Raw genomic sequence first — 144,179 nt, 5'->3', positions numbered from 1 at the left:
ACTGACTCTGAATCCATTTGTTTCTATCTATAGTTTTTCTCGTGTGCCACTCTATTTCTTCCCTAAAATCAGCTATGGATGTTTTCCCAGGGCTTGTGTATTTATCTCAGGTATATATTCCATCTATTGGGCACGCTTAGAACTGAGGATGGTCAGGAAGATAATTTCTGATTAATCTGTATAATTCTGATAAATAGAAATAATACTAGGATATTTTTCATAACTGACATAGGAAAGTAACAGTATTCTCAGTCACAAAGATAGCAGCTAATTTAAGATGTCAGAACAAATTCAAAATAGACTAGCTGCCCCTGCAAAGAATACACAAGGACAAGTTCCCAAGTGTCTGTTAAAGCAAAGTCAGGCTGATAACATTGAGACATGGCTCCCTGACAGGTCCATGTCAGTGGTTGGCTTTCTGCATTTATCCCTAGCCTAAAGGTTCAGCCAACTAACTAACTGTTTGTTGTTTAAGTCCTGAATTTCAATGTCTCTCTGTCTGAAAAGGCTAACCACTCAGAGCTATGTGCCTACTTGACTCCCTGGCAAACCTCCTTAGCGTGAGAGAAACTGTGTGATTTCTCATGGCTCTGTCTCTTATTGTTCACTCAAGAAATTTTTTATGACCCTGAAAATGTAACTAAAATTTGTCCAGAGTTTTGGCAGTGAAGACAGAGATGTGCATGAAAAGGTGAGTGAGTGAGTGAGTGAGTGAGTGAGTGAGTGAATGATATAGTAGTATGTGAAGGAATGTAGCAGAGTAGAGAGAAGAAATGTATATAGAAGAGAGATGTGGAGCTACATAAAAAAGATATGTAACTGTATGTAGAAATATAAGGCTGTGCAGGAGAGAGATGTGTGGAGACAGAGAGAATTTTTTTAAGATGAAGGAAAAGAGAAAGTTACCATCAGAGAAAGTGTGTGTTTCCTTATTTACCATTCAGGCAGAAAAAGTCTAGCCCTTGTTGCATTCATGGGGTTTTTTTTGCACACACTGGGCTGCTGGAAGCTGGTCCTCCAGTCAGCAATACTCACCACTGTAAAAGGACTCTTCTCCCCTCTACTTTCAGTGAGTGGCTTGAGGGAGACACGCTAAGGTTCCAGCAGCATCTTGGTTCAGAGCATGTTGCTGCTTCTAATCGCAGCATCTCTGAATGACCCTACAGGGAACAATTATCACTGTGGTGTTTGCCAAATGGGGACCTTCCATTTCTATCGTTCCTTCTACTTATATTATTGAATGGGCTTTCCCTTCTCACTTATCTATTCAATTATTTATATTGGTATGGATGCACAGTGTTCGTTTTATATTATGGCTTCTAACCCATTATTAGTATTACTATGTTGCTCAAATTATCCAAAATGTGACCATGGCCTTGGGTTGCTCTCAGTGTTCTTTGGACATGTCTGTATTTCAATTATACATACATGCTTTTTTTTTCTGTTATTGCAATATGCTCCAAGCTCTCTTGTACTTTCTCTGTTTGATCCCTGCAATCAGTCTATTCTCCATGGAATTATAGTTCCTGCTAGTTTAAATGATATTTAGAAACTAAGTGGGGAAGTCAGATGTTGTGATATTCATCTACAGTCCCAGAACTTGGTAGATGGAAACAAGAGGATCAGGAATTTAAGGCAAGCTGCATAGCAAGTATGAAGTCATCCTGAGTCATATGACACTCTACTTGAAGGAGGATAAGGAGGAGGAGAAGGAGGAGGAGGAGGAGGAGGAGGAGGAGGAGAAGGAGGAGGACGAGAAGGAGAAGGAGAAGAAGAGGAAGAAGAAGAAGAAGAAAAGACTAAGAAATAGCTCAGCAATTAAAAACATCTACTGCTCTTGCAGAGGACCCAGGTTCAATTCCCAGCATGCATACAGAAGCTGTTACAACTGCCTGGAACTCCAGTTCCAGGGGATCTGATGCCCTCTTTTCTGGCTCTTTTGGACTCCTGCATCCACATATGCACATAAATTCATTTGTACTCATACATGTAACAAATAACTGAAAATAAATAAATAAATAAATCTTTCAAAAAAGAAATAATGATGGGAGCAGCAGTATGCCATTGCTTCTGGGCATTATTGCTCCAGAAGCTGCAGTCTAAACATGGCAAACTTGAAGCATATGTTAGATATCCATGTGGATCCTTGACCTGGCCATTGGATTTATGTTTCTAAAGTTTTGAGAATTGGGGAGTCATTGGCATGCAGGTAGTCATTGGCATACAGCCAAGACTTAATGGGAGTACCCACGGGGTGAGCCTGAAGCATGCCAATATTGACATGGGAGAGAAAAGGAAGAACCAGAAAAGAATACTGAGACATAACAACCAATGGGGAACAAAAGGAAAACAAGAACAAGGGACCCTAGAAGGCAAACGATAAAACATGGACTGGAATGGCAGGCCGTGTTAAATGATGCTGAAGACTGAGTAAGATGAATGCTGAGAACAGACCATCAGACTGAATAACTTGAAAGGGCAGCTTTTGGTGGAGGGATGAGAGTAAAACTTGAATGGGGTACATTAAAGGGTGACAAGGGAAGCTAACTAGAGACAGGACTTCATCTAGGAACAGAGCTGGAACTGTGGCAGTGGCAGCGGGAGAGGTGTGTTCCAAAGGAAGGGTTGAGTTGAAGGTAAGAAAAACAAGAGCATGCTTAAATGCTAAGTCCCCTGGAAATGGGAAGATGATGGTGTAGCAGAGAGAAGGAGACTGTTGGAATGATATTTCTTGAGATATAAGTATTTAAGGAATACACGAAAGCTTTTTTAAAATAAATATAAATATCAAGAGTGGAGGCACACACCTTCAATCCCAGCACTTGCGAGGCAGAGACAGGTGGATCTCTGTGAGTTTACATAGTAAGTTCCAGGCCAGCCAAGGCTACATAGTGAGACCCTTTCTCAAAAAATAAACTAAATAAGCAACATAGTAAAACCTATTTTAAAATTTAAACACAGGCTGGAGATGTAGCTCAGTTGGTAATTGGTAGAGTTCTTGCCCAGCATACGGGAGACCCCAGATTCAACACACTCTAAAAAAGAGCAGGAAGACATGATGTAAAAGCCTATAATCCAAGCACTCTGAAGTCTACTAGTTCAAGGTCATCCTCAGCTACAATAAAGTTTGAGGCCAGCCTGAGTACAAGAAACTCTGTCTCAAAAGACAGAAACAAACAAACATTTGATGTGTGGTATTTTAAATTTTTAAGCTTAAAAATGTTGTTTTTTAAAAAAAAAAACAAGCAAAAAATTTAAAAATTAAAACAAACAAAAAACACCAAAGTAAGGTGTTAGCATGATCATCAATGGTCAACTATAATATTCTACTGGAAATGTATTTCTCTGGCAAGCACCAGAATGTGGCTGCTTGGTCACAGCCAGGAATATATGGAAAGAGAAAATGAAAATTTTTAAACTCATTTACTTTTGTAACCAAAGGGCATTGATAGCTTTTATTTGATGGGAGAACAAACACACAACACACACATGCACACACACACACACACACACACACACACACACACACACACGGGAAGAGAAAGACAGAGTCACAGAGACACACAGAGAGACACAGACACACAATCACACAGACACATTCACACACCCCATATTTACACATTTGCTATTGTTACCTTTCTCACTGGTTTAATGCCCCCACACCCACACCCAACCCCCACACATTACAAGTACTAAATCTGTCGGCAAAATTCAGACTTGCAATTTCACCAAGCAAGTCTTAGAGTGAATGGCAAAATAAGAAAGGCCAGAGAAGGTCTTGCTGGTGAGGATGTCTTTCTCAAAGAAGAGAACAGAACACGCAGCAGCTGGTTTCATGAGAATGTACTCCCTGAACCTACAGACAAAAAAAAGGCTGCAGAAGTATTCCATTCCAGCTTATTCACTCATTCTAAATATCCGCAAGGCCCTCTCCCAGGCTGTCCACTCCACAGGAGAGTTAGGAGCTGAGATCAAAAGGAAAAGCAAGGAGGACAAAATGAAAGCAGAACAAAAGGTCTTTTGTTTTAAAGTCGTGTCTCATATTTCCCACTATAACTTCTCAAATGTTAGTGAGAAGGCAGAGAAAAATGCTTAATAAAAGGCACTCAGTGAATCGTTGCAGAGTCTACTTTCAAAAGCAAATGTTGGTAGATTTTAGTTTGTTTACTTCATGTGCCTGCACATGACACGGGGACAGCTTTCAGCGGCCAGTTCTCTCCTTCCACTATGTGTGTCCCAGGGACCAAATTCAGGCCTCGGACTTAGTGAAAGTGGCCTGAAGCAGCTGAGCCCTTTCAATGGCCCAGACATCTATTTTCAAGGCATGTATTTATTTGTATTGCATATAACTACCAGTAAAATTTAGTTATGTTTACTTAAAGATTTTATTTTATGTGTGTGTCTGCCTACATGTATGTATGTATATCACGTATGTGCCTGGTGCCTGAGTAGGCCAGAAGAGGGTGTAGGATCTCCTGGAACTGAGGTGAGTGCTGGGAATCAAACCAGGTCCCCTGGAAGAGCAGTCATGGCTAGCAACTGCTGGCCCATATCTCCAGCCCCAATTCTCATGGTTTTTTCCTACATTAGCCAAGATTATCAAAAGTCAATTAAATAAATTGATATGTGTCTTCATAAAAAGTTATGTCATAAGTACATACAAAACAAATCAAGTTCAGGAGGTAGTTTTGCTTCTAGCAAATTCATGTGTGCTATCAGTTTTTGCTGATGAGGTCTAAAGAGATGTCTCAAAAGTAAAAGCATTGAGTTGCATAGTGAATCCCAACTGTCTGTTAGTCCAGTTCCAAGGGATCAATGCCTTCTTCAGACTACCTCAGGGAATGCACATTCTGCATGATCGTGGTACACAGATGTACATGCAGGCAAAACATTCACATAAAATTAAAAAAAAATACAGGGATTAATAAAAACAATCCAAAGGCCTTTGCATTTAATTTTGGGGAAAAATAGTTTGATAATTAAAAATATTTATGAATATTTTCCATATCCTAAGATCATTTTTAAAACTTCAAATAAAGTATTGAAAGACACTGAGAAAGGATACAGTCTGGTCTCCCACAGTCTGGTCCCACAGACACTGAATTTATAAGACCTGAACAATAATTGATTACCTGGGAATAAATCTCAGTTTCCTTATCTGTCTATCATTGAGCAACTGTGTCAGTCAATATTTTTTCTTATAGAAAAGAACCTGTTGTAACCAACTACTGAGGTCAGATGTACTCTACACTAAGCTATTCATATTGCTTAAAACAGTGATTTTTCAGGCTGTCCTTTACCCTGGGAGACTTTCTTTTACAAGTAGCTTTAGACTCCATTTTGAGGGAGAAGAACACTGCCTCCCCTGATTGAACCAAGAAACAGCATCATCTGGCCACACCACACATCTGACAAGACCGAGGAGTGACTAGTTCCTGGGACAAGAAAGGGAGCTACCCTGTAAGTTCATTGGAGAGAACTGAAACTGGAGGTCACATGAGCATATTAAAATCTTGTCAAGAGAACCAGACCCAAGGATGTATGTAACACATCAGATAGAAGAAGGGTGTAACTCCCTCTCCTGGAAACCCAGAAAGTAAGTGCTACACACCCAACACTGTGATGGCATGTTCCCACACCACCACACCAACCCATCATCTAATACCTGGGGTGTGTGTGTGTGTGTGTGTGTGTGTGTGTGTGTGTGTGTGCATGTAAGTGTCAAGTCCCAATACCCCCTGACTTGAGTCAACATCTGCTATTGACACAGCCTACTTGACTATCTACTCTTCCACCTGTTCACCTTTCTGGACATGACTATATGTGTCCAGCTCCAGCCTGGTTCACCTTTTTCACCTCCAAGCTGAATTCTGCAGCTTCGCTCTCAACCACCCTGACTCCTTCATCTCCACCAGCAGTTTTTATTAGCAGCTTCTGCCTGGCATTGGTCTGTGCTGGAGGGCTTCTCTCCAGGTTCCACCAAGCCCCGAAGTCCCACAATCCATGTATAAAATAATCACTCAGACGCTTATATTACTTATAAACTGTATGGCTGTGGCAGGCTTCTTGCTAACTGTTCTTATATCTTAAATTAAGCCATTTCTATAAATCTATACCTTGCCACGTGGCTGGTGGCTTACCGGTGTCTTTACATGCTGCTTGTCCTGGTGGTGGCTACAGTGTCTCTCTCCCCTTCTTCCTGTTTCCCCAATTCTCCTCTCTCCTTGTCCCGCCTATACTTCCTGTCTGGTCACTGGCCATCAGTGTTTTATTTATATAGAGTAATATCCACAGCATTGGTCTGGTTCATTATCTTATCTATACAGAGTCTTTCTCAACCCCTTCTGAAGCCTTTTGAAAACAACAACCTTATTTACTTGTATTCATTCCATACCCCATAAACATGTATACCAATATAAAGACATAGTTACTAGATACTATGTGATGTGTGATGGGAGAGATAATATTACTAATTAAGACTGGAACACAGAACTTCTTTTACCTTGACCAAACTACCAAAGTAGGTGAATTTTATTACAAATCCCTGTTATTGAAATGGCTGAGTGTGGTGGTTTGAAAAAAAATGGTCCCCATAGGTTCATAGAGGGTGGCACTATTGGGAGGTGTGGCCTTGTTAGAAGAAATGCATCTCAGTTCTCTTCCTGATGCCTGAGGATTAAGATGTAGTATTCTCTGCTTCCTCTGTAGTACCATGTCTGCCTGCATGCAACCTGCCATGAAGATAATGAACTAAACCTCTGAACTGTAAGCCAGCCTCAATTAAATGTTTTCCTTTATAAGAGTTGTCATGGTTATGGTGTCTCCTCACAACAATAAAACCCTAACTAAGGCACTAAGCCTTGTGAGTTTATTACTCAATAAATTCTGATGTTGTGAAAGGACACAAGTATGTTTGTCTATGCTTCTGGCATAGCTGACTCACAACACCTACACTAATTTTGTATGAGTCAGGCCAGCCTGAGCTATCTCAGTCTCAGTGAGGATGCGACTAATATTCCTGAGACACTGTGGCGGATCCTATGGTGACATATAACTGTGGCTGGCACCTTCAGCATACCTTACCCTCCCTGCCAATAGGCCCATAGATGAGAACACAATAACAGCTAAGAGTCTCTAGGTCCTATTTAGTAAAATATGACAATGTTCCCCAGTCCTAATGATCACTCTAGAGTAGACCTATCACCAAGCTGGGTCAACCAGAGCTCATTCCCCATGAATTAAAAATTGAGAGACTTCACTTGGGAGGCAGAAGCAGACACATCTTTGTGAGTTCATGGCCAGCCTCATCTACCTGTTGAGTTACAGGATAGCCAGAGCTATATAGTGAGACCCTGTCCCAAACACACACACACACACACACAGAGAGAGACAGAGACAGAGACAGAGACAGAGACAGAGACACAGAGAGACAGACAGAGACAGAGACAGAGAGAAATTGAAAGGTCTGGGAATAATAAGTGGTAAGGCATTTACCTAGCATGTGTGAGGACATAGGTTCAATCCCTAATACTGAGAAAAAAAATCATGAACGTTTTTAGAGCTAGGATAATAGTATAAACCTGTAAAACTGTAATCCAAGCACATGGGAAGTGAAGGAAGGAGGATCAAGAATTCAGTATATCCTTGGCTTCATGATGAGTTCAAGGTTAGCCTGGACTATATGAAACCCAGTGTCAGAAAAAAAAAAATAAAACAGGAAGGAAAGGAGTGAGGGAGGGAGGGAAGCAGGGAGGGAGGAAAGGAAAGGAAAGGAGGAACGGGTAGAGGAGGAGGAATCAGGACTAAGAGACTCTAACACTGTTATACTGCACAGCCAATATGTAGTACATTGCTTTATTAGAGGAATTCTGTGTAACTGCTAGAAAGGAATGTTCTAGAAAGAGAATGAAAGGGAAAAGAAGCAGGAAGAAAGAAGAAGTAGAAACATTGAAAATTGTGGCTCTAACTCTGTAAAGGCAAGGCTACATTCCGATTTATTTTAGGGGTGGGGAGCACACAATGCATGGCGTGTGTGGAGACAGGAGGACAGCTTTTAGATGTTGGTTCTCTCCTTCCACCATGTGGCTCCCAGGAACTGAACACAGGTTGTCTGGCAACAGGCGCCTTTAGCCAATGAACCATCTCCACAGCCCCAAGTTGCCTTGTGACTCTTAGTTCTATAATGGTACACCTTTGAACCCTTGTTAATTTCCTTCTTTAAAGCTAGCTCCATCCAGTTGGTTTCCGGTCAAGAGTATTTACTGACTGCTGACTGTGCAGCCTGTGGTATTACCAGCAGAGAAGGTTGATGGATGTACTAGAGGACAAAGATAGCTGAAAAACAAGAGATAAAGGAAACTCAAGAGACTATAAGTGGATAGGTAGATACCAGCAGTCTTGAAGGTCATAGAGGATGCACCCTCATAACTGCATACCTGCACCTGTGACTGCAGGAATTGAAGCTGCAAGACACCCCCCCCAAAAAAAAAAAATGAGACTGGAAAGGAATCACTGGCCCCGGGTGAGGACAGGATATTCTCAACTTCCTGAAACATAGGAAGATTGCTATCTAGCTGGAGGCTTTCTGGAAAAGAATAAAGACATGCCATTGTCCCCCTTTCTTGAGAGTTAATCCAAGAGGACCTGTCAATCACCTGGCAGAAAAAAATACCCTCCAGGAAGCTATTTGGTCCGGAAATATTAGGAAATAGTGTAAGCCCACTTAAAACCTAAGTCTGAAAATCAAGCTTCTAGGCACTGGCCACTCTCATTCTGTGTTTTACTTTGGCCACTGAACACCTTTATTATAATTATCATCATCATCATCACCATCATCATTAGTTTTTTGAGACAGGGTTTCTCTGCAGACCCCTGGCTGTCCTTAACTTGCTGTATAAACCAGGCTGGCCTCTAGCTCAGAGATCTGCCCGCCTCTGCCTCCCACGTGCTGGGGATGTAAAGGCCTGAGTCACCACGCCCAGCTTAGGACACTCTCTTTTCTTTATTTTGAGATAAACCTTGCCTGCCTTCTACACTCTGACCTGTCCTTGAAATTTCTGCAAAGAATGGTCAAGTTAGATTGAGAGAGAGAGAGAGAGAGAGAGAGAGAGAGAGAGAGAGAGAGAGAGAGAGAGAGAGAGAGCAGCAAATGGGAGACACCCACCTGAAAGGAGGGACCGCTAAGTGGGAGGCTGGACAAATGAGTTCTTGACCTGGTGGGAGTTGGGTATTAATAGGAAGGATAGAGGACTACTCAGAGAGTGAGATGTCAAGAGCAGACACCTCCTAAGTCAGAACAAGATCCAGGATGTGGCTGGCACAGGGGGCTGCTGAAGAGAGGGAATAAATAGACAGCTCGAGGCACTTTGGGGCTAAGAAATAGAATGCACAGGGTGAGGAAACGGCTCACTTGCTGCTCTTTCCAAGGACCTGGGTCTGATTCCCAACCCCATGTGGGGCAGCTCACAGTCTCCAGATCCAGGGGATCTGACACCTTCTCCTGGCCTCCCTGGAGACCAACACACATAGACACACAAACATTAAAAAAATTGTGATGTGTAATTTGCCTAGGAAAATGGTAAAAGTCAGAAAAAGAAAAATGTGAAGTAAATGCCAAAGTGTCGGTGAATGTGTATTAGAAATATGGGCAATTTACAGAATCAAAATTATGCTGAGGATTTTAATTCTCCAATGTCAATAATGAGAAACTGAGTGGATAGAGCATTGTATAAGAAGCCTTGATGTTATCAAATATAGAGTCAAATTATATTGAAGTAATTAAGCGAATCACATAGCCTGTGTTTATAATGCACAGGAAATATTGTCTATGCTATTCTGCTGTAATAAGGTTGGGGGACCTTGGTTCTCCAGAGTGAATGATACTGTTCTAACAGAAAGTCAAAGGGCAGTTGGCCATCAAGCAATAACTTTACATCACAGAACTGCTTTTTCTAAGGGTCTCACAGGACGGGGGTGCATACTAAAGCTTTATAGACTTTGGTGATTAGTGCCAGGGTAGTTCTTGAGTGAGACTTTGCCTAAAATGACCTGTGTGCTGCTTTTCTACAAACACCGAAATCTTGTTTCCGGCTGCTTCAACTGGCTTCATGTTTCGTGTGTAGACATGAAAGACATTTTCTGTGTTTCCTGATTTACAATCTGCTCTCCCAATTCTGCCCCAGTGTTAACACTGCACTTAACCAGCATCACCCTGGGAAGGCTTCTTCTGTGTCAGTGCTGTATCAGTAGGTCTCCTGTGATGCAAGGTAAGGGCTAACAGTCTAGGCTGGCAATCAATTGGCCCTGGCTTCAAGTCCTAGGAAAGCCGCTTTCTAATTCAGTGAGTTTGGCCATTTGAACTCTCTGAACTTAATTTTCTTCCTTGAAAAGGTACGATACTAAATATCCTAGTGACATTCATGTGATAAGTGTTGTGATTCGAAGGAGAAATGTCCCCATAGGCTTTGGTATTTGAATTTTTGGTCCCCAGTGGTGTTTGAGGAGTTCAGGAGGTGCAACCTTGGTGCAAAAATATGTCACAGGTGGCGGGCTTTGAGATTAGAAGCCTTGTGCCGTTTCCAGTTGACTCTTTTTGTTACATGCTTTCTATTCAGGATACAATCTCTCAGCATCCTGCACCAGCCACCATGCCTGTGGCTTGCTGCCGTGCTTCTCCACAGGAGGATTCCAACCCTCTGGAATTAGGTGACCAAATAAACTCTTTCTTGGATCAGTTGCCTTGGTCATGGTGCTTTGTCTCAGCAACAGAAAAGTAACTAATACAGACAGCATGTGTCTAAAGAGAAAGAAGAAACATCACTTTCTTAAATTCCTTTCATGATCTAAGATAAAGTTTGAAAGAAGTGTTTGGTATGTTTCTTGAGACTAGGATACCAAGAGTCAAGTTCTCCTATGAAAATATATTCTGGGAAGGCTTGTAGCCAGAAGGTTTCTCCGGTCCTGTCCAGCTCCATGGTCCTGCAGTCCTCTGGTTCCCTCCTGGCCCCACGGTGCTGCGGCCACTTATAAAATAATCATTCAGAGCTCTTATAGTTTAACTCAACTCATAACTATTCATCTATGTATTGCCACATGTTCCGTGGCTTTACCTGCATCCTATTACATGTTTCTGCTAGGATGGCAGTCTGGTGTCTGTCCCCCACATGCTCCCCTACCACCACCATTCCACCTTTCTTTTTCCTGTCTCTCTCTTTGGATTTCCCATCTGCCTCTAAGCTGCCTTGCCATAGTCCAAAGCAGCTTATTTATTAACCAATGGGAACAACATATATTCACAGTGTACAGAAAAACAACATTGCAGAAAAATCTTGGGTGACTGTCCAGGCAGTCAGCTGTTTTTGTCATTTCTCACATTTTTTGGAAGTCGCTTGTTTGCACTTCCTGTTTACTTGGGTAATATTATTTCCTTCTCAGGTCTCTGAGGGAGTTGATGATTAGATAGTTATAGTTTTCCTTGTCAACAAATTCAGAAAAGAAAATCAGTGAAGAGATGTAAAGTGTTTAAGATTGAAAGACATCAAAAGATACTTTTGGCTGGTAATACAAGTTAGGATAGAAAGTGAATTAGGTACAACATTTTGGACTCACCAAAATAAGATAAATAATGGAGTATTCTCTCTGAATTTGTCAACTGTTAATGAACTAGACATTGTCAATGTAATTCTTGACTGTGTATATTGTATATACTTATTGTACTTATTTTACATAGTTTTTCTTATATTAGTTATAACCTTTCATTATTTTAGACAAAAAAAGGGGAAATGTGGTGATATATTGTGTACCCTAATAAACTTGCTTGTGGATCAGAGGACAGAGCCAGCCACTAGATTAGACATAGAGGTCAGGCAGTGGTGGCACACACCCTTAATTCTATTACTTAGTAGGCAGAGATCTTTTGGATCTCTGTGAGTTCAAAGCCACACTGGAAACAGAGCCAGGCAGTACTGGGAAGCACACATGCCTTTAATCCCAGGAAGTGATGTCTGGGTGAGAAAGGTATATAGGGGTGAGGAACAGGAACTCTCTCTCTTTAAGCTGAGGATTTTGTAGAGGTACTTCTCTACAAAATCTACTTCTCTGATCTTTCAATTTTCACCTTGATATCTGGTTCCCAGTTTTTTATTAAAAGACCATCTAAGATTTGAACAACAAAGGCTGAATTCTCTTTGTTTTTCAGAGTTTGCACATGCAAAATTTGATCAGTCTAGCTGGAAGAGTGGGTAGGTCTGTGAGGAAGAAACTCCATGAGGTAGGCTTGGAAGGAGTTGCAGAGTGTTCTTGAGCGGTTCCCATGGTTCTCTAGGCTGAAGGTTGGCATGATTTCTCAACCCTACATTTAGAGACCATAAAATTTGCAGCTTTGCAAATCAGATTTCACCCTGCCCACGAAGAATTAGTCAACATTCACCAGCATAACACTGAATCAAATATTCCTATGTCAGAGCAGAAAGATGCTTTGAAAAATAACAATCCAAGGGAATTTTTGGTTTTTTTTTTCTCTCATTTTTCCCTTGACATTTTCAGAAAAGCCCCTTTTATTTATTCACTAGTATTTTTATGCAAGCAAAGTTTTGGAGTTGAGGACAAGGGTATAATTGGCTCCACATACCAACCAACACAGCAATGATTATCTTTATCAGTATTGTTCACAACAGAAGGAACAGTGCCTTTCTTCCTCCATGATAGTTCTGCTGAAGCTATTTTCCTTGGGGATAACAGATTTCTCTTCAAGTGCATCTTTGAGAGACATAGCTCAGGGTCTCAATTATGAGGGCCCATTGCTCTGTTTGAGTCCCAAGAGAGCAGTGACATTCTCTCTGGGGTGTTGACATTTAAGCAGATGACTAGGATAAGAAGCAGGTGGGGGTGGGGGTTAGGGAAGGTAGGGGTTAAAGGTTGGGGTAGGGAATGGAGAGTGTCAGGAGCCAGGGAAAACAGCATTCCAGAGCACAACAAATTCACAGACTCTGAGATGGGGAAAGAACAGACTAGTAAGAAAAGAATATATGAACAAGGAGATTGGCATGAGCTGAAATGCAGAAGTCAGTAGAGATCGGGAGATTGGGTCTTCTGTGCTCTTCCTCAGTAAGAGATACTTATTACCCTCAGGGAACTTGTCAGGGATCATGCTGTCAAATTTCCTAATGCTTACTTAACACTGACTGGGGGTGGCCTGACAGATACAATATTAATAAAGGATTGCCTTAAGGGTGTGGAGGGCATACTCATCTCCAAAACTCTATTTTTGAGTAAAGTCAGATGAGCTGAGAGCTAGAGCACAGGTCAAATGGTTCTGTGACTCAGTACCACGTGGTCAGATTGAGAGATATGTGTCCTATTTAGCATGAACTGTCAACTTGACAGAAAGAAGAGTCTTAAATACCAGGCGTGGTGGCAAACACTTAGTTCCAGCATTTACAAGGCAGAGGCAGGTATTTATGGTTTCAAGGCTAGACTCATCTACATAGCAACTTTCAGGCCAGCCAAGACTACATAGTGGGACCCTATCTCAAATAAACCAAGATAAAATAATCAGGTGAGTAAGGCTGTCCCATGTACATGCCACTGAGAGACTGTCCTGATTGCTGATGGGTGTAGAAGGCCCCAGCCTCCTGTGGACCAATGTGGGTATATAATCATGGCTTGATCTTCCTAATGGAAGTTAGCTGAGCATGAGCATGAGTGGACAAGCCAGCAGCAAGCAGTGCTTCTCCACGGTATTTCCTTCAACTACCTGCCCTAGTTTCCCTCAGTGATGGACTTTGACCCAGAAGTGTAAGGCAAATAAATCCTTTCTTCCTCTAAGTTTCTTTTTCTTTTTTCTGTTTTTTTGAGACAGGGTTTCTCTGTGTAACAGTCCTGGCTGTCCTGGAACTCACTTTGTAGAACAGGCTGTCCTCGAATTCAGATAGATCTGCTTGCCTTTGCCTGCCGGGTGCTGAGATTAAAGGTGTGCGTGAGGTGGTCAGAATGTTTTATTCATAACAGAATGAAACTAGAACATATGGACAGCTAGTACCCAAGATGATGAGCTGGTTCTTAGCGTTGTATTCCATACTGAATATGTCTGACTTCCATCACCTATGAGGTGTTGAAGAAATAACAATATATGATTTGGGTGTAGTCTTAGTTACTGTTCTATTGCTCTGAAGAAACATCAGGACCAAGGAAACTTATAAAAAGGAAACATTTAATTGGGGGCTTGTGTGCAGTTTCAGGGGGCTAGTCCATGAGCATCATGGTGAAAATCATGGCAGTAGGCAGAAAGGCGTGGTGCTGGAGCAGTAGCTGAGAGCTCACATTTGATCTGCAAGTTGTGGGCAGAGAAAGTGAGACTGGGCCTGGTGTGGGCTTTTGAAGCATCAAAGCCAACCCCCTGGGACACACTTCTTCTAACAAGATCACACCTCCAAATCCTTCCTAAACATCCCACCAACTAGAGACCAAACATTCAAATATATGAGCCTATGTGGCCATTCTCATTCAGATCACCACAGGGTGTTATGTTATAAAGGACATTATGGCATTCATGTTATTGGATCCCTTGCTCTGAAGACATCATCAGCCATGTTCCTAGGATGCTAAAGGAGCATCACAAAGTCCACACAGGGAAGAACCAAGGCCTTGTACCGCAGACTTGCCATATATGAGATTGTCAACTTGAGTCAATCTTTCAGCCCCAGGCCTACATTTGATAAAGAGCACTTTTGTAGACATTTTGACAGCCATCTCACGGGCTGCTCAAGCCAGAACCACCTAGAAAAGCTGATACTGATTCCTGACCTGCAGAAACTGTATGGGTGTCTAAAGACTCACTGTTGTTGTAAAACAATGTCTTTTTGGGTTCTTGTTATATAGCAACAGATCACAACAAACATCACAACAAGAAATTCTACTAGGTGATTTGCTGTGATAATTATAACACTTCATTTTGTGTTGTCTGTGTACTTGGGCAAGTTACTTCTGAAAAATTTTTCATAGTACTAAATGAAGTGAATTCCAGTATTTAAAAAGTTTAGAACCTATTTCTTTATTTGAGACAGAATCTCTCTCTATACCCCTGGCAATCCTGGAACTGGCTATGTAGACCAGGCTGACCTCAGACTGGCCTACTTCTGCCTCCTGAACACCTAGATTAAAGATGTGTGTCACTATGCCTGGCCTTACTTTTACTATTTAATTATGTGTGTCTATGAGTGTGTTTGTGTATGTGAGTGCAGTCAGTGCCCATGGAGGTCAGGAGGGGGCAATGGATCTCCTGGAACTGGAGATACAGGCAGTTGTGAGCCACCTGCCTGTGATACAGGTGCTTGGGAAGGTACTCGGGTCCTTCTGCAAGAGCGGTATATGCTCTTAATCTCTAACCCCAACAAGTATTTATTAAAGAATAAATGTGGGGGGGGGGCACATAGGCAAAGGCATGCATGTAGAGGTTAAAGGCCAGCTTGTAGGAGTCAGTTCTCTCCTGCCTTGTGAGTACTGGGAGTTGAACTCAGGTTGTCAGGCTTTACTGACCAAGCCAGCACACAGGTCCTCCTTTTTGTGTTTTAACCTCAACCAAATCTGCCTTTACTTTTCAAATTCAGTTCATAACGTGGCAATTCAGAGAGTCCAAACTCCAGCTCCCTGGACAGCATTCTGGGCTGATTTTACTCTCTGGTCTTGACAATGGGTTGTAAGGAACACCTGGTTACTCTCACCGCTGTAGCTCAGTTCCCGTCGACATCCACATGCACTAGTAAATCGTAGATTTGTAAACGCCTACCCAGAACCCCATTCCCTTCAGAGCTGCTTTTCACACAGTAGCTGCTGTTGATCTGTCCTCAACAAAAATATCACAGTCAGTGTCAGTGTTGTGTCTCCCCCCCCCCACCCTCCCCTCCCAGTGAAAAGCATTCACTGCCTCTTCAACAGTTACAGAAAGCCCTGTCTCCTTAGTGTGCCCACTAAGCCTGTCAGGAAGTCAGGGCTGTCCTGTGCTGTTGTGAACACGGTGTATTTGTGCTAGTCTCCTGTTTGTTTACTTTATGTCTATGAGGGTTTGTCTGAATGTGCATATATGCACCACATGTGTGCTTGGTGCCAGAGAACGACAGAAGAGGGTGTCAGATGCATGGAACTGGGAGTCACAGAGGTAACTGAGACACAGTGCATAGATGCTGGGAACTGAGGTCTTCTTCAAGAGCTGCAAATGCTCTTATCGTCTGAGCCATCTCTCCAGCCCAGTTTTGTTGTTGTTGTTGTTGTCGTTGTTGTTGTTTTCGTTTCTGAGGCAGGGTCGTGCTATGTAACCAAGTGGCTTGGAACTTTCAATGTGGCCTTCTCCATCCAATGAAGGTGTCCCCTGCCTCTGCTGCCTGAGTCCTGGGATGGCAGGCATTTACAGTGATAAGTATTTTGCAACTGGATTTTCGGCAGATGTATGTGGGTTCATTTCATGTCCTTGTTTCTTTTTTGTTCACATGTACTTTGTGGTTCTATATTAGACAGGGTATTTCCCCACCCACAGGAAACTCTCGGGTGTCAGTGGTTTCAATTTTTCATCAAAGGAAACAATTTGTAATATTTCAGATAAAAGCTGGACCATGTGACAAGTGAGATGTGGAGGCATTCACACTCTTAGATCTGGGCATAAAGGATACTGTCGAAATAAGGCATTTTATTTATGTATTTATGTATGTATGTATGTATGTATGTATGTATGTATTTTAAGACATGGTCTCATATCTCATGGTCTCATGAATCTCAGATTGGCGTCAAAATAGTAACTGAGGATGGCCTTGAACTTGTGATTTTTCTGCCTCCACTTTTTGAATGCTGGGATTATAGGCATGTGATGTCATATGCTGTACTGGGATTGAATTCAGGCTTGGTGGCAAGTGCTTTTCTTTACTCACTGAACCATCTCGTTGCCCCCCCCCAAATCAATTATTTGGGGATGGGAGTTGTTGGGTTTTGTTTTGAGACAGGGTCTCGATGGCCTGGAGTTCACTATATAGACCAGGCTTACTTTGAATGCATAGAAATCAGCCTGACTCTATATCCTGAGAGCTGGGATTAAAGGCAGGGGCCACCATACTCAGTTTTTACTGACTTTTTTTTCATACTTTTTTTTTTGAAAATAGATTTTTTTTTCATAGACTATAGTCTGATCATGGTTTCCCCCTCCCTTAACTCCTCCCACATCCTCCCTATCTACCCACCCACCCAAATCCATACCCTTCTTTTCTCTCTAATTAGAAAACAAACACTGAGCAGTAGTGGTGCATGCCTTTAATTCCAGCACTCAGGAGGGAGAGGCAGGCAGATCTCTGTGAGTTCGAGACCAGCCTGGGCTACAGAGCGAGTTCCGGGAAAAGCTCCAACGCTACACAGAGAAATGCTGTCTGGGAGGGGGGAAAAAGAGTGGTTTGTGTACCCAATGAAACTCCATTGGAGAAAACTAAAATTTCCTTTGTGAGTGCTTGTCAATTGGACATCTTCTGGGTTAGGGGGCTTGTATCTACTCCCCCACACCGACTCAGCTCTAGGCTCCCATCTGGCTGAGACCATTGCAGGCCCTGTGCATGAGGCCACATCTCTGTCAGTTCATCTGTGCTTCAACCCCGTTGTGTCTAGAGGGCCTTTTTCCCTTAGTGTTGTTCCTCCCCACTGGCTCTTGCAATCTTTCTAGCTCCTCTTCCACAAAGTGACCTGCCCTGAGGGGAGAGATTTGATGGAGAAATCTTATTTAGGACTGAGTGTTCCAAGACGCCTTACTCTCTGCACATCGTTCAGTTGTGGATCTCCATGTGTGATCCCGTCGACTGAGATGTAAGCTTCTCTGATGATGGCCGAGTGATCCATGAGTATAGCAGACTCTGTTTAGGAGTCCCTTTATTCCTGTGTTCATTTAGCAGAACAATAGTATTTGGTTTTCACACAGGTCCATGGCTTTTCTGGTCTTAGGTTCTTGGCCACCCAAGAGGTGTTGGATATGGGATCCATCTCATTGGGTAGGTCTTAAACCCCACCAGACAGTGGCTGGTTACTCTCATAACTTTGTGCCACTGCTGCACCAGTGCCTCTTGCAGGCAGGTCACCACGGTGGATTAAAGGGTTTGTACCTAGGTTGGTGTTTACCTTTATCCACTGCTAGCATGCAGAGTACCATCCAGTACCATAACCGCTAGTCAGCAGGGGTGAAGGCTCAAGGTAGACACCAGCTCAACTCCTGTGTGTTCAGTGAGTTATGTAAGTGTTGTGGTCATCAATAGGGCCTTCTCATCAGTTCATGGAGAGCAGCCAATAGCCTTGGTCATTGGTGATCGTTTTCTAGGCATCTAGTTTTTTGAGTTCTTTACATATTTTGGATATTAGTCCTCTATTGGATGTTGTTGTAGAGTATTAGTAAAAGATGTGTTACATTTGTTTATGCTGTGGAACATTTGTTTAATGATGCAAAGATGTGTTGCATTCTTTTATGTTGCATTTGTTTAACTCTGTGAAACTGTGTTACTGTGCCGATCTAAAACACCTGATTGGTCTAATAAAGAGCTGAATGGCCAATAGCAAGGCAGGAGAAAGGATAGGCAGGGCTGAAGGGCAGAGAGAATGAATAGGAAGAGAAATCTGGGAAGAGAGATTGAGGAGCAAGAAAAGAAGGGGCCAGCCACCCAACCACAAAGCCAGATGCAGAATAAGCGGGAACGAAAAGATATACAGAAATAGAGAAAAGTAAAACCCCAGAGGCAAAAGGTAGATGGGATAATTTAAGTTAAGAAAAGCTGGCTAGAAATAAGCCAAGCTGAGGCCAGGTATTTATTAAGTAAGAATAAGACTCTGTATATTTATTTGGGAGCTGGGTGGAGGGTCCCCAAAAGAGTAAAGAGTAAAACAAACAAAAAAAAAAAAAAAACAACAACAGCAAAGAGAAACAACCAACAACAGGATGTGTAGTTGGTAAAAAAAATCTTTTCACATTCTGTAGACCATCACTTTGTCCAAATGATGGTGTCTTTTGTCATACAGAAGCTTTTCAGTATCATGAGGCCCCATTTATTAATTGTTGTTCTTAGTGCCTGTGCTATCAGTGTTCTGTTCAGAAAGCCTTTTCCTGTGCTAATGAATTTAAGGCTATTCCCCATTTTTCTTTTCTATCAGATTCAGTGGATCTGGTTTTATATTGAGGTCCTTGATCTATTTGGAGTCGTGTTTTCTGTAGGGTGATAAGTAGGAATCTATTTGCAATCTTCTACATACAGCCATTCAGTTTGACCTGAACCATTTGTTGAAGATGCTGTCTTTCTTCCAGTGTGTATTTCCGGCTTCTTTATTAAAACATCAGGTGTCCATAGGTGTATAGACTTATTTCTGGGTTTTCAATTAGATTCTATTGATCAAAATGTCTATTTTTATGCCAATACCATGCTGATTATGTTACTATAGCTCTGTAGCACAGTTTGAGATTGAGGATGGTACTACCCCCAGCAGTTCTTTTATTATTCAGAATTGTTTTAACTATCCTGTTTTTATTATTTGTTTGTTTGTTTGTTTGTTTGTTTGTTTGTTTGTTTTGGTGTGTGTGTTCTCATATAAAGGTGGAAATTGTCCGTTTAATTTCTGTGAAGAATTGTGTTGGAATTTTGATGGGAATAGTACTGAATCTGTAGATTGTTTTTAGTAGGATTGCTGGTTTCACTTTATTAATTCTACTAATCCATAGGCATAGGAGATTTTTCCATCTTCTGATATCTGTTTTAATTTCTTTCTTCAACGTCTTAAAGTTTTTATTATACAAGTTTTGCACCTACTTTGTTAGAGTTATCCCATGTCCCAGGTAAAGTTTCTACTGCTGCGATGAAACACTGTGACCACAACAACTTGGGGAGAAAAGGGTTTATTTGGCTTATACTTCTATATCACACTGTTCATCATCCAAGGAAGTCAGGACAGGAACTCAAAGTAAGAACTTGGAGGCAGGAGCTGATGCAGAGTCCATGGAGGGTTGCTCCCTACTCTCTTGTTCTTCATGGCTTGCTCATCCTGCTTTATTATAGAATCCAGGACCACCAGTGCACAGGTAGCACCACCCACAATGGGCTGGGACCTTCCACTTCAATCACTAACTAAGAAAATGTTTTACAGGCTTGCCTACACACTCAAATAAGGTTTATCAATCTTACTGATTTTTCTCAAAGAACCAACTCTTCGTTTCACTGATTCTTTGCATTATTATTCTTTTTATTCTTTCTATTTTATTGATTTCAGCCCTGAGCATCGCTTGCCATTTACCACCTTGGGGTGTTATTTCTTCTTTTTGTTCTAGAATATTCAGGTGCCATTAAGTAGCTAATACTAGATCTCTCCGACTTTCTTTATGTGGGCACTTAGTGCTATGAAGTTTCCTCTTAAAACCACCTTCCTTGTGTCATGTAGGTTTGGTATGTTGTGTTTTCATCTTCATTCAGTTCTAAAGAGGCATTCAATTATTTTGTCTTGACACATTTTTCATTTAGTAATACATTGTTCAGTGTCCGTGATTTTGTAAACTTTCTTATGTTTCTGTTGCTGTTGATATTCAGGTTTAATCTGTGGTGGTCAGATGGGATGCAGGGTATTATTTCAATTTTTTGGTCTCTAGTATGTAGTTAATTTTAGAGAAAATTCCATGAGCTGCTGATAAAAAGATATATTCTTTTGTGTGTGAGTGAAATGTCCTGTACATATCTCTTAGGTCCATTAGGTTTATGATGTCAGTTAGTTTCTGTAGCATGAATCCTAATTTGTCTTAAAAACACTGAGCCAGGTATTGGGGTAAATGCTGAAAAATCAGAGAGACAAAGGAACAAAGTACAGCTGTCTCTCATCCCACCAACTCCTCACCAAAAAAGACTGAGCTCCTGTCTCCTCCTGCCTTATATTCCTTTTCTTATTTTTTGTCTCAACCTCCCTAATGCTGGGATTAAAGGCATGTGCCACCCAAGTACTGGGAGCAAAGGCAAAAGACCCCAAGTGCTGGGATTAAAGGTTTGTGTGCCACCATTGCTTGGCCTCCATGGCTAACCCTCTATGGCTTTGCCCACTTATCTTCAAGAAAGCTTTATTTGTTAGAACATACATAAAATATCACCATATTTACCCTCTTTGTCTAAAAATAAAAGAAGATTACAATTAATATAAGAAAAACTACATACAATAAGTACAATAACTATATACTACATATATAGGCAATAATTACATCCATAATGTCTAGTTCATTAACAGTTGACAATTTCAGAGAAAACACTCCATTATTTATCCTATTTTGGTGAGTCCTAAGTGTTGTACCTACTTCACTTTCTATCCTAACTTGTATTACCAACCAAAAGCTATCTTTTGATATTTCTCAAACTTATCCATTTTACATCTCCTTAGTGAGTTTCTGTTCTGAATTTGTTAACAAGGAAAACTATAACTATCTAGTCTCCAACTCCAGAGAACCCAAGAAGGAAATAATATTAACTAAGTAAGCAGAAAGTGCAAGCAAATGACTTCCAAAAATTGTGAGAAATGACAGAAACATTTGGCTACTTTGTATAGTTATAGTATTCTTTAGTTATAATAAAAGAATAAATTAGATACAATACTTTAGACTCACCATGGTAAGATTATTTTCTCTAATATTGCCAATGCAAATGGATTAGATACTGGTACTGTAGTTCTTATTTAATAATTGTTTTTGTTGTATATAATCTTACTCTGTTAAAGTTAAAACCTTCTGTTTAAATTAGACAAGAAAGGGAAAATGTTGTGGGATACATTGTACACTGTAAAAATTAGTTACTGGAATTGGTTTAATAAAATGATGATTGGCCAGTAGCCAGGCAGGAAGTATAATAGGCAGGGCCACCAGACTATGAGAATTCTGGGAAGAGGAAGGGTGGAGTCAGGAGTCACCAGCTGGACTCAGAGGAAGTAAGATGAGAATGCCGCACTGAGAAAAGGTACTAAGCCATGTGGCTAAACATAGATAAGAATTATGGGTTAATTTAAGTATAGAAGCTAATTAGTAATAAGCCTGAGCTACTGGCTGAGCATTTATAAATAATATTAAGCCTTGGAGTCAATTATTTAAGAAGCTGCTGTCTGGTATTTGGGAACAGGCAGGTGGGAGAGAATTTTCCGCCTACAAGCTCCAGCATTTTTCTGGAGTTCTTGTCTGGATGACCTGTCTATTAACCAGAGTGGGGTACTGAAGTCACCCACTAACACTGTGTGAGCATTGATAGGTGATTTAGGTTGTAGTGGTGTTTTTTGTTTTGTTTTTATGACCTTGGGTGCCACTGTGTTTGGTAAATAAATGTTTTGATATTCTCTTGGTGGATTTTTTTCCCTTTGATGAATAGGTGGTGTCTTTCCCTACCTCTTCTGATTAGTTTTGGTTTGAAGCCTATTTTGTCAGATATTAAAATGACTACACTGGCTTGCTTCTTGGGTCTATTAGCTTGGAATATGTTTTTCTATCCTTTTACCTTGAGGTGATGCCTATTCTTGATGTTAAGGTGTCTTTCTTGGATGCAGCAAAAGAATGGATCCTGATTTTTAATATTATCTGTTAGACTGTGTCTTTTTATTGGAGAAATTGAGAACATTGATATTGAGAGTTATCCTGGGGTTGAGACTGGGGAATTTGTAGTTGAGGACAGATTGCTTACCTGACTCCCATGCCCATGTGGCCAGCAGGTTCCTAGGTAGAGAGTGGGTATTGACACATAAAGGGATGGAGTGAGGGAGGAAGGCTGGGTCTTCGGGGAGGTTCTGTGGAGTTCCCAGGGACTGGAGAAAGAGGACAGGCTTCTGCAAGTGACCTGCTACAGGGCTGAGGATAAGATGTTTTTAATTTAATTGCCTAGCACCTATGGGTATCAAAGACACCATCTTGCTTAAGGAAACCTGACTGAGGCAATAAGGGAGTGAAGAAAGACAGATGTATAGACACACTAATAGAAAAGTTGGGGAGTGCTGTGCTGCACTCACTCTGATGGAGGAGCACCAAATGCACAACACAGAACCTTGGTCTGTTTCTTATGCACCTCAGTGTGTTTACTATGGGCAACACAGGAAGGTTACTAGTCTCAGGTTGCAGTCATCTAGGACGAGGAAGGTAGAATTGCTGGGTTTTGCACACACTTGTCAATGGTTGGTAAATACTCATGCTTGGACCAGAGGAAGGCTTTGCCAGTTCCCAAAAGTCTGAGGCATTGGGGTGCTTGTCAATAATATACATTCTCTCAAGACTTCATCTGCTCCTTACACATTTACTCAGGACTTCCTCTGCTCCCATTCTCTCTGCTCTCTGTCTCTCTCTGTCTCTGTCTCTGTCTCTGTCTCTCTCTCTCTCTCTCTCTCTCTCTCTCTCTCTGTACTCAAACATTCTTCCGACGTTTTCTTCACCATCTGAGCTCATATGTCATATGCCCTTTAAAATGACTCCAGCATTTTTTCTCTAGGAAACAACTAACCAACTAAATAAATAAGCAAGACTTCTCAGATACTTCAGTTTAGGTGAAGCAGTTTTTTTTTATAACATGTTTCAGAGATTGCCAGATGAAATATTTAGGACAAACTTTCATTTAAAAAAATTACCCACTTTTTATCTGAAATTAAAGTTTAACTTTGTTTCCTGGTTTTGTTTTCCAAATATGGAAGCATTAAATATCTCTTCACTTACTATACTATACTCACTTGACTACTGGAAATTTTTTTTTTTTTTTTTTTTTTTGTTCCAAAGGAGACCATGCCTTTTTTTGGGGGGGGGGGCATTTGGAAGGGTGGCAGAATGGAAACTCTATGTTTCTACTCCTCCTTATCTTTTTTTGCCCCCATCCTTTGGCCCTGCCCTTTTGTCTCTGATTCAGTGGTGGCTAGAAAATTGTCCAGTACAGTAGAGTTTATTACAGCACTTTGGTTGCAAGTGACAGAGACACTTCAAATGAAGGCTACATCAGATGGAGAACCCCAGACACAGTGCAGTTGGCTCCAAGAAGAACAAACCCAGTGCCCCCTAGCTCTCATTTGTTTCTCTTGACTCCGGGACAGACTTTTCTAGTTGCCATGACTTTCTCTGTCGTTTGATTCCTTTGAAAAATGGCCAGCAGCACCCTTGAACAGTAACATGTTTCTGCTTCACACTTAAATATTCCATTTCTACACTGGTTACCACTTGTCAATTCAACACAAATCAGAATTACCTGAGACAAGGGAACCTCAATGAGGAGTTGCTTCCATCAGATCGGACTACAGGCATGTCTATAGGACATTTGCTTGATTACCAATTGATGTGGGAGAGGCCACCCCACTGTGTGTCATGCCACCCCTGGGTAGGTAGTCCTGGGTTGTATAAGAAAGCCAGCAGAGCACACCATGAAACGTGAGCAACTATAACCTTTGCTTTAGTTCCAGCTTCCAGGCTCCTGCTTGAGTTCTGCCCTGTCTTTCCTCAATGATGGACTATAACATGGAAGTATAAGCCTATCACACTCTTTTCTTCACCAATTTGCTTTCGGTCATGGGCTTTTTTTTTTTTTTTTAAATCACATTAATAAAAATTAAATGAGGACATTTATCTCTTCCCCAATTCCAGATTCTTGGAAAAGGATCACGTTGAATCAACTGCATCTAGGAGGTGGGGCTCAAATGACACCAGGGGTCATCTAATGTTGCTAACATCTAATGATCCTAACAGCTCCCTTGGGGGAGGGGGGTGAGAAGGTGCGGTGTCAATTACACAGACATTGAGAGTCAGTTGAAGGCAAATAGCAGACTCTTTTATCCAATAACGGGGAAGGCCTTATATACCCTCCTCCCAGCAACCACGTCCCAATCTGGTGGCATTGCGTGGTCCCTCATTGGCTGGGCATGATCAGGAACTCTGACAAAGATCAGGAACTCTGACAGTGCCTGTTGCTGGGCCCTCAGGAAGACTCCAGGTTGGCTCATAGGAAGTACATTATGTGCATACTTTGGCAACTGGTTTGAGCCAATTTCCTTGACCTTATGGGCCTGTTCTACTACAATATAAGACCCTGTGACTTTAGAGACAGAGAAAGGTAAAAAAAAAAAAAAAAAGAACATTCCTATTACATAGATGCTATGCTAGGTTCTCAAACAAACAAACAAACAAACAAAAAAACCCAAACAAACAAAACAAAGAAAAAAAACCCACAGAATTCTGTGGGCATGTGAGTGTGGTTGGGTTTTGTTGTTGTTGTTGTTTGTTTGTTTGTTTGTTTATTTTATGTATGCATGTCTCAATTTAGGCAATTATCTCATGGAAGTATGATGGGTGGTAAGTGCAAAATTTTCAGAGTGGCCTATTTGAGTGGTGACCCAGTGTCCTAGCTAATTTTACATCAACTTGCACAAGCTAGAGTCATCTGAAAGGAGGGAACCTCAATTGAGAAAATGTTTCCATAAGATCCATCTGTAGGGCATTTTCTTAATTAATGATTGAGTACCTCTCTGTGGCTTCTGCATCAGCTCCTGCCTCCAGGTTCCTGCCCTGTTTGAGTTCCTGTCCTGGTTTCCTTCAATGATGGACTACAATGTGGAAATGTAAGCCAAATAAACCCTTTATCACCAACTTGCCTTTGGACATGATATGTCATTACAGCAATATCAACCCTAAATAAAACACCCAGTTTCTTGAAAAGGATTGCATTACAGTCCAAGTTCAGAGAATGTCTACTGGTAGACTCTCTTCTATCTCTAAGGTTAGTCTTTGTTTTATTTGGACCTTCTTCATCTGATTGCATGAGGTTCACTCATGTCTGGAGGAAAAACAAATTGCTTTATTGAATATCCACTGATTTAAATGTTGGTGTCATCTCCAAACACCCTCACAGAGACATCCAAGGTGAAGTTGATTCATGTGTTGGTACCACAGCCCAAACAACGTAAATGGAACTATAACAAGTTCTCAACAATAGTTTATTAAACCAAGCTGGGTTTTTTTGTTTGTTTGTTTATTTCTTGGTACGTTTAGCTTGGGTCCTTTCTGTGAAGACCCACAGAAAAATTAGTTTGGGAGTCTACAAACTAGGAGCATTACACCTTTTGCCAAGCCTTGGTTAGATTTTTTTTAACTCTGAATTGCATAATGGATTGCATTTTTGTATTCTTCTTGATTCTAGAAAAGTCTTAGCATTAGTGTTTCTTTTTAACAAATGCACAGCGCCTTACAGATGCTGTGGATATTCTAATCATATTCCTATGTATGTAATATATCTGAAACCCTTGTTTTTCATTTCTTAATTGCCTTACTAATTTGTTTTGAAGTTTAATTTATTTAGCAGCCCTTTATGATAAGAGCATAAATTAATCGAGAAAATACTTGTCAAAAACTCTTGATCTTTTTTTAGAGCAAAGATGAACATCTTCCATTTTTAATGAAATGATCAGTTTGCTGCTTTACCAACATTATCTTGCAGTCTGATTCTGACAGCCTTTCCATGCTAGAATTCCTGTTCACAGTTTTAAAAAGAGACTCCACACGTGTCACCAATCTCTCACTATTCGAAAGCAACTAACTTAAGCAACTTAATTGAAAGTCAATTAAGTATTCCAATGTGTTGTCAAAATATCTTCAGACATTTTTTTCTTACTAGATTTGCTTCTCTTCTGACTTACAAAAATGTTGACTTACCCTAAAAGTGACCCTTTGTTCGGTGGTAGAGTGATAGAACTGAGAGAGCAAAGAGAAGAGACTCATTGAGCAGATACAGAACCAAGAAGGGGTCTTTGTGATTACATATCTGAATCCCTCCTACAAATATGACCATGGGTAGAATTTTCCAGAACAGCCTGAAAAATCTCCCTTATTATTCCTGTCCATAATGTACGTGTGGGAAGTTACAGTGTGACCAATCACTACATGAGAACTTCACTATAATCCTCACTCTAGAGGCTGGAGCTTTCTAGGTCATCTTCATCTGGTATTCTGCAACAGCCCTGGAGGATGACAGCTGAGGGCAGCACGTGCAACGATGGGAAATAACTGTAAATGACCCCTTCTTGCTCCCTTGAACTTGCTGAGGAGAGAGAAGGCAAGCAGGCAAAGAGCCAGTGCTTCCTTCACCCACATCATTTATATAGGCTGCCACCAGAAGACGTGGCCTGGATGTTGGGTGGGTCTTCCCATCTCAAATGATTTAATGAAGAAAAATCCCTCATTGGTATACCTGGAGGCTTGGGTAATTCCACACATAGTCAAGCTGACAACCAAGAATAGGCATCACAAGTACTATTTCAGACTTGCCAAATAATGGTCTGAAGAGATAGGACAGAAAGCAATTGGTAATCTGACCACATAGAACTACACAGTTTTCATTTGGAGAGCTAAATATGGAAGGGTGAGAAACTGAATTAATTTCTTTTCTGCTGCTGTGATAAAACACCATGGCCAAAGCAACGGAAGAATTTATTTGTGCTTATGGTTCCAGAGGGTCAGAGTCTATGACAATGGAGCGAGGGCTGTCACCTCTCACTGTAAGCATGAACCAGAGAGAATGAACTAAAAATGGTGATGGTCTTTAAGCTCCGAAAGCCCAGCTCCTATGATACACTTCTTTCAACAAGGCTGCACCTCTTAGTCCTCCCCAAACTGTGCTGTCAACTGGAGACAAAGCACTCAGATGTCTGAGAATGGGGAACATCTCATTCAGACCATCACAGAGGTGTATGTAGATTATATGACACACCCTTGCATAGCCCAATAAGTGGTGTGGGGGGGAAGGGCACAGGCCTAAAAGTCTTAAACTGAATGAAGTAACTACTTCAAGGAAGTAAAGATCAGGAATGTGAGTTTGTTGTCTTTCCTCTTCTGCTTGCTACATGCATGTTGTGAAGACCAGAACTGAAATACCAAGATTTAAGATGCAAATACTAACACTAGCTCTCAGAAAGACATGAGCTTACATAAGGGTGGTTGTCAGTGTTCAGCAAGGGCATCCAAGTAAAGCCCACACCAGCTCAAGAAAGAAAAGAAGCAGGGAAGGCAAAGAGTAGGAGGGAGTCGGCAGGGACACTGAGAGATTATTTAAAGTTAAAAAGCAGTAAACAGGGAGCCTGGAGAGATGGCTTAGCAGCTAAGGGCACTTGTTGCCTTTGTAGAGGACATGCGTTCAGTTCTCAGCACCCAACTGGTGGCTCACAACCATCATAACTCCAATTCCAGAGGCTCTGATGCCCTCTGATTACCACAAGGCACCAGGCATGCACGTGATATATACATATATATATATATGTGTGTGTGTGTGTGTGTGTGTGTGTGTGTATGTGTGTGTGTATGCATGTATATATATGTATGTATATACATACATACATACATATATGTGTGTATACATACACACACACACACACACACACACACACACACACACACACACGAAATAATAAAATAATCTCAAACCAAGAAGTAAGAAATTGGGGTTGAAGAAGCTTGGTAGTAGAGCAAATGCTTTGAATGCATGATGCGTCCCTGGGCTTGATTCCTGGGGGATGAGGAGAGTGTGAGGAGAGGGGAGATAGAAAGGACTTCTAGATCATTCTCCCTAATACTTTCATGAGTACCAAGAAAGGGGAAGGACTCACAGGACAGTAGCAGGCATGTTTCTGGTTGCCAAGCACCACCTGTTCTCCCCAGTCTTCCCTGTGGCCACTTGTCCACAGCCAGTCTAGAACAGCGCTTTGATGGGAAGATAGAAAACAGCTAGATCTGGACCAGCAGGAATAAAAATCCTAAAACTTTATCTCATTCTTTTTTTGTTTGTTTGTTTGTTTTTCAAGACAGGGTTTCTCTGTGTAGCTTTGGAGCCTTTCTTGGAACTCACTCTGTAGCCCAGGCTGGCCTCCAACTCACAGAGATCCGCCTGCCTCTGCCTCCCGAGTGCACCACCACTGCCTGACTCATTCTTTATCTTCTAAGTTTTCTGTGTCTGATTTAACTCAACTTTATTTATTTATTTATTTATTTATTTATTTATTTATTTATTTATTTATTTATTAGGTATACAGTGTTCTGCCTGCATGCCAGAAGAGGGCGCCAGATCTCATTACAGATGGTTGTGAGCCACCATGTGGTTGCTGGGAATTGAACTCAGGACCTTTGGAAGAACAAGCAGAGAACTCAGGACCTTTGGAAGAACAAGCCCAGAGTGTGAAGCCAGCCAGGTCTACTAAACAAGAACCAGGATAGCCAGGGGTAGAGAGATCTTGTCTCAAAAAAAAAGAAAAAAGAAAAAGAGATTCCCTAATCTGTGTCATGTTATTTTCCTATAATTCATTTATATTCCACACAAATACATTGCAATGCATTGCATAATGAGAAATCACGTTTTGTCCTCTAAAGAACAACTGTCAAAGAACTTTATTCTTTTGTATTTATCCTCATGTTATTTGGGGGTTTAACCTCATGGCAGTTTTTCTTGGGCTGATGATGTTGCTCAGTTGGTAGAGTGCTTGTCTAGTAAGAATGAAGCCCTAAATTTGATTCCCTGTACTCCATGGTGGGTGTCTGTATTCTCAGGAGATAGCTCAGAAGGTCAAGGTCATCCATGCTCAGCTACATAGCAAGCTGGAGGCCAGCCTGATGTGCACAAGACCTTGTCTTAAAAATTGCCTCTCTCTCTTTCCCTCTCCCTCTCCCTCCCTCCCTCCCTCCCTCCCTCCCTCTCTCTCTCTCTCTCTCTCTCTCTCTCTCTCTCTCTCTCTCTCTCTCTCTCTGTAGGATTTCTCTTCATAGCCCTGACTGCTCTGGAACTTGTTATATAGACCAGGCTGGCCAGCCTTGAACTCACAGATATCCACCTACCTCTGTCTTCTGAGTGCTGGGATTAAAGGTATGCACCATCACATCCTGCTTAAAATATATTCTTAATTTATTAATAATATTACATACAAAAAGGTCATAAATAACATAAAAGTAAAGTTTGATGCTTAATAGTAAAATACCACTTCAGAACAATGTATTAACACTGTTGGGAATCTCTAACTTGGATCTTTTTTTTTCATGGATCATCATTTTGGGAGTTGTATGCCAAAAATTGTTACTAAACTGGCTATTTACGTGGGTGCTGGGGATTTGAACTCAGGTCCTCATGCTTGCACAATAGTCCCTCTGTCAGCCCAGCCATCGCTCTATCCCCACGAGTCCAGTTTCACTGAAGCGTAGCCATTTTCATTTCTAGAATACTTGGGGGGTACTCAAACAGAGAAGCGGAGTTTATGCCTAAAATAGTTGTTCCTTCACTTTTCACAGCAAAATACGGCAATCCTGTCACCACACCCTTTAACATAGGCTCACCTTTCTCGCTTACGTTCTCTCTGTGCTACAGTCTAGATGATTTTCTCTTCAATTTATGATTTCTTCAGCTGTTTTTAATTTGTTGATTTAGTCATCAATTGATTTTTGTTGTGTTTTCTTCTGTAATTGTTTTTTTGTTTGTTTGTTTTGTTTAGGTTTTTGAGACAGGGTTTCTTTGTGTAGCCCTGGCTGTCCTGGAACTCCATAGACCAGGCTGGCCTCAGACTCAGAGATCTTCCTGCCTCTGCCCCCCAAGTGCTGAGGTTAAAGGCATGCGCCACCATACCTAGCTTGTGTGATTATATTTTTAACTCTAGTGTTTTATTTTATCCTTTCTCTGATCTATCTGGTAAATGATGCTCCTTTCTTGCTCATATGCTTTTAAAATGCCATCTTTTATTTCTTCAAATGTTGGCTTATTTGTTTGTTTGTGACTGATGGGGCTGTGGCTGGATGTATGACATGGAGCGTATGTGGAGGTCAGAAGGCAGCTTGCAGAACAACTTCTCTTCTAGCATGTGCATGGGGACAGAGCTCAGGTTGTCAGGCCCATACCACCGAGCTGTCTTATCACCCTCATCTTTTATTTTTTAATCATTTCATACCGTCATTTTATATTCTGGGTCTATTACTTCCTTCTGAATTATCTAAGATCTAATTGTGTAATTCATATTTTCTTCTATTAATGATGGTGCTGTGGTTTATATTGACTGTCAACATGTCACGGTGTATAATTAATTACCTTGGAGACAGATCTCTTGGCCTGTGGAGGATTTCCTACATTTTCTATCTATCTATCTATCTATCTATCTATCTATCTATCTATCTATCTATCTATCTATCTAGAGTGGTCAGAGAATGACTTGTGGGAGTCATTTCTCACCTTACGCTGTATTCATTCTTAGGATGAAACTCGGGTCTCCATTTTGGCACCAAGCATTTTCACCCAGGAGTCATCTTGCCAGCCCTATGAAGGACTTTCTAAGATCAAGTTAGCTGAGGTGGGAAGACATATTCCAGTTGCTGACTAAATGAAAAAGAAGCCCCCCAAGTGCCAGCACGTGTTTCTCTGTTTCCTGACTATTAATGGAATGTGTCCAGCTGCTTTAGGCTTCTGCAGCCATCACTTCCCATCCACGATCCACTGCAACCTTGAACTATGAGCCAAAATAAACCCTTCCCTCCTTAGGTTACATTTGTTGGGTTTTTGGTTGCTGCAGCCCGGTGAGTAGCTAATACAGATGGCTCAGTGGTTAAGAGTGCTTGCTGAACCTGAGTTCAGTTCCTGACACCATCACAGGGCAGTTTCCAAACTCCTCTAACTCCAGTTCCATAGAACCCAACACCTTCATTGTCTTTCTAATGTGCACACTTATTGACTTGGTTTTCAGCCCAGCTTTTGGATTTGTTCCATTTCTCTGGGAATTTCCCATAATCTCAGCAATAAAACCAAGTTACTCTTTCTGTTGAATGTGCATGCTTTGTAAAAGGAGGGTTTTATGTTTCTCTAATCTGATATTGCCAGGCGTCCCATCCAATGCCTTTTCTGTTTTTACAAGTAAGTGTGGCCCTCCCTTGCAGGCTTATCTCCTGCCAGGACTGTGTGGAGATTATTTCCATACTTTCTATCTTCTTTGTCCTTCACCACAGCCCATGCCTGCTTGTTTCTTCAGAATTCACTCCTTTAACAACATCCAAACTCTGAGTCAATGGTGATGATATTTCCTTATTGGCTAAAGGAGCATCCATTCTTTGGATGCTTGCTAAGGACAGAGTGTAGCTTGTGGTTCTTTCAAACATCTTAAGTTGACCCGAGTACTGTGGTAAAGGCCTTTAATCCCAGCACTTGGGAGGCAGAGGCAAGTGGATGTCTGTGAATTTGAGGCCAGCCTGGTCTACAAAGTGAGTTTCAGGACAGCCAGAGCTATATAGTGAGACCCTGTCTTGAACAAAAACAAAACAAAACAACAAAAAACCCTCAAAAAACATCTTGGGCATCATTTTGTGTCCTCTTACTCCTAAACACACACACACACACACACACACACACACACACACACACACACACTTCTGCCATCCTTACCAGGTTGAACAGTGTCTTAGTCAGTGTTCTATTGCTCTGAAGAGACACCGTCAACTCACAAAAGAAAGCATGTCACTGGGGCTGGCTTACAGTTTCAGAGGGTTAGCCCATTACTATCAGGGCAGGAAGCATGGCGGCAGGAAGGCAGACATGGTGCTGGAGAAGTAGCTGAGAGTTCTGCACACGGATTCATAGGCAGCAGGGAGAGGAAGAATCTAGGACTGGCTTGGACTTTTGAAACCCCAAAGCCTATCCCCAGTGACACACACTTCGTCCAACAAGGCCACACCCACTCCAACAAGGCCACACCTACTCCAACAAGGCCACACCTACTCCAACAAGGCCACACCTACTCCAACAAGGCCACACCTACTCCAACAAGGCTAGACTTCTAATCCCTCTCAAGCAGTGCCACTCCCTAATGACCAGACTTTGCAACCTCTGAGCCTATGGGGGCCATTCTTATTCAAATCACCATCTTTCTGGGCAGTTTCACTTGTGTTTACTGATAGCCTTTCAGATATCTCCTGTGAAAGTGTAGCAAGCACTCTCTTTGATTTCTGGGGTCTCCAGGGTGTGGGCTGAAGCTAAACACTCTCTTCTTCCATTTATAGGAACACACACACACACACACACACACACACACACACACACTTCATCATTTTCCAGATTTATTAGTTATCATGAAGCTGTTGCCAACACTTACACATGGCTTTAAATGAAGAGACAGGCAGGTGAAAATAATTGTAATCTGTGAAGACCTTGAAATGCTCTGGACTATTCAGGAACAAAATTTACAGTATCAATAAGACTTCTGAATTCAATTATGTAGAAAAACTGTCAAAGAATTCTGAAGCTGAGAAGCAGTCTGTAGAAGCAACCAACGACTTTCAAGGAGGAAATGGAATATTCGATGTAGAAGCTTGATTCTTCCTCTATCTGGATAAGAAAAATCCATTTTTATTGCATACTGAAGACAAGCAAAACACTGTGACATCTTCCAGACCTTTTTCCTAACAATTTTCATCTTTCCCAATTTGTTGTGTGGAAGCTGAGAACATGCCTGCTAGCTACACACTTCAGGGACAGAGCTGGTGAAGAGCATGACCAGGGACTGGAGAGACTGCAGAGGTTAAGACCACTGGCAGCTCAAGCAGAGGACTCAGGTTTGGTTCCCTGCACCCATGTGGTGGTTCACAGCCACTTCTAACTCTAGATCCAGGGGATCCAACTCCCTCTTCTGGCTTCTACAGGCTGCTGCACACACGTGGTGCACATGAACTTATGCAAGCACAAACACACAATAAATAATTTTAAAAATAGAACACGGCAAGGGATAATTCAGAAACTCAGATTAAGTAAAAGTAATAGACTAACCATGACATCTTGGATATAGTTCTAAAGTTCAGAGTAGGAAGGGGTTCTGACAGGTGCGTCTGAGAGAACAGAGAGACTATACATGTAGTAGAAACTGTTGGACCAGGAGGCTGAGAGCATTTTCTTGATGAAAAAGTGGGTTGAGGATGTAGCTCAGTGACTTGTCTAGCATACATAAGGCTCTGGGTTTGATCTCCAGCATATAGAGGGGGTGGAGGGAGCAGGGCACATGATGGAATGAGCTTCTTGGTGGATGTGGAGTTGTCTTTAACTCCTGCACTATGATTCTATGGTTATTTTTTTTCTCTCTCACCTTTTCTTCCTTTCTTCCTTCCCTCCCTCCCTCCTTTCCTCCTTCCTTCCTTCCTTCCTTCCTTCCATCCTTTCTTTCTTCCTTCCTTCCTCTCTTTCTTTCTCTCTCTCTTTCTTTCTTTCTTTCTTTCTTTCTTTCTTTCTTTCTTTCTTTCTTTCTTTCTTTCTTTCTTTCTTTCTTTTTGAGACAGGGTTTCTCTGTGTAGGCCTGGCTGTCTTGGAACTCACTCTGTAGACCAGGCTGGTCTTAAACTCAGAGATCCCCCTGCCTCTGCCTCCCCCAGTGCTGGGACTAAAGGTGTGTGCCATCACCACCTGGCCTGTGCTCATTTTCAGGTGATGTGGTTTTGTCAATGTTGAAAAACTAGACTATGATTCTGTTTTGTTAGCTTATCTTTTTAAAACTATTTTTCTTTTAAGCTTTATTATTTTAAAAATTGTGTGTATGTGTGTATCTGTGTGTGAGTATGTGTCTGTGTGTGCAGGTGCCCACAGGGGCCAGAAGTGTTGATCTCCCTGGAGTTGGAGTTACAGGGAGTTGTAAGCTGACCAATGTGTTGGGAAGCTAGCTTAGATCCTCTGAAAGCAGCTAGTGCTCTTCCTTGCTGAGCTACCTCTGCAGACCCTGTAGTCACTTATCATAACTCTTGAGTTTAAATACCTGTGCTTCTGTACTTGTGATTTGGGAAAGTTAGCCACTGCAGTTGATGTAGAGAAGAAAAGACATCTCCTACCCTTCAGCTAGGAACTAATTTTACCTGTTCTATTATGTGAGATGTACCCAAGTCCCAAACATCCTAGCAGGAGCAATGCCAGGGTTTTCAGTGTTAGTTTTAAGGCTGGACACTGACCCTCATAACATAGGTCCATTTTGTCCCTTCTGTCTCCCTTTGTATCTCCCGGATACTCCAGCATCAGGGGCGTCGCAATTGGTGTTCTTTACACATCCCAAGAGCATTCTCAGAATATCTGATTGTATGAAATTTTGTAAATACTTTAATAAATTCTTCTCTTTTTCATTCTCCAAGTTCTAGATTTAAGAGCACAATATCTGATCCCTGTATTCTGTGCAACACTTCAGCCTCCTGACAGGAAAATTGCATCTTCAACTTCTTTATCAAAACCAGTATATTTTCATTATGCAGAATGGGTTTCATTGTGACATTTATTTTTTTTATTACATTTTATTTATTTGTGTGTTGGTGTCTGTGCACATGCATGAGTGTCATGATGTCCACAGAGGTCAGAGGTCAGAGAACGGATTTCAGAAGCCAGGCCTCTCCTTCCATCTTGTGCATCCAGGGGCTTGAACTTATAGAATCAGGCTTGGTGGCAAGTGCCTTTACCTGCTGAGTCATCTCATGAACCCTCATTTTGACATTTTCATACACAAATATAATTAATGTATTTTGATTAAACACATCCTCATCATTACTCTGGTGGTTTTCTTTCTCTTCCCAAATAATCCCCATTGATTGAGATATGTGTCTTTAAAAAAAAAATCTAGATTTTTCTCACAAGAGAAAATGTAATGGTATCTATCTTTCTGACTCTAGCTTGTTTTACTTAACATGATTTCCAGTTATACCCAGTTTCCTAAAAATGGCATTATTTCATTTTTTTATGGCTGGATGACAATATTCCATTATATATGTATACTACACTGTCTTTATCCATTGATTCTTTGATGGACATCTAAGAATGATACATGAGTGTTCAGGTGTTATTATTGTATCCTGACTTTGTTTCCTGGGGTGTATACACCTATGAAACTTACAGATGGATCCTACAATAATCTATTTTTAGATTTTAAAAATATTTTTTATTTTATGTGTAAGAGTGTTTTGCCTACATGTGTGTCTGTTTACTATGTGTGCACATGGTGCCTGCAAAGGCCAGATGAGGGTATTCGATACTACGAAATGGAGTTACACATGGTTGTCAGTGCCGAGTGGGTGAATCCAGGTCCTCTGGAAGAGTAGCCCATGCTCTTAACTGCCGAGTCATCTCTCTAGCCCTTGCTTCTTAGTGTTTTTAAAAGATAGAATTTATTTATTTTTATTTTATGTGTATGGGTGTTTTGCTTGGATCTATATCTATGTGCCATGCAAATGCAGTACCCATGATAGCCAGAAGAGGGCATTGGAACTGGAGCTACAGGAGGTTGTTAGCTGCCATATGGGTGCTAGGAAACAAACTGGAATCCTCTGCATGATTAACAAATGTTCTTAAGCACTGAGCCATCTCTTTAGACCTTATTTTTAGGTGAGTTTTTTGTTTTTGCTTTTTTTTGAGGAAGTTCCATTTTGATTCCATACTTGCTGGACCAATTTATATTTCATCAATGGTATATGAAAGTTGCATCCTCTAGCATTTATTTTTCCCCTTCTTCAAGACAAAAAAAAATGTTATTGAATAATCTTGATTATTTATTTTGTTTCAGGACTTGATGACTGGTTATTTGAAAGAAAATGACCACCAAAGGGAGTGGCATTATTAGGAATTGTAGCCTTGTTGGAAGAAGTATGTCACTGTGGGGGCAGGCTTTGAGGTCTCTTTTGCTCAAGCTTCCCTTAGTGTGACTTTCAGTCAATTTCCAGTTGCCTGCATAATGTAGGACTCTCAGCTACCAGCACTGCATCTGCCTGTACACGGTCAAGCTCCTGGTTCTAATGATAATGGCCTGAACTTCTGAAACTGTAAGCAATCCACCTCAATTAAATGTTTTCTTTATGAGAGTTGCCATGGTCATGGTGTCTCTTCATAGCAATAAGAACCCTAACTAAGACAGAAGATGGTACCAGGAGTGGGGTATTGCTGTGATAGGCTAGACCATGTGCTTGCTTGGGGAAATTTGGACTTTGGTACTTTAGGTTATGAAAGCAGTGTAACACTTCAAGCTCTGCTTAACGTTCCATACTAGTATGAGCATGGAGAACAGTGGTGCTGAATGTGATTTGATGAGTTGTAGGGGGCTTGCTCAAGAGGTTACACAGGAGAAGAATGTTAGGATGTGGCCTAGAGACTGGTCTTGTGATATTTTGGTGAAGAAAGTAGCTACTTTTTGTCCTTGTCCTGAAGAGTCTGCCTGAGGCTAAAGCGAAGAGTGTTGGATTAATTCTGTGGCAGAAGAAATCTCGAAACAGCCTAGTATGGACTCTGTCATGTGAATATTAATGGTAACTCTAATGAAGATTTATAATGAAAAGGAGCAAAAATGTAAATCTTGAGGAAAAAAAGAGCACCAGTGACTGGAATGCAGCAAATTCTGTGTTCAAGGAGATAAACTGAGTAAGAATGGAATAAAGGGTGTGGTGACCTTAGGACAAGATCCCACCCAGCTAAGATTCCAACTTGTGGAAAGAAACTAAAGAAAAACTTGGAGTGGGATGTGGCAGGGCACACCTTTAATCCCAGCACTCTGGAGGCAGAGGCTGTCAGATCTCTTAAGTTTGAGGACAGCCTGGTCTACAGAGCAAGTTCCAGGACAGCCAAGCTTAGGCAACGAAAGACAGAAAGCTGGTAAAGATGTAATTGAACAAGAGGACCATGTTCCAGCCCCAGCAAGAAGCAGAACTTGGCAGCGTCGGCCACATGGTTTTGGCTTTAGAGTTAAAGATAGAACAAAGGAGGTATGGAATAAAGCTGATGAGGCCAGGCATGTGTCAAGAATGTCCCTAAGGGGAGGCCTAGTAGAGAGGCCATTGAATGAAACTGTGAAGTTGAAGCCTGGATTGCCTTGAAGAACCCAAGATGTTAGAGATGCCAGATACCTGCTGAGGAGAGCTGCTAACAGGGAGTGGAACCAGCCCAAGAAAAAGTATGTTGTAGTCAAACCTGAACAGAGTTGGAGATCTGAAGAGTGTTTTGACATCAGACATGGAGATGCAAAGTTTGGCGTTTGCCCAGCTGGTTTTTGGTCTTGCTTTGGTCCACTATTTCCTCACTATACTCCCCTTCCTATGTTTTGGAATGGTAATATATATCCTGTGTCATCATATGTTAGAAGTGTGTGATCTGCTTTTTGCTTTTTATTTTTATAGGGGAATTACAGTTAAGAGACAGATAGACATGTGTCTTAGAAGAGACTTTTGGCTTTGGAACAAGTTTGGGACTGTTATAGACTATGGGGATTTTTGAAGTTGGACTAAATGAATTTTTTTTTTTTTTTTGCATTATGATATAGTTATAAGCTTTGGGGACCAGGGAGTGAAATGTGGTGGTTTGAAAGAAAATGGCCCCCAAAGAGAGTGGCACTATTAGGAGGTGTGGCCTTGTTGGAGGAAGTGTGTCACTGTAGGGGCAGGCTTTGAGGTCTTTTTGCTCAAACTTCCCTCAGTGTGACTTTCAGTCAACTTCCAGTTGCCTGCAAGATGTAAGACTCTCAGCTACAAGCACTACATCAGTCTTCATACTGTCAAGCTCCTGGTCCTGATTATAATGAACTGAAGCTGAAAGTGAGACACTCCAATCAAATGTTTTCTTTATGAGAGTTGCTGTGGTCATGGTGTCTCTTCACAGCAATAAGAACCCTAAGACAATGGCCATTAGTTCTCCATGCTCTCCTGGCATTGAGGATTTCTTTTGAGAAACGTTATTCTAATACCTTTGCCTTTGTTAAGTAACTTGGTACATAATATGGAGAGGTTCTTTTCTCATTGGTTCTATGTGGGATTGTGTGCTTGTTTATTTTCTATGGCTATAATAAACCACAACCAAAAACAACTTGGGGAGGAAAGGGTTTATTTGGATTACATTTCCCAGTCACAGACCATCATTGAGGGAACCCAAAAAGGGTAGGAACTTTAAGAAAGGAATTGACACAGAGACCATAGAGAAATGCTGATTTCTGGTTTTCTCTCCATGGCTTGTCCATCAGGCTTTCTTATACAAGCTAGGACCACGGGCTCAGGAGTGGCCTGCCCCCAGCAGGTTGGGCCCTCTCACCCCAATCATTAATCAAGAAAATGACCTACAGACTTGTTTACAGGCCTATCTGAAGGAGGCATTTTGTCAATTGAGGGTCTCTCCACCCAGACAACTCTAGCCAGTATCATGATTACAAAGAACTAACTAGCAATGATCCTGTACTGGGATGCTGGTTGTTTTTTTTTCTATATATTTTTTCCTGATATATTTTCTATATTTTTCTGATATAGTTTCATTGAATATGGTTTATATGCTTTTAGATAATTTGTTTCTTCCTTCTACATCAAAAGAATCACATTTGAGCTCTTAATCATATGCAAATAGACTTGAATAATTTTGCTGCTTAAAAACTCTATACATGTGTACCCCACATGTACTAGGATGGTGGGAACTGAACTCTGGGCCTTAGTGAGAGCAGCACACACTCATAGCCACCAAGACCTGTCTCCAGTCTTTTTTTCATTTTTTTTATTTTTAAGGGTAAGCTGGCAAGGTTTTTCCTGAGTTAGGAGTAGCAAGGAGGGGCTCTGAAAATGGATAGCCAACATTTCTATGTCCTGGAATATCTTTTGTGTATATGTGCATGCACATGTGTATGCATGTGCGTATGTAGCTGTGTGTGTGCATGGAGGCTAGAGGTAACTGTCTAGTGTCTTCCTTAATTGCTCTCCATCTAATCTTTTGAGATTGTGTCTTTTGCTGACTCTAGTGATGACAGATTGGTTAGAATGGCCATTTTCAGAGATCCACCACAACCCTCCCCTTTTTTTGTTTTTGTTTTTGTTTTTTGTTTTTGGTTTTTCGAGACAGGGTTTCTCTGTGTAGCTTTGCGCCTTTCCTGGCTCTTGCTCTGTAGCCCAGGCTGACCTCGAACTCACAGAGATCTGCCTGCCTCTGCCTCCCGAGTGCTGGGATTAAAGGCGTGTGCCACCACCGCCGCCGCTGCCGCCGCCGCCGCCGCCGCCGCCGCCGCCACCACCACCACCCGGCCCACACTCCTTTTTTTAAATGTGAGTTCTGGGTATCTGAACTCTGGTACTTATGTTTTCGCAACGGGCATTTTAACTGAGCCGTTTCCCCAGCTTTCAGAGTGTGATATCTATTCATCATCCGTGCATCTGAATTTCTCATCAAAGTCTTGAATTAACTTGCTGACTTCATTCTTCTGTTTAATTCTTTCTAGGGTAACTGGTCACTTAAAACAACAGCACTGTCATTTTTTTTTAACAGTCTTATTTAGTTTTTACTCATGATCATAAACTTAACTCTGCAATCCAGCTAGACTTGGAGGGGAAAATATGGAACCCAAAGAACTTCAGTGAGAGCAGAGATTACAGGGTACTGTGAGCAGATGGGGGGTGGGGTGGCACTCTCCTGAGCTACAGAAGGAATGAGCTGGTGGGTAAGACGCCCCAAAGTCAGAGAATTAGAGTTGTCTACAGTCAGAATGGTGATCTTCTTGCTGGTATTGCCTTTCCTGGAACCAAAACACTCCATGGCTTCCACAATGTTCATGCTGTCTTTCACCTTCCCAAAGATGACATGTTTGCCATCCAGCCACTCTGTCTTGGCAGTACAGATAAAAACTGGGAAGCATTTGTGTTTAGTCCAGCATTTGCCATGGACAAGATGCCAGGACCTGTGTGTTTCAGGATCAAGTTCTCACTCTCAAATTTCTCCCTGTAGGTGGACCTGCCACCAGTGCCATTATGGTATGTGATGTCACCACCCTGGCACATGAATCCTGGAATAATTCTGTGGAAGGAGGAGCCCTTATTATCCAAATCTTCTCTCTCCGGTGCTCAGAGCACAACTATTTTCTGCTGTCTTTGGAACTTTGTCTGCAAACAGCTCAAAAGAGATGCAGTCCTTTGGGGCTCACGATGGGGGTTGACCATGGCTGCAGCAAGCAGTGACAGGGGACAGTGGCATCTTCAAAACCCAGCACCGTCATTGTTAACTTGACACACCTGGGAAGAGGCAACCTCAGAGGAAGAACTGCCACCATCAGATTGGCCTGATGGCATGTCTGTGAGACATTTTCTTTTCTTTTGTTTAAATTATTGTTTATTTTTATTTTATGTGCATTGGTGTTTTGCCTGAATGTATGTCTGTGAGAGGGTGTCAGATGCTCTGATACTGGAGTTACAGACAGTTGTGAGCTGTCATGTGGGTGCTGGGAATCGAACCTAGTTCCTCTAAAAGAGAAGCCAGAGCTCTTAACTGCTGAGCCATTTCTCCAGCCCCAAGGCATTTTCTTAATTGCTAAGATGTTGGGCCTCGGTTGTATAAAAAGGTAGTTAAGGGGGCTGGAGAGATGCTCAGTGGTTAACCTGTTCCAGAGGATGTGGGTTTGATTCCCAGCCCTCACATGGTAGCTAACAATCATTCATAACTCCAGTTCCAGGTGGTCCAAAGGCCTCTGTAGGCATAGGCATGTAGGTAAAGTACTCGTACACATCATTTTAAAAAAATATCAATCTTAGAAGAAAATTAGCTTAGCAAGCCAGAAGAAGAAAGCCAGTAAGCAGTGTTCCCTCATAATTTTTTTGCTTCAGTTCCTGTCTCCAGGTTCCTGCCTTGAACTCATGCCCTGGTTTCTTAGTCAGGGTTTCTTTCTTTCTTTTCTTCTTTCTTTCTTTTCTTTTCTTTTCTTTTTTTTTTTTTAAGACAGGGTTTCTCTGTGTAGCTTTGGAGCCTTTCCTGGAACTCACTCTGTAGCCCAGGCTGGCCTGGAACTCACAGAGATCTGTCTGCCTCTGCCTCCAAAGTGCTGGGATTAAAGGTGTTTGCCACCACTGCCCGGCTTAGTTAGGGTTTCTATTGCGGTGAGGACACACCATAATTATTGCAACTCTTACAAGGAAAGTATTTAATTGGGGCTGGCTTACAGTTTCAGAGGTTTAGTCCATATCATCATGGTGGGAAGAACGATTGCATGCAGGCAGGCATGGTGCTGGAGAAGTAGCTTGGAGTCCTACATCTGGATCTGCAGGCAGCAGGAAAAGATTGGCATACTGGTGTAGCTTGGGCATCTGAGACCTCAAAGCCTACCTCCAATGACCACTTCCTCCAACAAGGCTACACATTCTCCAACAAGACCACACCTCCTAACAGTGCCATTCCCTATGGGCCTTTGGGGGCCATTTTCTTTCAAACCATCATACCTGGTTTCTCTTGATGCAGAACTGTAACCTTGTATGAGTCAGGGTTCACTAAAGGATCAGAGCTAACCAAACTGAACTGATTGGCTTACAAGATATGGTCTGGGTTGTCCAACAATGGCTATTTCACACTGAAAATCCAGTAGATGCTCAGTCCATGAGGCTGGGTGTCTCCGTAATCCCAATTTGGTGCTGAAGGCCTAGTGGATTCCTGGAAAGCTGCTAGTCTTCCGTCCACACTGGAGGCTGGGAGAACTTGATTATAACATCGGTAAGGGAATGCTTCAGCAATAGGCTAGATCAAGAGTGAGGGCGAGCAAGGAGCAAAAAGCTTCCCTCTTCCATTTCCTTTAAGCTGTGCTGCCACCAGAAGGTGCCACCTACATCCGAGTGGGTCTTCTTGATTCAGGTAATCTGACCAAGGAAACCCCTCCCAGGAGTGCTCAGTGGCTTATGTTAAAGTTGATTTGGTTAACAACCAAGATCAGCTGCCACAAACCTAAGCCAAAATAAACCACTTCCTCTAACAGTGGGTCTTGATCAGTTTTATCATAGAAACAAAAAGCAAACCAGGACAGGGATCTTTCAATTAGTTGGCATTTCAACCATTTCAATTGCCCTGATTCAGTGATTCAAGAGCAGCTTTTGGAGGCTTGCTTGGCTTTTTCATTGTTTTTGTTTGCTGGTTTCTATGAGAAGATTTGTGCATCTGTGGGGATGGATATCTCTTCTAGTTTTTTTCTGGATGAGCAGTCATTCTTGGAGAGCTCAATTCCCAGCACCACTCCAGAGAAAGCACACCTCTGCTGATAGTAAGGAAACGTAGTAAGGACCAATTAATCCCGCCCCCCCTTGCACCACACACACACACACACACACACACACACACACACACACACACACACACCAATAATCACACTAAGAGAGAGGAAAAAAATAGAATAGGAAAAGCATGAAGTTAAAAACTCATAGGAGGAAAAGTAATACAGATTAAAAAAAAAGAAGGGAAGAAGCGGGGAAATAGTGAAGAGCAGTATTAAAGAAAACACTAATAAAGGAAAAGCAAGAGAGAAAAGCATCTAGGAACAGGGCCTGGAGAGACAGCCCAGCGGTGAATTCTTCACAGAAGACCAGGTTTGTTTCCCAGCACCTATACTGGGTGGCTCACAACTTCTGGGAACTCCACTCCAGGGGAATTGATGCACTCCCTCTTCTGGCCCCCACAGGCATTCACACCCATGTGTGCATACATAGATACAAATCCACTACAAAATATCTAATAACAAACTGGAATATGTAAAAAAAAAAAATCAGATGATAGCCGGGCGGTGGTGGCGCACGCCTTTAAACCCAGCACTCGGGAGGCAGAGCCAGGCGGATCTCTGTGAGTTCGAGGCCAGCCTGGGCTACCAAGTGAGTTCCAGGAAAGGCGCAAAGCTACACAGAGAAACCCTGTCTCAAAAAAACAAACAAACAAACGAACAAAAAAAAAATCAGATGAAAGAGGAATGGCAAAGATTTAAAAATAAAATAGAAATATTAAAAGGAAAATAGAAATTGACAAAACTTCTTTCTGGGCTCTCACATTGGAACCTGTGAGGTCTGGGGAAGGGGCTGGGACCTACTCCGGTTCTTCCTTCTTCCCACTGTTTAGGTGAGTATGTATGTGGACGTGAGATCTGGCTGGTCAAGCATGCATCCAAGGGCCTTACACAAACATTTTATCACTGCACTGTATGTCCAGCCCCACAGTCAAGTGGCAGCCACTACTCCCCCAGGCAGATTCTCACTTGTTTCAATCTTCCCTTCTCCCAGGTGTGTGCATCTGGTGTGAGATGCAAGTTTCCAAGTGAAGGAACATATTTCCAGAGTGTCAGAAAGGGAAGCATAACACAGTTCTGCACTTGATGGGGAGACTTGAGGGTATGGTGTTCTCTGCCTGCCTGGCTTAGTGTTTTCAGATTCTATCCAGCAATAAACCACCCAACGGGGGGAAGCTGGAGAATCTGGACATCTAGAAGACCTGGGCTCAGAGCTCAGTGAGTAGTCTGTGGACCGCCCCCCCCATCACATCATTTATAGCCAGCCCCTCCTGCTGTCTAAACTGCGAGGTTTGTCTATGTCCAATTCTCCCATCTACAAGGACCTCTGGCTGGCCGCCATTTAGACCTTATTGCAGGGTGTCCTCAGCTTCCCTGACTTGTGATTGCTCCTTATTTCTAGGTCCCCAGAGTAGCTCAGTCCAAACAAGTCTTAGTGTCCTTTGGAGATAGCTCCTTGCTATTATACTCCACAATCTGGGGCATTGTGATGGCCATCTTTTCCAACACTACTCTGCAACTGAAAAGTCAGGCACATCATATTTTCCTATGTCTAGGACCTCCAGCCAGACATCACAGGGCTGCCTGTACCCTCCAGGATAATTTTTGTGGCCATGGGTTGGTCTTCCTGGCAGGGGTTGAAGTTATGGTTTCCTTTCTTTCTCTGTGCTTGGCTAGTCACCAGCTTCATTCCTTCTCCTTTTAGATAACCATCTCTTTCTTAGCCTGATTCTTCTCACTCATGTTCAAGAACACCATCGTACCCCAGAACTCGAGGCTTTATTTATTGAATTTTGCTCTGGTTCCAATAATTCTGATGGGTTCCAAGAGCTCAATTTCTCTTTGCTGGTGGCAGAGACCAACCTTCCAGGAAACTCCTATGTAATTGCAGAATTTCTGATGACACCCATAAGCAGTTTCAGTAGATTCTAGACGCAATCTGTGGACATTTATTCAGATCTGACTTCAGGCTGGTTAATTCTAACCAGCCAGTACCGGAATTCTTGTAAGTCTCTGACAGATAACCATATCAGTTATTTTTCTTACTGCTGTGTTCAAATATCTGAGAGAATGCAAATTGAAGGTTTACAGTTCTACCATGGTGGGGAACACATGGAGCTTCAAAGCCATTGGTCATACTGCTTTTGCAGGCAGGAAGTGGACAGGATGTGGCACTATTCTCTAGGTCCACCCCCAGTGACTCACTTCCTCCAGTGAGAATCCATCTTTTGAGGTTCCACAACCCAGGCTGGAGTGATGACTCCGTGGGTTAGGAGCACATATTGCCCCCACAGAGGTCCCATGTTCAGTTCCCAGCCTCCAAGTCAGTGGCTCACAACTAAATGCCTGTAATTCCAGCTCCAGTAGATCCAGTGCCTCTGGCTTCCAAGGGCACCTGTACTGATGTGCACTTATCCCCCTCCCCATACACACATTAAATAATAAAAATATATTTTAAAAATCATCTTTAAGGTTCCATAGCCTACTAGTGGAGTGCCACCAGTTAGAGAGCAAGCGTTGAAGCATATTAACATGCCGGGGACATGACCTATTCAAACCACACTGATTTACAACTGAATCTTGTTATTTTCTTCACATCAAAGTTATAGTCTAGAGTCAGGCTGAGGCTACCCTACCTTGCAGACAAAGGACCAGTTGGTTTGAACTGTGCCTATGCGGGCAATCTTCTTCAAGCTCTCCCACATTCAGACGCACAGGCCTAAGACTGGGCACTGTCCCAAACCACCCTCCCTTGGTAGAGCTTCCCAGTGACAGGGCTGGATCCAACCTTCATTTCTGCTTCTGCCTCTATCCATCTGTTCTTCTACGTCTTCCACAAATGGCTTTAGAAGGGAAAGTGTGAAAAGATCCACATTTGCTTCTCTTAGTTAAAAGTTCTTTCTCTGCCAAGTAACCATACCCAGCCCCACCAACACCCTGTCAACTCTAGCACCTAGGACAGTACCTGGCATAAAACCATCACGTTCTGTTCATTCAAAGCAAGACTGAACAACCAGAGCACTGACCTAAGCGAGTGAATACATACTTTCCTCTTAATTATGTTACTTGCGATCTCCTATTTTTTTTTGTTTTGTTTTGTTTATGATTGTGTGCATGCGTGGAGGTCAGAGACAGTTTGCAGTGCTCAGTTTTCTCCTTCCACTGTGTGGGCCACAGGAATAGAACTCCGGTCATCAGGCTTGGCAGTAAATGCCTTTACCTGGTTAGCCTTCACAGCCCGTATTTGCTAATTCTAAATGTTACTAATGCTAATTTCCAGCTTTTCTTCACCATAGAAACCATTCTTGTATTATAACCAAGCATGGTTCTGAAATATTTACGGATCCTTGTCTTTAATCTGTGTTTCTATATAATTCAACCCTATGTGATTGGACTCAAATTCATCTGTCTAAACTTCTCGGCTGCTTTTGTAGATGAGAAATTCTTTCATCTGCCAGCTTTATATCAGCAGGCTGCTGAAAGAAAACGCTTCTTTGTTTTGTTCCGCTTCAGTCCCTGGCTTGACTGTGGACTTGACGACTTGCTGACCAATACACAGATCCTTAGGTAGGAACAGCAGCCAAGTTAGATGACAGAAAAGCCAGGTCCTAAGCTCTTGTTGAAAATGACTCTACCCAGAACAAAGATGAAATGTAAAAAAATGTCCACAAATGAGAAGACATGTCAGTGAAATCCAGGATGAGAAACACAGAAAGGCATAGGCACCACCATCACCAACAAAGACCAAAACACAACACCCAGAACTGATCATGTTGCCCTTGGGTGTTTTTTAAAATATAGTTTAAGATCTCTCTCACAGGTACTCATTAGCAGTTTAGTACACACAGGCACTGTTCTAGGAACTGAGGTCACAACAGTGAACCGGACAGAAAACCTTTATTCATAGAGGCTATGCTCTAAAGTGGAAGAAGACACAGTATAAGCTACTCACAAAATACCCAGGACATTTACTAAAGCATATTAAAGACAGTGCCTAGATTCTAATAGTCTGCATCTGGAAACAGCCCAAAGATACAACAGCTGATGGATAAATAAATTGTAGTATATCCATACAACGGACTATTACCCAGGCATAAAAAGGAATGAAATACTGGCCATGCTACTAAATGGGTGAATCTTGAATAGTTATACTAAGAAGCCAGACATGAGAGACTACATATTTTTTATTCCATTATAGGAAATATCCAGAAAGGCAAATCCTCAGAACAGACTAGCTGTTGCCAGCAGCTTTAAGTAGGGAAAATAGGAAGCGACTGCTTAGTGACTGAGTGCAGGGTTTTTTTCTGGGGCGGTTAACTATTTAAGAACCAGCTAGCGGTGGCTGTGCACTGAACAGCAAACTCAAGAGACTGATGAAAAACTCTGTTGTAGATTTCATACACTAAAGCATAGTTCCTGGCATATGAGAGCTCCTGTATATCCCACACCCCTATTTCTCAAAGTAGAAAATTGCCTGGGTCATGAAAACATCATCACTGGAATGGTATAGGGCCCTACTGGCGTGAATTTGGTCTGTAAGTGCTAACATAGGAAGGTACCTAAGGTGTGTATAATGAAGGAATAAACACACTGTAGGCTTGGGCCATGTAGTATGACCCTATTTAAAACAGGGGGGCATGCTATGAACATAGCTCAATTGGTAGAGTGCTTGCCTAGCACGCACAAGGTCAAGCCCAGCCACATATAAAACAAATCAGGCATTGCGGTACACCATGGGTCTAAAGTATCAGCACTCAGGATGTAGATGGAGAAGGATCTGGAATTGAAGGCCATGCTCAACTACATAGCAAGTTTGAGGCCAACCTAGAGCACATGACATCCTGTCTAAAAAATAACTACACACGTACCCCCCACACCTGCAAGAGCAAGAAAGAGACAGAGAGAGACAGTTAAGATAATACTAAGAAAATCCATCTACAAGTCTGAACTCTTAAAAAAATCATTTTATTGACCCTTTACCATACAAAATTTATTCAAATTACATCCATTTGAAGTGGTAAGATCACAGCTAGAACAGGTCACCCTGTAACAAATCTATTTACAAAATCCATCATAAAAGCTTTTTTTGTTTGTTTGTCTATTTTTACATTATATTACATTATTTATTTATTTTTTTTAACTAGCATACAACACAAAGCTAAACTGATTAGTAGTTTGCGTACTCCCAATGTTGGGAGAAACACTTCCTTTTTACAAAAGCATGTACCCCGTAGGAAAGACATTCCCACACCCTGCCAACTGCCACCCCACTTCTTCCACAAGGCATCTTCCTTCAGATCCCTTCTCATCCACACAACTTGTCGTGCACACACTTGGATTCTTACTTTGTTTTTCCTGAAAGCTAAAGCTTTAAATACTGCGATTCTATTTACAGACAGAGCTACACGTACAACAAAAAGGCAAACAAGAGTCACAGGCGCAGCAACAACAACAACAACAACAAAACAAAAAACAAAAACCAAGGCAACAGTCTTAAAAAATTACAAACCAGCTAGAAAATATTCTGGCAGTGTTTACAAATGAATTGCTATCTCTGTACAAAACTGGTAAATAATGGCAATGTGAGCGGACTGTATCGGCTTAAATAAAACTGCTATGTACACAAACACACGCCTAACACTGTTTGACAGCTCATGTGTTGCCCTTTATACAGTTTAATTCTCTGAGGCTCACGCCGTCACCATTCACACGCTTGCAATGTTCAGCCATTCCACATGTGAGCTTTTAGTAGCAGCAACTTAATGGTACCAGGGAACCTGCATTCTCAGGACTTAAAGTAACAAAAATACTGTAGTACTCGCCTACTTTGTGTGCCAGATATTATGAGCAAAGAAAATGCCTCAACACAAACAGAAAACAGTATGGATGTCTCCTCTACATAAGCCAGTTAAGCCCATTAACTGGAAAAGTCTTATTATGCGTGAAAGAACTCTTGAAGACTTATTAGTATTCCTTTCAATTCTTAAAACAATAAATACGGTATTACAATACGAATAGTTTCAACAAGAAAAGTCAACCAAACACACAACAACCTAGAGCCAGGTGAGTTTAGTCATTGGACTTTGGGGAAAGAAACCCAGCTCTATGCAGCTGGCCAAGAGAATTACACACAGCCAGAAGCAGAGGCAGCTAACCAGATGAGATAAATATAGGACATGGGGGAAAAGCTTGGCATAAATGGTTCCCCATACAGGAAAAAACCCCACAGTGCATTTCCAGTAGGCACTTAACACGAAGCTCCCCCTCCCTCCTCCACCCCAGGGCTTCAGCTCGGACCACACGGATTATTCTGTACCAAGTCCAGAGTGTGTGAGGGGAGGAGGCCGGGGCTGGAGGCTGAAGAAGAGAGAGGAAGATAGTCTGCACCTTTGATTTTTTTTTCTTCCCAAACATACACCACGCATACCCACACACAGAGTTTAAAGTGCCGGTGTCTTCTGTCTCCACCCCACCACCACCACTTTGCATATTGTGGAAATCTATCTAGAGTAAACTGGCCAGGGTTCTTGTGGTTTAGTAAAATGATTTCCCAAGGGATATTTTCAACTCGATTAAATGTGTATGAGTTGAGTGCCTACTATGAGCCTCCCGCCGTGGGCCAGGCACATAGCATTTCAAACTGTTCAGCTGGAGGTTAGTTTTCATGACTAACTCATTTCCGCAGCCCTTAGCATCCAAGGAATGGATTTGAGGTACTATGCCATATTCAACACCAGGACATGATGGCCATCGCCATCTGCCAGTGGGAACGCTATTCTTGGAAGTAACTGGAAGGATGGTAGCTGACATAAAGCCTCCAGTTTGGGACACCATTCCTGAGGAGTAACGAGGGAGTTGCCCTGGCATTCTATCACTGCATTTCCTATCTCCTGCCTTCCCTTAACCCAACTCGCCCACTCACAATGGGAGGGGTGAGTGGGTTCTGGCCGGAACTGGTCTACCCCCTGACACGGTGGGAGTTCCTCGTTCCAACATAAGGAAGTGTCCCTGATAGAATGCCACTCACACGATGGGATGTCGTTCTCCCTAGGGCCTCTCCACCTGACCCCATCCTGAGAAGTGGTCTCCCTGAGTGTGGCATCAGAGCCCTTTCCCCGGTCGCAGGGGCCCGGGAAGCCCAAGGATGGAGGGATCCATGCCTGCTGCTCCATGGGACAGCTGTATCATCTGGCCCGAGGTCCACCCTGGGGGCCGCTCGAGTCAGTGAGCTCCAGAGCTGTTCTCGCTCCAAGCTTCCCTCCTGGGAAAGGAAGCAAGACAGAGGATGTTTCTTGCAGAGGCTGGTGGACCTTAGGTCACACAGGTTTAGATGCTTTGATTAGTAGAGGGTCTCTCCCTCTGCTAAAGGAACAGGAATTTGCAAAAACCGCTTTAAGGTAAACAATTCAATTGAAATGGTTGATGGGTGCCACAGGAATGCTTCAATGGCAGCTAGAAAAATAAAACTTCTAAAACAACCCACAAGGAACTCCTAAGTTGCAAGTAATTAACCGGAAACTCACAAATACGCAGGTGGGGGAAGTGGAAGTGGGTGGGGTATGGAGACAGGAAAATCCACAACAGCTTCGAGCAGCAGAACTCTCCTAGTCTCTGTATCTGCAATGAGTACTCACAAACAAGTTCTTCATCCAAAAGGCTGTGGAGGCTCTTGCAGCCTCCTGGTGGGACACACGGCCCATAGCTTACACTGAATTATGAGTAATTTAAATATTCCTAAGAGCTGAAGAAATCCGTGTCATTCCTTTGCATGACTTCAAGCTTGCATTTGTGGCAGAATTCCATTCCATGTTAGCAGACTCACAAAGACATGCATTCTGCAGAGAAGGCACGGCTTGAAATGCTGTTACGGGAGAGCGCTGTTTTCCAGTGGGCCAGGTGGCCAGACCCCATTCAACAGCCCATCCATTAGGCACAGCAAGCCAGTCCGCAAGGAAAGGAGGAAGGAGAGGAGAAAAGGGCAGGTGAGAGACACCTGATTGCACATCTTCTCACTTGCTGACTCATCAGGAAGATTTTGGAGCCTGGGACCAGGCAGGGCTTTCCCAAGGGAGCCTGCAACTGTGCGTTTAGGGAAAAAAAAAAAATTAATAATTCATTAAAATGTCAGCTTTGTTCTGAAGTTTACTTCATGATACTCTTGGAGGAAGAAGGTAGGAAGGGACAACACTGTGATACACGTTCTGATTCCATGATAAAAAAATATCGGTTTATAATAAGGACAGTTTGTACAAAGCCCAATCAACTACACATGAAGTCCTCCACGAGGGGCAGCTTTTCCAAATCATACGCATCAAAGAGATCACTGATGCCCTCTTCCTCCCCCAGGCTCAGCAGATAGTCCTCTTGGAGCAGGGGAGGCAGTAAGTTCACAAAGGGTCCTTCGAGGTTGGAAGGAATTTGGTCCTCAGTCTGCTGTAAAAGGTTGGCTGGGGAGGCCAGAGGAGAGAGGTTTGCTGTAGAAACGGAGCAGTCGCTATGTCCTGAGTTGTTAGAAGCCAAGTCTGGAAGAGGAAAAAAAGGGGGAGGCACAGTTAGGAGAAACTTAAAAAAAAAAACCACCTTTCCTGGATGAATGTGTATGTTGCTGTCCCTTAGCTCAACGGGGTGACTTGAGGACACAGATCACCATTAGGCTAACAGGCATAAAGAACACATCATTTTGCTTTGTCCTCTTCTATTTATCTTTATTTATTTATTTACTTGGGGGAAGGTTTTATGTATCTTTATATTGGAGCTGAGCTTCCAAGAGCTTTGCTTTAGTGGCAGGAAGAGAGAGAAGTGAACTTTCTTTTCTTTTCTTTCTTTCTTTCTTTCTTTCTTTCTTTCTTTCTTTCTTTCTTTCTTTCAAAGATTTATTTATTTATTATGTGTACAGTGTTCTGCCTACATGTATCCCCTGCAGGCCAGATAAGGGCACGAGACCTCATTACAGATGGTTGTCAGCCACCATGTGGTTGCTGGGTATTGAACTCAGGATCTCTGGAAGAGCAGCCAGTGCTCTTAACACCTGAGCCATCTCTCCAGCCCTGTGCGCTTTCTTGTTGTTTGCTGATCAATCATATCCTCATCGCATTGGGGAGAAAGATGAGATCGAGATTCAGACAAAGGCTTTTCTCTTCAAAACTCTTTTCATTTCCATCCCTAATGATTTCAGAAGCATCATTTGAGATGCCTGGTCAAGGTCAAGCATGGCTGATAACCCAAGACTGTCTACAGCCTCGCTCCTCCCTCTAGTCATTGTCCCTAAACACACCAGGGAAACAGTTTTCTACTTACAAGAGTCTGAAGAGTTTTCATCAGGGATGAGGGACCGTTTTTGACTAAGATCATTATTTGAGTCTACAAACTAGTAATAAACAACACCTTAAAAACTATTCTCATAACAGAAGCTTCTCTTCCACACACTCCATACAGCACAAAGGCTTTAACAGCTGCAGGTCACCCCATGGGCCAACTGGTGGACACTCAGGACCCAGCAGCAAGTTCAGCATGGGCTTAGCGCTTCTCTTTCTGACTTCAACAGGGCAAGCATGTCACCTTCTCCCATGGGGCCTTTAACATGGTGAATGATGCAAGAGCTAGTGTTGTCCATAAATTCCAGGCCCTGTGAACTGGTCCTGCCTAACACTTTGGATATTCTGGCCAATTTGATGGGTGGCATGCAATTCCTCTCCATAATAGCAGCAATCTGGCGGACCCAAGCATTTTGTTATGACTTACTCCTGGTGGCTCTGAAAGAGGATACTTCTGGACACCTTCATCTTTAAACATTGTTTCTCAAAGACAACAGTGAAATATTTACCTTTGGAAGTGGGCTTAGGGATATTCCCATTGTGGTCTTGGTTGTTTGTTTTCATGGCTCTGTGTGTTTCTATCTCTTCTGGACACAAGTAAACCTCAATGGGCCCTTGGGTACTTGCCAAATGTATTTGTAGGCTCTAGGAACACAAGCAAGAGGTCAACTCAAGGTCACTTAGAAACAAAAACAAAGCATTTCTCTCCTACAACTGAAATAGAAAGGCAATATTCATTGTTCACTTTGCTCCCTCACTCCTAGTTTGTCAGTGAGGACATTCTTCAGAGCAAGGGCCAACTAACTACTACAGCTTGGGGCCAAATCCAAGTTATCAACCATTTTTGTAAATAAAGTTTTATTGGGAAAGAGTTTCTGGCCATCCTCATCCTGTGTCTATTGCCTCTGGCTGTTTTTTGTAATATATAATAGTACAGTTTATTACTTGAATAATCTAAGAAATCATGCTGCTCACAAAATCAAAGGCAATTCCTATGTGGGGCTTTAAAAAGTTTGTTGACTCCTTCCACAAAGAAATCATTTTGGGGGGGGAGGGGAGGTGTCTAGGCATTCTTTAGATATATTATTTTCCTGCAAATTATTTAAAGGGTCTGTTAAGCATTTCAAAGAATGTATTTCCACTAAACTTATTCCCTCATGGTAAAACTTTCTAATGTTAAACTTTAATAAGCAACTTATAAACAACATTCTAAAGTGTTAGGAGCTTTAGTGAATAAGGGAATAAAGCATATTGACTTTTTAAATACTTCTATTTACCTATTTTAAAATAATCTGCTGCTTGTAAGCCACCTGGTGGCTTTAAAATCTAAGAAGATTTAAAAAATTTTTACTCATTTATTTTTATGTGTATGAGTGTTTTGCCTGTGTGTATGTCCATGCATCAGCATGTTGGTGGTCTGGGAGGCCAGAAGAGGGCATTAGATCCTCTGGGAATGGAATTACAGATGGTTGTGAGCTGCCATGTGGGTGCTGCGACTCAAACCCAGGTCCTCTGGAGGAGCAGCCAGTGCTCTTAACTACTAAGCCATCTCTCTCTAGCTCAAGATTAATTTTAATTTTATCACTTTTATTTTTAAAAATTATTCTTATTTTGTGTTTGGGTGTGTTGCCTAAATATGTCTATACACTATGTATAGACCTAGTACCTAATGAAGTATTACAGATGGTCGTGAGCTTGTAGCTCATGGCTGTGGGGAACTGAACCAGGGTCCTCTGGCAGAGCAACAAGTGTTCTTAACCACTGAACCATCTCTCTAGCCCAATATTTATTTTTATTTATAATTTTTTTTTGTGTGTGTGTGTTTGTGTCTGTGTGAGTAGAGTTTCTTATGTGTGCTTGGCTGCCAGAGGCCAAAAGTGGACATTGCATCCCCTGCAGCTGGAGTCACAGATCCTTCTACATGGGTGCTGGGAACCAGACTTGGGTCCTCTCAAAGAGTGGCCTGTGTTGTAACCACTGAGCCATCTCTCCAGCTCTGTACACTAATATTTAGAGGCCTTCCTCATCTAGGTCACAACATTATAATTTATTAAGGTAAGAAGTTTACCTTGTAAAATTTAATAGTTTAGGTATTATCTTTTAATATTCCAGGTATTTTCTTTTTGTCATAGTTCCTTTATCTTATAATTACAGCCCAGGCTGATTTTATCGAAGAGCACCTGAAAGCAATTACAAAAATGTCTGCCCTACTTAATCACACTATTCTTGTCTATTGATTACCCCAAGGTCCCGTTTAATCTTCTCAAAGTAAACATACTACAAATGATTTTTAAGAATTCTTCAAATGTTGCTAAGTCAGGGAGCTACTTTGAAAACCCCCGGAGCTCTATTCACGGTGGGAACTGTCTGTACACAAGGTAATCAAACGTAAAATTTCTCAAGTGGTTCCAATTTGATCAGAAGCACCAGCAAACAAATTGTGAAAAAGACAAGTTGAAGAGAGGCAGGACATCGAAGACTCAAAGACGGCTGTGGCCAGAACGTCCTTCTAAACTGAAACCAGACCTTCTGAGCACTGAATAAATAGGGAACTGTTGAACCTTTGAAAACTTTGGGTTAATTGAAATAAATGGGAAAGAATTGTCCAGTGCTTGGGAGGGGGCAGACTTTAACCATGAGTCAGCGATTCTTCAGGTTCGGGTGTTCTGGAATGTTTTTGTGCAGATGGACCACGTCGCTGTCTCCTTACCTCTATTGAATCAGGCACTTCAAGTCTTGTTTCTGGAGGGGCTTTCACAACTATAACAGTTTGGTCTTTAAGGCCACTAATTTTTCGAATATCTTGATATGTAACATAAGCTAACGTAAGAAGTGTTAAGGACATCTTCCGTCTATTTGCCAAAGATACAGCCATCATGAAAATGACAAAACAGAGCTGCTTTCCACCCCCATCAATGGTGTCATGGAGTGACAAGGTAAATATGCCCTCTTGCAACAGACAGGAGAGCCAACCTTGGTGGCATGAGAGGAGGAGCTAGGCTTGCCCCTTACCAAACAACCTGGAGAGCAGGCCCTGCACCTTGCCTGGGCAAAACCACCTTGCCTGGGCAAAACCGTAGAGCTGGTCCTGGTGGTGTGAGTGAGGGTGAGCTGGACCCGAGGGCATGAGAGCAGAACTGGCCCCGCTCCTTGCTGCCTGCTGCACTGGGTGAGCTAGCTGGGCAGTGCTGGAGAGCTCACCTGGGTGGTGATGATGAGGGAAAGCTGGCAGGCTGACCAACCAAGCTACCACCCAGGCCCAGAACCAGGAATATGAGGTAGCCCATCCCAACATCCACCTCATCTGTGAACCTCTAGAGCATGCATGGGAAGAGGCTAGACCTGCAGATCCAAAGCTACAGGATCTCCATAACACAGGACAACAACAGGATATCCAAGAAGAGGCCCAGTGAGGGCCCAGTATTGACAGTGTAGCAGAAACCGGGGGCCTCGAACCAGGCCAATGACTCGTTGCAATGAACACTTACAAATAAAAATGTATAGACTAAAGGGTGCACTGTGTGACTCACTGGGTCACATTACAGCTTCTATGCCGAGATTTTTGTTTGTTTGTTTGGTTTGGTTTTTTTTGGGGGGGAGGAAGTTGCAAGGACAGAGGGCAGAAGCGAGGACACAGGGAGATGAATGGTATTGGGATGCAGGATGTGAAATCCACAAAGAATCAATTAAAAAAAAAAAAGAAAATGACAAAACAGACACACAGAAAAGTTAAAGTTATCTATTATTTTATGACTTAAAAGAATAGGTATGTCTTCCTTTTTGGATCCTCAAATAAATGGATTCCCCCATGGCTCTTCTGGTTGATGTTCTCAAGAATAAAAAAAAAAAATCTATATTTTATCCTGCCAATCTTGTATACTAGTATTCCATGAATTCCAGTGAAGTGCCCGTCAATCAAACTGACTGACAGACAGTCCTAACTTTGGGGGTGGGGTGGGAGAGTAAGATTTACTAATCAAAATTTTTTGAGACAACAGCTACTTCTGTGTGCTATCAGCAAGTGTCAGCAGCAACCAAATGAATGAATAAACACAAATTCATTGGTGGAAGCACGGAGTCTACTGCTCAGGCAACAGCATGTTTACTCAAGTGCACCTGGGCTGGTGTGATTACATACTGCCTAGACATCAGCGCATCATCATTTCCGTTAGAAAAATTACCCTTGTTATTATTAACACTGTGAACATTTCCGGTTCCCAAGGAGGTGAGCAGCTCCCAGGTGCTCTGCAACTCAATGAAATTAAGATACAATGACTTAGCAAAAGAGAATAAATTAGCATTTCATGACTCTGGGTAGTTACTTCCCAGTTCTGAACAACTCCTTTAAGTGTCCTGGAAGCCAACCATAAAAGGATATCATGGCAGGGCATGGTACTTACTGTGTAACAAAAGCAGTCACACAAGCTCAAGAGACAGACATTTAGCAGCAGAGAAAACAGGTTCAAGGCTTTCTCTTGATAACAAACACATATAACGTAACATGTTTTTAGTCAAGTGTAAAAAATTACTTATTATTATTGTGTATGTCTGTGTGTGTGCAAGCACACATCATGGCAAGTGTGGTAGTGGGCCGACAACTTCCAAGTCAGGTTCTCTTCTTCCACCAGGGGTTTTACAGATTAAAGTCAGGTCATCAGTCAGGCTTGTGTAGTAAGCATTTTTATCCATTGAGAGAGACATTACTTGCCCTTTAAAGACTTGTATTTGACTGTGTATAGGTATGTGCACCGTGTGTATGCCTGATGTCTGTGGAAGTCACAACTGTTGTATTTATTTGTTTTTGTTTTTTGTTTTTTTGAAAGACAGGGTCTCACTATGTAGCCTTCACTGGCCTCAAACTCAAGAGATCTGCCTTCCTTTGTCTCCCGAGTGCTGGACTTAAAGGTGTGTGCCATCTGTCAGTTTTTAAAATATGAAGGAATGGACACACACACTCTCTCTCTCTCTCTCTCTCTCTCTCTCTCTCTCTCTCTCATCTCTCTCTCATTCACTTGTGTTTGCCTGTACCACAGACTGTCTTCTCCAAATCTCAGTGGTTATGACAGGAGTAAGCATGGCGCTCTTGGAAGATTCTAGGCTTTAGGTCACCACTTACCAAAGAAGCCAATGGGGGCCTTGAGAATAGGAGATTAACTGATAACCAGGATTTTAACCTTCAGCCCACTGTCAAAAAGCTATGTGACAAGAGCTTACTAAAATAAAACTCATCTACAATTATTCAATATGCTGCAGGAAGGAAAATTTCAACACATCTGTGAACAAGCTGTACCAGACTGGGAACTGAATGGAGGCCTGAGATAAATTTCATAAATACGTTCTCTAATCTTACAGACTTAAAAGTGCTTCTGATGTGGCTCCCTCCCAAATCTGTTTCTTGCGTTAGTGGCCCCCCCTTCAAGGAAACTTCTTTTAGAACGAAAGCCTCAGAGAAAGTCAATGGGAGACAACATTGTCAGCCACATGTTCAGGACAGCTGTCAATCACGTTTAACCACAGGGCTTTTCCACAATGGAGTTCTAACTAAACAATGAATTAAATAGCCCTACTATCGATTTCTTTTACAAAATTTGCCATTATCTGTTTATTTGGTATGTGAGTGAGTGGGTAGGTGTGCCACAGTGCACGTGACAGTTGAGTTCTGAAGTCAGGACAACTTGCCGAGTCAGTTCTCTCCTCCTCCTAGGCGGGTCCCAGGGATCGAGTTCAGGTCTGCAGGCTTGCAGGCAAGCCCCTTGACCTATTCAGCCATCCCATTCATTTATTCATTTAAAGACAGTCTTCATTGTTCAGCCCTGGCTGGCCTGGAACCTGTTATGTAGAACAGGTTGGCCTTAAACTCACAAAGATCTGCCTGCCGGCCTCTGCCTCCTGAAAGCTGGGATTACTGGAGGGCACCACCATACCAGGCTCTTTTTATTCTTAAAATTTTATTTATTTAATTTTTTTGAGACTAGGTAGACAGGACATACTCACTATGTAGTTTTAGCTGGTCTGGAACTCATTATGTAGACAGGGCTGGTCTGAACTTCACCGGCCTCTGCCTCCCAAATGCTGACATTAAAGGCATACATATGGCACCACACCTTGCTTTTTCTTTTTTTGTAAAGTCAAGATCTCATGTAGACTATGCTGGCCTCAATCTCCCTAGGTAGGCATGGACAACCTTGGATTCTTGATCTTTCTGTCTTGTTTGAGACAGGACCTCATGTACCTTAGATTAACTTTAAACTTGCTATGGAGCTCAGGCTGGCTTTGAACTCCTGATAATCCTGTCTTTGTCTTTCAAATGCTGATATCACAGGTATGCACTAACATACCTGACTTTAAAAGTGTAATTTCTCCTTTTCTGTTTTGTTTTTTCTCTCTCTTGAGACAGGGTCTTACTATTGTAGTCAGGTGACTGTGAACCCAGGACTCAGTGTCTCCACTGCCAGGATTACAGGCTGTCCCACCACGCCCAGCTACAATATACTCAGTGGTATTTCTATTCTCAAAAGTAGCCCAATCAGACAGATTCAGCAAATCCCAGTTGCTACAATGTCTGATGAAAAGAAAATAGAAAGCGAGAACCCCAACAGTGACAGCTAACACCCACCAAAAATCTGGGAAGCCGAAGGCAAACCTGCCTAGTGTTGTCATTAATATTAATACTGACACCTTCCGCTATCTTTTAATAGTGTGTTCTTACGATGTGAGCATATCTATACGTTCCAACCACACATGAGTAAAATGCTTTAAATAATGGTTCACACCTGGCTTTCAACACTGATAATGATACCATAGTCCAGAGGTACCTTATTAAGAACGCCGTCCTTCGAGGCAAAGCTAAGTGGACACACACAGACACAGACGACACACACACACCATGTTTACATGAAACCAGAGTAACATCTATCTATCTACCTCGTGAACAAGGTAGTCTGTCAGCTCTGGAAACACTACAAAGGCTCTAACCACCAGCACCACAAAGGATATCTTTGATTCTCTGAATCCTCGGTTAACAGTTTGAGGTCCAGGGTGCAGCTTTGGATCAGTTCGTCTAATTTCTTCTCTTCCTGACTGAGCTCGGTCACTTCTTTGGACAGGCCTTGACACTGGGCCAGCATGCCCCCATCCTCAGACAGACTGCAGCCCCTAGAACCCAAGCACAGATTCTTTATGGCGCTTTACAGGATCCAAAGGGTGGAAAGAAAAATCATTGGGGTCAACAACCCCCACCCCCACATCATTGAAGGTCATGTTTGTTAGCCAAGGGTTAGATTAGAGCTTTATAAAGACATTTGTCATAAATACTGTCATGCACTTTACACACACCAAAGAAATCAGGTGAAAACAGTAATTTTCTCAGGGTCCTTTTCCTAAGGGGGAAAAAAAAGCATGTTTGTTCAGAAGTCTCAAATTCTGAGGGCGGGAAAAAAAAACCCCAGCCACCTGGTTCCCATCACCATCACCTAATCCATGCATCCCTGGGGGCATACCAAACAGGTGTGTCAGGCATCTGCCAGAACAAAGACCCGCAGTCAACAGGTTTCTCTAAGGCATAGGTCAAAGCGAGTCCCTGAGCTGTCCCCAATTCCAAACACACACACACACAGTTCCTTTTAAAAAGGCACTCAATTGTTTTCAACACTGGGGATTGAACTCGGAGTTTTCTTTAATGCATGCTAGGCAAGTGCTCTACCACTAAGTTACATCCTCAGCCCTTGACTGCATTTAGACGGTTTCTTTTCACTTATTCCGAGTATGTAGATACACCATACCATGTTGGGAGTATGGAGGCCAGGGGAGAATTCTGTAGAGTTGGTTCTCTCCTGCTTTAATGGCCATATGTTTCAGGGATCCAATCTAAGTTGTCAGACTTCTGAAGCAACCCTTTACCAGCTGAGCTCCTTTGCCAGCCCTTATATTATTATACACATATTTTAAAAACATCCCTCAAGCAGTTTGATCCTTTTAATATGATTTTATAGTTCAATGCTGCACTTATAAAATGTCCAACTCTGTCCATGATTCACAAATGGCATTATCAAGTAGAATCAGACACAGTGGGACACATGTCTCTGCAGTAGAAACCCAGACACTGAAGTCCTGCCTTCACTGACATAAGTGTGTTAATCTATTAGAACCAGGGATGAATCTACTTCATGACCCTGTTGATTCATCTTTATCCAAAGATGACCAAAATACAGTATCAGAGACATGTGTGTGCATCAATAGATCACACATAAGCACAGACTTAAGTGCGATTGGCCAACAGCTTCCTTTACAACTGCTGAGGCCTATTGAATTCCATGATCCTCTGGATTTATGCTAATCAAATACAGACCAACAGAATCTAAACAGGAACGCCCCTCCCCCCACTAAAAGACTGGTTTTTGTTTTTTGTTTTCTTTTTTAAGATAAGGGTTTCACGTATCCTAGTCTGGCCTTGAAATCCCTTCTCACTGGAAGAAGACTTTCAATTTGTGGTTTCTGGTGTTAAACACCACACTCAGTTCATGTGGAGCTGGGGATTGAACCCTGTGCTTCATCCTTCTAGACTAACTGAGCTACATCCTCAGCCCTGACTTTCTACATACAACTTTGAGGGGGGGAGAGAAAACTGGGAGGAGGGAGGGAGGGAGGGAGGGAGGGAGGGAGGGAGAGGGACATGAAAGGGAGAGATGTATGGGTCTGAATGTGGGAGCTGAAATTAGGAGACACTGAGGCAGTCACAAAGGCCTGCTGACAGCGGGTGCTGGGGGAGGGGGTCGACCCCACTCACATCCATTGGACGTTGTTCTTGGACTTCTTCTTAATGAGGTGGATGCCTTCCAGCACGTTGGTGATGTCGTAAATCCTCCTCTTCTGCACTTTGAGCACCTCTGCTGCCTTGTTCAGATCCAGGACCCCATCAGGCGACTGGCTCAGGAGCTGAATGAACTTCTTGGTGAGCAGACCGAGTGACGTATCATACCGCGTTTTTTCTGAGGGAGATTTTGGAGCTTAAAGAAAAACAAAAACCGAACGGGTGGGGGATAGGGGGAAAGGTAAAGAAATGAAGGGTTTCTTCGCAGCTAAGCAAGCCCTCTTTCCCAAGGCAGCCGGATTAGTATCTGAAGCAAAGCTGGTGTTGTTTGGGTGAGTTACAAAAGCTACGAGACTGCTTTATCAGGGAAGGAAGAGACAATAAGGACTTCCTATGTCGGGCGATAACACTTCCTTGGACTCTGCCTGTCAGTAGTTTCTATTTGCCCTTACCCTATTTTCTGGGGCTAATGAAATACCTCACACACAGGTGGTCAAAAGTATCTGCTGAATGGATGAAAGAGTGCTGTGGCCTCAGGGAGTCTCACTCCTGAGCCAGGTGGTCCGCTTTGTCCAAAACAGGGTGTCAAACAGACCTGACCTCACTGGCCATTCAGGCACTGACTGGTGTATTATCACTCGTCCGTTCGTCTTGCAGAACAAGTCTTATTTTGATAAAGAATACCTCAAAAAATTCAAGTTCTCACCCCTCTTAAACGAAACGTGGTTATTTAGTATTGTGCTGTTCTATCGGAGCTCAGGTTGAGGCTGGACCCTTCCACATAGTCTGTGGCTACGCCATTGTGAAACCACAGGGAAAGAAGAACCAAGTCTAACATAGCTTTTGCATTAAGTGTGGAAATAGGAAATATTAGGCAGTTTATAATGTATTCATTTCTCTCTCAAATGACATGATGATAGTATTCACGGAGGCAGAAATTAGCTGTGATTTATTGTGTGTAATTACTTTTGTCTCTTTTTTCCCCCTTTCTAAGACATGGTATCGTGTATCCCAGGCTGGCCTTGAACTCCTGTAGTTGAGGATGACCTTGAACTCAGGATCCTTCCCCCTCCAATTCCCAAATGCTGGGAGTATAGGTGTATGCTACCACACTCAGTTTATGTGGTGCTGGGGACTGGACCCCGGCCTCATCATGCTAGGCAAGCACTCTACTGATTAAACTGCCCTTGTTCCTGAGCTAGAGAACGAGGCTGGCTGGGGCATCACTTACCCCACCACATCCCTCTCCACCCTTCTTGCTCTCTTAAGTCACCATTAAAAGGAGTGAAAAGTAAACGTGACTAGTTCAAAATGCAAATGCATTCAGGTACTAGAGTGACTATCGTCTTTTGCTAGGTGCCAGGAGACATTGTATTTAATTTTTTTTTGGATAGGCACAGAAAGAAATAAAGAAAACATGCCAAAATTATTCACACCTTGGCATCCCTTCCAGCCACAAGCTTTGCGAGTCCCACACCAAGGAGCACAGGGAAACAGGTAAAGCATCCTTACTTTTTGGACTATCGGGACTCCGCAGCGCAGCTCTTCCTTTGCCCTTGGGGGTTTTTAGACCATCTGAGAGGTACTGATGGCCACTCTCTCCCAGCTCCAGCCTTCGCTTTGCCTGTAATCAGAAAGTGAGACAGCTGTCACTGGTTCTGCCTGTGCCCTCCTTCTCCTCTATCCCCCGCACTGTGGCTTGTCACGCCCCGTAGTCGGGGTCTTACTCAGGTCAACCTGTCACACAAACTCCCTTCCCCTGCAGTGATCACACACCCATACATACTCAGATGGACAAAGTGACTCTTCAGCTACGGCCTAATCATTTATTTACTGACTCTCGACGTATGTGCTGGGCACAGGGCTGGCTGCTAAGAACATCTTACGCATTATGGAACTTAGGTTCACATTCGTGGGTATCCTCCAATCTGACTTGGTTGGACACTCTCTTTGTGTTCCTCAGACACTGTTTACTTATACCCTAGCAGTTACTGGTTGTTTACTTATCCACCTCTCATTTCCTTTAAGACAGACAGTTCTCATTTATCTTTGTGTCCTGGAGCTTGGCGAAGAGCCTGGGTCTGTACGTTTTCAATCACTCTTTCTATGTACATTTATCAAATGAGTGACTTAGAGGAACACAACTAGCTACAGGCTACAAATGGCCCTTCATCAAAAAAATAAACATTCCAAATACACCATCAGGAGCTACAACCAGTGGCACTTTCTCTAGCTTATCGTTAAATCTGGCAAGTGAGAAGCCGTCACATACGATTTTATCTTATTTTTCACTTCACTTAATATCTGTCTAACATCTTTTATACACTGTGAACTGCAGTTAGGAACCATGGTAAGCAAGATGGATAAGAATGTCTTCCTTGCCAGGGTACGACTATGATGGGTGTTTAAAGCAAGGTGTCTTCAACTAGCCAGCCAGTAGGACAATGTGTACCAAGCTCCCTATAGGGTAGCTTCTTCTAGTGAGATTTGCAACTTCAGGTTAACTGCCTATTGTTGTGGAATATTAGTTTAAGATGTGTTACATTCATTTATGCTGGGGAATGTTTGTTTAATGATGCAAAGATGTGTTGCATTTTTTTTTATTTTGCATTTATTTAACTCTGTGAAGCTGTGTTACTCTGCCTGCCTAAAACACCTGATTGGTCTAATAAAGAGCTGAATGGCCAATAGCTAGGCAGGAAAGAGATAGGCAGGGCTGCCAGGTAGAAAGAATAAATAGGAGGAGAAACCTAGGCTTGCAAAAAAGAGCAAGGAGAGAAAAGGAGGAGAGAATGCCAGGGGCCAGCCACCCAGTCACACAGCCAGCCATGGAGTAAGAAGGAAAGAAAGACATAGGATAAAGAAAGGTAAAAAGCCCTGAGGCAAAATATAGTCAAAGAGAAACAGGATAATTGAAGTTAGAAAAGCTGGCTAGAAACAAGTAAAGGTAAGGCCAGGCATTCATAAGTAAGAATAAGGCTCCAAGTATTTATTTGGGAACTGGGTGGTGGGCCCCCAAAGAGAACTACAGCCTATGACTTGGGAAACAGGTAATGGACCAGAAGATGATGGTTATTTGGCTTACTGAAAAGTTTCTGGCTAACCCAGTCCATAGCTGTAGCCACTGGCCACCAGGTTATACCAATCTACACACTCTACAAGTCTGATATACACATTGGATTCCAAATATATAAAAAAAGTAAAATAGCCTATGAATTTTGTGTGGATGGAAGCCAGAAGACATCCTTGGGTGTTGTTCCTCAGGTGCTACCCATATTGATTTTTTTAAAAGATAGGTTCTTTTATTGGTCTGGAATTTGTACATCAGGCTAGACTAGCTGGCCAGTGAGCTCCACGAATCCACTTGTCTCCATCTCCCCCGTGCTGGTGTTACAAGATGCTCAGGCCATCATAGGCACAAGCTTTTTACCAACCAAGCTACCTCCCCCAGCACAACAGCTCACTAATTTTGATACTGATTATGTTAAAAAGAAACTTTGGCTTTATAAAATATTGAGTATTATGCAGCTTGCGTGTGTGCACATTATCTTTCTATTGTACAGGGTTAAGCTAAGCATTCATCGAATGGTCCAGGAAGGACAATTCAGCAATTTGCTTTCCTGACTTCATTTCCTGCTCCCAACGCTCCTGCCCAATCCATGTGTGTTGCATAGTTTTTTGGTTTCCCTGGCCAATGTTCCGCCTCTGAACAACCAGCCTTTCCCCTTCGGAGCCTGAGTGCATTTGAATACACCTGGGTCTGTCGAGTTGCTGTGCTGTCTCCTGGCCCACCCCCACAGCAAACAGGTTGCATGGCATAAGGCTACGGCTTGGGGAGAAAGGGACAACTTTGAAGAATTTTTGTGGAACGACAAGCAAGGAGTTGTAGACTTGGAAACAGGGATGGAGAAAGGAGACTGACTTGGCTCGTGCAGCAGGAGCAATAGCTGGTCTTCTGCTTTAGCCAATAAAATCTTTTTATTGAAAGCACTTTGGGTTGAAACACTGAGAGTGTGCTATAAGCACCAGGGAAGTGAGGATGGGCTAGGGTGCAACGGGCAGCTGCAGGGTCCTAGTAGAATGTAAAATGGCAAGGTGTGTGTGTGAATGATATCTTGTGGCTATTACGATGCTGTTACAGATAGAAGCCTTACTTTGAGGCTAGAACAACCTGAAAGTAAGCCACTGTGTTCTGGTCCTGTTATCTCGGTGAAAAGCAATCCAAAGAGTTCAGATAATTGGCTCCTTCTCCCAAGGCAAAGTCAACCGAAGGCAAAGCTGGAAGGTTGGGATCCAGGGCTCCTAGGCCTGGAATCTACGCTCTCCTTAAGTCAAAAATCTATCCTCTGGCCAGCAGCCTAGGTCCTTGTGAATTTTGCCTCCTCACCCTAAGCCATTTTGTTTTGCTTTGAAGCAAAGGCCTAAGAAAGCACAAAGTCACAGGCCAGGGAATCCCTAGAGGTCTGTTGCTAAGAGACTGAAGTCTAACTTCAGTCACTAGAACTAGTTTCCATGTGTGAGTCTGGTTACTAAGCATCAACAAAGTAAAGCAATTCTAAATACCAGACAGTCTACTAAATGGTAGGTGAGAGAGCAAAAGGCCTGCGATGTCTCAGTCTCTTAAGAGAATCAATCATGAGGCTTAGAGACCCCCCGCCACAAACAAACAAGCTACAGAAGAAAGGCAGGCTAGATATCCTTCCCAGGGCATCCAACAGGGGAGGCCATTAGCAGCTCCATCCCATCACTACCAAGTCAGTCCATATCTGCCATCCCTGTTGAAGAAACAGTGGACCATAGAAAGTGATCACCATATGGTGTTCCACTTTCTTAAATAGGTATTTCTGTTGGGTTATTCTATTCCTTTCTTCCATTTCATTAGACTTGAATGGACCACATGTTTCCTGTAAGTCCCCAATTTGAACATTTCTATAGTAATTGGACTCTTGTGGGTGAAGGCTAAGAATTTTGATCTATGATAGCACATCATTTTAATGCTGAATGTGGCAAATTCAATCATATATACTTAGTAAAACAAAAAGCTAGATTAAGTAGTGTGGGTGATCTCTGCCTCCACTGACATGCTGATCAAAATCTCTTCTGCAATCATTTTTGCTTGCTTACAGTGTGAACATTTTGGTGAAAACTGGTGTGAAACATGTATTTGGTCTTTATTCAGTGTCCTGATACACAACTCCAAAAATCTCTGGCTTTTCTAGTGATCTGTCATTGGTGTGTTAATAAGCTGAATAATGGTAGTTACTAGAGGTGTGGGGCTTATATTACTTTTGGGCTGCTGTGACGAAGTCCTTGACAGAAATAACAAGGGAGTAAAAGTTTATTTCAGCTCATGGTTTTATGAATTCCAGTCCATCACAGAGGGAAAGGCAGGGTTGGGTGTGGAAGGGCATTGTAGAGTGTATGTCATTTGGAGTGTGGAGGAAGCTAACATCATAGCAAATGGGGAAGCAGAGTGGCCAGGACTAGGGACAGTCGAAGACCTGCCCCCCCCAGTGACCCACTTCCTTTACCTAGGTCCTACCTCCTGAAGCTTCCACAACCCCACAACAAATACCCCCAACCAGCTGGGAAACAGCATTTGAGACATGGACCTATGGGGGGGCTGTCAGTCTCGGACCATAACAGGGATTTTAGCCTCAACTTCAATCTTCAGACAGGGGAAGGGGGCTAATGGTTGAGCTGGTTGTCAGTGGCCAATAATTAAACCAATCATGCCTATATAATGAAGCATCTATTAAAAACTCAAAAGACTGGGTAAGTAAACATGGAGATTGGTCATCAAGAAGGTCCACCTCACCCCACCCATCTTCCTCATCTCTTTCCTCTGGAATAGCCTTCATAATTAGCCGGCAGGGGTAAGTAAAATGCCCATGGCAATTGATGCAGTTGGTCAGTCCTAAGCACAGGTAAAACAACCTGGGGCTTGGGGCTGGCACAGGAAGTAGCATGTCTTGGGGACTGAGCCCTTTAACCTTAGGTAGATGAAATCAGGACTGCCTAAGACAAGCGAGGGTCCTGACACAGACTGTAGTATAATTACTCAGTAAAATCTGAGTGCTTATAACACACCAATGTTAACTACTTTGTACTTGATTGTGCTATGTCTTTTCACGACCACTCCATTCGGCAGTTGCTATTACCTTCTATTTGATATGAGAAAACTGGAATTTAAAACACCTACTAACATTTTCAAGAGCCCAGAGCTGGTATGCCTTGTCGATGCTTATAACCACTTCATGAGAAGCTCGGGAAAAATTGCCATATAAAAACATTTGAAGAGTTATAGTAAAACGGTGCCACTTTGTTTTAGTTTTTATTTATGTGTATAGGTGCCCACAGAAGCCAGAAGAGGACACTGGATCTTCTAGAGCTGGAGTTACAGGCAGCTAGGAGCCACCCGATATCGGTGCTGGAAACTGAACTCCAGTCCTCTGCAAGAGGAGCAAACGTTCTTAACCCTGAGTCATTCCTCCAGGGCCGTATTTATTCATAAATAATTTAAAAAGAATTATTTTAAAGAATTCATATATTTTTACTTTATGTGCATTAGTATTTTGCCTGCCTATATGTCTGTGAGGGTGTCAGGTCCCCTGGAACTGGAGTTACAGACAGCTGTGAGCTGCTATGTGGGTGCTGAGAATTGAACCCTGGTCCTCTGGAAGAACAGCCAGTGCTCTTAACCGCTGAGCCATTTCTCCAGTCCCCTCAAAATAATTTTTTTATAACTGAAAAAAAAATACTTTCTTCATAAATAATTGATTTATTTATTTGCATGCATGTATACACAAATGTGTGTGCAGGTGTCCTTGGAAGGTGGAAGAGGACACTGAAGCCCCTGGAGCTGGAGTAGCAAGCCACACAATGTGGGTGCTAGGAACCCCACTCCTCTGGAAGAGCACTAAGAGCTCTCATCCACTGAACCATCTCTCCAGCCCCTTGATGTTACCTTTATAATAAACTTAACTATTACTTTATTCAGTAAGAAAAAAACTCTGCTTTATATAATAAATGCACACTCACTTTTATCATCACAAACAGGTGTATATGAAAAGCAAGATTTCCTCCACTCCTGATCCCCAGTTCCCTTTCTCAAAAGTAAGTACTGCTAAGTTACCTGGGCAACAACTTTTCAGATGCTCTGTGTAAATAACTCTAAGTATATATAATATGTAGGTATAGACCACCATAGTGTTAACACTCTTTTCCTAAGTAATACCAAATCCTACACTATTTTATCAGTAAACGTCTTGAAGTGTTATACCTGGCAGTGCATACAGCTTTGAAAGAACCCTCAACATTATTATATAATAATTTCTCCATAAATATTCATGATAGCTCTGTGGAGTAGGTATTAACACACTCTTTCTGAACTGAGCTAACTAGTGAATGTGATCTGTGCATATTGTAAGTGACCTTGACTTTTCTGATGCTATGAAATGAACCTCCTCAGCTTTCATATCAAGTTGTGGGGACTGCCACAGCATGATTTTATATGACAACAATAAAAGGTCTAGGAGCTTTAGGTTTTAGTTAAGATCTCACTATATAGCCTGGAACTCACTATGCAGGCCTTGAACTTACAGAGATCTGCATGTCTGGGATTAAACGCATGCACCAACATGCCCACCTTAGAAGCTCAAGTCTTAAGTAACTTAGGATCCCCAGGGCAAAAGACACACCTATCACCATATTTATTTATTTATTTATTTATTTATTTATTTATGCTGAGTAAGACAAGGGATCAATTCTCCAATCCCCTTGGTAGATAGATCACAAAGCTTTAGTGTTGCCACTCTGAAGGGGATATGTATATGTGCACATAACTGTATCTGTGCACTGGTTGGAGGTTAACCACCACATATCACATGGAAAGCCTTCCAGAAAAAAATACTGTGGTGATTACAGTTGTAGAAAGAGATGTATGATCACATGGGGCAGGGGGATGGGGGAGAGACACTTGAACAAAAGTTCCCCATATATGCACAGGGGAGAGAAGCATAGAACGATCCATGGCAAGCTTAAGTATGATGATGCACACCTGTAACCCAAGGAGGATGAGTCTGAAGCTAGCCTGGACTACATAGAAGGAGCCTATCCTTAAAAAAATCCACATCAAATGTTAATGGTGGTTATTTCTGTGAAGTAAAATGAAATAAGGCAACGATTTCATGTTTATTTTTTGTAAATTTTTATTGTATTTTACAAAGGGCCATATCCACATATACATTAAACCTGGAACATTCAAATTAGCAATTCCACAGTATAAACATAACAGGAATTTCTTCTCTGGCATCCGTGTATTAAAAACAGCAGTTTAGGCATAGTGACATGTCTTTTGATCCTAACACTCAGGGGGCAGAGGCAGGAGATCTCAGTGAGTTTGAGACCAGCCTGGCCTACATAGTGAGTTCCAAGGCAGTCAAGGCTACTTAATGAGATGCTGTCTCAAAACAAACATGTGAAAAATACTTGTATTTTCCTAGCTGTGTCCATCATAAATGACAAAGTCTTGGAGGAAGAAAATGCAGTGAGCTACTATTGATTTATATAATGGAATGTTAGACAATGAGTAAATACGTTGCATATGCAAATTTTGTGTAGTAAAGATAGTAAAACTGTTCTGGTCCTCACGCCTTATGTATCTTTCTGCTTTCTACCACCACTCCCCAGGATTAAAGGCTGGCTTTCTGGGATTAAAGGCGTGTGTCACCATGCTTGGCTATTTCCAATGTGGCCTTGAACTCAGAGATCCAGAGGGATTTCTATCTCTGGAATGCTAGGATTAAAGGTGTGAGTGCCACCATTTTCTAGCCACTGACCTAGTGGCTGTCTGTTCTCTGACCCCAGATAAATTTATTAGAGTACACAATATTTTGGGGAACACAATACCACCACAGGGAAGGATTTATTTCGGCTTACAACTTAAGAAGGGATATTGTCTGTCATGGCAGCAGGAGGTCAACAGAAATTGGGGCCTGGCTATAAAGCTTCAAGGCTGGTCTCCAGTGACTCACTTCCTCCAGCTCCAACTCCTAAAGGGTCTAAAACCTTTCAGAAACAGCGCCACCAGCCAGGGAAACAGTGTTCAAACACACGAGCCTGGGGGGACATTTCAGGCTCAAAACACGAGGCTACCTTCAGTATTCCAGGCCTTGAATGGTCATAACTAGTAAGGTGGCACAATGGTCTCTGCTGTCAAAGAGGACACAAGCAAACAAAAAGAAACGCATCAGAAATCCCGCAGTGAGTGAGATCTAAGAGATAAGTTCAGAAGAACATCCTGGTTGAGCTTGTGGGTGAGAAGCCTATAGGAAGAAAGCTACTCTAGAAAAGAGTAAGTGGAAAACTGAACAGGTGCCTGGAGGACACTGGTGTCCAATTTTCTCCATCAGCATTTCCGACGTGAATGACAATTACCACTCAAGCTCAGCCCTTTTCCTTCTCTTGACTTTTTAAACTTCACTATAGCTTTTATGACTTACTTGGGAATCCAATTCTACACACACACACACACACACACACACACACACGCACGCACGCACACGCACACGCACACGCACACGCACACACACGAATGTTTCTAAAGGAAAATCAACTTCAAGCTGACATATAATGCTTAGAAGCCATTTAGTCATGAACCAATACCCGCCTTCCTTCTTGTACATTTAAAAACATGACGTTGAAAATAGTGTGTGTGTGTGTGTGTGTGTGTGTGTTTGTGTAAGAGTATGTGCATCTGAGTGCAGGTGCCCTCTGAGGCCAGAGGCGTCAGATGTCCCTGAAGCTAGAATTACAGATGGTTGTAAGCCACTCACTATGGGTGCTGAGAAACAAACTCAGGTCCTCTCTAAGAAAAGCATGCATTCTTAACCACTGGGACACCTCTTTACCAGCCAGCCCTACACATTATTTTTTACTTTTAGTGTATGAGTACAGGAGTTTTGCCTACATGTATGTGTGTGCACCATGTGCATGCAGTGCTCACACAGGCCAGAATGGGGTATAGGATCCCCTGAACTGGAGTTACAGAAAAATTGTGAGCCTAAACCTGGATGCTAGGAACCAAACCCAGGTCTCCCCTGCAAGAGTAACAAGTGTTCTAAACTTCTGAGACATCTCTCAAGTCCTGGTGCATTGTTGTTGAGAACAATTTAAGATAACTGAAACATAAAGAGATGTCCCAGAGTCCACCATTTCAGAGTATTCCGAGCGGCTGCCATCCCAGAACCAATGTCATCGCTGCTGCTGGCGTCCCTACGTAATATGCGTATGCAGCCAGTTCGTGAGTTAGCCATCTTTGTTATTCTGTGCTAACTTCCAGTGGTGGAATGCTCCCCTCCCCTTCCCCCCCTCATTAAGGTCATGTATGAACATCATGATTATTGAAATTTAGTTCACTTTAAAGCCAAATATAATACAGTTTGTGTTTCCTTTCAGTCACCTATTGCTGGGGAAGACCTCTTTGGTGGTCTAACCCCCTATCAACTGCCCATGCTCCTGAAGGTTACCCCAGGTGAACTCAGTGGTTCACAGGTTAGACTTGGGTGGAACCAGGTCTTTGATCTGTTGATGGTACCGATCTGAGGTAAGTGGATATTCGTTTCCCACTTGCCAGGAAAAGCTCCACAATGCTTGTATGTTATTGCTGGTGTGTCCGATCTTTCTTGCCTTCATTATACCTCCACTTACCTAGTACTCCATCTTAGATAGTCTACCAAGGCCCCACTTCTTTCTGCCTGCAGCTCCCACCTGCTGTCTAGACCCCGGGCTGTTTCCCAGTCCCCAGCATGGCTGTTTTCCTGCCATCTTCCTTCACTGTCTACAGTGCTGAAGCCTCCAGTCGTCATTATTTTATCTGCCTTGTATTGGAAACTTGTCTCCTATGTAAGAAAATGCTCTGTTTTATAAGTGTGCGTGGCAAGTAGTTCCATCTGCTACAGAAGCTGAAAACACCCGCTCCTGTTTCCAGCTTCCCTGGAACTTTGGCCACAACTCGCTTCTTAAGGTGTAGGTTGTGACTCCACATGGGGTCAGATAACTAAATGTGGGAGTCACAAAAAAACTTGGGAAAAGCAAAAAGGTTTTGAATGTGCAACCATCAAAACTTAGCCAAAATGAACCATGTGAATGGATCCTAGATGTCTGACAGTGTTTGACCGGGTTGCATCGCACAACTTTGGTGCAGCCTTGGTTCTGAACACACAACACATGGTTTGCGCTGTACTTGCTGTCACTCCAGAAAACACCGATGAGCACTGCATGAAACAGCACAGCTCAGATCTGAGATCACTGAGGTTACAAATGACTGTGTTTCCACTATATACACAAAGCGTTCTGCTGACAGACACTGTGGCTTAATCATGGAAAACAAAGACTTTTTAGTATTTCCCTACCATTGTTCCTCAGCATGTAATAGAATCAAATTAGTATATCGTTGCAGTACACTGTTTCAGAACGCTGGATTTGGAAAACAAAACAAAAACCCAGAACTGCTGTTTGAGTTGTTGACTTTAGTTTCATTAAAAACTTGGGAATAAGACAGGGTTTCCAATCATTTCTGAAATGGCCCTAAACATTTAGTTATGCATCTACTAAGTGCATAAGGCAGGTATTGGTTCATGACTAAGTGGTGTTCTCAGCATTGAAGATTATAAAGCAAAAATATCAATCAACTGTGAAAAAGGTTGCATTTGCTCTAGTTTCTGCGGTGGTCTGTCAAGATTTAAGTCCTTAAGCCTCCCACCCCACCACCAACTCCCAAAATTGGGGATTGAACCCAGAGCCTGAACAGGCCAGAAAAGTGTTCTACCACGGAGTTATATTTCTCCTAACTCAAAATTTCATTGTTCACTTTCAAATAAAAAAGCACGTATGTTTTATTAGCATACAAATTTGCCTTTGTGCCTAATAGGTGTGGAAAAATTGTATACATACAAAATATGGTTTGAAAAATGTTAAAAAATAATTTATTATTGGTAAATGTTTTGTTTGTACACCTATGATATATACTCATGAACCTGGGGTCATATAAAAATTTCTTGGTCAAAAAAGCTACAAGTAGGAAAAATGTAAGCCCTTGACCCAGGCAGGGACAGAGTATGGACCCACATGCTGATCCTAATCATGGTGGTGCCACCAGTCACAGGCGGAAGTACACGGTACCTTATGGTGACTACAGAGGCCCAGGGCCTAGCCTCAGAGCAGCTCAACCGCTGTGCCCTCCTGCCCTCCTGCTGGGCTTCACACTTGGGCTATAGCTCTAGCTGTCAGGGGTCCATGGCTCCCACTTGTCCCCCAAGCTTGGTTTTCATCTTCTCGACCACTGTGAGTTATCTAATAGTCTTTCCATAAACTCTTCTGTTTCAATAAACCCGAACTTGTCCTGCTTACAACTGAGTCAGCACCCTTGTCGCATTATTAATCAATTGCCTTCCTGGAACACAGCCGAACAGTAGTATGGAACATTAAATTGCATTTCTTAACAGGGATAAAAACATGTATTTCACCCTGGTACTTGATAGTCTGGCTAAGGGAAGAATTTAAAGCTGAGCATCAGAGGGCCTCAAAGCGCCAAAGACTTCTGTTTTCACATCAGCACCAATGCTGAGAAACCTATAGCCAATCTGAGGCTCAGTCTTTTTTTTTTTTTTAATTTTGCATTATTTAATTTCAAACCTTAAAAATTGTTTATTTTTACTTGCATACCTGTTTTGCCTGCATGTGTGTATGTGTACCTGGTATCCTTGGAGGCCAGGAAGGGGAACTTAATCCTCTAGAACTGTAATCCCAGATGGTCACAAACTGCCACACGGATCCTGGGAACCGAATGAACCCTCTTAATGCTGAGCTATCCCTCCAGCCCCAGAACTTCAGGTTTTTGTTGTTGTTTTAAACATGTGTGCGGGTGTGAGTATACGCATGCGCCACAAAGCATATATGGAAGTCAGAAGACAACTTTTAGGATCGAGCTCTCTACTTCCGCTATGTGGGTTCCAGGGATTGAACTGAAGTCATCAGGTTTGGTGGTAAATGCTTTACCTCAGAACCATCTTGCCAGCTTCTAGACCTGCTTGCCTACCGATTACTGTAAAATGTTCCTAACGTACCCAAGATGCACTTGGTTAGCTACTCACCAAAGAGCACATGGGTCTTCTTGGCCTAACTACGGAGAGGTTTTGATTGTCAATCATGATCTTGCTGCTTCTGTCCAATCTGCCAGATATTCCTAGCCTTTTTAGATTGATTCTTTTTAGACTGACTCTACTTACTTTTACCCATTTCTTGGTCATTTTGTTGTACTTATTTATGTTATATCAAATTCAGCTTCTGCATTCCCACTTTGATCAATCCGCCTTTTGAAAACTACATTTTATTATGTTTGTGTATATGTATAGGCACACATGTGGAAGTCAGAAGAAAACTGGTAGGAGTCGGTTCTCTCCCTCCACCACGTGGAACGTGGCATCAAATTCAGGCCATCAGACTTGGTGACAAGTGTCCTTACCCCCCGGAGTCATCTACCTCCCCAGCCCCATTTCTTGAATTTGTATGCGTGTGCATTTCCACACACACACACACACACACACACACACACACACACACACACACACACACGCGAGCGCGCTATGTGTGTAGGTACCTAGTTCCAAGGGGTTGTGAACCACCCTATGTGGGTGCTAGAACCGTTTCCCCAGCCAGCAATTGTATTTTTAACTTTTAGGGGCATTTGTTTATCTCTCTCATGAACTTATTTCTACAGTATCTTGTTTTTGATTTATGAATAAGTTATCTGCTCTCTGGCGATCTTAATACTTAAAAACAAACTGCAGTGTTTTGAACCTACTAGCCTCTATTGGAGCCCCACTGACTTTTGGCTTTATCATACCAATGCTTGTAGGCCTTTCCAGGACTCTGTGTTTACAGTTTCCTCTGTCTTACTGGACTGTCATGCTATCCATTCCTGGCAGTCCAGAAATCTGTTGAATTGTCCTTTCCATCAAGGCCCTTCCTCATCACTTCTTCATGTATCTGAGGAGACAGAGCCAGCTCACAGCTCAGGCTGTCACAGTCATCTCCTGAGCTTTCCAAGGGCGGCGATTACAGGAGTGTGCCACCTTGCCCAGCAGGTTTATCTTTCCTAAGGAAGGGAGATACCAGGTATGATGGCCATTTTCCTGAAGCAGCAGCGATCCTGCATTGAAGTCTCAGTTGGGCATGGTAGCACAAGCTTATAAGCCCAACACAAGGGAAGAAGAAGCAAAGGCAAGAGGCAGGCTGCAAGTTCAAGGGCAGCCCTCTGTCCATGGCAGACCTAGGTCAGCTGGGGCCACTGAGAGGCCTAGTCTCAAAAATAACTTAGTAAAAATAATTCCCATTCATCGGAAGTCTGCACCAGACATGTTTATTAGCAGATGAGTTCACATAACTGATGACTTTCCCTTGCAAGGTCTAGTGTCTTCAAGTCTTTTTTTTCAGTATAGGATGTTGGTCTTGAAAGTCAAAAACTGCTAGGCAGCCGGGCAGTGGTGGCACACACCTTTAATCTCAGCACTCAGGAGGCAGAAGCAGGTGGATTTCTGTGAGCTCGAGGCCAGCCTGGACTACAGAGTAAGTTCCAGGAAAGGCGTAAAGCTACACAGAGAAACCCTGTCTCAAAAAACCAAAGGGGGGTGGGGGGGTGGGGGGGTGGGGGGGGAAGGACACGACTGTTAGGCAGTTATCACAGGTTAGTTATCCTGGTTGGTTTTTATGTCAACTCAACTCAAGCTAGTCATCTGAGAAGAGAGAACCTCAGTTAAAAAAATGTCTATAAGATCCGATGGCAGGCAAGCCTGTAGGGCATTCTCTTAATTAGTGACTGATGGAGAAGGAGATGGTGCTGGTCCATTATGGGTGTGGTCATACCTAGCGGGGTGGTCCTGGGTTCTATAAGAAAGCAGGGTGAACAAGTCTGAAGAAGCAAGCCAGTGAGCAGCACCCTTCTATGGCCTCAACGAAAGTTCCTGCCTCCAGATTCCTGCCCTGACTTCTTTTGATGATGAACAGTGATGTGCAAACTTCATAAGCAAAATAAACCTTTTCCTCCCCAACTTACTTTTGGTCGGGGTGTTTCACCACAATAGTAACCCTAAAAACAGGGATCATTGGCCTGTAATCCCAGCCCTGAGGCAGGAGAATCTTGAGTTCAAGGCCAGTCTGGGCTACATGAGAACTTGTCTTAAAAAAACAACAGGGTGCAGAGTGATGTCTTAGAAGTTAAGAGTGCTTACTGCTCTTACAGAGAATCAGGGTTCAGTTCCCAGCACTAGCATGGCAGTTTATAACTGCTTGTAACTCCAGTTCCAGGGGATCTGACACTCTCTTCTGTCATCTCACACACGCACATGGCACACATACTTAATCAGGCACACACATACGCTCATAAATAAACATTTAAAACAACAAGACCAAGGCAAAACCAGGCTAATTCTGTATCCATGCCAACTGAAATAGAAGGTCCTGATTAATAAACCAACTAAACCTAATATAATTTACATGAAATAAGGGCAGGTGGGCATATTCATAATAATTTGTAGATAATAACCTCTGTGTCTGTGAGTCCAGTGGTCTCCCCAACAGAGGGGTCTGGATGAAAATGCTCCATACAAACAGCATTCTGTTCTGTTCTGAGTCTAAATGTGACATGCCTTTTCCAGACACAGGGGAGAACTGCACAACTACATTAACTTAAGAAAGGGTTTTCAATGCCCTCATCTGATTTGCGATGTGTTGTTGCCTTAAAATGACTGCTAATCTTAAGTATGTAAATACTGTCCATACAAGGGAACAAGTCCTCCTTGGACACCCAACTTTCTACTTTAAAGTTTCAGCAAAAACATGTCAAATATGTTGGGTGGTGAGTGGTGATGAAGTTTAGGCTGATCCTGCTGTGCAGAGGTCTCACAGCAAGTGTTCTGGAATCTTCTACTCAGTACAGTTTAGTTTATTCTACTTTTCTTTCTGAGTCCTAACTTTTGGCCCTGTGGTTTGTATATCTCTCCTCAAGACCAGTGAAATAAAACAGGAGTTCAAAAGCATTTTCTGTAAAGGGCAAATGAGTATGTTAGACTCTGGCGTACCCACAGAGAGGATATCAAAGAACGGGATGGGCAGTGTCCCCATAAAACTTTATTTATAAATCAGGCAAGGGGCCACATTGGGAACATAGCCAGTTCCAGGAATACAGGGATGAACTCCTTTTTGTGACTTACTAAGATCTTTTAAAATCTGTGTGCATGCATGTGTACAATGTGTGTGTTCATGCGGCATGACTGCCACCCTGAGTGTCATACTGTGTGTATGAAGGTCACAAGACAACTTTGAGTTAGTCCTTGCCTTCCACTTTGAGACAGGGTCTCTTGTTTGTTACTGCATATACTGGGCTAGCTGGCCCACGAGCCCCTGGAGATTCTGTCTCTTCCTCCCATTCTGCCTTAGAGATGCTGGGATTACAGGAATGCGTGACTATGACTGGCTTTACATGGGTTCTGGGGATCTGAACTCAGGTCCCCACATTTGTGGAACAAGTACTTTGCCCACTGAGCCATCTCCCAGTGTGCAACTTTCTTAATAATGAACTCTGTATTGCTCATCAATCATCTTTTTGTGTAATAAGATGACTTGGCCATGCTGGCCTCTTACCTGAGGGCTGAAAACGTGTACTGAAAAGAAGAGTGATGCGAAGCTATTCACCTGAATCACAGACTAACTGTTGTATGTTTTTAGCCATTCATAGCTACGAACATAGTTTATAGGCATATGAAAAACCATAAACAGTTTCTTACTTGGGGGCTGACAGGTCTATTTTAGGGAGGAGCTGAGGCTAGAGGATCATCAAAAGAGCATGAGTTCGAGGACAAGTGGGATATACAGTGAACCTGTTTCAACAGTAAGGAAGGCAGGAAAAGGATGGGAGCCTCTGCTGGTCTGTCTGGCACTGTGCCGAAGATATCCAACATGTAGACAAGTGACGGGTGGCTCTGTTCACTCTCCTCTCATTCCATATAAACTCAAGCCTCCAATTCCTACATTTGGAGGCTGGAGATTTCCAGACTGCAACAGAGGAAGGAGCGAGCGGCAGAGGTGGATCTGGTCAAGTTCTTGAGCTGAGACGATGGAGCTGAAGGAGGGGTGAAGGGCATCAAAGCAGCCAGCACTGGACAGAGTACCAGAAGGAAGGGGATAGGGGTTGGGGAAATAGAGAAAAAGTGAGCAAGAGCATCCAACCCCCTTGGAGATCCATGGAAAGCCCCTCCTGTGGACTCAGTGGAGCCGAGTTGGGCCCAGAGAACATATGAGAAAATTCAAACAGACAATAAAATAAAGTCCTACAGAAATAAGCACATACGCAGGGGTGAGAACCCCTGTGGGGCCAGAAACTGGGTCTGTCCTACTAGGCAGCCAAAACATGCCTCACAAACCACGGGTACAGGGGAGAGCACGGAGACGGGTTATTGTCACCTTGCTCAGGAGGGAAAGAAGCACTCCAATAACTACTGCTCGGCTCACACCCAACAGAGCAAGACCTGCAAGATGAAACCAGGGGCTGCATCCTGGAACCAAGTTCAAGAACATTTACAGAAACACAAAAAAGTACAATGACTCGTATCCTGCCCCAAATTACTAGGTTCCTAAAAAGGCCTAGCTGGGAGTAGGGGTGCACTCTTACAGTGCCAGTGCTTGGGATCAGAGGCAGGAGAATCAGGTCAAAGCAGAGTTGAAGGTCAGCCTGAGTTAAAAGAAACCCGTCCTCTAAACCAACCAACTAATCATCCACCCACCCACCCACCCACGCACCCACCTACCTACCCCAAATCCTTTCACAACACAAATGTAATGGCTCAGTGTGTGAAGTTGCTGGCTGCCAAGCCTGATGACCTGAGCTGATCCCACAACTTTCACAGTAGTGGGAAGAGAGAACCAACTTTTGTAAGTTGTCCTTTAACCTCCATTCTGTGCTGCATGCATTCACATCCACAATAAATAAATAAATAAATAAATAAATAAATAAATAAATAAATAAAATTAAAGACAATATAATCACATTGCTTAAAACCAGTGATGAAGAGAAAAAGAACAAAAAATGATAGACCAGTTCTCATTTGTAACAATGCATCCAGAATTCAGAACAACTTTTTAAGTACTGAAAGAAAAGATACTGGCAAACTTGACTTTCATACCTAGCAAAAATATCCTTCACAGTTCAAAGGGAAAAGACTGGCCTAGAGGTAAAAGCTACATTGGGATATAGCCTAGTGGTAGAGGGCCCAGCATGAGCAAAGGCCTGGTTTTCATCCCCAACAAAGCCCTTGGAAAAGATTCTTCAGCAGTGGACCCAGAGCAGAAACATGAAAGCCCTTCAAGGAGGAGACAATGCCAAATGGAAACCTGAATAGGAAGGAAAAGCAATAGTAGTGTGACCAGATGGCTATACACGCAACGTCTCCCCCTTGATTTTAAATCTTAAAAGACAACCATCAGGGCTATAGATGGCTCAGCAGTTAAGAACACTTGCTGCTTTTCCAGGAGACCCACGTTTGGTTCCCAGAACCCACACCAGGCAGCTCACAACAGATGTAAGCCAGAGGTCAACTGTGGGTGTCAGTCCTCAGGGACCATCTACCCTGTTTACAAGACACAGTCATGTAGTATGTTGTTAACAGGACAACTTTGGAGGGTCTCTTCACCCAGTGACAGAAACATTTTTCCACACTGTGTTTCTAGATCATTTAAATCTCTTTAGATAACCCCTGCACGATGGAGAAATAGCTTAGTGATTTATCACATTTATTGCTTTGGTAGAGGACCCAGGTTCAATTCCAAGCAACCACATGGTGGCTCACAACCTTTAGTTCCAGGAGATCCAACACCCTCATCTGACCTCAGGCATCAGCAACACATGTAGTGCACATGCAAAAACACAGGTAAAACATTCTTACACATAAAATAAAATAATTTAAAAACCAGATAAGCCCTGTGACTCCTGCTTGATGTCCATTTCTCTTAAGTGCCTTCCGGCTGTATCACTGAAGAACAAGTCACTGTGGAAAGAGTTGCAGAAACCCAACTTCGTAGTCCTCCCACTTAATAAGGTAAACACAGGATTAGGCAATTTATTATTATTACTATTATTATTATTTTGGAGACAAGGTCTCACAATATACCCTATATCGTCTGGTCCTTGCTATACAGATTCATCTGCCTCAGCCTCCCAAAGGCTGGGATTAAAAATGTGCACTACACTGGGCTGAACAACTTTTGAAGTGATTAAGTCATCTTCAAGACCCCCAAGAGGGGCCTCTGATGGAAGATCCTTCAGAATAGTGCACGGAGTCTCCTAGCAATCCCCAGGGAAACATTTCTGGGGTCCAGAACATCAAAAACATCTCTCCCACACACAACAGCCAATTGTTTAGCTCCCCCGTCACGACAGTTTCACCAGCAGGTCTACCCACTTCTGAGCAATCTCGCTGTGTCAACGAGGACGGAACAGAACCCAAAGGAACAGAACCCGTGGGAAGCAAGTTAAGTCACACTAAGACATGCACTGCCTAGGCTCTAAGATCAGAATGGGCCCTTCCTGTAAGCAACATCAAAGACAAAAGATCCCCAGGAGCTTCCAGGGAGCCCCACCAGCAGACCCCCCACTGAGAGGAATTACAGTGGTCTGAGGAGGAGGCAGAGGCCTAGCAGGATGAATGTCAGGGTCACACACTCCTGTAGGGATCCATGCATGTCCCATGCAGTTGGGACATGCATGGATCCCTACAGCGCAATGCAGCAAGCCCACCCTCATTCTGCAGTTAGTTTTATAAAGCTGCTGTTTGAGCAAGACTTGAACTATTACACTAATGTGGGCAAATGTTTTGAGAGACCGCGTTGAGAAGTCTCACACTTACCCACGAAAGGTGCAGAAAAAGGCTCTTGCTAGCGTTTTTTTCCTACTCTATAAGGAGCCATTACCCTTGAGGTTCAGAAGAAAAACAGAAAGGCCTCTGACAGGGACTCCTAATGAATACGTATGAAATCATGCTCATTTTTCTGATGCACATAAAAGGATCTTGAAAACACACTAGGAAAAAAGGGGGTGAGGAATGTGGGCTGGAAGAAAGGAGAACCACTCATCTGAAAATATACAAACCCGATGATTCTAAAGTACTGAACACAGACAAATTAAAAAATGCTGTTTATTAAAAGAGCTTGGAGAAAACAGTGTGTTGTATTGGAAAAGGATAACGCATGAATAACTTTTACTAGCGATAAAATCAGTAACAGATCACTGTTATCAAGGATCCTTGTTTTACTCAGTAGCTCCATTACCACAAGGAAACCAACCATTTATTCAATCAGTTTAGATGACACAGAACAGAAAGTCACCCATGGGCCACAGTGGCAAGTATAGCTAGTTGTCCACTCTGAGATTCTGTCTCCTTTCAGTTTACTTTCCAATCTACTTACCTTGTAACTACTGCTAGTTTACGTATCTTATAATAATTCTAAGCATTAGATGCTATTTCATGGGCACCTACCAGTCAGGAGACCAAACAGAAGTAAGAAAAGAGTTCAGTTGGAAGCTTCTGTTTTTACATGTATATACTGATGCTGTGTGCATGTGTACGCACACCCCACAGCAGGCCTGTGGAGACCAGACAACAACTTGCAGGGCCCACTTCTCTTCTTCTACCTTGTGTGTCCTAGGGGATCAAACCCAGGTGTCAGCCTTGGCAGTATTGGAGCACTGAATCATCTCATTGGCTCATTCATGACCCCCCATGGGGCCACTAAATGAGGGGGTAATGGAAACAGGGTAATATCAAGGGTTTCTAAACATGCAGTGAGCAAAACCAAATTAAAATTCAAAGGTGGAGTAAACTGGGGTATTTTTGACAGTGCTCAAAAGCCTTGGTTGGCTTTTTTTTTTTTTTAAGTGTGTATTTGTGGAGGTCAGAGAACAACTTGTAGGCATCCATTCTCTTTCCATCAGGCATGAGAGTGGGCATCTTAACAGCTGAGCTATCTTGCTGGCCCGAGCCTTGATTCTGAACACACAGCACACACTTTGTACTGTGCATGCTATCACACCATGAAGCATAAGTGGACCCTGCCTCTAACACCTTGGCTCAGATTTGAGATTACCATGTGTTATGAAATGCAGTATTTTTCACTGTCTACACAAAGCTGTCTATGCCTACAGAAATATTTATTTACAGAAAACAAGAACTTTTAATATTTTCCTACCATCATTCCTCCTAAGTATCATGTGAGCATGTATGTAAACACCAAATTTATTATATCTTTGGATTGTACTGTATTAGACATTCATCTCATTAGTGTGCCTACATGGAAAAGTACATGTATACCCAGGAATTACTTACAACAAATTCTTTATAATCAACAAATGTTTGATTCGTGTACCTGCTGTATCACCATAGCTGAACAGAGGGGAGTCCTGAGTGGAAAAGGTAAGGAAGATCTGTTCTGGTTGAACACGACAAGTCTGGGAACAGAGTCTCTCTCTAGACTACACTATTTCCAGATTAACTCAGGGGGGTGGGGAAAGAGATGGTCTTCATTCATCCTGGAAGACCATCTGCACCACATCCTCCCACTGCCTCGCTTCCTCCACTGCACATTTGGGAAAGCTCACCTGTAGGCAACCAGATTCACAGAGCTTTTCCTGATGACTGACCCCAAGTGAACTCCACTGAACCCCAGGAACACACATGGAGATTCCTATTAGCAAGGTTGGCTTTTTTGAAATGCTATAATTATAAATGCAAAGTAACCACCCAGCTACAAAGCAACACATACATGGAGGATAAACAAAACCTCAGGATTCCTACAAATTAGTCAAAGCTTAGGAGTCTGAGAATGTTCCTTATACACCCAAACCACACAATTTCCCAAAGCCCGATAGTTTTTAGGCCTATGGTTTGATCCTATAAAGATTGTGGTCTGGCTTTTTTTTTTTTTTTTCTTTTCACTAGTAGACCAACACTAACCTCTTGCTCTCCAATCCCTTTCACTGCCCACTAAAATACATGCATGGGGACTGTCGTTTCATACAAAACAAGGAGGAAGAGAAAGGACTTCTTGAGTCACATCATTTAGGAGTGTGTTCTTTATATCATTGTTCTCAGTCATTTACAAAGGTGAATTTAAAAAAACACGAATACATATGTTAAAAAGACCTGACTTCCGTTGTATCAGCATACTGCTGTTTTTGCAAGTCAAAAAAAAAAATTAGAACTTCTCATTATTTAACCTGAGAGTCTGAATAAAAGGCAAGAAATCTTAGGCAAGTTGTAGATCCAGTGAGTCTATTTCATTTGTAGAAAGTGAAGGAGAAAATTTCCTGGGAATGCCTTCAATATCTGAATTCTTACCCTAGTGAGGTTCACAAGCTTGGCACCTTTTGTACACACGTGTGTGCACACACACATTCAGGTGTGCGAGCATGTGTGGACATCAGTGTCAAGTGCTTTCCACCTTACTGTGTGAGAAAGGGTTCCTTACTATAGCTGGTGTCGGCATACCCACTAGACTGGCTGGCTGCATACACACTTGCTAGGCTTCCCCACCCCCGTGCCCCCTCCCCACCCCCAACTGCCCAGTGTCGGTATTACAGGCATGTTGGGGATCAGTAATGCTGGGTGTAGTGCCTCATGATGCATGGTAAGTACTTTACTCACTACGCCAGCTCCTTAGCCTCAAGAGCACCCCTCCTTCGTTGAAGTACCCTTCAACAGGGGACTGGATCTTGGCCAACACTAAAATTTGTCTGTAACTTTAGCAGATCAGTTAAAAACATAAAGGAAAATCTATGAGAAGCCATTCTAGAATGCTAAATGAAAACAGAAGCTCGCTGAGCTCTTTGTGACTTGCATGGAGTCCCCTCCCTAGAGCCCTCAACCTCAAGATGGCCACAGCATTGGCACCTGATGAATCTCCATGAGCACTCTCTCCTAGTCCCCAAGGGTTTCATTCTATAACTGCCTGGTGTTGTAAAAGGGATGAGAGAATTTCCTCTACTTTCACCCCATTACCAGACTTTTGGAAGACTCTACAGCATTCCCATCAAAGCCACTGGGGCACCCTCGCCCCAGGGCCAGTTTCAGAGAACTCCCTTTCTGATGAGCAGTTGTGTTCTTTCTTAATCCGCATCTTCCCTTCCTTCTGGCAAACTATGAAAGACTCTCTACAGGGAAAAGTATGCAGGAGAGCAAACAGAGCAAGGCATGGATTTCCTAAGACGGATTCTCAACTGTTGCTATGGACAGGGAACAGTTAACAGGGTAAACACCAGGAAACGATCTAGAAAGGTCCGTCGCTCTCAAAGACAGCACAACCTTGTATAGGTCAAAGTCTTCAGAAAGGGGTTCGAATCAATCTGCTAATGACATCAGAACAGAGCCAAATAGGAAAGTCCACCCCTGACCTCCCTGGCACAGGTGGCCTCTGGCATTTTATCACCTTTGCTTGCAGCCAACAAAACCAATGAGCAAGACCATTGCAAAGAAATACAGGAGACAGAAAACATCACAGCCTGATTTCTTGTCAGGAGTTAAGTTCTATGCAAATTACTATGTAAATGAGCAATTCCTTGTTCTGATTGTACTTAACCTCAGGATCACTTTGTTCAAAAATTGTATTACATTTATTTATTTGTGTCTCTATTGGTTGTGTGTGTGCACACTTGCATGAATATGCCATGGTGTCCATGTGGATGGAGGTCAGAGGAAAACCTACGGCAGTCAGTTCCCTCCTTCCACCAAGAGGGTCCTGAGAGTCGAACTCAGTTCCTCAGCCTTGGTAGCAAGTGCCTTTACCTGCTGAGCCTTCTTAAGATCTCTTTCTTGCACGTGATCATGACCTTTGGTCCCTGTTATAAGAAACTACATGACTTTAATAAAGGCTCAGTTCAACATGCATACACAATGCTGGGGAAATTTTTGAAAACTGATTCCCAGGTCTCACCCTTGAGACATGAATTTATTTACACAGATGTGGTTGGGGAAGCGGTAAGGTTTCTCAAAGGTATTTAGGGGATTCTGTCTTGCAAAGGTTGAACGGTGGACACAGTGAGGCTCAGATGTTACTGCTGAGGAGCAGAGTTCCACCGTCCTTGGCCCCCAGCCACCACAGGTAAATATGTATTCCGTCTGGTGTCAAATTCCTTTTCAAGGCAGAGGGGCAGAGGGATGGGGAGGAACAGTGCTGCTTTTGTTGGGGGCATGCTGTTTTCAGTGCTACAAAACTGCCTAGCATATTCTGGAAACCTGTTCTTCTGGTTTTTAATTACATGACACTGGGAAGCACTGGCCTGGGCGGCAGGATTTTGGATGCAATGGAGACCAAAGCAGCAGTGACTCTGTGAGAGCTTTGGAAAATTCCTCCAGAAATTTCCCATTCTAAGCACACCAGGGTCAAATAACAGAAATCATCATTTCCTAAGTCCTTCCACTGCCACCTGCCAAGGAGGGCCAATCCCACCCACCCAGAGGGCAGCACCAAAAGACTGTGGCCTGTTGTTACAAAATTAAGTAGACCTTCTAAGGAGGCTGGAAGACTCGAGCTGGCGCATGTTCAGATTCCCTGGAGGCTGGCTAGGAGTCAGGCTTCTGCTGCCCTGCACAGGGGTCTTTTGTGTCTACAAGGTGACATGACGTCCAACCTCTGAGAAGGACGTGAGCCTGGTACCTCTGCTTCCGTTCTGCCCATTGCCTTCACTTTTGCTGAAAGCAGAGATTAGCTGTGATGGGCCTTAACCTTTCCTCTTCAGTCACCTTGAATTCCAGAGGAGCTAATCCTCAAAGGACAGTGAACCCCCCCTCCTCAACTAAATATCAGACCACCTGCAGGCCTGGCGCTGAGACAATGGACAGGAGCACTCCTTGAACAGGACTGAATGATTGTGTAATACTTCCTGCCCTCCATTAAGCCAAATCCTAATGTCAGGACCTTGAAGATGGACTTGGAGGTGGATGGGGGGGGGGGGAGTAATAGGTCACTGTAACCCTTTATCTGTTCCCCTTCCTGGTGTAGCCAAACGGAATCAATCCATCCTGTGCTTTCCATCGTTACACATTCCTTTAACTGGCTAAGCCTAGTTGGAGCAGGTTTTTGACTGTTTGTTTGTTTTTGTTTTTTTGAGACAGTGGTCTTATGTAGCTCAAGCTGACCCTGAACTTGCTATGTAGGAAGGATGACTTTGAACTCCTGCTCCTCCTTCAAGAGCTGGGATTCCAAGTGTTAACTACCCCACCTTTGATGTACACAGCACAGGGGACAGTACCAGGGCTTCATGTACAAGGCAAGCACTTAATCAACTGAGTTCTATCCCCAGACCTCTGGCATTCGCCCTAAAAACTCTGGCAACAGTCAAAGGTGGGAGCATGCATTTGTGGCACATACTGCTTTGAGAATCTCCACAGTAAGGACTCACAAAAGGCATGGCTCTTAGGTAACAAGAGAGATTTCTTTTCAGCTTCAGTCCTGGGGATAAAGACTGAAACACTTTGAGTGAAATGAGATTGTCTTCAGGTAAATCTTGGGATTTGTTCCAAAAGGCAAAATTTCATCATCCCCCTAGGTGGGAACACACAGGTGGATTCAGTCCATTCATTCATTATGCTCGTGAGTAAGCATTATTAATTACCCTTGAAGGAGAAAGTGGTAATAACAACCTTAAGCTGCAAAAGGACCTAACCCCACCCCCTACTTCCTGAGGTGGGGGGGGCAGTGACGCACAGTTTCTGGTTTTACATGGGAATAGTGTGGACTTTTCATTTTAAAAATCTTTATCATGGTGGTATGGGCCAAAGGCAGGGGCATCCTTTTTAGAGAATTGGGACACCCATCAAATGGGCCATACATTTAAACACAGAAAGAATAATACCACAGAAATTCTGTGAATCAACTCTTCTATGTGTGAGGGGACAGGGGAATTCAGAAGCCAAAAGGGAAAGAGAAATTCGTTTCATAAAAGCGACATCTGGGTCCAGTGAGATGGCGCAGCTGGCCAAGTGCTTGCTGTTCAAACATGAAGGTCCAAGTTCAAATCCCCAACACCCACGTAAAAGCTGGACATGGCAGTGGACATCTGTAAACCAGCACCGGAGAGGTGGAGACAGGCATGTGCACACGTATGTATCGTATGTATTACACAAATACAACTTCTCTATTAGGCAAACAAAAACCAGAAAAACAAACAAAACAAAAACCCTCAAAGATAAAGGAAGCGATAACTGGGGTAATTCTTGGAGTTGTATCAGACTTCAAGCCAGTCTTCCTTTTCTATAAAGACCCCTCGAATACAAAGAGAAACAGACCCACCGAGGAAGACCAAACCAAGCTCAGGGCATGCAGTTTGAGGGGGAGTGAGAAGATGAGAAACACAAATGGCCTTTAAATGAAATGATGTTCAACCTCTTGAAATTTTTAGCTATGCAAATTTAAGCCATATGGGTACTGTACATTTTTTTTTTTTATGAGAATGGCAAGAATCCAGAACGTACCTACTCCGCTGGTGAATCTCTCCTAAGCTACCATCAGTGCAAAATAAAGCATTCTTAGAAAGGAAATCAAGCTGGCCCATATTGCAAGCCTAATCCTAAATACCAGAGAGGCTGAGGCAGGAGGATTGCAAATTCAAGGATTGCTTGGGCTACTGAATGAGTTCAAGGCCAGCATTGGCAACTTAGTCTCAAAGTAAAAAGTAAAAACCAGGCAGGGCTGGGCATGTAGTTGAGTGGTAGAGTACTTGCCCAGTATGGGCAAGGCCCTACGTTCACTACCCCATTAAAATCAATAAACAACGAATAGGTACCCAGGGATGTCAACACCATTAGACATAACCATGAGCATGCACTACACACCTACCCAAAGTTCCCCACATACAAATCTACACACACAGCAAGCAATGTTCATTGTGAACCTGGAAAACTCGGTGTTGTTCAATGTGCAAGCAAGTGTAGAACATATACTTGCCATCTGTTCTAAGATGACAGAGAAACAAACAAAATCAGAGGGCCAGTGGGATGGTAGATGGTTCAGTGGAAAAAGGCACCTGAGGTCAATCCTCTGGACTCGCATGGCACAAAGAACTGACTCCTGCAAGTTGTCCTCTGATCTCTGTAATGCATACCGTGAACTACACACACACACACACACACACACACACACACACACACACACACACACCTACAAATACGTATAAAAAAAAAAGGAATCTTTGAGCTAGGCATGATGGCTCACTTTTAATCTCAGCACACAAGGCACAGGCAGAGGTAAGCAGATCTCTGAGTTCAAAGTCAGCCTGATCTACAAATCAAATTGTAGATCAGCCAGGGATACAAGGTAAAATCCGGTCTCAAAAACAAAAACAAAAATCTTTGAATCTCATAAACCTTGGAAGAATTTATGATAGCACTATTTGCCTGTCCAAGACAGTAGAGGGCAGCTGCAATGGGAGCAGACTGGTCAGCAAGACTGTCAAAGTGTAACTTCCCATGGCGGTTTCTTTATAACAATTACTGTAAAGCTCCCAACTGTATTAAACTGAGAACAGCTGGGGATATTGCTCAATTGACAGTGTTTACTGTGCAAGTATTAGGTGAGGAGTTTGATCCCAGAACTCACATTAAAAATGCCAGAAATGCAGGGTAGGTACTGGGGAGGCGGAGGCAGATGGTTTTCTGCGACTTCCAGGCCAGCCTGGGCTACATGGTGAGACCTTGTGGCTCTCTGGGGTTCAATGGCCAGCCAACCGAGCTTAATGGGTGACCTCCTGGACAATGTAGAGACCTTGTCTAAAAACACAAAGTGAATGTCTCCTGAGAAGGACACCAGAGGCTAACTTCTGGCCTACATACACACGCACACACACATACAAAGAAAATTTCAGCACACAACATCTTTTCTTACAGTTATAATATCTTCAGCAAAGCCCAAAGTTTAAAAACAAAAGCCAACTTGGTAAATAGGAATGAAGTGACCAAGCTAAGCCAAAGGTACTGACCTCGGAGATGGCAGGACTCCCATGGCAAAGTCCACCCTATGGACAAGGGCTTTTCAGAGATGCACCACTAAAGCAGAACTCTGAAGATGAAGGCAGCCAGGCTTTAGCTTTATGGGATCATTCAATTTCTATAAATACTCTCATCCAATGAAGACAACAAATATATATTTCTTTGCAACCCATGCTTTTAAGTGAGCTCTGATGTCTGCATAAGAGGTTTCTTACTATGAGACACCCCCAGCTTTTTTTTTTTTTAAATAAGTAAACCATCAACAGCAGCACCTAATGAAAGACCTCAAATATAAAATTCCCCAGATCAGACAAGGAATCTGACCTGCCCTTCTTCCTCTCAAACTTGCCATGTAACTAATTCCAACTGAAGGGGACACTTTCAGACACTGTATGAAAGTCACAGTACCCAGAGGTTTTCAGTGTCTCTGTGTCTGTCCGGAGACAGGCTGGTTTTTACATTTTCTCTAAATTCTTGTTGCTGCCATGCTGGGGATCAAATCTGGGGCCCTGTGCTTGCTAGGCCAAAGGCTCTACCACTGAGCTACCTTCCTATAAATGTATTCCTTTCTTCCTTGTGATCTTTTCTTTTTCCTTGCAGCCTCCCAATTACTGAAATTTAGGGTATGAACCACTATGCCCTGCTACATATCGTATTTTAAGCTCTCCTATAAAACATAAAATAAAAACCGCATCTGGTCAGGCGGCTGCTGCACAGGTGTATAAAATAAAGACAAACGTTTAACTTTGCCCCAAATATGATGAAGCACCAGGGTAGCATCTCCAGAGCTGTGAGTCCTGCAAGAGGGGTGAAGAAGACCTGTGCAAGCCTCCACTGACTCTCAGCACTCAGAAGCCAGTAGGAGGGTTTACGTCAGCACTCAGGGCAGCCTGGTTGCTCGCACAAGCTCGCACACCTTGAAGAGCGGATTCTTGCTTCTTTGGAGAGGCTCCTAGGCTGTGCGCTGGGAGCACTCCAGATACTCAGAGCGACAAGGAGCCCATTACAAACTAGCTTTCACTATTCACTGCTCAGCTTTGCCCATCATTACCTATAATCCACCTGCAGAAGAACGGGGCCAGCTGAGTAAAAATCCTTTCCACGTGGAACCAGGAAGAGAGCAGGAGGAGACGGGTCCTTGCTGCTCTAGCACATTGTGTCTCTCCCGCCTCTTCCTTTCTGGTTCTCATTTGCTCAACATCAAAGGCAGTGTGATACCTGAAATTTGGCTTCTTATCCTTATGGCTTACTCTGGTCACTTGAAAAGCCCATCTACTACCAAGAATAAAAAACAGATGAGAGACGACTCAGCCTCAGTTCCCAGGACACACATGGGTGTTCACAACTGCTATAATTCCACTTCCAGCGGATGTGACGCCCTCTCTGGTCTCAGTGGGCACCACGCATACATATAGGTGGCTCACAACCACCTGGAACTTGACCTCCAAGGACAACCACATGCATGAGCACATGCACACGCATACACACAGAGACACACGCACACACAAACAAAATGAATCTTTAAAAAAAAGGATAGCAGTGACTGTTAGTGACAGTTTACAATGGATGAATGTGCTTTCAGTCACCCCCCAACACACACACACACACACACAACATTACTTCACAGGCTATTCGCTGAGATGTTGAATTCCTAATTGTACAGCAATGTCTACACAAGATGGCATAATGAAAGTGTGTTTTCTAATTCATCATGGACCTTTCCTTGGAGGCTTCATCAGCACAGGTCACCGTCATTACAGTAGATCTGGAAACCCCAGAAAGCTGCTGGCGAGTGTGCTCCAGTGGTAACTACCAAGACCTGCTCAAGTTTAGAGTTCCAGAGTCCTGGGCAGGGAACTCAGTTGTTTGGAGATTCTGACTACATCCCTGTACCAAGGGGACAAGGGTGAGTCGTCTGATATAAGGCAAAAACAGCAAGACTTACCTGTTTTTTCTCTCATGTTTGTGCACGCATGTCCATGTGCGTGCACACACCTCTAATAACACAGTATTGCTTAAGCTTTTTGTCCTTTGGGCAAGAACCTTCCTAAGAGAAACGGCTCCCTTCCCCCACATCCATTATTAGCTGCAGAGCACCGGACCAGGCTGAGGACTCTCCCTCCACCATGACATTCAACAGGACAATGTGGAAATCCTTCAGTCCTCAGGCTCTGACAAGACACAAGCTAATATGCTAATTGATCCCCTCCTGATATCAACCAGGAAGACAATTCACACAGAAGGACCACCTCTGGGTTTAAGGTGGTTGTGGCCCATTACACAACGTGGCATTTTTACAAACCTGCTGTTGGTTAACACGGATTTGGTTTTTTGCTTTGGATTTCTTGGGTTCTCTTTCAATGTTGAGCTGTCTACCCTGTGTACATAATCCATAATAATTCGGAAAATGGTTACAAAGCTCACTCTAATTCCCAGTCTACAAGCAGGTGTCTGACATCATGTTCAGCAATGGCTCCAACCTTGAGCGTCATCTGTGGTGTTTCACACACCTCCCATGCATACCAAATTGACATTTCAAAGCCTTCAAGGGTAAATCCTAAACCTTTGGTAAAATAAGTCCATGAAAACATGTGTGGTTAATACATATGGGCCTTCTGCCCTAAGTCAGACTGCTAAGGAAACCCAATTACTTCATCCTCTCCAAGTCACACATGGCAAAACTTTCTGCTATTTAGGAAACTGCAAAATGGGGTAGATTCCATAGGGTAACAGTGAAGACTCTCAAAGTTGTAGAGTGGAGACTTGAACCCCAGAATTTTGAATATGAATGACCATTATACCCAAGTCTTTCTAATAACACTTAGTAAGTAAGGATCATGCTATACTGCCTCCACGAGTAAAGACAAACTCTCTGGTTATATGAAACCAGGATTACAAGATGTGCCATGTTTTATCAGCAAATGCAGAGGAAGAGGAAGGACGGCCTTCAAATGCACTAATGGAAAAGAATCCATGTCTTAGAAATGGAGCAAATGGGGCTGGAGAGATGGCTCAGTGGATAAGAATACTTGCTGGAGAGGACCCACATAACTCCAGCCCCAAAGGCACAACATCCTCTTCTGGCGTACACACACACACACACACTTTTTATTTTTTGAAAAGGAGAAAGTAGGCATTTGTACCGTCAACTAACCAAAGGCTGAAGATATCCAGGGGAAAATCTAGGTATCTGTACTAAACACATGCATTCGTTTTTATTATTCCCACAAACAACACGGTATTAACTATAGTACAGCATTACACTGCAGGAGATATGGTCACAAGTATGAGCGAGTGTACACATACCATTACTGTTTCATGCAAGAGACCTGAGCACCTGTCCATTTTAGTATTCCAGGGGGTTTCCTAGAACCAAGTACCTATAGGTAATGATCGATGGTTAGTGTTCCCAAAGCCTTGTAATTCTGAGAAGAAAGACAAGACAAACACCGTTCTTTCCAAGGATGACATGCTGGCTCACCAAGGAGTCTTATCTGAGAGGAGTCAAGTCAGTGTGGTCTGGCCCCCACTCTCCACCCTAATGAGGGAGAACTTAAGACCCAGATGACTAAAACCTACTGTGTTAGAGCTGTGCTGGGTCTGGGGATAAAAAAGACCAAAGAGTTGGATCTGGGTGGCTCGAGAGGCCCAGATCTCAATGCTACCACACTCGCCCATGACTCAAGGGGACTTCCCAAGGCCCTTGGATTAACTTGTAACCTTTCCCGAGACTTAATAACAAAGTCTTGCATCAAACAGTTAAGAAAATACGTTTTCTGCTTTGCTGCTGTGGTGGACCTAACATTTCATTTCCAGGGACCCTGCTTGCTCGTGAATGCGCACACAAACAAGCTGTGCAAAACTGCGAGGCAGGGGCTGGCTTTCCACACCGTTTTCTGGGCACTGCTGTGTAACCAAGAATATACACAGTGGACAGCAAAACACACTGCAACCTGACTTTCAGAAAAGGGGACAGCTAGTGTGTCTGGGGGTTCACTAGGGATCATAGTGGTTACCAGACATTCTTTTCATGAGGAATGAGCTAACTAACAAACATACCATTCATCTGTCTCAATGTCAACTCTGTAGCTACACAAAAATGTTATTCTCAAAAGCCCAAAGCAAGCTTACTTTGTCAACTAGTTAGCTGAGCACAGTGGCTCACAGTGGGGACAGGAGGATTGCCATGGGTTTAAAGCCAGGTTGGGTTACATACTGAATGAGTGCAGATAAGCCTGGGCCAGAGAAACTGTCTCAACCAAAATGAACTTGTTAACATCTACTTAAAACACCACAGAGGCTGACAGGAGATTCCCATCAAATAAATGAAAGCACCAATAGCCGTGCAGCGGCAGACACGTCACACAACTTGTGAAGGGCAGCCCTGCTGGAATTCACATGGTGTCAAGTACTACAATTCATTTTGTTAACCACGTTATTAGAAATGGTCCCCAACTGAAGATTTCAGATTATGTGTTTTGTAAGGAGTGAGGTCTGGGGAAAATTTTTGATTGAATGTTTAGCACTGTGAGTCCACTCAGATCCGGCACCACGATGCTGTAAGAAAAACAACAACAACAAAATAAACCAAGTGTCAAGAAGGTAGCCCTGGACCTGGGGAATGTCCATGGTGGCTGGTCACAGAAAGGAAGGTGGGTGGCCTGGCTCCTACCCCAAATAGCACCCCAGAAGATTTCTGGGCAGATCCAGATTTCTGTGTTGACAGCCTCTTTATCTGCCAAGAAGATAATGGCACCCACAGACCTCCTCCTGCTCCTAAAGGCTTCCAAGGTTGAAGGGGAACACACACACACACACACACACACACACACACACACACACACACACACACAGACTTGAGACATCATCAGCTCAGGAAAGGCTTTGTCTACATGGCTCTATGTAAGGAATCATGTCCAGATGTAGAGCACATACCACATATTTAATGGAAAGTGTAAAAGCATTTCAAATAATCCTAAACTTCCTCTGGAGACTTCCTTTTGCTGGAATGACAGAAAGTATCTCAAAATTTGAATATTCCAGAAGCTCATACTATTCTAAACTTTGCTTTGAGAGATGGAAAAGCATCTGAGTCACCAAGATAATTGGTAAAATAATATCTGACATGTGAGGAGCCGCTCCTTTGGGTTGGCAGAACAGGATGAATTTTTCATTCCCATGAAGCTGCACCTATTACAGCAAAGGTCTCCAAGAGAAAGAGAGGGCTCATGGCAGACTGTGGCGGGCACAGGGTTAGCGCACACCACGCTGCTCCCCGATGCTGGAGAACACAGGTAACTGAGTCAGAGCCTCCCAGCACCTCACAGACAGCACACCCATCCAGATCAACGGTAAAACAACCAAAGCCAGCAGGTCAGGGAGGAGGGCTCTCCAGGGCAGAAACAACCCTGGGAGATGCAGTGACTAATGAAGATGAGGCAGATTAGGTTAAAGTGACAGGTGGCATTCAAAAGGCTCAGGAAGTCTCCTTCCATAGTCTTCTACTGTATGTACAAGGGAAAATGGCATGGCTACTGCAGGAAATTCTCACAGTTCTTCAAAAAGTTACACACTGTGTTACTACAGGACAACAGTTCCTTCTGAAATACACCCAAGCAAACAGGTACTGGGAACTAAACCTGGATTCTCTGCAAGAGCAGCAGGTGTTTTTTAACCGCCAAGTCATCTCTTGGGCCCCATACCCAAAGAAGGTGAAAACAGAGGTTCAAGCATGCCAACAGCCAGGCAGCATTCCCTGTGGGATCCAAACAGTGGAACCGTACCAACAACCCAGTAATACATGAATGGTAAGCAAAATGGGCACACACATATAAAGGAACACTATTGTCATAAAAAGCATGAGGCTCTGACCCAAGCTAAGCATGGATGAAACTTGAAGACACTGTGCTAAGTGAAACAAACTGCTCACACAAACGTTTGATTCTACCTGTACAACTTACCTAGAGCAGTCAACTTCATAGAGAATAGAAAATAGACCTCCTGCGGGGCTGGAGGGAACAGGGAGTCTGTGGTGGGGAGGGTGAAAACACTTTGGAAATGGACAGGGATGATATGTACCTGCTGCTACTAGATCATACACCTAAAAACAGTTAAAATGGCGACGGTTGGGGCTGATGAGATGGTTCCATTGGTAAAATGCTATGTGTGCAGGTGCCAGAGCTTGAGTTTGGTCCCAAGAACCCATGTAAAAGCCAGGAGCAATGGCATGTCCCTGAAATCCCAGTGCTGGGGAGGCAGATACAGGTAGGTCCCTAGAGCCCACTGGCCATTTACAGGTTCAGTGAGAGACCCTGTCTCAAAAGGTAAGATGGAGAAATACTGGGGAGGACACCCAGTGTGGACCTCCACATGCCTGTACAGAGTACACACACACACACACACACACACACACACACACCAAGTAAAAACATAAGAGTTAAATCTGCATGTTCCACCTACATTACCACAGTAAAGTAAAACAAACACAGTACACGCCCCCCGAGACGCTCTCTCTCACCAAGGCAGGTCCTGCCCACCTTTGCGGCAGGACCTTCCCATCTTCCACCGTCGATCATTGCCCTTCCCACAACCATCAGTATGTGTCGCCTTCAAGATGTCCACTGAATTTATTCTTGGCGGAAGTAGTAACAAGTCAATCTGGAAAGCAGAGTCTGAGCAGCCTTACGCTTCAGCGTGCGGCCTTCACTTTTAACAGAACAAGTCACTCTTAGAACTACAGCACTAAAGACTGGCGGGAACAGAGAGGAGGTGTGCTTTCTTTTCTACAGGGGTTTCCTCCCAACAAGCCAAAGAGGTAAGAAATGGACCAAGTGGACCCCATGCTGACCACGGGCCCTCTATTCACTCTTGCCCTTACTCAGGTCACATCCCCTCCCGTTTCATTAGACTAATGACTACATTTTTCTCACAAAAAAATTAACATCAATGTTTCCTTTGGAACATTCTAGAAATATGTTCAGTGTAGATGAAGTTGACACCTCTAATCTAAGTTACTTACTTTTTTTCCTGAATAATTGTGTTAAATAATTGCAACAATTTCTTGGAAGTAACGAACTGTCAAAGATATGCACTGGTTGAGAATTTGTGGAATGAAAAACATAATAGATAACATATAGATAAGATAACAGATAAGAGCATAATCTCTCTAGAAGAAAAGTTGATTTTAAGATGTGACAAGGGTCGAGCCTGATGATGTATGCCTTTAATCCTGGCACTCAAGAGAGAGAGGTGGGTGGATCTCTGTGAGTTTGAGACCAGTCTGACGTATTAAGTTCTGGGCTACCCAACGACCCTATTTCAAAAGATAAAAATCAAGTATAATAAAAAAAGCTTACAAAAAAAAAAAGATGAAACCAATTGTCCAATAACATGGGGGAAATCCTTGTTACACAACCATGAGGAGGATCAGAATACACATGGTGCTTTGACAAGAAGGTTTCCTAGTCTATCCTAATGTGTCCTTGTTCAAACCTAAAATACAAACCTACAGATAAAGATTAATGGTGGCCATGGACTTGGGCATTCCTACCACAAGTGTTAAATAGGATGAGGTCTGGGAGAGAAATGAATGTGAACCTTTTTTTTTTTTTTGAGAAGGCCAGGCTGGCCTTGAGCTTCTGTTCTCCTGTACCCATCCCTGAGTGCAGGTATTATATGCAAGTATCACCACACCCGGTTTATACTGTTTTAAGATGGAACCCAGGACTTCCTGTGTGCCAAACAAGCACTCTACCAACTGAGCTTATCTCTATGAAAAAAAATCACCTCCCCAAAGAAAACATGGGGATGGAGGCCATGGGTTCAAAGGAACCATAGTCTTAAAAAGTGATCCAATAAACTCTTCTGGAAAAACATTTTAGAGCTTGGTGAGGTCAAGTGCTTGGTATGCAAACAGGAGGTCTGGAGTTTGATCCCCAGCACCCATTTAAAGAGCAGAACATGGTCATGTGCCTGTAACCCCAGCACCAGGAGACAGAGATAGATGTCGGGTGTTAAGCTCCAGGCTGAGTGACCATGTCTCAAAATCTGGTGGAGAGTGACAGAGAAACATGGAGGTTGACCTCTGGCCTCCAGAAGTACATGCAAGGCATGCTCACCATCCCCAAACTACTCATACGCCACATACACACAGTAGCAAATGAATACACAGAAAACACCATTTCTAGACAGTTAAAATATCTGTGAAATTAAAAAAAATAAAGATAGAAAGAAGGAAGGAAAGAAAGGAAGAAAAAAAAGGATAGCCCAGTGGTTAAGAGCACTGGCGGCTCCTCCAGAGGACCCTGGTTCAATTCCCAGCCCTGACATGTCAGTTCACAAACTCTCTAACTCCAGTTCCAGCAGTTCTACTGCCCTCTTCTGGCTTCCATGGGCACTGCATACATGGTGCAGACATACAGGCAGGCAAAACACGCATATACATAATACATAAAAATATTACGTTTAAATCATCTAAAAGAACCAAGCAATAAGTTAACAAATAAAATGAAGACACAATAAAAAACAACAGCTGCATAAACCCCTTTCTGCCTCCACAAAGAGCTGGCTTTATCCACGTATCATCACTGCCTCTGCGCCCTGAGCTGAGCGAGGGTCAAAGCACAAACACAGTGACAGTTGTTCTTTGCTAAGACTTATTTATAATTTAATTCCCTCGATGGTTCTAAAAACAAGGGAAGAAATAGTTTCAAACAAAAATCATTATTTATACAGCTGGAGTTTCCATTTTTGTTAGAAAAATTAGAAGGAAAAAATGTTTGGTCAGAATTTCAGATAAGTTTTGAATGCTTCATAAAAACTCATACTAGCAACTCCTGAATCCCTTCTACACCCCCAATATCAACAAGGGAAACCCCCAAATCAAGTAAAGTCATGAATTTTTTATTTGGGGGGAGGGCGAGGGGAGGGGGATCTCTGAATTACAAACAAGCCTAGTTCAATTAAAATGACAGTCTGATATGAAGTTAGCTTTTGCTTGTAAACAAGTGACTTGCCTGTGTGAGTAACAGCCAGCCACTCAGACTGGAGCCTCCAGAGCAGAGAAAGAGAGACAGCTGGGAAGTATCCGGTTCAGTTGATTCACTAAAAACTCCCTCTGGTGTCTATGTTACTCAGATTGGGGACAACCATAGAAAAACCAGCGTGTAATTACCAGCTTCGACTCCGCAGCCAAAGCCACCCCGAGACTTGTTTTAAGACGGTGACCATCACAAACCACTGCTATAGTGAGGAGTGTGGGGCTCTCTGCAGCACAAACGAGGCAGCTTTCATCTACTGGAAACCGCATATATGCCAGGAGCGGTGCACACCTCTAATCCCAGCAGCTGGAGGTAGAGACAGGCGGATTTCTGAGTTCGAAGCCAGCCTGGTCTATGTAGAAAGTTCCAGGACAGTCACAGCTGCAGAGACGCCCATATCAAACCTAACAAACAAAGCAAAGTCAAACAAAACTGCATTTGCTAAAGGAATGGTGAATTATGTGGAGGGGATAACGGAAGTGTATTCACTAGTTAGAGAAACACCCTAACTTCCAACACACAGAATTCCATAGAGAAAAAATACTGGGTAAAAATATAAAAAGGAGAGGGCATGATGAGGCATGCCTGGAATCTAAGGGCTTGGAGGCGAGAAACAGTAGGACAGGAGTTCAAGGTCTGCCTCCAAAACACAGAGGAGTTTAGAGGCAACCTGGACAACATGAGAACCCATCACAAGCAACAAGCAGAAATACAAAATGAGAGAGAGAGAGAGGGAGAGAGAGAGAGAGAGAGAGAGAGAGAGAGAGAGAGAGAGAGAGAGAGAGAGAGAGAGAGAGAGAGAGAGAGAGATTGAGATTGATTTGGTGATTATCCAAAAATTGAAAACAAGCATGTATTTTTGGTGGACCACAAAAGACATGGGATTGATCCTTCCCTGTCTGGCTTGCCTGCTGACTTAAAGTTTACAAAGCCCTTCGTCGCTGCATAAGAGCAAGTGCATGAGTGTTATGATTCCCATTTCACGGATCAAGAAAACAGAGCCCGAAGAGGTACTCAGGCAAAAGCTAATGTCAAGGCTGAAACTTGAACTTGGGGCTTTGGATCCAAGATTGTTTGGTGCTCTTTCCCATCACGCCACACTGGAAGCTGAAGTTAAAGCAAATAAAAACTATCACATTACCTAGCCAATAGTCCCCGAGTCACATATGTCATTGAATAAATCTTACAACCAAGCCCAGCTTGGGTGCAGATGGCAGGGAGGGTGAGGATGACAGAAGCAGCTCTGGCTGGCCCTGAGCAGGCCTTTTCTGCTGGACCTGCTACCAAGCCAGTATAGGGGGAGCAGACAGGCAACTCCCAGCCCCTTCCCCAGCAGGCTTTAGCTTTTCCTCAAGGGTGCTCAGATTGGAACAGGACATCAGAGGCCTTTGCTCCAAAGTTTCTCATTCCCCTTCGCTGAATGAAAATAGCTTTTACATAACTTGAGCAGAGTAATCTATTAATACCATAGGAACAAACTACTTTTTTTTAAACCCCAATTTTAACGTTTTCTGTGGACGACTGTGTATTTCCAACCTTGACTTAGGCCAGTTTTCATGCCCTGCATGACTGGCTTCTTTCTGCATCAAAAAGCCAACGCTATTTCTGAGGCTGGTGTTGTCTTGTCACAAGCTATCAAACCGTGTCGAAGTGACAGTCACTGGTAAGAGCTGCTACTGCCCCGATGCTTTACCAAACCAGAGAGGCTTGGTCCAACTGAGCCTTCTTCTCAGCAGCACTTCCCATCTGGGCATACAGACCAACCACCTGGTGAGGCGAGCATGCGCACATGTGTGCTCCACAGAGGCCAGGAAGACCAAGCTGAGTTTACAGGCACATTTGGTCATGCCTGTTTTTTTTTTTTTTTTTAACGTGGGTGCTGTGGATTCAAACTCAGGTCCTCACGCTGGCAGAACAAGCCCTCTTGCCCACTGACCCATCTCTCCAGCCCCACAGACCAACTCTTGGTTCTGAAAGGTCTGAAAGATTTTCCCACTGTGTAAGTGGACCCAACCATTAAGTTTTCCCAGGACTCTCCTTTTTCAGAAGGCCACTGGAATTGAACAACTAAAACCTCAAGCAGTGTGGCTATTCCCTTCGTTTTCATGCTTCTAGTCTTGCCTGAAACTCACAATGCAGCTCTGGCTAGCCTCTTGCTCACGCAGATCCATCTGTCTCTGCTGGGATTAAAGCCATGCGTTACTGTTGTCTGGCCTGGGACTTTTACGGGAGGGAAAGAGGGTTCCTACTGTGGGAAGTCATCTAATAAACAGAGATAGAGTCTGGACGATATCTCAAGTATGCAAAGACTTAAACATTCCTTAGCTGGAAAAGTTGTCTTTTTCTTTGAGGATGTTGGAAGGGACCAGAAGGCCAAGAAAGACTACAATAAAACAGCAATTATTATTGTTATATACTCAACAGAGCTAATTCTTACCGCCCATATCACCCGAATTATTGTCTGTCCAGCAAGTCAGTGAATTTTAGTAATGCTCACCACCACACACCCCCTTTCCCTTTTCAAAGAACAAACTGGCTGGTAATACTCTTGCCCTATTATTATCCTTTTTGTTGTCGTCATCATAGGTTTTGTCTGTTTGAAGATGGGGGTCTCACAAGACAGGCGTAGTACTAGCGTTTAATCCAGCACTCAGGAGTCGAAGGCAGGTGGATCTCCGAATTTGAGGCCAGCCTGGTCTACAGAGTGAGTTCCAGGATAACCAGAGTTCAGAGAAAACCTGCCTTGAAAAACTAACACACACACACACACACACACACACGCACACGCACACGCACACGCACACGCACACGCACACGCACGCGGCCTCTCTGCTTCCCTAGCGCTGCCTTTTGTTATTTTTAAGTGTTCTGATCTCACCATCCATATAAAAGACCAAATAATAACACCCAAGTCTCACAACAAGAAGTCTGGGTTGGCTGCCATTTTTTTTTCCCTCATGCTTCTGAGCATGTTGTAACTAACCCAGGCCTCAAGCTCCTCCTCTGTAAAATGGACATACCACTTACAGACTTCAAAGAACAGCTGCAGGGAGGAACAAACAAACTCAGAGGGACCTTGCTCAGTTCAAGGCCACACCCATCTACAACTGGTGCCAGGGGTTCCAGCTCTGGCACCATGGTTACCGTGCCTTCTCTGATGCCAGAGCCCACAGCCGGTCACTCTCCTTGCATCTGTCAAGCTTTCTTTCTACAAGTGTGTATGAGGTTCACTGTCACCCCAGTGCAGCCCCCAGTGCTCATTCACACCAAGGATTATACAAGCATCATGAAAGCATGCAGCAGGGAACGGGGTGTCAGGGCGGGGAAGCCTTAGATACCCGTAACCCTTCTGGTTCCGAACACAACAGAAGGGTTGCTTTGCTTCCCACTTTACGGCACTGTGGAAGAAATCTGTGTTTTTCTCTCTAGTTTACAGAGAACAAGCAAGAGACTTCCCTCCAGTAATAACGAAGACTCCACGGATACATCGAGGCACTCAGTGAGTCTAAGATTGGGTTGGCACAGGGGAAATTAAGTACTATACATCTTCCTCCTGGCACCATGATATTACAGTTTCTAATTAAGCCACAAATCATAGTGTCTTCAAGTTCAGAGATTCTTAGATCTCAGAGATCAATCCTTCCCCTAATTACATGCATCACGAACTGTTAAGTAACCAGTCCATGGTGGCTTGGCTCCTTGAGTTAGTTCACCAGAATTTAAGCCACGACTCCCACGTGGGCGCTCTGTTTGAGAAGACAACATTGACTCGCTCATGGTTATTTTCCTTTAATAAATTCTTGCCACAAGTGGACCAGGGCTGTTTTTAATTAAGGTCTTAACCAAAAGATCATCTGGAAAGTTCTGTCCCTCCCACAAGGCAGGACAAGCTTGTTTTGACCAGCTGTCCGAGACCCTCTCTGCTCCTTCATCAAAGCCTGGATATCCTCGGACAGTCCCGATAAGCTGAGCAGCCCCTCGGCCTGAACTCCATCATTCCCATCCACTCGGCAACAGGCAGATATGGGAGGGACTTCAAAAGGCAAGGACGAGCCCACGGCAGTGAGGAGGGAGCTTCACTAACACATTAAGATGAGGAGCCAGGGTCATTTGTGCTAGACAGATCTACCCCAGATTTGGGTCGAATTTATCCCAGGCTGGTCTTACACTTCTAATCCTACTTGATCCCAAGATAAGCACCACCAAGTCTGGTTTAGATGGTGCAGGGGATTGAACCCAGAGCTTCCTGCATGCTAGGCACTCACTGTACCAGGAGTTACATCCCAGCCTTCTCCCTTCTGGCCGTCTAGCAAAGACTGTGGCAGTGTTCTAGGCCTAATGTTTTTACACACTGAAAAATGAAACATACTAAGGAAATGCTCTGAATGAAACGCAGCCATTCAAAGCAAGGAAAAGATATGTATGATACAGTAACATGCCTGTTAGATGTAAAGGTCCAGCAGGAGGTCCAAAGAACTCCTATAATTTTAAAATAACAAAAGCATGAGCAATACACCCAGTATCTCAAGACATTGGCAGCATGTGAAATGTGACCTGAAAAGGAAGCCAGGGCTTGCAGAGACAAAGTCACTAGTCTCCTTACTTCCATTGTGGGTTTTTACTTACAATCATAAGGAAAGGAAGGGTAAACATCAATTACAAAGTATCCACATATCGGGGCATACCTACAGTTCCAACAGACCTGAAGCTGAGATGGAAGGATCACTGCAAGCCTAACACCATGCTGGAGTTCACACAGTGAGTTCCAGGCCAGGCGGGCTGGGCTACATGGACAGACCTGGGGTGCTTTCCAGAATTCTCTCCAATGATGACCTGTTTAAAACCTAGCCTTTCGAATTCCCTATGAAACCCTCAAGGTCTGATTCCATTTTATCTTCTTCATGTTAAAATTTAACAGGAAATACTTAAAATGTCGCGTCAATACCCAGTAAATAAGATACTTCATGTTTTTGTTTCTCTCCATTCGACATACGTCCTGGCTACTTTTCTGTCAACGTGACACAAGCTAGAGTCATCTGAAAAGACACCTCAAATAAGGAAAGGCCTCCATAAGATCCAGCTATAAGGCATTTTCTTAATTAGTGATTGATGGAAGGGTTAAGCCCATTGTGGGTGGTGCAGTCCCTAGGCTGGTGGCCCTGGGTTCTATAAGAAAGCAGGCTGAGAGAGCCATGATGAACAGACCAGTAAGTAGGCTGCACTCCTCCATGGCCTCTGCATCAGCTCCTGCCTCCAGGATCCTGCCCTGTTTAAGTTCCTGTCCTGACTCCCTTCAGACTATGACGTGGAATTGCAAGCCCTTCCTCCCCAAGTTGCTTTCGGTCATGACGTCTCATCACAACAACAGTAACCCTACCTAGGACAACATACTATTGTTGTTTCCAAAAGTGATTTAAAATCTTATGTGTTTTTTTGTGTACGGGTGCTTTGCCTGCATGGATGCCTCCATTTAGCAAATAATTATGGAGCATTAAGCAGGTGTCAGTGAAGACAAGATTCTGACTTCAGATGGTGAATGACAGGAAAAAACAGTGATAAAGAGTGGACGGTCTTCTGAAGGTTCACTAGTGGCGACAAGTGAGTGAGGCAAGGCTGTGCCAGGCAGAGGGAGCAGGGAGTGCGACGACCCGGGGCAGGACCCATGGCAACACACACAATGCTTCCTTGGACATTTTTGTAGCATGGACCCCTTCCTCGACGTCCCTTGTTCCTAACACATCTGTTTAAGATTCCCTCACAAGCTGGGCGGAGGTGGCGCACACCTTTAATCCATCCCAGCACTCGGGAAGCAGAGCCAGGCAGATCTCTGTGAGTTCGAGGCCAGCCTGGGCTACAGAGCGAGTTCCAGGGAAGGCGCAAAGCTACACAGAGAAACCCTGTCTCGACAAACTCAAAAAAAAAAAAAAAAAAAAAAGTCCCTCACAAAGGCTCCAGGTCTCTGTGAGGCCCGAGGGAGCCTATTCGTTTTGGCTCCTGCTACTCTGTTCTCTCCATCACTCATCCTTCACACCACAGGCCACATACTGAGGTAGCTGGGGATTTCTGGACCCAAAGCTGTTCCAGAAATCACCACATTCAACCACAACCACCACATACCCTAGCCGTTCCTTCATAAGCACAACCCCATGGAAGCAAAGTTCCCACTACAGTTCTAAGTTCAATGTGTCACATGGCCTATCTCCAGCGACTGTGTTCTGGAGACACGTGCCTCATGTCACTGTCTTCTCATGAAGGTGCTGTATTTCTCCAGCCTGGCAGCAACTCTCCTTCCAGGCCTTCCCAGACCAGAGCATTCAGAGTAGAAGGGAACTTGTGCAGGACACTCAAAAAAAATAGATAAGATAGCTACCGAGTAGGTTCATCTTTCCTCCTAGGCCAGACTCACGTGAAGACCTCTACGGCAGGTCAACTTCAGATAAAGTAGAAAAAGTTCGGTGAATCCAACCCCAATCGCAAAGCCAAATAATTACGTTGAAAGGCATATACTCTAGCTCAAATTCTTCACAGGTGTTAGGAACTGAACTGTGCCCCGCCCCCAAATCGAAAGGCTGAAATCCCAACCCCTGAGCCTCGAAATGTTACTGCATTTGGAGACAGTGCCTTTAAAGAGAGGAAGTTATAATATAAGGCCTACGGGGCAGGTTGGAAGGCTGAGACTGGTCTTTATGGAAAAGAAAGGATACAGTCAGGGCACCTGTGCACAGCAGGGTGATGCTCTAGGGAGTGGGCAGTCACCCGAAAGCCAAGCTGGTAACACCATGACTTTGGACACTGGGGCTTCAGAAAGCAGGCTAACATTTAGAGGTATGTGGACAAGGCTGAGGAGAGAGGGACCAGTGGCTTAATTCTGCTAAGGCTCTCCAGGAAGAACCCCCAAGCATCACTCATTCACCCAACGGCTTCCATTCCCCCAGGGTGAGAGGCTGTTCCGGAGGCATCAACTGTGAAGACTTAAAGGATGCTGTAGTGGACAGGGACACTAGGAAGCTACTGGGGAGACCACTAGGCACTGGTACCACTAGGCAGGGACCATGTGCACCTGATGTCAGCACCATAAACACCATCTCCGCTTGCAAAGAGCTGCCTGGAAAAAGAAGTGAGCCGTGGAGACATGATATGGAACCAGAGGGAATGTTAGGTCAGCAGACCACACACAGTACAGGGTCAAAAACATCTTTAAGGTCACAGAAGCTAACAAGATTCTTCGGCAGACTCACTTTGTGTCTGGTGTATGCACATGGAGGCCACAGGTCAACATCAAGTGTCTTCTTCAATTTTAATATTTATTTATTCTCTCTGTGTACTGTGATGTGCGTGTGAAGTACAGTTCCCAAGAGCTGGTATTCTCCTTCCACCCACCATGTGGATCTCAGGAACCAAACCTGGGCTGTCAGGCCTGGAGGAAGTGCCTTTACATGCTGAGCCAACTTGATAGCTCTCTACCTTTTATTGTTTTTTAGTTTTTAATGTGGATGGTTGTTTTGCCTGCCTGATACCCAATGAGGCCAGAAAAAGGTGTCAGATCCCCTGGAACTGGAGTTACAGATGGCTGTAAACAGCCACGTGGGTGCTAGGAATCAAACCCAGGTCCTCTGGAAGTCAACGCTCTTAATCACGAAGCCATCTCTCTAGCTCCTCTACCTTTTACTTTGAGACAGGGCCTCTCATTGAGCCTGGGGAGACTAGCAGCCACTAAGCCCTCGAGATTCACGCGCCTCGAATGGGATTATGGACATGTTGGTTTTGGGGATCCAACCTCAAGTGCTTTACCCACTGAGCCACCTCCCCCCCACCAATGGACTTGTTCTGAAATCCCAAAGATGTAAAGATGCTGGTGGTGGCAGCCTGTGACAGCTGCTTCCCTCCCACAGGTGAGTACGGGTGTCTTCACACTGACGAGACTTGAAGAACACTGTCTCCACACTCCCATTTTCAGCAGACTTCTGCGAACTTCTTTGAAGGTTTGTTTCTCCTTTGGAGGTTTGTGTATTTTTCTCAACAAATCTCTATGCCACCTTTTCTACTTGTTAACTGGTCCTCAACACTAAAATCAAATCTATTCATGAGCGACGTGAAGCGTCTAAATCCTGTCTCGTTGCCTCACTGGGACTCCAGGCAATCTCTGGAAGTCAACGACGAAAAGGATTCTCTCTCTCCTGCCCCACTTTGCCTCTGGAACGGAGGTGCAGGTGAAATACAGTGTTTCTGGGGGTCACAAAGGTAATTACTAGCCCCAGGTTGTTGGGTAGCCCTTCCGTCCATGCATGAAACATTCCCTTATGAGGAAGGGGGGGGCGCTCAGGAACTATTAGAAACTTGTAAGACTCAGGAGGGTCCCTCTCTGAGGTTATGAGGAGGTTGTTGGTGGAGATGCCTGCAAGCTATCCAGGGAATTCCACAGATGTGGCTACTGTGAGTCACCACCCCAGCTGGGGTGGGCTTGGCGGCGATGCAGCTGGCTGAGTCACCTGTGTGTCCCTCTAAGGAACCTTTCACCCGCAGGCCTTTAAGTCAACTCAAATTGGCCCGCCAAACTCGATTGTGGTGGCATTGCTTCTTTGGTTTGATGTCTCTGCTTGTCTGGAGTAGATAGAATTTGTTCACAGCTCCCCAGGAAGTCACACCACACCAGTTTATTTGAGCTACATTTGTGAGACAAATGAATGTAACTATAAAACACATTTTGTAAATCGCTCTCAGAAATGATTTCCTTCCTTATGGCAAGTAATTACTTGAGATGTATTATTTAACACTTTATGAAGTACAATATCAGAGATAAAGTTAGGCCTGGAGATGTGAAGTGGGGTGCGGTGGCACGCACCTGTAACCCCAGCGCTGGGAGTAGAAACCTGAGTTGGTGAGTTTCAGGTTTGGGGAGAGGTCCCGTCTCAAAAAATAAGATAGAGTGATTGTGACACCAGACCTCCAGCACGAGCCACCGAGTGTAAGTGCAAGCGCACCAATGCTACGTCACACAAGTAACTCGGCTCCCATCCGTGTAACCGTCCTCTACCTGTTTCACGGACCCCTTCCAGATGTCAGCAGACAAGCACAATGCTGTCAGTCAGAACACTTTCTGTTCGTGTCTCCTACCCACAAATCTAATGTCCTTTCCATCGAATCCGAGCACCATCAAGCACTGGGACTGTAACATTGGCCGTTTGATGTGTGACAGACAGCAAAGCCAGCATTCTTGTTCCCTTGTTCACCATTTCACAGACAGATTGGTTCTTATTGTGGATTGCGGCCATCTCAGCCCACTATTTCTTTGTAAGTTGAGAACCTCCACCTTTTCACCTGAAGGAAACACTGCCCAGCTTTCTCTCTGGCAAATCTGAGTTGCCACAATTACTAGTTTTGTCCTTGAGGCCATTATTAAGTCATTTAGGTGTCTTAAACACAAATACTCTGAAATCAATCAATCTGTGAAGTAGGACGACTCAGTAACTGACGGGTGGGTAGCTCATACAGTGTCTATACGCTGGATGAAGGAACTACAAGTCAGAAGCAGCACTTCATCATGCTTCTCATTAACAGTATACATTTAACTTATGAAGAGTGGTTATTTCTATTATATCCCATTTAGTACTTTTTCTTGACCAAGGGCTGTTAAGAATTCAGAAAGTCAAACTGTGGCTACAAGAGAACTACTGTAATGACATTTGAGACTAGGTAACGCTTCACTGTAAGGAGGAACTGTCCTGCCTGTGTCAGATTGTCTAAATATATTCCTGAACTCCACCGGTCAGATGCCAGTAGCATCTCCCACACCCAGTTACGACAATCAAAAATGTCTACAGACAACTTCAATTCACCTGAAGGGTAAAACCATCCCCAGTTGAGAACCAATGGTGTAGGACGACCACTGCTACCTTTTATCTGCTTTAGCAATCAAATGTTTCCAAGGTCCTGGAGTTTAAAAAACAAAAACAAAAACAAAACAAACAAACAAAAACCCAAGCTACCACAGTGGAGAGCTAGAGGGTTCAAGACATGGATTAATGGTTAAGAGCACTGGCTGCTCTTCCAAAGGACCTGGGTTCAGTTCCCAGCACTGACTTGGCACCTCACAACCACCCGTTCCAGGAAATCTGACAGCCTCTTCTGGCCTCTGCACTAGGCACACATGGTGTACACATATGTGCAGAGAGGCAAAACATCAGACATATAAAAATGAAAATTCTAAAAATAATTAAACTGTCATTGCAAGGTAACTTCCAATAACAACAAAATTTGCACCAAACTCATTTGGCCCAAATTATCTTAAGTATAGCCATAGTGTATTTAAATACAGAGGTTTATGACCTTGCCCTTGTAAAGCAAATGTTTTACTGCCTGAGCTATCCTCCAGCCTGCTGTTGATCCACTCACCCCCTCTTCTTCAGTCCACCTCCTCTTCACCCTGAGGGGCAGGTCGTTCATGGCCCCACATTACAGACAATGCACAGCTAGAAAAGTGAAATGACTTGCCCTAGCTCCCATGGTACTGAGATCTTAAACCCAAGCAACTCTGAAGTCCACCTTCTCTTTGGGGATTGGGTGAGAGTCTACTTCTGACCTTTATGCCTTTCCTCACCTGCAACTTCAAAATAAGATTCAGTACTTCACACCATCTCTAAGAACAGTCATTCAGTGAGCTCTCGAAGGCAGGTTCTAGAACTCAGCAGCAGAATGAAGTGACCACCTTGAAGAGGAAAACTCCCTGTGGCTTTGTGGACAGACCCAGTGGAAGGTGGCCTTAAATCTCTGAAGCCACAGGTCCATATCTGGGCCCTGCATCCCATCTGACTATACAGCAAACCATACCCAGTAGACCCTCCTTCCCCAAGTGGTCCCCCAGTGTCTCAGCTAATCATCCAAATAATGGTCAGTCTTGCAGGACAAACGGAGTCACACATGTCACAGACCTGTACAGAAATAGTTTCAAGAACCATACTACTCTTTCAAACTGTTGAGAAATGGCCAAATACAGAGTCTGTATAAGTCAGTAAAGTATTGGTAAGACGTTAAATCTTCGGGTTCCAAAGCCTCATGGGGGTTGGAGCGGCTGTAAGAAGGGGGAACCAGGAGCTCTGGGATTCCTATGACAGAAGAGATGCCACCCAGTTGAGGTCAGGCAGTGTGTTTAGAGAGTGCAGGCAGGGGACACTGCTCCCTGCTGTGTCACACTGCAACAACAAAGCCCAACACTGTGCCTCACGGGCACTGTAACTCCAAATAAGCTCCAGATACGTTACTCCATTTCTCCCCTCAACATCTCAGTTCAGAAGCTACTGGAAGGTGGTTTGAATGCCAATAACCCAGACTCTCTGAAGAGAAAAATGTCTTGCCCATCATTTCATGAAGCCACATTTAGATTCTAGGTCTAATTTCAACAGATATCAGCACAGCTTAGCTACAGTTACAGTGAACAGATCATTTGTCAAGAATGGAAAAAGCCAGGATGCCAGGGCAGTTGTGTTGGGGGAAGGGAGGATGGGAAAGAAGACATGCAAAGTATCAGTAAAGCCCCTGGGAGGACAGAAGGCCCAGTTGACTGAGCCCAGGTCAGGACTCTAGAAGCATAGGCCCCAGTGATCACCATGGGTGTAACCCTGGAAGGCTGACCTATGGCCATAATGCCAATGTGAGTCTAGATGGAGATCTGACAGACACTGCACATGGGGAGGCTGAGAAGAGCATAGACATCCCAGCCCTGACTGCAGACATAAGAAACATGCTAACAACAAAATACTCACTCAGGTCCTCAGTCTAGGAAACCATCTAGGCTTTCATAAAATTAGCATCATAGTCATACAGAAAATGCAAGAAGGCTTTGATTAGGAGCTTTCTTTTTATTTGTTAGTGCTGGGACGGGACCTAGGGTTCTGAACATGCCTGGCCCGTAGGCACTCTACTATGGAATCGCGTCTTTAGCTCCTAAGTGCCTGCTATGGTATAAGACAAAATCATATAATATGGATTGATAAATAAGTGAACAAAGCAAAACCATGTTTCCATAAATGCTTACGAGATTGATTTAAGCACCTACATTTAAATGTTGATAAAACGTGTATTAAAGGACTTTGACTATAGAGAGGGCTCAGTGGGTAAGGGCGCTAGCTCTGCCACTGTGAGTAACTGAGTTCAAATCCCCAGGTAAACCTAGACCTGGACCTGGTAGCGTGTGTCTATAACCTCCATGTCCTACAGTGAGATGGAGGCTGTTGTGGGATATTTGTACACTGTATGAAGATGTATTGCTGTGATTGGAGTAATTAAAAAGCTGAATGACCAACAGCTAGGCAGGAGAGGATATGTGGGATATCCGGGGAGAGAGAGGAACAGAAGGAAGAGGAATCTAAGCATGTTGATTTCACAAGCAGACTCAGGGCAAGTCGAACATGGTGTACAAAGAAGAGTAAAGGAGCCATGTGGCACAATGTAGATTTTAAAAAAAATGGGTTAATCAAGTTATAAGAGCTAGTTGGAAATAAGCCTAGGCTAAAGACCAAGCTTTCATAATAATGATAAGTCTCCACGTTATTTGGGGACTTGTGACCCAAAGATAGTTCAACAAGAAAGTTTGCTCCAGGAGGTGAAGACAGGATAACAACCAGAAGCTCTTGGAAGAGACCCATCTCCAACATCGTACAAAGTAAAGACCAACACTCAAGACTGTCCTCTGGCTTACACACACACATACATACATACACACATACACACACACACACACACACACACACATTTTTTGAATAAAAGAAAAGCAATAATAACACCTTCCCTCTACACCAACTAAATTATGAAAAGCCCACTAAATGTCTCACCATTTCCATTCTAGGGCATAAATGTTTCAGTAGTTATTCTGCAAGATATCTTAAACTATAATTCAACCGGACTCATGGCCACAGGCTGTTGTGGGATATTTGTACACTGTGTGAAGATAGATTGCTGTGATTGGTGTAATAAAAAGCCCGAACCCTAATAGTTAAGCAGAAGAGTATAGGCAGGACTTCTGGACAGTGAGAATTCTGGGAAGAAAGGCGGGGTCACCAGGCAGATGTGGAGGAAGCAGGATGGACAGTATGGAGATTAGATAACGAGCCTCATGGAAGAATGGAGATTAAAAAATATGGGTTAAGTTATAAGAACTAGTTAGGAACAAGCTTAAGCTAAGGCCAACCTTTTATAATTGATAATCAGTCTCCGTGTCATTATTTGTGGGCTGGAGGTCCTGAAGAGGAAGCACTACTCCAACAGGCCTCTGGGCCCATTTTATATACACAATCAATACACTACCATTAATAAATAGGATTACTTTGAAGCCTGATGGAAACTCACTGGCCTTGTTAGGGAGTCAGCTCCAAAGGTCCCCAAAGAAATTCACTTTCCTGATATTCACCAAGAAGAGCTAGCAGAAACCACCAGAGAGAATAGGACCCAAGAGGCCACCTTACCTGGTGAGAGAGGGGGGAGGCTTCCATTATGCCCAAACAGAAGCCAGTTAACTATGAAAGTGGCCTAACATAATCTTAAGCTTACTTAGACCATTAATGAGGGTACTTTTAAAGTAACTTGGTTTAAAGGCTCCTCCTCAGGGAAGCAGTACCTCTGGATCTTTCACAGATCTCTGTCACTTCTCTGGAAGCTAACAACATTGCACTGTTTTTGAAAAGGTACAGAACTCCCAGTGTTGTGTAGACAACTCCCCTGGCCAGAATGTCTAGGATGTTATTACCTTTGTTGTGTGGTTATTCTTTGGTTTCCACGGGGACTGGTTCAAGAACTACCACCTTGCTGTGGTCCCAGATCCAAAGATGCTAAAAGTCCTTTATAGTGCTGTACTGGCTCCCCTCTTCCACATAACCTCCCCGTGCACCTCACTCATTCTCACGTTACTACTTCATGCAATGTTAATGCAGGTGGTACTCTACTACAATGGTTCTCAACCTTCCTAACGCTTCGACCCTTTAATACAGTCCCTCATGTTGTGGTGACCCCCAACCATAAAATTATTTTCATTGCTATTTCATAACCGTAACTTTGCTGTTAAGAATCGTAATGTAAATCTCTTTGTTTTATCTTTCTGATGGTCATAGATGACCCCCGTGAAAGGGTCATTCGACCCCCAGGTTGAGAACCACTGCTCTATTGTATTGGTTAGAAGGTACAGACAAAAGAAACTGCGTATTATTAGTGCAGATGCATTTAAAAGTATATTGTATCCTTGGTTGAACTTACAGACGGGAAAGTCGTGGACATGGGAGCCCGTCTTCTAAACCACAGACCCACCACTCTGGGGGGAATGCTAAAGAGCAGCATGGGAAATACCAGATATCTCATGTTAAGCAAAAAAACATGAAGGCCATATGGGAGAGAGTGGATAATGATGAAGCATGTGCCCTGTGATCCCAAGACATACAGAAATACACATTTGCACACAAAAAATACAGTTATGTGTATACCACTTACAAACACTGATACCCCACAATCTAGTGACATGGTGGCTGTCTGTCTTCTAACACGTCAGCACAATGCACTCCTCCTGTGACAGTAGTGACGCTGATATAAACAAACCTATGTTGCCATAGGTCAGTAAGTAATCATCTATTTTCATTATCAAATACTGTGTATGTGCACGAAAGTGAAAATTTAAAATACCCCTAGTCCTGCTTCTTTCCCAGAAGGAAACACAATAAAAGGTCGGTCCATCCATTTCATATCCATTTGCAAATATATATCTTATATAAAAGTACAACCCTAGCAGGACTAGGGGTATTTTAAATTTTCACAATTGTGCACATACACACTATTTGATAATGAAAATAGATGATTACTTACTGACCTACACATTTACTATATTATACTGTGTGTGTGTGTGTGTGTGTGTGTGTGTGTACATCTTTCTTCATGTGTGAGGGTACATATGAAAGCCAGAGATCAACCTCGGGATTTCTCTACCTTGTCTTTGAGACAGGGTCTTTCACTGGGACCAGGGGCTCACTGGTTATGCCAGGCTGGCAGGCCAATGTGCCCAAGAAATCCTCCTAGCTCAACTTTCCCAGAGCTGGGATTCAAGTGTTGAGACCACACTTGACTTTTTTGTGGGAGTGCTGGGGACTCAATTAAGTTCCTCATATTGTGCATATGCACTTTACTGAGTTAGTTACCGCGCCCCCCCCCTAATTATACCCTTTATCAATAATTTAAGTGTAGTTCTACTTACATGGTTACCAAGTCTTTTGACTGCATAAAAAGACCACATCTAGTGATGGTCCTTTGCCCCCTAAGTGTGTTAAGTACGAGCAGTAGTGTTCAGCAATGGCAGTATCATCTGACGACACACTTCATAGTGGACAATGGCAGGGACAGCAGCGGGAGTGGCTGCAACAGTGTTAGCTTGTGCTACAGGCGATGAATGACAGTGTCCTTATTAGGAGTGATGAGGGCCTTTTGTGGCTATCCAATGTAGCACTATTTAAAATCGTAACAGCTAGAATAAAAAAATAACAGAAATCAAGTGGGAATAACTAAATACCTTCTGGCATATTCCATGAGTGGCCGTCATAAAGAATACCAAACATCAGTATATGCTGCTAAGGAAAGATGTCTAACCGTGTGGAGTAGAATTTGCAAGCCAGTTTATATCCCTTTTGTATTTTAAAATCGGTTGTACTTTTATATAAGATATATATATTTGCAGATGGATATGAAATGGATGGACCGAACTTTTATTGTGTTTCCCTCTGGGAAAGAAGCAGGACTGTATTTTAAATTTTCACTTCATTTTCTACTTTCTTATTTAAAAAAAAAAAAAAAAAAAAAAAAGCCTTAACACTAAGTAGTGTCCTTCCACCTCCAAGGCCCACTCCAGAAAGGAGCCATCACAGCAGGATAATACTAATGGGACCATTCAACTCATTTATTCTTCCTCTGATAAGCATGAAAATATCTGTAATTGTCCACTTGGCAGCATTACTTCCCAAGGTAAATTAATAAGTATGTATTCTACATTTATCAGCTTTTGGAACTCTGATTAACACAAAGCAATCTTCCAGAGCAATAAACATCATTTCTAAGTGTGTAAGGCGGGTTGGGATCAGCACCTCTTCCTAAGGGGATCGCTCTCAGGCACAAAAAAACACTTAAAAGGACAGCCAAGTGATGGTATTTCCACACTGTTGCTCACATACCAGAAGAAATGAAAGGGAGACTGCTCGCCTGGTAAAGTGACTGCCACGAAGCCCAACGGCCCGAGTTTCATCCCCAACCCATCAGATGAGAACCATGTCCCTCAAGTTATGCTCCAACAACCCCCCACAAACAGCACACAGTAACTAAATGAATGTAATTACAAATAAAAACTAAGACTCAAGAATTCACCCCTTTGATAATCCAATCACTAAGTTCTGACAAATATTTATGAAACTCATTGATATTAAGACAGTATTGCTCTATTTTTATTTCTTTACTCCCTAAATCAAGAGAAGAGGCCTTAAGCTCAGCCCCCAGGGCTGGCTTCAGGAAAAGAGGTAGTGCTGAACGGAACTCGACTCTCAAGAATGGCAGGTGTCTAAGGTCACCTTCTCTAGACAGAAAGGCACCCTGAAAAGCCAATGGCAGATGCTGATCCTTACATGCTGCAACAAGACAGCAAGCTAGAAATGACCATCACCTGCCTCCCTTTCGTGGCCCCTGTAGTACGAGCAACCACAAATGGTAAACTTCAAACCACTGCCGTGGCCAGAAGTTATCTGAGCACAAGGTGGGCAGAAAAAGAGGGAATGCCACTGGTAGAGAGACCATTTTTAGAGAAACGAGACACACTTGGATCATGAAAGACCCTTATCATCTTTCCTAAGCATGGCCAAGACTGTCTTTTTTTCAAAAAGAATGAACACAGGGTCCCAAACACCCCTCCTAATGTGGAGGTAATTCATGCTGGTAAATTAAATGATGGCTATTGGATGGACAGGTTACTTACATTCATGATGTTTGAAGCTAGGGCAAGTAAAGTATTTCTACCAATCAGATTTGACCTTTTCTAAAAACAAACAAGGAACATTCCTTTTTAAAAAAACTTTCCCCCCTTTTTGTGGTAGTAGAGGTAGGTATGAGGGCCTTGTACAAGCTAGGCAAGCATTCCATGGAGCTATATCTCCACCCCTTTTCTTATTTATAAAATAAAAAGTCTTAAATCATAAGTTCACGTTCTATGCTTCTCATTTTAATTATACAACGGTAATGAATATGCAAACTGAATCCCAAAGTTTTCATACAAGGACCTGATGTGTTTATTTAATGCCTTGGTTTTTCTAACGAACTGGGATGGGGCAGAATAAATCGCATGGACATTTATCCTGCGGCCACTCTGTGCCCAGTTCCCAGCTGGCTGCTCTCCCATGGTCTACCATTTCATTACTCCTCACAATATCTTTAAATACCCAAACTACCAAACATGTAAGGAGAGCCACCATTCCATTTCCAAATAAGCCTTGTGTGCTTGGCTGGCAATTTGATGGCACATATAAAAATTTTTAATGGGAGCAGATAAAAAGGCAGTTAAGAAATTAAAATAAGAAAAACAATGGCCAAACAAACATACTACAGGCCTGTAACTATCATTTAGGAGATGGAAGCAGCAGTTCAAGGCCATCCTTGACCATGTGGTGTTCAAGGATAGCCTAGGCTACATTACATTTTATCTCCAAATTGTGTGTGTGTGTTGGGGGGTCTCCAGGCAAAGGAATTACTTTCATGTTTACTGACAAAAAGTCAATAAAAGACGAAGAATTTCTGTTATCAGAAACCATCCTAGTCATCCCACTTAAAGGATGGTTGGTCCATACATGGAAAAGACAACAGTGTCGCCATTTTGAATTACCTCCACATACCCAGGTTTGTAAACTCTGATGCTAGACTAGACTATCCACAGGAGCGACTATTTGATACCACGGAACACTGTGGCCCAGTCAAAGCCTTGGGCCGTCCCTCCCTTCCCAGGGCCCCTTTCCCCAAGCACTGACTCTCATACCAGTAATCAAAATAACCTGCTGGCCCTGACACCCAGGTTTTTTGACTCAGTAGGTCCTGTGGTCCTACATGAAAACATTCCCAACAAGTTCCGAAGCGATGATGCTGGTTTATGGCCCCTCCTCACGAGCCACAATTCAGGAGACGCATCAGAAACAATAATAGAAGTGGGTATTTATTACAGGGCAAATTGTTCATTAGTTGTAAGGCCACACGAGGATGAGGAATTCTAGGTGTTCTGACACTGCTGTGTTGTGACACACGGGTCACCCCGTCACACCTGCCAACTAAGGCGAACAACTCAGTGTACCCAGTGGCTGACACTGCCACCTAGGGAAGGTTAAGCAGGAAGAGTCAGGTGCTGCAGAAGCTGGAGATGCCAAGGGGACAGACAGCTGCTTAACTGGCCTGAAAGGGAAGCCTGACTAAATAACAATGCCAATGTAGATGACGAAGACAAGGATTTCAGAGTGTTCAGCCATGGGCAAAGCGGCAGCCAGAACTTAACCGTCCTGTTTGCGATCCTTATAAGAACATCAGGAGGCAGGAACTAGGATTTTTCTCATTTAACAGGAGGAACTAGGCTGTAGAGAGAAGGCATATGCCCCAACTATCAAACTGTGAAGTGGCAGAGCTGGGCTTAAAAAGTGGAGTAGTTGATCTGAGTGGGCCTCTCCTGCTTGTCCAGTTAAGTCATTGATAAATGTAAGTGATTTCTCCAAACTGCAGATGGAAAGCCTTTCTTGTCCAAGTTACAGCAAGTTAATAATATGCTGGTCCTAAAGCAGGCCGAACTTCAGTCAGCCACACAAATACCATCTACCAGGAGTGGGAGCAGGAGGCTAGAGCTGGTGAAGAACCACTTGCTTGCAAATTTATGACACTTAAAACTACACACACACACACAAACACACACACACACACACACGGCCAGGAGATAACTTAGCTGGTAAAGTGCTTCCCATACAAGGTTGAGGACGAGTTCAAGTCCCAAAACTCGAATTAAGAGCTAGGCGTATGTGTGATAGTGCGTGCTTGTTACCCCAGCTCTAGGGAGGCAGACAGGTAGATCTCTGAGGATTAACAGCCAGCCAAGGTGGCCTATTTAGCAAGTTCCAGGCCAATGAGTGACCCTGTCTTAAAATTTTAAAAAAGGAGATGACAGCTGAGGAATAACACATGAGCACATGGGTTTGTCTCTGCCTTCCACACGCACATGCGCACACATCAATACACTAATAAAAAATATTCACAGCATATACAGAAGATCCATATATGATCACTGTACCTTCCTTTTCTTCAAGGTCTAGTCCATTCATTCTCAATCAGTCGTGGTTTCGCTCCCAGAACATTTAGCAATGTCTGGGGCCAATGTTGACTATGACATCTACCAGAATGCTGCTGGCATCTAAGAGCATGGAGGCCAGACATACCTAGGTATCCAAAATGCGCAGGACTGTCTTCCTCACCAAAAAAGTATCCGGTCAAGATGTTAACAGGGTTAAGAGCCTGCTCTATATTAAACCTTTCCAAGGCTGCTTTGTGATCCTCACTGGTCCCAAGTTCAGATGCCTGAGATACATCCCTGCTATTTTCCTCACTACCTTGTACATGATTTTCATCATTAGAGAACACCACTCCTGTCTACTGAAGCACTCCTGGAGGGACAAAAAGAATACCCCCAGAGTATCAGGAAACACCCACCACCACCACCACCACCACCACGACCACCACCACCACCACCACCAAAAGGCAGTGTTCAACAAAGTATTGTACATAGCTTGTTTTCCTGGAAGGTTAGGCCAAAACCAGACACTTCCTACCTGGAGGTAGGGTGCCCTGAAGTACAAACTTCCTATCAACATTATCTCTCATTTAATCCTGCCGACTAGCCAACGAGACCAGACCACTATTTTAGGTAAGTGTGTCTCACCCATGGAACTGGTGAAAGGTCACATGCTGGTAAGTGGGAAAGCATGTTTCTAGAGTCAGATCGCCTAGTCCCACGCTGCTACCATACCCCACCGCTGTGTCTTGGGCCTCCAGGACTGAACACTCACTTTAAAGACTAGCCCCAGAATCAGGGTGTCTGAGATGCTAACAAGCAGGGCAGTAACAAGAACTGCTGGAAACCATATGACATCATCAATATGATTGCTACACACTTTGCTCCCCAAGATAGCAACAAAAATCAGCCAATTCAAGGAGTGCAGCAAACAGGCTCCAACATGGTGATATATTTTTAAAAATTAATTATAGATATTTAGAATCTACTTGGCTCTATCCTCCAAAACACCCTCATCATTTAAAAATTTTAATTTGACACAGCATAAAGTTTTGAGATTATTTCTTTCCTTATTAGCAAAATCAAAAGAACAAAGTAATTTATGAAGGGGCCATATTGGTTTCCGATGTAATTACATGCCCTGTCCTTACAAATGGCACTCCCCTGTTGGCCCCGTGCTTTGTGACATGGGCAAAACCTAGGCTCTGTCAGGGTAACTTAGCAGCCAGGTGCAGATCTGGTAAAGCATCATAAATAACATCTGATGGCTTGTCTCTGGGAGCACTGACAGTATTGATGCCCTCACTCCCCACCAAATCAACCTGATGAATCTGTCTTGTCTTCATATCACACAGAGAGATGCAAAATGACGAAAGGTTTCTGTGCTAATGTAACCTATGTGGTTTTCCCTCCAAAAACTATAGAGTCTAGTTTTTGGCCTGTGGTTTCTGAGCAATTCTGCTATAACCTCCAGACCAGGGCCACAAATATTTCCAGGGCTCAGGCCCAGACCCTTAGAAAGCCCATCAAAAATATTCCTCCCAACTACCTGGCATTCTCTCCACACAGCGCATCCCAGGGTGTGCTAAGCAACTATTCTTCTGCCCCAGGAGTTAATTATCATGAGTCAATGATCTTGGAATCTCCATCCCCCAACCCACCCCCTTCCTTCTTCCAGTTATGCCAATTCTATAGTACCCATGTCCCCAAAGACACACCCCAGCTCTATTCCAATTCAAGTCGTTTTCTGTCCATTTGGTTATCTGTTCCTGGAGATCAGACTGACAGAACAGAAAGCCTACAATTAGACTAAGCCACCCAAGGCATCCAGCTGGTGTTAGTGCTTGGACATAGCAAACTTGCCCAGTTTGACCTCCTAAGTTTAGATCGTCAGTCATCTGGCAAACTCGTTGTAACACCTTTGGGTTTTATGTGTGATGTGGGTATTCCTGGGGGTATATGTGTGTGACTGGATGCATGTAGAAGCCAAAGTATGGCATCAGGTGTCTACCTTGACCACTCTCCACTTTCTTTCTTCTTCTTCCTCTTCCTCTTCCTTCAGACAGGGTCTCACTGCGTAGCTCTGGCTAGCCTGGAATTCAGAGATACGCCTGTTTCGAGTGCTGTAATAAGGACAAGGGACATCATACCCAGGTCTACATTACTTCTTGAGACAGTCTCACGGCAGCTGGCTCACCAAGGGGGCTAGACTGGCTGGCCAATGAACTCCCAAGATCAACCTCCAGGGACATTTGCCTCTCCAGAGCTGGCATTCAGACATGTGCTACCATATCTGGCACTTTTGCGCTTTTCTGAACGCATCTTAGGATGGTTTGCTTTGCAATGACCTAGAAATCCAGAGGCTAGTAGGCACAAACGAAGGTCTTTAGGTCTGTTCTTTACAATGGACGATGGGTTGGACATCATATATCCTATACCAGACTCCTGACTGCTGGAAAACCTTAACGTGTATTCTTGGCTGCCTACATACTTCACAGGATCAGATGTCACACTTCCGACTAAGGACAGGGATGGAACCTGGAAATCTTTACCTGGATCAAATGCTTTAGGCTAAACTTACAACGGGTTGGACATCCCTAATCTGAACATCTGAAAGACTTTAAGAATCTGAGACTTTGTGAGTTCCAAGATGTCTTCCCAAGTGGAAAATTCCACATCAAAATGGTTTCCTACACAACATTATTAAAAACAATGTATAAAATGACCTTAAAGCTGTGGCGACAGCACAAACTGTATTTAGACACGAGTCTCATTCCTAAAATCACCTCATTATTTATATACAAACATCATTGTATTAAAAACAAACAAGCAAACAAACAAACCCCAACCTGCCAGGTAGGGTGTTTTCCTGCAATCTCAACACTTGGGAGGTGGAGGCCAGAGTTAGGGTCACCCTCGACTACAGTTAAGTGAAAGTTAGCCTAAGCAGTAAGTGGCTGTCTTAAAGTCTCAAATAAACACCTCTTGTCCCAAGCACTTCGGATGAAGGTTATTCAACCTGCAGAGGTAAAACACTAACTTATTTCCTTTGGACAGGTATTTTGCTTTCCTGCTATGTACTTAACCCAATGCCAGGCCACAGAGGATAAAGAGGAAATAAGCTGAGGCTCTGGAGCCAGGCTCCTTGGGTTTAATTTTGGTTGTCCCACTTATTACCAGGGCCCTAAGCCAGCCCCTTAACCCCTGCTTCCTCCTGCGTGGAACAAAGATGGAAATAACACCCACTCCGTAGGTTGCCATGCAGATAACGTGCTAAGGCGAAGAAGGCATTTAGTCTACTGCCCTCGATGCCCACAGGCACTCCATAAACACTGGCTATTATTATCCCACAGACCATCGACTGCCGAGTGGCAACCCTTAAGCCAAATCTGGCCTAGAGACCTATTTTGTTTGGCCTGCACATTTTCCTTTTCAATCAAACCAACAATTTAAAACTGGTAGATTTTTTAGACTATGTTGGATGTCTGGCAACACATAGGAGAACCTTGGCCTCTGGTATCCACCACCCAAGGTGAGGGCTCTAGCCATCCTTTTGATAACACCCAGCTCCTTTGCCAGCACTGCTCCGTCTGACTTACCCCTACCTCCAATTTGTCCCTTACCTAACTTGTTCATGAAGCAACAATCCCTATTCTAGGACCCCGCCCCCCTCCTTTTTTTTAGATAGGGTCATTTTAGCCCAGACTGACTTTGAACTCAGCAATTCTCCTAAGCACTTCTAGACCAATTCTAACATATCCAATTGTCTCCTTATTCCCCATACTAACTAGTCCAACTGGTGGCCCTCATGCTAACCGACTTCCTGCTTCCTTACCATGGGTTCAAGTCTCCTCAGCCTAGTCAAGAATGTTCAATAGGCGGTACATATCGAAATTATTTGGGGCATTAAAGCCAAGCTAAGCCTGTGGGACCAATGGGCAATACGCTTTGATAGGGCCCAGGTATCTGTATTTTTTAGTGTCCTGGGAGATACTTTTTTTTTTTTTTAATTTAAAGATATGGTCTCAGGTAGCGTGGGTGGCCTTGAACTTAGTATACTGCCCAGGTATTCATCTTCCTGCTTCCACTTTCCAAATGCTGGGATTCAAGGTGTATGTCACCATGCCAGAATTCACCCAAGAACATTTAAGGTATACATGGCTCTGAGACCAGCCATTGAAAAAACCATGGCTTCTGGATATGAAAGCCCAGCGAAGTCTAGTGCCTCTCATTCGCTCCTCTGATACTTCCTGTCTGCATGGTACAGAGGACTAGATGAGTCTTGTTTTCTTTCCCACTCTTGTTAAGTCTTGCTTGCAGATCGACTTGTATTTAAAGCTTGTCTCCCCAAACAGATTGTAAATTCAAGAGTGGGCAGCTCCCCCGCCACATCCTTCTTTGCCATCCCCAACAGAGCTAATGGGGTGCCAAACCCATTGTAGGCATCTAATGAAAACGCCTCTTCTCAAACAGTTCCTTCTACAATCCAAAAGGCCTTGCAGAGAGCACATGGAGAACCAACTACCCTGATCTCCGGGCGGGACGGTTTGTAAACGGCAAAACCAGGAACAAGTAGGATATCAGGAAAAGTCAGAAGTCACTTAGGGAAGAGGTCCAAGGCTCGGGAAGCCAGGCAGCACTCTGAGCTGGAAGGGCCACTGAGAAAGGAGCAGGGCAGCAAGAGGAAAAAGACCCGGGGTGACCAATGCTCTTGAGGCAACCTATGTCCACCCACCCATCCTCCCACCCCCACCCCCGGGGGTACCCACGCAGGAAGGCAGGGAAAACAAGGCAGGAAAACTCAAATCAAGATTTTACCATACCCAAAAGCCAGGGAAAGAGCTGCAAGTCTAACCCCTCAGAAAGAGGCAAAAGGGGTAGAGGGACCATGAAGAAGGTGACATGTGGAACAAAGAGGAGCGTGGCAGCATATATCTGATCTCAGTGCTGGGGAGGATCAAGAATTGAGACTAGGAGCAGCTAGATAAAGAACTGGAGGCCAGCTTGGGCTGCGCAAGACCATCTCCAAACCAAAACCAAACCCAGAACCATGAGAAGACTCTGGTGAGCAAAACACACTCCCAGCCCTCACATACATACTCCAGGAATCTCCAAGTTAGTTAAAGCTCAGCATGCAAGACACCCCAGTTTCTGAACTCGCCTTACACCATGGCTTACTGTACAGACATGAAACTATGTTAACAGCGCAATTTGCATTCCTTGTGACATTTCACGAACATGTTCCATCAGAGAAATAAAGGTTTTATTCATAACATTTAGTACTGCTGATTGTACTATGACAATAAGAAACTTATTCTTCTCTTTCTCCTCCCAAGTCAATGGGCAGCTTAGAAAGAGGTAACAAAGACCAGGGGCCCAGCGATGGCACTAGGCAACATCCATCCACTGTAGAATATACTCCTCCCCATCCCAGTCCCGATCATAGTTGGAGGTGCAAATGGTTTGAAATGAACACTAATGGGGAGTGGTAAAAAAAAACAGGACATAGAATACAGTACAAGAGATGGCCACAAAGGGCCTGGCAACTCGATCACACCTCTGTGGGACACTGGCCCAAGCATTGGCCAGACATCAACTCCGTTCTTCTCCTTCCCCATTGTGAGTCTCCCCCACCCGAGACAGATGAGTAAGTTACGAGGGTAGCAAATGAAGAGTCACACAGCTGGCAGGTGGAGGCAGGAAAGGAACCCAGGCACTCCTCCAGCCTCCACTTAACTTTACACCTGGCTGTCCCTCACTCTGCCTTTTATACCCAGGCCACCGTCTTCACACAGAGGCTAAATGCAGAAGGGCAGAGGTGATGGTGTGAGACTTGAGGATGCTGCTCTGGTTATATTTTCCCGAAGCCCCGCCATACGAAGGAGTGAAACATACAGACCCTGTGTTCACTGCCTACATCGAGGGGTTCACAGCCACACACAACAGATCACGAGACTAGAGCAGGATGGGGCGGTTCTCAGCTATCACTCACCAGCATGCTAGTACTACAAGGTTCTCCAGGGCAGACTGGCGAGAGCTGGCAGGGAAGGCCAAGGGCATTCACCTCTTCCAGCCATCAAATGTGCTTCCAGAGGAACTCGGCTTCACTGATAACCCGGCTCCCATCAATTGCTACTCATGGCTCACAGGAAGTCAGCCCTTATGCACAGGGGACCTTCCTGGCTTGCGGATTACAGATAAACAGATACCCCTGTCCCAGGGCAGGCTGTGAGCTGCAACCATGTTGGATTATGTTTCACTTTCCGGCTTCAGAGCTTGAAGCAACTCTATTTTTAAGCTTTCTCGGTTCCACAAGTAAAATAAGGTCATTTTAAGGAAATGGGTTTTGGCTTTAGACAACTTCCTCTGAAAGAGTTAACTGGTCGGCGGCTTTGACACATCAGAAATCTTCCTGGCACTAACCACAGAGGAAGAGCCTTGGTCAATGGTACAATGCAAAGGCCCGCAGAACTGTGCAAAAACTGTGCCTGTCACTCAGAATGTGGACAGTTCAGGACACTTCCCGGCATGTCCCTCTCCTAAGAAAGTTTCAAAGATCCTTTTACGCTGTTGTTATTAAGTAAAATCATCTCTCTCTCTCAGGTCACCAGAAATGTCACATCCAAAGAATAATAATTCAAATTTCAAATATCAGACCAAGCTTTAAAAACATTGCTACCACTATTTAGGAAAACCTGTCATTCCTTTCCACTTAGAAGTCCTTTTCACTGAGTGTCTACAGTAGCCTTGATTTCTTAGTCTCTCTTAGTGGAGAAAATAGCCAACTGGAAAGGGACTAACGGTGTGTGTCGTCTGTGGTCTCACTGGAGATGACAGTATGAGAAGTTAAGGGGAACTACTGCTTTTTATTTCTAAACAAATATCTCTGATTTCTTAGGGAATAAGCTGTGACTTCGGAGCTGGTGGTTCAAAGCTCACTTCTTCATGAAACCCCAGTGTAAGCACTTCTGATGGAAACTTAACCGTCCGCACACCTAAGCCTCCCATGTAGGGCATATAAGACAGCCCTCTCCTCACAAGAAGGACGGATAAGAAGGCAAGAACCTCGGGTGTCAGTTCTGGCCTGCGCCCTGCTGCCTTGCGACCTTGGCTGAGTAATTTAACTGCAATGGGCCTTTAATTGTATCACCTGCAAGCAAAGCGGATTGGATAGTAAGAACTACGTTTTATAAACTCCCAGGTTATGATTCCAAAACCACCATATTTATGAAGTATTGAATATGCTAACCTGAAATATTGTTAAGTTATAAGAATGCTGCATGGACATTACAAATGGCCCCAAACAGCTGGGCACCATACAAACGGAAGTCAGTCATTCTTTTTTATCTTCTGGATTCAATCAGCTTTCTTCTCACTGGCTTCAACCTCAGGCTAACATAGCTCCTGCCTTACATTACACAGCACAAGCTTGGCCTGGTACTCCGGGTCTCCAGCAAAGTCAAGTTCATGGGGACTCCATCCTGGCTTGACCACATCTTCGAAGTTGCAGATAACTGTGGCCAAACGACCGACACCCACTAAGGCCAGCAGGGTAGAAACACATTCCTACAACTTAAATATTTGAAGGGAATGTTTAAAGGAAAAGTATGAGATGAAAATAAACTACACATCCCCCTCATTGGAAAGCCACCTAAGTAATCCTGCTGTATTAACCTGACCCCCACCTTGCCAGTCTCTTGAGCTGCTGCTTTCTAGTACCTTCTGTAGTATATCTCTTCTGTGTGTGACATCACTTTCCCAGGCATTCTTAGAAGGCAGACAGCATGGGGAGGAGGAAGGTCCTCTATCTGTGGTTTCCTATACATAATACTTTCCCGTTTATCTGGTCTTCTTAGTCCTATGAAACATTACTGGGCGGGGGCTCTTCAACAACTGTAAACAGTCCCTAAAACATCATGTAAAACTGCTAACGACCATGAAAATGCATATCAAACCACACACTTGTACCTCAAAGAATTCAGGGATGTTCCCCTCAGCACAGGGGGTGGGGACTGGAATCTTTCCGCCTCGCACTTTTCAGCAGCTTCACAGACCTTGGGGAGACTCAGTATACCAAGTAAATGATTTTCACCCACCCTGATTAAAATATTACTGAAAGTGGATGGGTAAAAAGAGTTGGCAAGTTTGGGGCAATGCTTATAGCCAGTCACATGGACTATTTATAAATCAGGGTAAGTTGGACAAAATAGCCAATTGGACTAAAGGTGTGTGTTGTGTGTGGTCTCACTGGAGGACAGTATGAGAAGTTAAAGGAAACTACTGCTTTTTATTTCTAAGACACCAAATAATCCCCCCCACCCCACTGCAGTCTTTTACTCCCAGGTGTTGGTATTTATTCCTAAACTCAGAGTAGATATTCTTTTCCCATGTTAACTTGACACAGTATGCCGTTAAACTCCGCAGACTCTGTCCTTCCTCCAAGTATTATACAAGGTGGCGATTTTTAGAAAAATACACACTAAAAAAATCCTTTCCTGTTCTCAGGCTTGGGTGCTTTAGCTCAGTTAAGGGTGCTTTGTTCCCAGGGACGATTAGGGTGGCGCCCTCGGTACTGATTATAGTGGAGCTATTTGTCCTGCCCACGTCTGGGCACTGCATTATATTAAAACATCCATTTTGGGGTATGTAGTGACTAAAAATTCTCTCCCAGCTTCAACTTGGCATCAACCATACATCACAGCAGAAGCAAGATTATTGCATACAGAACCACAGGAACCCACATTTTTCTTCTTTCAAACTTGTTCAGGAAAAAAAGACCCTGCTGAAATAGCATCTACAGTCCTCCATTCTCAGATGAGATTTATTAGGCATGGAGGGGCTCTTTGGAAAAGTATAATCAGCAGGTTGCTATGACTGAATTAAAGTAAATCCGACGTTGATAGGCTACTGCCTCTTGCATTAATAGATTCTCAATTTTCTAGAAGAATGAAATTACATACCACTTTAGAAAACTTAGGATCATTCTGCTCATACAGGTAAACAAAGGGACAGTATTATGCTGTCTCTTGAGTTATAAAAATACTTGATTTATGAATACTAATTTTATGGAGCAGCTACTATTTGCCAGGCCTTAGTGCTTAAGTATTGTACATGTATGTATTATCATATTACTTTAATAAAAAAAACCCTCAAAGTTGTATTATTACTGTCCTATTTTATAGAATAATGAACAATTCTGGCAGATTAAGCTATTTGTCTAACAGCAGACAACTTGTAAATAAAGACAGGAGGCTACGGTTAGCGAGAAGGCAGTCTTGCTTTGTCAAGTTCTTAAATGCTCCCAGCGACAACTTGAACATAGACCCACGTGGATCTAGATCTCCGATCACCTGAAGAACCACCTCCCACCTCCTCTTGAACATAGAATGTTTGGATGGTCCTATCTTGGTTCATTCGATACACCTTTCCCAACCTTCATGCGTAGGGGAAAATATCAACAGAACTCCAAAACACATGGTGGTGCATGTGTTTAATTTCAGAATGTGGGCACTCGAGGCAAGATCAGGAGTGCAAGGCTCTAAGAGACCCTGCCTCAAAAACAAAATCAAATAAATTCCAAGACTTAACTGGAAGCCTACGGAAATACTGATAAGGAAAATAAAAATGAAACTTTGCCTGCAACACTGAGGACTTTGTATGCACTTGGGAGACAAACTTTGTACCCCTCCCAGAAGATAGAGCGCTGAAAGTGTAGATTAACCAGTGATTCAGCATACATTACAATCTTACATAAAAAGACTTCTGAATATGTATAAGAAGCATTTATATTCCTATAATGAAACATTATTTTCGAGTATCCAAATTCAAAACAACCTATATTCCTGGAATAATAACTTCATGGCGAGGATAATAAAGTTTAGAAATAACTTGGAAGATGATGAGGGCAATATTTTTATATTTTAAATACTCAATTACAGTGAACTACATATAAATTTGGCTAGACAGTCTCGGTGACCTGGTCCAACAAATAGTCTAAGTTTTTTTTTTTTTAGAGCAATTTAGTAGTCTCACAATTTCCTATTATCAAAAATAACTTTCCCTGCAAATCTGAATCTAATCCAAGAAGCATGTCAATAGCCAGTTGTTTCAGGTTATTTATGATCTAGGAACCGATTGTGTAGGGGGAAATAGGCTTATTGTATGGCCAAGCATGTTTAGTCGCCGGCAAAATTATTTACTGATAATGAAAGCATGGAATATTCTGTGCCTGAGAATCTAGCACACTGGATACTGTATGTGTAAGCAGGTACTGTACTCGGCTTCCCCCCTGCTGGCAGACCCTAGTCACTAAAAGGATGAGCCTCTTTTGACTGGGACTGTATCGCACATCCCCGGTAAGTATCTCTAGGCTGGAAAGCACTAAGGATCCAACCCAGTGCAAAATTATGGACAGAAAGGGAATTTTAAAAAATTAATTATTTATCTACCCACCCCATTTCCCAAAGTCCTATATATGTGCACAGACTTTCTTAAAAGACCCCAGCAAAATATTGATTGTGCCAAACAAACACATCTAGACCTAAGACTAGGTGAGGTCCTCGACTGGTATTATCATGCAACTACAGATATCTGAGTCCGGGTGGGTTCTAGCCTGGTCTGGGCCAAGCCTCAACACGCGGGTGAAGACAGGAGGCATGGAGGAAGGAATGCAGGAGAGAAAGGAAGAAGGGGAGACCTCGGGGCCACACTTCTTTCTAGTAGCAACAAAAAGGAAAGCCGCATACTGACCTAAATCATCTCTCAAAGGCGCTTTATAAATTACAGGGACAAAGGGAGGGGGTGGCGGGTGGCCTGGGAACCCCACAGACACCCTACCCTCTGACCCGCCCCCTCCCCCTTCAGCACAAGGGAAGCAAGACAGAAAGCGGCTCAACTCGGCCACGGGCGTGAAGCCCTCATCTGGGTTTCAAATGCTCATCCATCCTCCCCCCAAAAGAAACACACGTAAACACTATACCCACCCCGGGGGCGGCCACTCCCGCCCCGGGGCTCCTAGAAGCGGAGGCCGGGGATTTACTTAGTTAGATTTTTCTTGCTTACTCATTTCCCTCAAGCACCCAACCCCCCGTTCCCACTCCAAAACCCCGCTCGGTCGCCTATCCTCCGGCTCGGGGGCCCCCCGGGGATCCCGGGTCCCCGCGGCCGTGGCTCGGGCCCCCGCGCGGTCCGGGTCACTAACCTGCTGCTGTAAGGGCATTTCCGAAAGCAGCCTGGCTCCGGGGGAGGTGGGGGGCCGGCTGGAGAGGGGGCCCGAGGCCGAGCGGAGCGGCGGCGCCGGGCGAGGGCGGGCGCCGTGGGGGGGTGGGGACGGGAGAGGGAGGGTGGCGGTGCTGGGTGCGAGGGCGCCGGGACCGTCCCAGGCCTGGGAGCCGGCGAGCAGGAGGAAGTGGGTGCCCCCTCTCCCCCTCCAGCGCCCCCTCCCGCCGCCACCTCCTCCCCAGTCACAGGCGCGTCCTCCGCGCACGTGTGCGAAACGTCACCGGCGGGTCCCGGAGAGAAGGGACAGATCCTGGCGGCGGGACGGGAACCCGGCTGCCCCCGCCCTCCGTCGCCGGGGGGCGGGGAGGGGGACAGGGCGGGGAAGGAAGGGGCAAGGGGAGAGGCGGGTCAAGGGCAGGCCCGGGGCCCGGTGAGCAAGGCCCCGGCGCTCCGGCCACGCGGGCGCCGCCGCTGCCACCGCGGAGATGCGCCCAGGCCGGAGCACCCGCCCGCCGGCCCCTTGTCGCAGACAGCGCGAGCCCTGGCCCACCCGGGGGCTCTCAGTTCCACCTCCCACACCGCGATACCCCTCCACCTCCCAGATCCCCTTTGTTGCCGGGAGCTAGGTCCCCAAAGGTGCCAGGCACTGGAGCCCCCACGCTCGGAGCACGCCCGTGGGACCCCCGGCCGCCCAGGGGCAGCAGAGGCCGAAGGGGAGGCAGGCACGCCTCGGGTCCCCCGGTTTACATCCCCCTGGGGTCCCCCACTCTCCAGTGCACTACTCCCTCCCCCACCCCCTTCTCCATCCGGGGCGTGACCCCTTCCTACGCCCGAGAAAGAGGAAGCTTCGAGTTGCAGGGGAGGGGAGAGTGGGGGTAGGGAAAAGTGCAGGAAAAGAAGGGGGGGGGCGCGAAAAGTTTTGGAGTGTTGAATGTGGTCCGCAAAGAGGGACTCCCCACTGTCCCGCGCGCCTGCCCAGGCCCCCAGGTCCTCCCAGCGCCAGGAGGGAAGCACCCCAAGTCTAACAATAAGCACACGCTGGAGGGACAGCAACGAGGCCCACGATGCTCAGCCTCGCGCTCTCGCAGCCACCGCTCCCGGGAGCCCGCCTCCCACCTGGGCTAGGGACGTTGCCGAGGGAGGGTATTACCGGAGGGCCGCCGCCGCCGCCGCGTCCTGGTGCTGGTGGCTGCTGCAGCAGCCCGGCTCTGCTGGAGGGTCCTTGTGGCGTGGTGTAGAGGAGGCTGCCGGCGGCCGGCTCCGCGCCGGGGACACTGGGGAGAAGGGGGCCGGTGGCCAGGGTACCGCTTTGGAGGGAGGTGGCACAGGACGTGGTGGAAGGGTTCGTAGTGAGGATCTGGATGTACGTGCCCGGGGCGGCGGCGGCGGCGAAGCCGGGGCTGGCTAGCAGTGCCCTTTTGTCCATGGAGGCTGCAGCGGCGGCGGCGACGACAGCCGCCCCCTCCCCACCCCCGGCGGTCACCAGGTACTGCTCCAGGGCGGGCTGGATCCCCTTTCTCATCTCTCGCTCCTGCTCTTTTTTTAGTGTTACGATATATTAACGTATTGCTTTCAATTTCTTTATTATTTGCAGTCGGAGTTTCCAAGTCTCTCCTTCTCGCCTCCCCTCCCGGCGCTTCCGAACCCTCTCTCTCTCTTTTCTTTTTATTTTTCCGCACCGCACAGGCCCCGGGGCCAAAAATAATCGGGGGTCTGGAGAGAGGAGGGTCCCGGCCGCACGGATATCAGGCCCCGAGGGGAGATGGAGGCGTCGGGGGCAGCCGATGCAACGGATTGCGAGGCGGCGGCGGCAGCCCGGGTGCTGCGGCCGGCAGCTGAAAAATGGCTCCAGGAAGCTGCTGCTGACAATGAATGAAGGGATACGGTTTACGCGCCAAGGTCCTCCCGCGAAACTCAGATTTCCCGCCGGCTTTTCAAACCACATTTGCATATCTCCGCCCCTCAACCCGCCGAGGACTGTTCCCACAGTCCATTGGATCCCTGTCGCCTTACTTTAGTACCAATCCCGGAGCGAGGTCGCCACTGACTGGTTTCCATTGGCTCCCATACATCATGGTTACCGGGGTGACCCGGGCTCTATTTGCATAGGCCAGCCTGATTGGCTGGAAGCAGAGCAGGCTTCTTAGGAGGTGGGGCAAAATCCTACTCTCCCACGGAAAGCCACGCCTATTCCAGGCCCCTCCCTCGTTCCCTCCGGAGGGGCTGGCTCTGATGACCTGGGCAGGGACTCTGCCTCGCAGACGCAGTGTGGATCTAATCTCGAGCGCAAGTTTCGGTTTTGGAGATTGTCAAGGTGACACCCTCGGGGACTCCTTTTCCTTTAACCAATCAGTGTGGTAAATGAAGAACTGCTAGAGGTTCTCCCAAATACGTGTCAAAGGCAAGTTGGACCCGGCCTGGCAGGTGGAAAACTGAGCCCTTTAAATCCTGGGTTTCTTCCTTCCTGAAATCCAACCAATGGCGCGAGAGCGGATCCGGAGGCCAAGGCTGATAGACAGAAGCATGTGGGCAGACCGAAGCGTGGGGGTAGAAGGTTCAGCTGACGCGACTGCAGGCACACTTTAGTTCATATTCCAGATCATTCCTGGTAGCTTCATGATTAGCCCGAGTTGGGTTTAAGTAAAAATTAACTCTTTTGTACAGTGAACTCGTACGGCAAGTATAGATTTTAGTCTAACAGACACCCTCTCTGGCCCAGAAACACCCAGGGGAGTTAATCAGGGCTAACCCAGAACTGATCCCCGGGTCTCTAATCCGCCATGCAGTAATCCAAAGAAGAACAGGCTTTTATGGTGACGTGGGACTGCCAGAGAAAGCCGCCTGCCAAGGCACTCGGCTCTTTACATCCTCAGACTGCAGGAAGTTCTCCAGCTAACAGCAAACACTACAACCCAAACCTAGCCCAACATATTTTAATGGAGGGGAAGGGGGATTAAAGAGCCAGACGGATCTCTGAGTTTGAGGCCAGCCTGGTCTACAGAGCGAGATCCAGGACAGGCACTAAAACTTCACAGAGAAACTCTGTCTCGAAAAAAAAACAAAACAAAACAGAAAAAGGGGGTTGGGGATGGGGAATATATGCATATATGTATATATGTAAATCAGAAAATGTCATCAGGAAAAATGAAATGGCTGTCGAACTGGCTTCTATATTGAAGCAGATACTCATGGATCTTTAGAATTATTGTGGGGCTGGAGAGATGGTTCAGTTAGTAAAATGCTTACCTTCCATAAGCAAGAGGATGTAAGTTTGATCTCTAACACATTAAAAAGCTAAGCGTGACAGCGTGTATCATTAATCCCAGAGCTGAGAGACCTGAAGATCCTTGGGGATTGCTGGTCAGCCAATGAAGCCAGTTGGTAAATTTCAGATTCAGTGAGCTTCCCTATCCCAAAAAACAAGGTAGCGAGCTAATTGAGGAAGACATTTGAGGTTGACCTCTGGCCTCCATATACACGTGCATACATAAGCATGTGCACTAACATGTACTCCCCTCCCCCACCACACACACACAATGAAGAGTGTTTAAGACTGAGGAGGAAGGTGAGGAAAGGTGGAATGACCAGGTTTTCATTTAGCAGCTGAGAATTGTGCAAAACAGCTGTTGAGATATACTGAGATAAATTGGCCTACCTCAGCCACATTATTTTTTAAATGTAGGATATTTGGTAAGTGGTTCACTGGGTGATGAGGGTTGCATTACACTGAGTCCTTTCTCCTGACTATTGTTTATTATTATTATTGTTGTTATTGTTATTAATTTACCCAAGCTGACATTCAAACCCTATAGGAAACGTATGAGTCAGTTCATGTTAGGACCTTCTAATACTTCAGTCCTATTACCTTCTCTGAAATTAAAAGTACTATTAAGCTCTCTACAAGGCTTGGAAGTTCTTTGGTTTTGCATTCAGACTTGTTGAGGATCCATAGTATTTGTACATTTAAGGATTTGTGGACACCGAAAGAACTGGCTGCATTTGTAGGATTAATAAGGTGGAAGTCAAAAGGCATAAATGCCTGGTTGAGCTAGAGCAATGATAGCAACTTCTTAAATGGTATTTCGTCACTGTTGCTTTGCATTGTGGGTCACCATGGAGAAAGTTAATACTGTAAGCAAGGATACTGCCAGCCGCATAATATTACTGGTAGCTTGCCTTTGGTGGTGTTAGGGAGGTTCTGGGGGAGGGGGTTGCAACATACAGTCATTAAAGAGCTGCATCTGGCATTAGAGACAATACCAGATCCCAGACTTTGCAAACATGAGCTCCTCATAGGTGATAACAGTAAGATAAGTAGGACACAGCCCTGGGGGCTGGGGAAAACAGCTCAGGTGGAAAATCATCAGGACCTGAGTTCAGACCCTAGAATTCATGAGTCCTTGGGGGGAGAGTTAGCATATTTTAGTAGATTTGCACTTAGGAGTCAGGATAGCCTGGATTTGGATTCTAGCTCTGCCACCTCTTGTTAGTCCCCCCACTATCCCCCCAACTGTTTACAAAGAAAATAAAGGTCAGAGATGGTTCAGCTGGTCAAGTACATTTGTTGTCAAGAGCTACAACATAGTTTGATGCCCAGAACCTATGTTGGGCAGAAAACGTCAGCTTCTAAAAGTTGTTCTGTGGTCTCCACCCTCTGCTCCACACAACACATTTATTTTTTGTTATTGTGTTGGGGGTGGGTGAATGATGTCTATGGCTGTTCTCAGCGTTTGTGCAGCCACAACAAGGATGTAGAGTTCATAGGACAACTGTATGGACTTGGTTCTCTCCCTCCAACTTTATGGGGATCACACTCAGCTCACCAGGCTTTTATGCCAAGCACTGTTTCCCGGTGAGCTTCCATCCTGACGAGGCTGCTTTCTCATATGGCAAACGGAAGCTCGTATTCTGGAACCCATGCTGCAAGGCGGTGCTGGAAAGAGACAATAACACATGTGCAGTGAGCTGACAGTGAGTGGTAGCTACTTAGGAGTCTACTAATTCGTATGAGCATGCTTTGTTGTTCTTTGTAGGCCAACCTGACGCCCACCCTCTAATCTTCTGAGAGTTCCTAATGTCCACTTGCTGGTGCAGCTTAGTTTGTTTGTTTGTTTTGTTTTTTCTTCCAACTGAAAGTACAGTCATGTCCTGGTGAGTACAGATTATAGGGTCCTGACTCCGAAACTGAGGGTAATGCATAAAGTCAGCTCTGCTGTTCACCCCACTTCAACCTGCTCATTTGTTAGTGGCCCACTTCTGAACCCTCTTCACCCCTCTTGAACATGGTTTCCTGTAGTGCGAGAGCCAGACTGCTTTGTCACCTACCACTCCCGTTCTTTGACTCTGACAACCAGCTAGTTGTCTTAGAATTAGCCTATGTGGTTGATTGACTGGACCCTAAAAACCGTCCTACCTTGTAATCATTGGGACCTATGATTGTGACGCTATCTGTGGACAGGTAATCTTTGCAGATGTAAGTAGGGTGATGTTTGCTGCCTCCTAGCTACATAGCTTTCACCTTTTCTTTCTTCCTTTTACTTTGGAAAAGATTATAGCCAAAGAGATGTTTCAATGGGTCCAGGTACACTTGCTGGTGTAAGCCCTATGATTTAAGTTTCACTTCCAGAACCAACACAGGGGAAAGAAATCTCCAGATATGGTCATTGGGGTTATCCTGCCTCCAGCCCTCCAGCCCTCCAGCCCTCCAGCCCTCCAGCCCTCCAGCCCTCTAGCCCTGTGCTAGAACCCATTTCTATTGAGCTATCCACTTGGTGGTGATTTGTGTGACAGCATAGGAAACAAATACAGCCTGTTATCCAGCATTCCTAGCATTTCAAACCTCTCAACTCCTCACTTTGTAGGTCTCCTGACAACGTATCATGACTTGTTGAACACCAGTGATCCTGTGGTCTGGCCTATAGACTCTGGTGAGGATTCTTCAGGTATACTCTGCTTAATGAAGGAGATTTCAAAATACCCGGAATAGGGTATTGGATCTCTTGGAGCTGGAGTTACAGAGCCACCTGACATGGGTGCTGGGAGTCTACCTATAGGTCTCTACAAGAGCAGCAAACACTCTTAACCACTGAGCTATCTCTTCTTGTTCTGCGCCTGTACCTAAATGCTTTAGTGTTGGTAATCTCCTGCCAGTTAATGGGAGCCCTGGATTCCCCTTCCTGTCCACACTTACATTTACATGCATCTGTATGCACACCTCTGAATACAATGCAAACAGATTATCTATAGCCATATAAAATCGACACAATCTTCTCTAAAAGTGTCCATTTTTAATTTAGAAATAGCTTCGTCAGCTCCTATAAGCCACTCATACACACACACACACACACACACACACACACACACACACAAACATTATAAATTTAACAGTTGTATGAAATTTCAATATTGAATCCTCAGATGGAAAATCATAGTTTTTAGGTAATTAAGGAAATCACTTATTAACACAGCAAAGGTTTAAATTGTGCCTTACACAATTTAATTGGCACATCAGATTTAGAGTATACAGTATTAAATTTTAGCATCTGCAAAAGGCCAGTTTTGTAGTTTAAGGGTTTTATTTGACACTTGAGTTAGCTGCCCACAAAGAAATAACATTCTGTTTCAGCTTCCTGGTTTGGAAGAAAGAGAGGAGTATATGTCCTTGAGGCATTACCACATCAGACACTGATAACAAAATGTCCAAGTAGATAGCCTAGCAAACTGACCATTACATCATTATAGATAGGTGTGGATTCACCAGCATAAAGTTCCTTGTCTTCAGTTCTTTCGGCAGGAATGTGCTTCCTGGCTCTGGGCAGGGCTTCTTTAAATATATCCAGGATGAATTTCTGGCATATGGCCCTGTCCTCAGTCACATTTTATGAATCTAGTGTTCGTCTGGGTTGGGATCCAGGAGTCTGCATTGTAAGCAGGATCATTTTGATACATGCAGCCCAGGGAATATATGTGGATAAACACTAAATACAGACATTGGAGACCTAGCAGCAATATTTGCATTATAAATCGGTCTTTGGGAGGGAGTCAGTATAACGTAGAAAACTCCCTTGTATATAGCATCTGTGATTCAACTGCTGCCACTGTGAGCACGATTCTATTTAGGTTGTAGTGTGAATGGAAATCACACCTTTTACTTAAGTTCTGTGCTAACAAGTAGTGTGATTCAGACAAAATATGCTGGGGTGGGGAGGAAAGGGATCATCTCAAAGGGGTGTGTTTCCTCAACTTTCTAAATCATGGTTTCATCATGATATTAGATACATGAAGACAAACATCAAAATAAACGTATGCCTCAGTGGGTCATTAGGAGAGGACACCTTTGTAATTTTCACCCAGGTCTAGAAGTAGAGCTTTCCCCAAGACCCCTGAGGTCTGATTCTTGTGTTCCATCATGAGCACAACTCTCCCTCCCGCCAGAAGTAACTGTGAGGCTGATGGATACAGTCTTTGCTTCCATGTTGTTTAGTCGGTTTTCATTGAAGTGCCTGAGAAAAACAACGTAGCAGAGGAAAGATGTATTTTGGCTCATGGTGGCGTTTATACATGGTTAGCTGGCTCCATTGGCATAGGGCTGGTCTGAGGTAGAAGGCTATGGTGATGGGAAGTTGAATACTTCATGGCAGTCAGGAAGCAGTCAAGAAGAAGCTGGTGTTGTGGAATATTAGTTGAAGGTGTGTTACAGGAGAAGAAGGGAGGGTGCTGGGGGGCAGCCACTCAGCCACACAGCCAGGCATGGAATGGGTGGGAAAGAGAAGATATACAGAAATAGAGAAAGGTAGAAACCCAGAGGCAAAAGGTAGACGGGATAACTTAAGAAAATCTGGCTAGAAATAGCCAAGCAAAGGCTAGGCATGCATAAGAAAGAATAAGAGTGTGTGTATTTATTTGGGAGCTGGGTGGTGGGCCCCCCAAAGAGTAAAGACTTAAAAAAAATCAGCTACAATTCCCCATGACTAATCTAAACCTTCTCATTCTCCTCTTGTATCCCTGTCTTGACCCATTTTGACTCTTCTCTCAGTGATTTCTCCTGTTTGGGACCCTTAAAAAGAGATGCCAGTGGTGACAGTGCATGTGCATGTGTGCGTGTGTGTATGCATAAGTGTTTATGGGAGGGGAGATGTGTGGGGGTGCATATGTGTGTGTATGTGTAGGTGAGAGAATGTCTTTGTGCATGTGTATGTGTGCATGAAAGCATGTGTGTGCCTGCATGTGTGAGTGTGTGTGTGCCAAAGGAAATTTTTAGATGTTCTTCCTTAGGTACCCTTCACTTTGATTTTGAGACAGTATCTCAGTGTCCTGAAGTTCACCACATAGCCCAGACTGGCTGGACCACAAGCCCCAAGAGTCCACCTGCCTCCCCTACCTTGTACATGCTGGGATTGCCATCAACTGGGTGTCACCACGCCTGAATTTTTAAAATGTGGATTCTCAGAAATCATACTCAGGTTATCATGCTTGCAAAGCAAGCACTTTATTGAATGAACTATCTTTTGAGCCAATTGATGGTCAACTTTGAGAGGAGGCAAGGTAGATTGCCCAGACCCTTTAGATCTTCGGCCACAGTCCCTTGGCCTCACCCTTTGCTGGAGAACAAAACCTTTCTTATATCTAACCACTGGCATCTGGTGGAGATCCATTACTACCTGGGGGTTCCCCTGCTCTTGGTTCCCATGTGTACTGCCTACTTCTTCACTGATATCTCATGACTTCTACAGCAGTTGGTAGTTGACTTTCATTCACTTGCACCTTGGGACTGAGGTGGTTTATTATTGAGTTTTGTTCCAATGCTTTCCTGTGGGTTTGGGGGCTCTTCTAGAAGTCCTTCCTGTTTTTTGGGGGGTGAGGAGAGATGGAAGAATGGTACTGTACATCTATCATCTTCAGATGTATCTTCCCTTTCCTTTAAAAATACTTATTTTGAACCCACTGACTTGGCTTGTCATTGAATCAGTGTCACTTAGATATGTGTTCCCACAAACATCAAAAAAGAGTTATGGGCTATTTTAGTATCAGATTCTCAGAGACAGAGACCATTTGTAAAAGAGAGCTGAAGATGAGCAGGAGTCAAGGGCCTTAGTTCTCGTGGGCAATGAAGACACATGATTTGGATGGGAAGGAGCAGAAGAACACACTCACATTTGGTAGGCTGGTTGTGCGTCTTGTTGGATTTAGATGGGGCGCACTGTCAGCCGCAGACCAAGGGTTCGTGGGTAAAGAGCTGCTCTTTCTTTGCTACGCTGGGTTCCTTGGCAGCAGCACTCCCTGTGAGTTCCCATTCTCCTCCTCTGACCTCCTGGGTCCTATCGATGGCTTTACATTTTTCTATATTCCCTTAAGTGCTTCCTCTTATTCTGTGCATTCTCTTTTGGACCACCTCTTCGTGTTGTGGTTAAATATGCACAATGTAATATTTATCATTTTAGCCATTTGTAAGTATTCAATTAAATACGTTCATAATGTGCAGCCATCACAACTCTCTGTACCCAAGCCTTTTTCATTGTCCCCCAAACAGAAACTCTGTGCCCACCACACACTAACTGTCTGTGTGACTCATTCTTCTCATTGCTGTGATCAAATACCTGAAAAGAAGCAACTTAAGGGAAAGAGGACTTTTGGGGGGCTCACAGCTTGAGGGCATAGTCCAACATAGCAGTGTGGTGATATATTGTGCACCCCAATAAAACTTATCTGGGGATCAGAGGACAGAGCCAGCCACTATATTAGACATAGAGGCCAGACAGTGGTGGCACACACCCTTAATCCTATCATTTGGGAGACAAAGATCCTGGATCTCTGTAAGTTCACAGCCACACTGGGAACCGAGCCAGGCATGGTGGCACACACCTTTAAAAGTCCACACTGGGAACCGAGCCAGGCGTGGTGGCACACACCTTTAATCCCAACACTTGAAATCTCATGCCTTTGCTTGGGAAGCACATATGCCTTTATCGCAGAAAGTAAGATGGCAGGGCATCTTAAAAGGTATGTAAGTCATGAGGAAACAGGAACTCACTGTCTTGAGACTGGAGATTTCATAGAGGTAAGAACTTGTGGCTGGCTTGCTCTGCTTCTTTGATCTTTCAGCTTTCACCCCAGGGTCTGGCTCTGGGTTTTTTGTTAGTAAGACCATTTAGCAATTTGTGTCACATACAGGGGAGGCCTGAAGGTTAAAGTGGCTTTAGACTGTGGCAGCAGGACTGTGGGGATGCCTGTTCACATCTCCATGGACCAGATATCAGAGGTGGAACAGGAAGTGGGTCTTGCCTATAAGTCCCACACCCCAAGGGTTGTACAACCTTCCAAAAACATGTATTACTGGTTGGGGACTCAGTGGGATATCTTACACCCAAACTGTAATATTCCCCATGCCCATTTCCCACGTCCTCCTATAACTAGTATTTAATTTTCTAGCAGTTGGATACTTCCAGTACCTCTCATAAATGAAGTCTTAAGTATTTTGCCTTTTGTGCCTGGCTGATTTCACTTGCTATAACAGTTTCAAGGTCTGCCCAGGTTGGGATATATCCCCAAATTCCATTCTTTTTTATGTCAGAATAATATTCCACTATGCTCATATTTGCTCATGTTTGTTTATCTGCTTAACTACTGATGGACTCTTGGCTGTTGTGAATAAAATAATACTGCAAGATGAGCATGTAGCTATCCATCCAAGTTCCTGCTTTCACTTCTTTTGGATATACACTAAGGTGCAGAAATTTCGGTAAATATATAGTAGTTCTATGTTTTATGTTTGGAGGTCCTTCCCAAACAACCTGGTCCTTATTTACAAATTTCAACTATTGTTCATGGATTGTTGTCAAATAGAACTTTCTACGATAGTGGACATGTTCTATAATTTCATGGCTAATGTGCTACCGCTTGTGGCTAAGAAGCAGAGGAAGTGACAGCTAGCATGACCAGTGAACAGAGTTTTAAATTCCACTTGGCTTTAGTTTATTTAAATTCAAAATTAGATATACACATATAGGTGAATATATGGTACTTAACTGAATTCTTCTAATTTTGTAATTTAGCCATATTTTTGCATTTCAGAGACATGCTTCCATTATATTTCAGTTAATGGATTTTGGGCCTAATTTCTAAAGACACAATCCCAAGTGCTCTAATTCCAAATATGAACCCCCCAACTCAAAATCTCTATAGTTAAAAATCTTCAGATTCTATTGTGGACCATTATTTTAACTAGGCAAAGATGTGTTGTGTTTGTTTATGCTGCAGACTATTACTTTAACTGCGTGTGTTACTTTTGTTTATGTCACATTTGTTTAAGGATGTAAGGATGTGTGTTTAATTAAGTAGAGATATGTTGCATATGTTTCACCTTGCCTGCCTGAAGCACCTGGTTGGTCTAATAAAGAGCTGAATGGCCAATAGCTAGGCAGGGGAGGGATAGGCAGGGCTTCCAGGCAGAGAGAATAAATAAGAGGGGAAATCTAGGCTCAAGAAGAATGGGAGGAACAATCAAGAAGGAGGAGAGAACAAGGGAGACACCGAGGGCAAGAAGCCAGCCAGGCATAGAAAAACAGTGAAAGTAAGATATGCAGGAGTGAGAAAGGTCAGAAGCCCTGAGGCAAAAGGTAGATAAAGAGAAACAGGTTAATTTAAGTCAAAAGAGTTAGCCAGAAACGTGCCTAAGCTAGGCCAAGCATTCAAAACTAATAAGCCTCTGTGTCATGATCTGGGAGCTGGTTGGTAGAACAAAAGAAAAGAAAATTTGTACAAGGTTCCAAAATCCTGAGAAGATAGTTTTGAAAACTATAATTTTAGAAATTACTTAAAATAATTTATATTTTAAAAAGAAATTTTATTTGAGAAAGATAAGAATATTATAAGACACTTCATGTAATAAGGCAGTCAACAGATCTTTGCAAGCATATATACTCACATATACGCATGACAGTCATGTGTGTATAACACATACAAGCATTTGAACTGTATTCATCAGGAAACAGATAAAAGAGCAAACTATCTAAGGGGATCACCCCAACTGGTGAGACATGTCTGTAATCCCAGCATTCAGGAGGTAGAGTCAGGAAAATAAGGAGTTCAAGGTCATCTTCAGCTGTAGGTACAATGAGTTCAAACCTAGACTGAGCTACATGAGCACCCGTCTCAGAAAAATGTCATAGCTCTAAGGTTAGAAGTTAGTCTTTTGATCAGATAGATCAAAGCCTGCCACATACAACTGCCCAGTGATGTACTATATCAAGAAATTGTATCTTTCACAAATGCAGATTTACAAGAAGACAGCTCTGCAGTCATTGAGAAAGTTCAAACATGTGCATACATTGTGTTTATATGCAAAGTCAAGGTTGTATAATTTTTTCATAGACTCTACTTCATGAAAAATGCATCGAATGGATTAGAACTCTGTAGAAGTTTTCATACAATTTACACTTCCATTATAGGCAATGATGCAATGATGATACACACAGCATAGCAAATTTTAAAAGCTGATGCTGGCAATTTGAAATAGGGGAGTGAGGAGGAGGGGAAAATAAAAACTAATAGGAAAAGTTGGCCAGTGGAAAAAAAGCATTATAGGGGCCAGGTCATGAGTGGTGACACATTCCTTTAATGCCAGCACTTAGGAGGCAGAGGCAGGCAGATCTGAAGTAAAAACAATAATAAAAGCAAAACCAAACAAAAAAAACAAAGAAAAAGAAGAGGAAGGAGGAGGAGGAGGAGGAGGAGGAGGAGGAGGAGGAGGAGGAGGAGAAGAAGAAGAAGAAGAAGAAGAAGAAGAAGAAGAAGAAGAAGAAGAAGAAGAAGAAGAAGAAGAAGAAGAAGAAGAAGAAGAAACAAAGAAGGCATCATAGGCTGGGGCTGTAGCTAGATTGGTAGAGTAGTGGCCTACCATGCATAAAACCCTAGGTTCACTCACCAGTACTGAATTCACCAGGCATTGTGTTATGTACCTACAATCCTAGCGCTCAGAAAGTAGAGGTAGGAGTTCAAGAAGTTCAAGGTTATCCACAGCTACATAATTTGAGGTCAAACTGGGCTACATGAGACACTGTTTTAAAAAGAAAGAATCATCTCCACTCATCCACCCAAACAAAGGAAAAACAAATGATAACACAGGGCTAGATTGTCGACAATTAATTTCATGGGTCTTCTCCACCACAGCTGGCTGACTTTCACTTTTGGAGCCTTGTTTTGTAGATTTAACGGTCTTATTAAATAAGAAACACAGAGCCAAATGCAGAGTTAAAAGCCCAAGAGGTCAGAGCAGTAGCTAAAAGCAGAGACTAAAACCTTTTCTTACCCCTTGCCGCTGCTGCCGTCTTCATTTTCTATCAAAGAAAATCCCGATCATATGACAGGCAGATCTCTGTGTGTTTTGGTGCCTGTTCTGGATCTTGCTTTAGTAGACTGGGCTGGCCTTGGACTCATAGAGATCCGTCTGCCTCTGCCCCCCAGGTGCTGGGATTAAAGGCGTGCACCACCACTGCCTGGCTTCTGCTATGGCTTGCTATTAGCTCTGACCCCCCAGGTAACTTTATTTATTAACATACAAATAAAATCACATTTCAGCACAAATAAAATATCACCGTACTGTTTGGAGGCGAATATGTTTGTCTTTTAGGGACTGGCTCTCTGTTGCACTGTCCTTTTGGAAAGTCCAGTGGTTCAATAGACATGACGCAAACATTCCTTCCTAACCCTGTCTGTCTTCTAGGCCATTCATTGGGACTTAGACATTCAGTTCATCACACTCGTACACAGGTCACAGATTTGCTAGACAGGGCAGTGGTGACGGAACAGCACTGCTGTCAGAGCATCTTCTCATCCCGCCCCACATTGATTTTGAACCCGTCAGTGACTTTACTGGTGTACTAAGGCCAATTCAGATTTAATTTCTTAGAAGCTCCTGGTATTTCTTCAGCTAGAAAGAATGATAAAGCAGACGCACATGATACGTTTTTACACTCTGGTTTTCAGCCTCACTGCCAAATACAGTGGCCAATCCTTTCTCCTGCATTTTCTCCTCATGCATGAGGATAAGAGGGGAAGAATAAACTTTATTGCTAACATGTTGGAAGTCACTCATTGTGGCGGGGCATGGCGGTACACACCAGTAATTTCACCATGAGGCTGAGGCAGAGGATTGTGAATTTGAGGCCAGTCTAAGATACATAGCAACAAGACTTTGCCTTATAAAAATAAATAAATAACATCACTTGAGAAACCTTGCCTGCACCTTGTAGTAGGTAGCCATTCCAGCTTGGATCTGGAAGTTCCAACCCCCATTGAGACTCTGGCAACTGTCACACCTATGAGGAGGGGCGAGGGGAGGCGCCTGGAGACCAGAGAACTGGATGGGCCAGTGCTATCTCTGTGCCGGGATGCTGAACGGTGGAGGTTGACCGAGCAGAGCTCCAGAGAACACCGCTGGACTGCAATACACCTTCCCCAGACCCTGCGACCTACCTATTACTTAATGTGTGAGTTACGCCATTAAATAAATATCCTTTTAACTACGTGGAGTGGCCAAAATAATTTCTCCAATAGCACCTACTTTCAAATCTGTCATTCCATTGTGGGGACACAATTGAAATCAATTTTATTTTGCAAAGCCCACCAAATTGTCAAATTCATGTTTACAAAGTATCTCACCTTTCTCAGACTAGATTCTAGAATCTAGTCAAGTTCTAGATTTTTTTTTATTCAACAAGTGCATAAAATATATTTCATTGATTTAAAAAAAAATCTGGAGGGACAGTTTTGCATGTACCACCATTTTACCTTGTGAAGAACACAGTCAATTGTCTTACATTAGTGGCACATTAACTGCTTTTCCATTTGACCAAACACCTGCTGAGAAGCAGCTTGAGAGGAAGGGTTTGCTGTGGCTCAAGTTTGAGAAAAGATACAGTCTCTCATGGTGGAGAAGTCACAGCGGCCGGCTCATGAGGCAGCTGGTCACATTGGGTTTGCAGGCAAGAAGTAGAGAGCGGACAGGAAGGGAGGCTGCACAAGATGGCTCTGCTGGTAAAAGCTGCCTAGTTTACCAAACTGAGTTCAATTCCTGGGACCCACATGGTAAAAGGACAGAACCAGCCCCCAAGAGCTGTCCTTTGACCTCTACATGTGCATATACATATATATGTATACACACACACACACACACATGCATACACACACATATGGTTTTTGAGTGAGACTGGGCCCCACAGGCTTATGTGTTTGAATGCTTGGTCCCCAGTTAGTAGAACTGTTTGGGAAGGATTAGGAGGTGTGGCCTTACTGAAGTAGGTGTGGCCTCTTTGGAGGAGGTGTGTCATGGGGGTGAGCTTTGAGACTTCAAAAGCCCACATCAGGCAG

The 144,179-nt window shown here is 43.7% G+C and overlaps 2 protein-coding genes and 1 pseudogene across 5 annotated transcripts; all 3 read right to left on the bottom strand.

Annotated features, from left to right (window-relative positions):
- Nucleotides 1-40,293: 40,293 nt before the first annotated feature.
- LOC114701893 lies at nucleotides 40,294-40,877 on the bottom strand (annotated as a pseudogene).
- Nucleotides 40,878-47,970: 7,093 nt separating this feature from the next.
- Nucleotides 47,971-130,724, bottom strand: E2f3 (E2F transcription factor 3). Of its 4 annotated transcripts, none has more exons than XM_028880962.1 (7): nucleotides 129,964-130,724; nucleotides 62,662-62,773; nucleotides 61,126-61,345; nucleotides 59,337-59,495; nucleotides 55,051-55,165; nucleotides 52,850-52,985; nucleotides 47,971-51,548 (listed from the first exon to the last, which is right to left on the bottom strand). In XM_028880962.1, exons 1-7 carry the CDS (start codon nucleotides 130,333-130,335, stop codon nucleotides 51,286-51,288), a joined length of 1,377 nt encoding a protein of 458 aa, XP_028736795.1. In that variant the 5' UTR covers nucleotides 130,336-130,724; the 3' UTR covers nucleotides 47,971-51,285. The 4 variants fall into 4 exon arrangements, with proteins under 4 accessions (XP_028736795.1, XP_028736805.1, XP_028736822.1 ...); XM_028880972.2 differs by having other exon boundaries at nucleotides 61,126-61,327; nucleotides 129,964-130,641; XM_028880989.2 differs by lacking the exon at nucleotides 129,964-130,724 and adding an exon at nucleotides 128,794-129,145 and having other exon boundaries at nucleotides 61,126-61,327.
- On the bottom strand, nucleotides 51,871-52,843 carry LOC114701062 (40S ribosomal protein S28-like). Its single transcript, XM_037205850.1, has one exon. It carries the CDS (start codon nucleotides 52,721-52,723, stop codon nucleotides 52,532-52,534), a length of 192 nt encoding a protein of 63 aa, XP_037061745.1. The 5' UTR covers nucleotides 52,724-52,843; the 3' UTR covers nucleotides 51,871-52,531.
- Nucleotides 130,725-144,179: the final 13,455 nt, after the last annotated feature.

The sequence above is a fragment of the Peromyscus leucopus genome, chromosome 5, assembly GCF_004664715.2.
Source record: "Peromyscus leucopus breed LL Stock chromosome 5, UCI_PerLeu_2.1, whole genome shotgun sequence".
Lineage (NCBI taxonomy): Eukaryota > Metazoa > Chordata > Mammalia > Rodentia > Cricetidae > Peromyscus > Peromyscus leucopus.
Note: the sequence above shows the minus strand (reverse complement) of the source record. Positions and strands in the feature narration are given on the sequence as shown.

Coding starts and splice junctions, on each gene's coding strand:
- LOC114701062 (XM_037205850.1), bottom strand. CDS start 52,723: ATGGAGAGGAATTGCATGCCACCCATCAAATTGGCCAGAATATCCAAA.
- E2f3 (XM_028880962.1), bottom strand. CDS start 130,335: ATGAGAAAGGGGATCCAGCCCGCCCTGGAGCAGTACCTGGTGACCGCC. Junction 62,774..129,963: donor GCGGCGGCGGCGGCCCTCCG/GTAATACCCTCC, acceptor TTCTGATTACAG/GCAAAGCGAAGGCTGGAGCT. Junction 61,346..62,661: donor GAGTCCCGATAGTCCAAAAA/GTAAGGATGCTT, acceptor TTTTTCTTTAAG/CTCCAAAATCTCCCTCAGAA.